This window comes from Cyrtonyx montezumae, unplaced genomic scaffold (genome assembly GCF_038088225.1).
Source record: "Cyrtonyx montezumae isolate F1298 unplaced genomic scaffold, pur_monq_1.0 scaffold_92, whole genome shotgun sequence".
Classification (NCBI taxonomy): Eukaryota; Metazoa; Chordata; class Aves; order Galliformes; family Odontophoridae; genus Cyrtonyx; species Cyrtonyx montezumae.
Genome location: NW_027072103.1, coordinates 39,540 through 169,189, shown reverse-complemented (window position 1 = coordinate 169,189; position 129,650 = coordinate 39,540). Strand labels below are relative to the sequence as shown.

The following is a 129,650-nucleotide window of genomic DNA, read 5'->3' as shown; positions in this document are numbered from 1 at the left end:
GGAGCCTCCTTCGTGCTGGCGTTTTGCTCCCAGGAAGAAGAGAACAAATGACCCATTAAGCTTCCACTGGCGACGCAGAGTTGCTTCAAATATTTTCTTGCCATAAATTTGATCTTTATGGTTTGGATGATAATGAAGGGAAAGAATTCAGGTTTCCATTTATCCCTCATGTTTGTCAGGGCAGGAAAACACATGAGAGATCACACCCGAGGTCCTATGGGGTTATGCTGACCCCAAATGTCCATTTTTAAAATCTGCTTCTGTCCCAGAGATATAGGGGCAGGGGTGAGGGGGATGAGTGAGCTGGATTAATTTTTTTATTATTATTTCCCCCTCCCCCCATACCAAATATATGCTCCTCTGCACCCATTTGTAATTGGGGAACTGAGGGGAGGGGGAGGAGGGTTGGATTTCTCCCATTTTATCTGCGCATCCAGAGTGCAAAGCCCTTAAAATCCCAATAAATCGATGCAAACGGACCAGCACCCCCATCAGCACGGAAATAAACCCCAAAGGACAACGCAGGAGAAGGGACAGTCGGGAATTGTGAATTTCTGCAGCGTAAAGAGAAACCCTAAGAACCCAACAACTGCAAATGAGAGGCAATTTCCCCCTTAAACGCTGCGTTTTGGGGTAATTTGTCTGCAGTAGCGCTTTCTGAGCTCCGGGGGGGGGGGAGCCCGGATTTGGGGTTTTAGCGGAGGGCGCACACAGCGGCGGAGGAGCTGCTCCGCGCTGCGTGCGGCGACATCTAGTGATGCTGCAGCGCACACCCGGAGCTCTGCTCGAGCACGCACGACCTTGCGCGAGTGCACGCCGCCGCAGACGTTCTGCACAAGCACGCGCGGCTCTGCACCGCCTCGCAGCGGGATCGGTCACCCCGCAGCGGCGTGGGGGGGCTCACGGGGGGCTCACGGCAGGGGTGCCCGCAGCCTGGTGCCCGCAGGCTCCATACTGGGACGATGCTCCCATACTGCTGGCGGTTCCATAGTGGGATGTGGGCGCACGTAGCGGTTTAGGGGGGGGTCCCCGTCCCCAATCCCGATTCCCGGGGCGCACGCGCACCCCCCACCCCCCCCCCAAGCGCTCTGTGCGGCGCACACGCATGCGCGGGGAGGACCGCGCCTGCTCCGCAGAGCGCACGCGCGTATGGACGCGTGACTTCGGGACACGCTCCGCCCCATCCCGCTCTCGAGACCCCCCGCGTAGTTGCGGCGCATGCGCAGCGCGGGACACGCCCCTCTCAGCCACACCCAAAAGGCGGGGCCGCGCGCGTGCGCACTGCGGGAGCGGCGCGCCCAGGCGGGGCGCTGCGCTTCGTCACCGTGGGGGCGGTGCCCTCCTCAGGCCACGCCCATTCCACCGAGGGTGGGGCGCTGACGCAAACCTCGTCCTCTGTGCTCATTGGGCGGAGCGTAGCGAGGGGGCGTGGTCTGAGGGCACCGCGTTTTCCTCCCTGTGCCGGAAGTGGAGGGGCGGGGCGAGAGCGAGGCTCCGCCTTCCGCCGCCCGGCGGCGTCGTCATAGCGACCGCGGCTGCGCGGGTTTTGCTGTGGTGCTGTGGAGGTGTTTGTTTCTTTTTTTGGGGGGGGGCTCCGTGGGGCTGAGCCTCTCTGGAGGTGTTCCTGGGTGGGTGGATGGGGTTTCCCTTTGGGAAGTGCTGGGGGGAGGAAAGGACCCCCGTGGTGGGGGCTGAGCACCGGAGGGTGGGGGGGTTTGGGGTGAGGGAGGGCCGTGGGGCTGTGTGTGTGTGTGTGGGGGGGGGGGGGGGGGGGGGGGTTCTCGTGCCCGTGGTCCGAGGTGGGGTTTCTCTGGCCCTGAACGGCCGCTCTCTCTGCTGCAGTCCGTGTGCCCCCTCTGCTGCAGCCGCTATGGGGTCCGTGCTCTCCCGCTCCGCCGGCAGCGCCGCCCCGAGGCGGAGGAGGAAGGCTGGGGATGGAGACGGCGATGGTGATTTACTCGACAGCCGGGATCGCAAGGAGGACATTGCCAGGTTTCCGTACGTTGAGTTCACGGGTCAGGACAGCATCACCTGCCCCACTTGCCAGGGCACGGGCTGCATCCCCACGGGTGAGCGCTCCTTTTGTCCTCAGCACGAAACCCGCGGGGCCGGAGCAGTGTGAAACGGTTCTGCAGTAGTGCAGAGTTGGTCACTGTTCCTTCTGCTTTCCAGAGCAGGTAAATGAGTTGGTGGCTTTGATACCCTACAGCGACCAACGGCTTCGTCCGCAGAGAACGTAAGTGTGCAGCAGGAGCATAATTAAACCTCTGCAAAGAGCAGACAGTGCTCTTCTGTCTCTGCCACAGCCGTGTGCTTTGTGCAGTCTGCAGCCTTTCTGTCATCTCGTGGCTTGTTTTCGCTGCAGTATGCCAACAAATACAACTTAAACTTTCACTTTAAAATATTTCCTGTTAAATCCCTCCGTAGGGGTGGGCATAGAAACAATCATCCCACTCACACTTTGTTCCTGTGCTCTTTACAGAAGCTTTTGGAAAGAGGCTGCCTCCCCGACCGCGCAGTCACCGGGTTCTGAGAATGCTTTGGGGGAAAGAAGGATTATTTGGTTACTCATTACCAAAAAGTGAACTGTGAAGGGTGGCTGTTTTGAGCAATTTCAGATATGGAAAGTGTTAGAGCAGCACTTCTGTGTCTCTTTCAGGGAACAGCAAATGGGTTTGGTTTTGCTGACTGGTTTGGGTTTCGGATACGAGATGTCTTGCAGTTGCAGATGCTGTGTTAGGGCAAAGGCTGTGACCCATTTCCTGCCTCTTCCAGGAAGCTCTATGTCCTGCTGTCCGTGCTGCTCTGCCTTCTGGTCTCAGGGCTGGTGGTTTTCTTCCTCTTTCCACACTCTGTCCTGGCGGATGATGGAGGCATTAAAGTGGTTCAGGTCTGGTTTGACAGGAAGAACTCCGTTGTCCTTCTTGCCATCACGGTAAAGGTTTTGTGCATCCCTGTTCTTGAGGGAATAAATCCTGAGCTGAGCTGCCAGGAAGGTCGATGCTATGTGTGTTTCCCTGCTCCCCTTTCAGGCCACTCTACGGATCAGGAACTCCAACTTCTACTCGGTGACAGTGGACAGTCTGACCAGTCAGGTGCAGTACATGAACACCGTGGTGGGAAGCCAGCAGATCACCAACATCTCCAGCATCCAGCCACTAAGTGACAAGCTGGTATTCATCTTTAATTGCCTTCCTAATGTGTATTGTAAGCATCACTAAATCAAGTGTGGAACTGGTGTGATATCCCAAGCTAACCTGAGGCAACATATGTGTGCCTTGAAGCTTTGCTTAGCAAATAGTGTCCTGGCTCTGCTCTTTGCACAGCTGCTGAAATGCAATGTAATGCAGGAAATACTCTGACAGAGGTGGTTTGAAGTGAATGATCAAACTGCAAGTGAATGCATCTTTGTCTTACAGGTGAATTTCACAGTGAAGGCAGAGATGGGAGGACCGTTCTCCTATGTGTAGTAAGGATTTACTGTTCTTGGTGCATAGTGGGCTTGAGCTGCTTTGATTATTGATTGCTCTGGAAATGACTTGCTTTCTGCTAACTTTCTGGAAAACAACCATTTGCTAGAAATGACTTGAAGGGCCACTTTGTCAGGATGTTGTGATGGGGTTTTGGACCCTGAGTTAGCACCAGAGCTAAATCAGCATCAGAGGATTCCAAGAAACGCAGTCATCTCTGTTAGGCTGTGCTGACCACTTTCTCTCTCTTTTGATTTCTTGCAGTTTCTTTTGCACATTTCCCAAGGTGAAGGTGCACAATATACTCATCTTCATGAGGTAGGTTTAGCTCTGCTCCTGACTCAAAATGGAATTGGTGCTGCAGCAATCTAGGGCACACAAAGAAAACTGCTTGGCAAGCAGCCCAGCCTGGTTCACTGTGTCAGCTTTAGTCCAGGCCGGATGGCACGAGCAGGTAGCATGTAAGACAGGGAGGAGGAGCAGGCACCAAGTGGCTCTGAATGGAGCCTCCTCCACACGACGGGTGCTGTGTTCTGGGGGTTGCACTCACCAGCTCTGCTCACCACTGCTCTCTGCACTGAGAAGTCTTGGGTACGTTTGCTGAAAGCCTGAGAGCATCCTCAGCTTCGGAGGGAGTGCTTATGAGACGACCACAAAGCCTGCTGATAGTTTGCATTTACCAGGGGGATCTCCCCCTGCTCCCACCCCCCCTGAGCTGCTCTCCCTTCTCTCAGGACATCAGTGAAGCTCTCCTACCTCGGCCGTGGGACGCAGAGTGCGGTGGAAGCGTACCACTACATCGACTGCAGCACCAACTCCACAGCTGACCCAGCTCCTCTGCCAGCCCCCTCCACGCACAGCGCGGCCCTGAGCACCCCCTGAGCCCACTGCTGCTGCGCTCTGGGGGTGGTGATGGTGCAGATGGATTTCCCTGGTGAAATATGAAATGCGTAGCTGTAGAGAAGACCAGAATCTTTCACGTGGAGGTGGAAGGACTGTGAGAGACTTTGGGAGAGACTTGAAGGCTCTGGGTCCCTTCTGTGCTCTGCTCAGCTGGGCTGCACTGCTGGCCTGTCCCTGCCGTCCGCTCGGTGTTGTTCATGTGCACCAGGTCCCTTCAGGGCAGGCAGCCCGCCTTCCTCTTGAGTTCTTTGACTGTTTGGTTTGGGGTTTTTTTGTGTAGGGGATCCAGGGACTTGAGCTCTGTGCTTTGGGGTCTGAGGATCTCAAAGGCTTAGATTTGAGTTTTGACGTTTAACACTGTGCCTGGTCCTTCCAGGGCAGACTAACTCGTTCTGTTTTGTTCAGTGGCAGTCACTGGCATCTTCCAGAGCAGAACTTGATAAAAAGGGATCGTTCTTTGCCAAAAGTGCACAGAGAGCATTCAGGCTTTCACCTGTGTGACTTGCACTAGTAGGAGGAAAGGGAATTGAAACCACCAAAACGCTTTCTCCTTTGCTGGCAGCTGAGGCTGCCTCCAGAGACCCCATGCCAAAACACTAGTGTTAATGAGGAGAGGTTCATTAAGTGGGGTGCTGTTGGGTGTGGGAAGGGTCCCTGTGGCTTTGACCCCGATCTGTGCGTGGCTCTGAACTGCTGCTCAGGGCATGTGGCATTCAGCAGCTGAGTCCCCTGATGTTTGAAGCCAGGGAAGGTGTAGCTCAGTGCAGCTTTGTACTTGTGCCCGCCGCATGTGAGCGCAGACTTGGACTGATTTTGTGAAGATAAGGGGAGTTTTGTGTTTCAAAGGCTCACCTCGCTGGAGCCAAGGGTTCCCAAAGGATGCTAAAGCAAATAAACCTGATGTGAAAGTTCATCCTGCTGCACTTCTCCTGCAGACTGCTTGCTGCGTTTGCAGCTTGGAGGTCTTCATTCTGCTTTTGCCCTTTCTAGTTTTTCTGGAGCCACGTCACTGCAGCCTCCCATGTTTCCTCCACGCACACCCTGTGCTGTTCTCCGTTCATCTGTGTGTGGAAATGAGTGTGGAAATGGAGTGGACAGAGGCTGCAGGGGAAGTGTGTCTGGTGGGTTTTTTTTGATGAAGGATGCTTTCTTTTGTGCAAGCATGAAATAAAAATGCCCTTTGTTTTTTAAGAGGTGGAGTGTCCTCCCAGCCGAGTTTCTAGAGCTGAGCTCCCCTTATTGCTGCAGGGCTGAGTGGGAGGTGGCAGAGCATCCTGCTGTCCCCCCCACCCTGTGCTGAGTGCTTTGGCTGCAGGTAACTGATGCTCTCCTGCTCCCTGGGGCCATGTCCTAAAAGCAGAACTGTGGGGAGAACTTGGGGGGCTGCCTGCGGGCCCCCCTCTCCCTGCTGCTCAGCCAAACAGGGAAACAGCTTTGGGACACGCAGAGCCCCGGTAATTGGGGGTGCCCTCCGGGTCATGTGGCAAAGCTCTTGGCCTTATAAAGGCGTTTATTTTGGAAAATCCTTCTTAATCCCCCAATCCTTCTTAATGAATTTCTTCTGCCAACGTTTCTTGCAGCTCGCAGCCCTGGAAAGCTGCCTCAGGTGCTGCAGCATTGCCGGCTGCCAGCACTTAAAACTGAGACCAGGGCCCCAAAGTAGCATTTCTTTAAAAGGGTTTTTAATCCTTTCAAGTCATAATTTCTCTTAATGAAGGGCTGCTATCAGCTGGGCAGAGGGCTGGCCCAGCAGCAGCAGCACTGCGTGAAACCCATGGGCTGCCAGCCCGTTACATCCCGCTCGTAAAGCATTGGGAGCTCTCACGGGGTTGCTGGGCTCATTTTCTTGGAGACAGTTAGAAACAATTAAACTGCCGGGGCTTTCCCTCTAATTAGCAAGCTGCTTAAGAGCAGCATTTACATATGCAGTGTTTTAATAAAGCTTAAAGGCAGAGCTGCTTCCTTACGAGGAGCCCACGTGCGTGCCCCGTGGCCGTGAGCTCTTCCACTTTCAGGACTGCAGAATCTGTGCTTAAATTCCTATGTGCATAAATTGGGCTGTGAGGAAGGAGCATCGCAGGAGTCAGTCCCTGTAGGTATTAATTAGTCCAGGTGTTTTTGGGCAGATGCTGAACCACTGAATGTCACACAACCCTCTGCGAGCCCCGGGCTGTGCCCATCTGTGCTGGGCTCGGGCTCAGCCTCCCCTTCCCCACTGGTGTCACTGGTTCCCTTCCACAGGTGCCCATATCCCACCCCAAATGCAGAGTGCCCCATTGCCATGGGGGGCACAGCACCGCTGCTCGCGAGGATTTGTCCCTTAAGGCATTCCTTTATGGGGGTTTTTGATGGATTTGTTCAGCTGTGGGGCTTTATTATTTTAACCCCTTTTTACATCTCCAACCTGAAAGTTTGAGCTCTGACCCCGAGCCCCTAAGAGGGAGGAGAAGGGAATGGGGCCGAGGAGCAATCGCCGCAGGAGAGACACGAACGCCGCGCCCGCTGCACTTCCCAACAAAAGGGTTTTTTCTTTTTTTTTTATATCAACTGATGTTAAAAAATACAGACTTGTTGTACAAGAATAGCACCATTCTTTGTCGTATGATACATTAGCACTCCTGCTGGTGATACACGGGGGGGTGGTAGAGGGGACGGGGGGGGATTCGCGATACCTGGGTTTGCCAGATCCCTTTGTGGGGAGGGAGGGGCCGTCGTACTGCCAGATCCATTCCCACCTCCACCCGACCTAAAGAAATGGGCCTTCCAGGAAGGCAATAAATAAATAAGCCCGTGGTTTTATTTCGCAGTCTGCCCGGGGACGGCGCGGGGGGGACGCGGTGGTCCCACGCGGGCGCGCGGGGGTCGTGCCGCCCATTCAGTGCAGAAGTTGTGATGGGGAAGGACGGGTCCTCGGGGTGGGATTGGTTTTCTCTTTTACGGTATTGGGCTGGATCCCTCTTTTTTCAAAAATAAAAACAAAACCAAAAACCCAACGAACAACAAACAAACAAACACACAAATAAAACAACTCTTTTTACAAGAAGCAGACCGGGCCGATATCCACGCCGAACTCCTGCTCGGCTCCGCCAATGTCCATAGGTGCAATATCTACAATGGGCAGGCGCGAGGTCTTCTGCGATCGGTACTCGATCACCGTCTTGCCCCATTTGCCAGTGTGTTTCTGGGGAGGAAGCGAGGTGGGGGATGCCGTCAGCTGCTCCCAGCCCACCCCACAGCCTCAACCCCACCTCCCCCCCACGCCTTTCCTCCGCAGGCACGCAGCGACCTACCGTGCAGCCGTCCTCCAGGACGCTGTAGGTGAACCTGCTGTTGCCCTCAGCTCTGATCTCCACGTCGTTGGACCCCTGGATGAGGATGGCTTTCTTCAGGTTGCCCGTCTCCTCGTCCATGTAGGCGATGCTGTTCTTGCAGTGGTAGGTGACGTTCTGGGAGCCCTCGGTGGACAGGAGGCGCAGGAAGGTCATCTGGATGCTGGCGGTGTTGGGAGACAGGTTCTCATCGCCGTAGCTGAACTGGAGGGGAAGGGAGGAGGAGTTAAAGCCTGTGGGCACCACAACCACCTTTGTCTCAGGTACTTTTTGAGAGGACATCTGCACTTCAGGTTCCCAGATGCTGAAAAAAATCATAGAAGGGTTTGGGGCGGAAGGGTCCTTAAAAATCAATGAATGGTTTGGGTTGGAAGAGTCCTTAAAAATCATAAAACCAACAGAATCACAGAATGGTGGAGTCGGAAGGGACCTTAAGGATCATGGCAGCATGGAACGGGTGGGCTGGAAGGGTCCTTTGATTTGTGGAGCTAAACTGACCCAACTCTACGCCCTCACAACAGCCCTGTACCACTTCATTAAAATCCATCAGCGTAACCCCAACATAACCCCAAGGAAGGACATCTCAGGTGCAGTCGATCCCCCCAAAAGACCCCTGGGGGACACTTACGTGGAAACCACCGTTGATGGTCTCTGCAAACCAGACGTGTTTCTTGTCTTTTGTCTTGCTGCTCCACCAGTTCTTCTTGGGGATGCTGCTGGGGGTCGGGTAGACGCAGGTCTCGCCCGTTTCCATGTTGCAGAAAACTTTGATGGCGTCCAAGGTGCAGCCCTGGTTCGGGTCAATCCAGTAATCTCCTGCAGTGGGGAGCAGTGGAATGCTTGTGGGGTTGGGGAGATCTAGGAGCCATTAAGGCTGGAAAAGACCTCAAAGATCACCAGGTCTAACCGTCCACCCATCACCACTGTGCCCACCAATAGAAGCATTAAGATTGGAAAAGACCCCTGGGATCACATCCACCTGCTGCCTCATCCCCACCGTGCCCACTGAGCCACGATCCCAAGTGCCACATCTCCGCGGTTCTCCAGCACCTCTGGGGACAGTGCGTCCCCCACCTCCCTGCGCAGCCCAGACCGGGGCGCAACCCTTCCTCCAGAGGAGAAATCCCTCCTGATGTCCAACCTGACTGCAAGGGTGCTGGGGATGCTCTTCCATGGGGAAGAGGCACACACGGAGCTCTTACCGCTCTTCCACTCGGGATGGCAGAGCTTGATGTCGCGGCAGGTCCTGGCAGGGTTCTTCTTGGAACCCTCGGGGCTGCGGATGCTCTCGATCTGGTTGTTGAGGGATTTGAGCGTGGCGTCCACCTCGACGTCGTGCTGCCGCAGCCCCCCGGCCGCCTCGTCCGCCCGCATGTAACGGATGGGGTCGGGACCCTTCTCTGTCTGACCCAGTCCGGCGAAAGCAGACATGTCGATGCCGGTGCCTGGGGGGCCGGGAGGACCGGGAGGACCGGGGTTTCCAGGAGGACCCTATGGGAGAGAGAAGTGATGGTGATGCGCTGCTCCGTGAGCTGGACCCCATTCCCTGCCTCCCCACAACAGCACTCACCGCAGGGCCGGGTTCACCGCTCCGTCCACGGGGACCGGGAGGACCGATGGGGCCGGGCATGCCGTTGGAGCCATCTTTGCCGGAGGGGCCGACAGGACCAGGGGGACCCTAAGAGAGAGCCCCAGATTGGGGGGGGGTCAGGGTACTGTGAGTCCTCAGAGCAGGGGACGTGACGGTGCTAAGGAGCAATCAGGAGCAAACAGAAGCTAGAGATGCCCAGGGTGGGCACTGCTGCTCCCTCCCCTTCCATCACCCCAAAAGCCACTGTAGGACTTACTCTGGGACCGGAGGGACCAGCGGGACCGGCAGCACCCTGGTCTCCAGAAGGGCCCTGAGGAGGAAACCGGGGTGGTCACAGCTCTGTGGCCAGCACATCGGCCCTGGCTGAGCCTCAGTGGCCGCAGAAACCCCAAAAGAGCCACGTCCTATGGGGGGGCTCAGTGCTCCCCAAACCAACTCACAGGAGGTCCGGGCAGACCCTGCAGACCGGTGAAGCCGCGGTGGCCCTTCAGCCCTCTCTCTCCAGCCTCTCCCGTCTCTCCTTTGTCACCACGAGGTCCTTGGGGACCCTGGAGGTGGGGACAGGGTTGTGTTGGGCTCAGGGAGGCAGACCCCTGCCCGGCACGCAGGACCCCGCAATTTGCACACAGGATGTGCCAAGGGGCTCAGCACCACTCACCGGCATTCCTCGAGCTCCAGCGGGACCAGAGGGACCCATGGGCCCCTGTGCACCCTGAGGGGAGAAAGAAGGACATCAGGAGGTGTCAGCAACCTGAACCGCCACCTCGAAGCTGCACCCCAGGTCCTGGCACCCAATCAGCAGCTGTTGGTGCCTCACAGCATCTTTAAACGCTCTCAGTGGGAGCACCGATGCAGGGAACAAACCTCCAGGGGAACCTCAGCAGATCTGCAGCCCTAATGACACCCCAAACCCTAAACCCTGGCGCCGGCACTCACCGTCTCGCCTCTGTCTCCTTGTTTCCCGGTGGGACCAACGGGGCCGGGAGCGCCGGGGGCTCCGGGAGCACCGGGGGCACCCACGGGGCCGGTCTCACCACGATCACCCTGCGTGCAGATGGAGAGAGGTCAGAGCTGTGCAAAACCCCACAGCTTTTGGCACGGGGATAGAGAGCGCCCACGGAGAGCACGCGGCAAGCTCACCTTCACACCGGCTGCACCATCCCTGCCCGGGGGTCCGTCAGCACCGGGGTTGCCCTAGGAGGAAAGAGGATGCTGTAACCCCGGGGTGGAGCAGATTTGGGCACGGTGTCCTCGCTGAGCTGTGCCATGGGGTCGGTGATGCTCGGTGTGGTGTTGTGGTTTCCCTTACCTCGCGCCCGGGTTCACCAGCGGGACCTGTCAGCCCGGGGGGGCCCACGGGGCCGGGGGGACCTCGGTCGCCTGCAGAGCCGGGTGCTCCTTGCTTTCCAGGTTCACCCTAAATGAGGGAAAAGAAGCGCGTGAGTGGGAGAGACCCCAGCGCAGCCCCTTCCCCTTTTCTTAAGGCTTCCAGACCCCTCTGCCACAAATAACCATCGGGGGTTTTCCTGCCCCGGCTTTATGCTGTGCACCAGCGGCTCCTGGTGGGGAAAAGGAGCTTTGCAAAACCCCAAAGCACCTGGAAACCGTGTCCCCATGGGCTGCACCAAGGGGCTGCGACCCCTGAGGAGGGCTCCAGAGCATCGCAGCCCCCACATTTCCGCACCCTATAGGATTCAGTGCACCCAAACGAGAGTGCCCCACTCACCGATGGCCCCGGCAGCCCGGGGAAGCCTCTCTCACCGCGCTGTCCTGGGAGACCCACGATGCCACGCTGCCCCGCCAAGCCTTGAGGACCGGGGGGGCCGTCGGGACCCTGCAGGGAGGCAGACGGGGGGATGAGACCCAGAACAACGGCACCGTGCACAGCCAGGGGGTGCACAGAGGGAGCTGCCCCCTGACATCCTCACCGCGGGGCCATCCTCGCCGGGTTCGCCCTTCTCGCCGGGGGGGGCCGGCAGGACCTTGGAGGCCGGGGTCACCAGCACGGCCGGGGGGTCCGACATCGCCACGGAGACCCTTGGGGCCGTCTTTGCCAGCAGAGCCAGGAGGTCCGGGGGGGCCTGGGTTACCCTAAAGGGAAGGAAAGCAGCGTTGGTGCAAACCAGAGCTGGCCAATCCCTCTTCATCGCCCACATCCCAGCGCTGCTTGGTGGGGGTCCCACGCTTGGAAATCTTTAGAAAAGTCCTTTTCTGTCACTGGAAAAGCTGAAAGCCAGCACCAGAGACCGAGGAGGAAAACCCCAAATGTCTTTGTAGGGACACAGTGCCCCCTCCAACACTCAGCACAGGGTAAGCAGCACCCAAACCCGAGGTGGGGCCATCCCAGAACCCCACAGACTCACATTAGGGCCGGGTGGTCCCACACGGCCAGCAGCTCCAGGGAATCCCGTGGCTCCCTGGGAAGAGAATCAGAGAATCAGAGAGGGAAGGGAGAAACATGGCTGGGACACAGCTCAGCCCCACAGCACTCCTTCCCCATCCTGCAGCCCACCCCCCTGGTACTCACAGGGGGACCCTGAGCCCCACGAGCTCCTTTGGGACCAGTGACACCAGTTGGACCCTGAGACGGAGAGAAAAACGGGTTAGAAATACGAACAGGAGCTGTGATGTGACTGCCTACACTGGGGCTGTGATGCCCCGACTTTGGGGGTTTGCCCCCATTTTGGGGCTGTACCTGAGGGCCAGGTGCTCCAGAGGGACCCTGGGGACCGGGAGCGCCAGCGTCACCCTTCTGTCCGGGCTCTCCCTGCTCTCCTTTGGCACCGGGTTGTCCGTCGGCACCCTGATGGGGACAGCAGCCACAGTGAGTGGGGTGAGGATGTGGGGTGAGGTTGTGGGTATGCAATGGGGGCTCTGGGGTGAAACACTCACCGGGGGGCCAGCAAATCCAGCAGGACCGGGGGCACCGGGCTCGCCACGCTCACCCTAATGGGGAGAGATGGGGGAGGTCGATAAGGGGATGAGGGTTTAGGGTGAAGCCTGGGGCACCCAGGGGATGCAGGCATTGTGCTTACGGGGGCACCACGGGCACCGGCAGCACCGGATGGACCAGGGGGGCCGGATTCACCCTGGAAAAGAAAGGTTGGAGAGTTGGAGGTACTGGGGGCATCCCATGGGGCGCGCTGTGGGGCGTCGCAGTGCCACTCTCACCTTCTCGCCATTGGGGCCAGCGGGGCCCGGGGGACCGATGGGACCCGTCAGACCCTACGGGAGAGAGACAGAGGACGTGGTCGCTGTGAGCACCCTTCTGCAGCCCACCCCATGGCCACGTCCCACTTACACGTGCGCCGTCCTTGCCCGGAGCTCCCTCGGGTCCCTTCTCACCGACATCTCCCTGTGGGATGGGATGAGCGTGAGTCCAGCTGAGACCCGATGCCACTCGGGACACTTATGGGATGCATCACCTTACCCGGTCACCCTTCGGGCCAGCGATGCCAGCTGCTCCTCTCTCACCAGGCATTCCCTGCAGCCCCGGGGGACCCTGGGCGCCGTTGGGGCCGGCCGGACCGGTTGCCCCCTAAAAGCAGAACAGCAGTGTGGTCATTGGGGCTGAGATGGTGTCACGGGTCCGTGGCGGTGCCACTGTGCCACCCACCCTTCGTCACCCACCTTGGGTCCGTCGGTGCCGGGCGTTCCGGGGAGGCCACGGGGACCCTGCAGCCCTTGGGCACCGGGAGAGCCGCGCTCACCGGGGAATCCACGTTCACCCTATAGTTGGGGGGGGGAAGTGTTAGAGAAGGACCCCGAGGCCGCAATGAGGGGCACGATGGCAATGTCCTAGGGACAGAGCATCCAACCCAGGTGGGACTGGGGTGAACTGAGAGCAGAAGGGACGCTGAGCCGCTGGAATTTCGGGGGTTCGATGCCTTTGGTGGGAGTGGTTGGATTCTGTTTCTCCCTGAACCCCCAAAACCATCTGTGGGACAGGAGGAGCCCTGAGCCCATGCTGGGGGGGGGGAGCAATACTCACTCTGGGACCAACGAGACCGGGAGCACCAGCTTCTCCAGGAACACCCTGCAGAAAGGAGGGAAGAGCCAGGAGTCAGCTCGGGGGGGGGTCAGGAGCGGGGGGGTCAGAGAGGGCTAAGCCCCCGCCTGCGGCCCAGGGATGAATGGCCTCACCTGGTCTCCGGGTTTGCCGCTCTCCCCGGGGGGACCTGGAGGTCCGGGCAGTCCCTGGTTGGGGACAAGGAGTGGTGTTAGGGGGGTGCCCACCTGCATCACCTCAACCCCCCCCCCCCGTGTGCCCCTGCTCACCTGGAAGCCAGAGGGACCGGGAGCTCCTTGTTCTCCTCTCTCACCCACAGGACCCTGAGGGAAGGGCATCAGTGATGGCTCTGAGACCACCCCAAGGGATTCACCCCTTAGCAGCCCCTCACCCACCCCAAAATTTGGGGCAAAATCAAAATCACACCAGGCTGGGGAGGCTGGGACACAAAATCCCCACACACCAACACTGGGGGTTTTGCCCACCCCATATCCCCAGCACCCCTGGGGTGGTCTTCTGCCCAGATTCGGGGGGCTACACCCCCCCCAGCCCCACATTTCAAACACCTGTCCCCAAACGGAGAAGCAGTGACACTCACCGCAGGTCCGGGGGGGCCAGCAGCTCCTGTCTCCCCATCCTTGCCAGGAAGACCCTGTGGACAAGAAATCCCCAGTCATCAGCTCTGTGCCTCAGTTCCCCCATGCACACACAGGGTACAGTGCATGGGAAACCCCAAAAGGTGATTTTATGGGGTCAGAGTGGCAGAAGGAGCTCACCCGCAGCCCTGGGGCGCCGGGCAGTCCTTTCTCTCCAGCTTTCCCAGGCTCACCCTACAGAGAGGACGGAGGAAGGGATCACACCCGGGCTGACCTTCACAGCTCCGTTTCAGGGCAGAAAACGGTCAGTACTCACATTAGCACCTTTGGGACCCGGGAAACCCATCACACCGGGCTGCCCACGGGCACCCTGCGGACCTGGGGGGCCGGGGCGGCCATCCTCGCCAGCAGAACCCTATAAAGGGAGGGGGGGACATCAGTGAGGGTCACAGCAGCCATCCCCGACCCCTCTTCCCCCACCCCATGGAGCATCACTTACGGTCGGACCAACTTTGCCTTGAGGTCCCGCATCTCCAGGGCGGCCGGTGAGACCCTGCAGGGGAAGGAAACAATGGGGGCTGCAGGGGGGGCCCCCGCTGGGAGGGGGTACACCGGGAGCCCCTGTCCCACACAGCTCCAGGGCTGAAATGGGGCCGGGAAGAGGGCACAGAGGGCTGCGTGCCCCTTGAGAGCATCTTTAGTAACCCCAAGGAGCTTCTCACCCAAAAGAGCATCTTTGGTAACCCCAAATGCAACTTAACTCATCCAAACGCATCCTAACTCACCCCACAGAGGACGTTAATTAGTACCAAAGAGCACCTCCACCCTAAATGCACTGTAACGAACCCTACCTGCACTACAACGCCCCACAGGTGCAGCCTGGCTAACGCAAAGTGAATCCCGATCAGCCACAGTGCTCCCGAACCAACCCACACGTTCCTTAACAAACCCAAAATGTTCCTCACCCAACCTTCACCAACCCTAAACACTGCACAGCCAACCCCACATGTCCATCACCCAACAGAAAACCCCCTGCACCGTCCCCAAAACCCCTCCTCACTGACCCCAGCAACCCCCACCACCACTCCACGTGTCTCTGCCCCACCGGAGCCCCCCAGCACCCCCACCCCCGTGGGGAGCAGGCTGTGTCCCCCCCCCCAGCTCTCACCCTCGCTCCAGGCAGTCCGGGCTCTCCAGGACGTCCGGGGTCACCGGTGGCACCTTTGGGACCGGCGAGACCAGCGGGGCCGCGTTCACCTGGAGCACCCTATGTGGGGTGGGAGGGGGGCACAGGTTGGGGGTGCAGGGAGTCGGCACTCCCTATAGGATTCCCCCATAGCCCCGAGGTCCCACCTTGGGTCCGGCCAGCCCGTCCTGCCCTGGGAATCCACGATTGCCGGGAGCGCCCTATGGAGGACGAAAAGGGGCAGATTCAGGGTTGGTTGTTGGGTTTGTTGGGTTTTCTTTTTCAGGTGGGGGTCAGCACTTTGCCAATGTGGGGCACGCACCCGTTCTCCGGGGGGGCCCACGGGGCCAGCGGCACCAGGTTCACCACGAGCTCCTCTCTTGCCTTCCTCGCCAGCCGGCCCGGGGGCACCTTGGGGTCCTGCGGGGCCCTGAGGAAGAGGAGGAAAGGGGGTGAGAACATCAAACCAGGATGGGTTGGGGGGGCGGGGTTCAGCTCACAGCTCCCCCCCCCCCCCCAAACCAAAACCCCCCATCTCCGGGGGTCTGCACGGTGCTGTATGTCACGATGGCGCCGGGGCTCAGCGGCCCCACAGCGGGAAACGGCCCCACGCATTGAGGTTGGTTAATGAAGCGATGGGGGAATGTCCCCGGCCCCCGGGGCTGAGGGGGGGGCACAGCGCAGCCCTAACACAGAGCCTATTGTTCCCCCCTCCACCCCCCGCTGCAGGAGGGGGGACGCTGCCCCTCGAGGGGCCTCGTTAGGGGAAGAGGTTCGTTAGAGACGCGGCCCCGTGGCGGGGTCTTCCCTGGATGGAGGGGGCTGGATGGGCCCCCCCAAAACTCACCGTCTCGCCCTTCGGTCCTTGCTCGCCCTTGAAGCCTGCGATGCCGGGTTCGCCCTGGGGGAAGAGAGGGCAGTGGGCAATGGGGTCTTGCGGACCCCATCGCTGTCCCCAGCCCAGTCCCCATCCTAATTCCTACTCCTATTCCTGGCTTCGTTCCCATCCACATCCCATCCCACCCCATCCCATCCCCATTTCTGTTTCTATCCCATCTCCATTTCTCCAGCACTTTCCCTGTCCCTACCCCTATCTTCACCCCCATCTGCCTCCCTGTCCCCACCCGTCCCCATCCCTGTCCCCACGCTTTTCCCACCCGTCTCCATTCCATCTGTCCCCACACTGCCTCCATCCCCCATCCCCTTTCCCACTCCTCATTCTCATTCCCATCTCTGTCTCCACTCCATCACCGTCCCCATTTTATCCCCATCTGTCTCCATCCCTTTTCCTGTCCCCATCCATCCCCACCCGTGTCCCCATCCCAATCTCAGCCCCTAACCATAGCCATCCTCTTCTTAAACTCCATCCTATTCTGTCCTCATCCCGTTTCCCATCCCCCATTACCCATATTCTCAACCCTATCCTTCCCATCACCAACCCTGTCCCCATCCTTTTCCTCATCCTCATTCTCTCCCTCTTTCCTGTCCCCGTACCTACCCACATCCCCACCCCACCCCATCCCCAGGTGCCCCTTTGGGGACCAGAAACGGTTCTCCTGGGGGTGACCCAGGGGCACTTAGGGAGGGGACAGGGAATGCCCCACAGAGGGGTCCTGCAGGGGGCGTGCCCTGTGGCGCGGTGGGAGGGGCCTGAGACAAAGTGGGCGGGGCTGCATCGCAGTGGGCGGAGCCATCTCGCAGTGGGCGGGGCCATGCCCGCGGTCCCCATGCGGGGTCTCAGGGGGTCTCTTACCGTCTGTCCCTTGGGTCCCAGTGGTCCGGTGGCACCTTGGGGTCCGGGGGGGCCACGTGGGCCGGGGAATCCTGGAGCGCCTGCAATGCCCGGGGCACCCTGCGGGCAGACAGCAGCCGTTGGGGGGGCACGGCGTGGCCCCAAGTCCCCACATCCCCCGCACCCACACACATCCCACAGCATCCCGCCCACAACCCCACAGCCCCCAGTATCTCCTGTCCCCCAGTACCCGCAGCATTTCCCCACATCCTCCAGCATGCCCCCAGTGTCCTCAGCATCCCATATCCCCCACATGCATCCCACACTCCCCAGCATCCACTCGTGGCCCCCCCAACATCCCAGTGCCCGCACATCTCACATGCATTACACCCTCCCACGCCCCCTACAGCACCTCCAGTGTCCCCAGCATCTCCACCATGTCCCCCATGCCCCCCAGCATCCTCCATCCATGACCCCCAACATCCACACATGTCCCCCCACCCCAGCTCCACCCCAGAAGCTCTGGGGCCCCTCCCCACTTCCCACCCTGGTCCATACTCACCGCCGAGCCCTTGGCACCGGGGATGCCATCAGTCCCTGGGTTACCCTAAAAGAGGAATAGGGAGAAATCACTCACCCTGTGCCTCAGTTTCCCCATCCCCAAGCACAGGACAACCCCTCCCCACCACTGCTCAGATTCCCCCCACACTCCCCAGCACATCCCCATCCCACGGCTCCCGAACCAAGGGGGGTGCCACGAGGATGGGACATCCCAGAGATGCCATGTGCAGTGGGGACACTTACGGGTGCACCAGCGGGGCCGGGAGAGCCGGGGGTGCCAGATTCACCGCGGGGTCCTTGGGCACCCTCGGGACCCCGTGCACCAGTGGGGCCAGCTTCACCCTGGGGGGAGAGAAGTGGGGTGAGACGGGGCACTGTGCCTCAGTTCCCCCGCCCCCCTCCCCCAGTCCTTCCCACATCCCTCTGCTCACCCCTTACCTTCGAACCGGGGGCTCCGGGGAAGCCGGGGGCTCCAGCAGGGCCGACGGGTCCCTGGGGGGACAGGAGAGTGTGGGGGGCTGCGCAGGCTGGGAGGGCTCTGGAAGAACCCCTTTGGGGTTCAGCAGAATGCTGGGGTGCAAGATCAAAGCAGCCCTATACTTACAGGGGGTCCAGCAGGGCCAGGGAGACCGTCATTGCCACGAGCACCCTGGGGGGAGATGGCAGTCATGGGGGGGGGGAGGGTCACAGCACCCTGACCCCCCCCCCCCACACAGCCCCGTGTCACTGTCACACTCACCGCAGCGCCGGAGGGGCCGGGACGTCCTCGCTCTCCGGGCAGCCCTCGGGGTCCCTGCCGGGGTGCAGGGAACGCAGTGTCGGGTCAGGCTCAGTGCAGAGGTTATGGGGTCTGTTCCCCCCATTCCGTGCCTCAGTTTCCCTAATCCCCACCCCCCGCACTCACCATGGGGCCGGGGGAGCCGTTCTCACCCGGTGAACCAGATTCACCCTATATGGGAAAAAGGGTGGAGAGAGGATGAGCCCCTGGGTGGGGGTACACATCCCCGTGCGGCGGAGGCGGTCACCCCCCGCTCACCTTGGCTCCGGGAGCCCCCGCCTCTCCCTTGGCACCATCCAAACCGGGGTAGCCCTGGTTGGGGGGGAAAGGAGAGAGGCAGAAATAATGTTATGGGGGGCACAGTGGGATATAAATTGATGGGGGGACAATGTGGGGTTGGGGGCACTCACTCGGTGGCCTTTCACGCCGGGGAGACCAGGAGTCCCAGGGAAGCCACGAGCGCCCTGCGGGCAGAAATAGGGTTAGGGGTGAAATGGAGGTGGGGGGGGTAAGGGGAGGGGGGAGAAAAAGGGGAGGGGGCTGCGTTCAGCCCAGAGCTGCCTCACCTGGGGGCCGGGGGGGCCACGTTCTCCAGATTTGCCAGGTTTGCCTGTCTCACCCTGAAGGGAAATAATGGGTTTTAAAGGAGAGGAAGCAGCATTCGAAATGGGGCAGGGGGCATCCGTGCACTGAGCTGCCCGTGCTCAGCACCGCTGTTACAGGGGGGGACTCACGTCATCACCGGGTTTCCCAGGCGGTCCCGGAGGTCCCCGGGGACCCATCGGACCCTACAAGGGACAGAGAGACCATGGTGAGGTGGGGGGGGGCAGGAGGCATGTCCCCAGGATGGGAGGGGGACACAAATGGGGGCAAAAGTTGGGGGGGGACACTCACAGCAGTGCCGGGTTCGCCAGGCTCACCAGGGGTGCCTTGAAATCCTTGGGGACCCTAAGAGGGGGGGAGAGGGCATTGAGGGGGGCATTGAGGGGGTGGTGGGATGCCCAAGCAGAGCCCCCACAGAGCCCAGGGGGCTGTGGGTACTTACAGGTGCGCCAGTGGGGCCGGGGGGGCCACGGGGTCCCATAGGGCCCTGTTGGGAGAGAGATGAAGGGCAGTGTCACCAAAGGGGGAGGGAGGAGGCGGCTGTCATCGCCATCACACCCCCAACCCCAGACTGCAAAAACACAGGGTACCCCTCCCCCAGTGGTGGTCGTGCTGTAGGGTCCCCCATGTCCCTCAATGGGATGAGCCCCCCAGCTGTGGGTTTGAGTTGAGTTTTTGGGGGCAGATGGGCTTGAATTCTGCAGGGACCCCTGGCATTGGGGTGGGGGGTTTCTGCTGGGGGACGCTCACCATGGGTCCCTGCATGACACCCATCTGTGCTCCTCCCGCCTTCTCGTCGAAGCCGCCCGCCATCTGCGCCGCGAAGTTCTGCAAACGGAAACGCGCTCAGCCTTAAAATCGCCGCTTTTCACCCCAAAATCCCCCCCTCCGTCCCTCCATACTCACTCCACCAAGTCCATGTGGGCCAGGAGGTCCGGGTGGGCCGGGGGGGCCGGGGTTCCCAGGGGTGCCGGGTTCTCCATCCCTTCCACGGGGGCCGGGAGGACCCTATTGGGGGGGGGGGGACACAGCGCTGTTGTACCCCAAAACGCTCTGTGCTGTTGTGGGGGAGGGGTGGGCTTTGTGCCCCCCCCAAGTTCTGGGGGTGCACTCACCTTTCTCCCCCTTCTCACCACGGTCCCCTCGCTGTCCCTGCTCTCCTGCCGGGCCCTAAGGAAGTGAGGAGGGGGTCAGATCTCCCCAGCGCCGCCCCCCACCCTAAATAATTCCCACCCCCCTCCCACAAATATTCCAGCAATGCGCCCGGAGAAACGCGCTCCCACCTGCGGTCCCGGAGGGCCTCGGGGTCCTACAACCTGCAGGGGGGGGGGGAACAACGGGAGAGTGAGAGGAAGGCACGTGGGAACCATCACAGTAATAACCACCCCCCCATCCCATTTTGGGACCCTCCCCCCCCGCTCCCCATCACTTACATCTTTAATATCTCCAGGTTCGCCCTTCTGTCCCTACAAAGCAGATATGGGGATGAGAGAGAGTGGGGGTGTGCCTCTTGTGCCCACCCCCCAGATTTCTGAGCCCCCCCAAGAGCGACCAACCCCCCTCCCTCCCCCCTCAGGAGGTGAAACACTCCCCCAGGAAGAAACAAACCCAATTCCCATACACACACCCATGGATTCTGCCTCTGACCACCACCCCCCCCCCCAAAAAAAAGTAATAATTTGGGTGAACCCCTCCAGAATTTGGGATTCTGCTGGATATGAGGTGGGGGGGGAAGAGCCTCACCTTGGGGCCAGGTTGTCCTGTTGGGAAGGGAAAGAAAGAATGAGAAATTAAGCGTGAGGAGGGGGGAGTGGACAAACTGGGGGGCACTGGGGGGCACTGGGGGGTTTGGGGCCTCCCCTGAAGCAAAGCACGCGGAAGCAGGGCCACGCGCTCAGGGTTGGGGGGGGGGCATGCTCAACCCTTCACCCTTCCATGGCTGGGAGCAGGAAAGGGTTAAAAAAAGGCAACTATGGGGTTTTGGTGTGGGAGGGGTCTGGGGTGATACGGGAAGAATTGGTTCAGCACCTCATCCCCAGCACTGGGGGTGGAAATGGGGTTTGGGGTCAATAATGGCACATTTGGGGCAGACATAACACTGTAGGGAGGAAAAACAAACCCAAATCCAACCCAGGGATGTGACCCCCCCAACTTGGTTGTGCAAAATGGGGGGGGTGCACTGAGCAAGAAAAAAGAGGGGAGAAAATGGTCACAACTGGGGGGAAAGAGGGCAAAAAGGAGGGGGGAAATGCAAAAGGGGGGCAAAAAAATGGGAAAAGGGGAAAAAAGCAAAAATAAGGGGGGGATAAAAGGGGCAAAAAAGGGCAAAAAATGAGTAAAAAGGGATCAAAAAGAGGTAAATTAAAGCAAAAAAGGAGCAGAAATGGGTAAAAAGGCAGTACCAAAAAAAGAAGCAAAAAGGGAAAAAATGGACAAGGTGAAAATGGGCAAAAAAATCAACAATAAAAGAAAATAATGCCAAAAATGGAGGGGGGGGGAAGGTCAAAAAGTGGGGAAAGGGGAGAAAAAAGGGGGAAAAAAGGAGAGAAAGAGGGGCATAAAAAGAACTGAAAATGGCCAAAGAAGGAGAAAAAGGGGCAAACAGAGGAAAAAAAAGGGGCAAAAAAGGAGGAACAGGAGGCACAAAAAGGGCTCCAAAACAGAAAAAAAAAGTGCAAAAATGGCAAAATGGGGAAGAAAAGACAAAAAGGCCCCAAAAGGGCAAAAAGGGACAAATGGGGGCAAAAAAAGGAGGAAACAGAGGAAGAAAGGAGGAAGCAAAGGGAAAAGAGAGGCAAAGAAAAGGAAGAAATGAGAATAAAGGGCCAAAAATGGGGCAAAAATGGCGAATAATGGGTAAGGAAGGGAAAAGGGGGCAATAAAAGCCCCAAGAGGAGTCCAAAATGGCAAAAAAAAGTGTCAAATCGAGGCAGAATTGGGCAAAAAAAGGGCAAATAGAGGAAAAAAAGGGCAAAGAAAGGGGAAAAATTGGTCCAAAAGGGGTAAAAATGGGACTCCAAAATGGCCAAAAAAAAAAGGGGGCAAATAGAGGCAAAAAGGGCCCCAGAAAGGCACAGAAGGGGACAAAAAACGTCAGAGTGCAGTATGGGGGCGAGAGGACATTCCTAAGGGGGGGTTCCCTCTGGGGGTGGGGGCCCTATGAGGGAGGGGGGTCCCAAGTTGCCTTTTCCCCGCCGTCCCCATGGATCGCCCCCCATCCATGGGGTGAGAAGCGCACGGTAATTTATTTATCGGTGCGAGGAGGTGGGGGGGGGGAATTAAAGTGTTTATGGGGGGGGAGGGGGGGGGGCGTCATAAATAAATTACGGGCGGCAGCGGGCGGCTCTGCGGGGCAGACGGGGCAGCACTCTCCGAAGGGGATTTCGGGGCTGGGGCAGTCCCGCAGCTCCTCGCAGATGATCTCGTCGCACAGCACGGTCCCCGTGTCACACACGCAGATCCGGCACGGCTCCGGCTTCCACACGTCCTTGTCGCTATAGCTCTGCCCGTCCTGCACGCAGCCCCCGGCGGCCTCGGCTGCGGGGGGGGGACGGGATGGGGAAGCGGGGGAGGGAGGAGTGCGGAGGGGGGGGGGGACGGCATCACCCCCGCACCGTGGCGGCATGGGGAACCCCCCAGCCCACCCCCCCTCCCCGATCCCACCCCCCTTCCCCGCCCGGCTCGCCTTCCCCGTGCGCAATGAATGGAGCGATTCATGGGACGGAGTGAAACGCGGAGATTTGGCAGCGGAGGGGGGGGGGGGGAGTGGATGTGATGCCCCCATCCCATCCGGAGGAGGAGGAGGAAGGCTCCCCAAGCAGCGAGGCGGTGCTCAGCGGGGGGGAGGAAGGTGGGGGGAGGGGGGAAGCGGGGGGACCTCCCCTCGGAGCGTCCCAACCCCGATGGCATTCGGTGTCACTGTGTCACACGGTGACCCTCGCGGACAATCGGCACTTTTTGATGGGGGGAGGAGGGGGGGATCTGTTCCCAGTGCTCCCAGGGAGCCCTGAGGGGACATGGGGTATCCAGGGTGTACCTTGGGGTCCCCAGGTGGCGCACCAGGGTCCCCAGTGGTGCCTCGGGTTCCCAATTGGTGTCCCCGAGAAGCACCCCAAGGTCTCCAAAAGGTGTCCCACGGTCCCCAAATTCAACCTCAGCATCACCAGGTGGTCCCCCGAGATCCCCAAGTGGTGCCTTGGGGTCCCCAAGAAGTGTCCCTAATTGGGGTCCCCCACAGGTGGCCCAAAGTCACCATGTTGTACCTCGGGGTCCCCCCACAAACTACACCCAGGGTCCCAAGAGGGACCCTCACGTGTTCAGGGGTACCCTACAGTCCCCGGGAGGTGTCCCCATGAGGTACCCCCGGGACGGCCAGCAGTTGTCCCCAAGGTCCCCTCCCAGGGACCCCTCCCCTCCCTGTGTCTCACAGATGTGTCCCAGTGTCCCCAGGAGGGGCTGTGGGGTCCCCAGAAGCCCCCCAGGGTGGCCAGAACGAGCCCAAGGACTGGACCCCACACCCCAGTGGGACCCCACGTCCCCAGTGGGACCCCATACCATGCCCCCAGCTGGACCTGTGTCCCCAGGCTGTCTCCCACTGCCCCACACCGCAGCTCTCTGTCCCCACACTGCACTCCGCTGTCCCATCTGTACCCTATGGTCCCAACGCTGCCTAAACCCCATTCCCAGCTGTCCCCCCCCCGCCCCCCGACCCCAGACAATCTCCTCCTGTCCTTACACCAGCCCTCAGTGTCCCATGCTGTTCCCACCCCCGTTCTCACACCTTCACCCCTCTGTCTCACATCACCCCACTCCGTCTCAAGCTGTGTCCCCCCCGTCCCCACGCTGTCCCCTCTTTGTCTTTGCACATTCCCTTTCTGTCCCACGCTGTCTCCCTGTGTCCCAGCTTGCCCCCCCCTCCCCTTCCCCACCACTCCCATGCTGTCCCCCCTCCTCCTTACTCTGTCCCTCTGTGTCCCCACCAAACCCTCACACTGTCCCTCTCCATCTTCAGCTGCCCCCCCACTACCACCGCACTTTCCCATTTACACCACACTGTCCCCTTCCACCCCGGGCTGCCCCCCCCATCCCACACTGCCTCCCTCCCCCCTGCTAATCTCGCACTTTCCCCATCAGTCCCACACTGTTCCCTGCTGTGTCCCCCCCTCACCTCCCTCACACTTTCCCCATTTATCCCTCACTGTCCCCATTCATCCCACAGTCCCCCCCCCGCTGCCCTCCACTATCCTTGCACTTTCCTGCCCCCCTTATCCCACACTGCACCCCCCCATCTCATGTTTTCTACTGTCCCACCTCACACTTTTCCCTATTTACTGTCGCCCCCACTATCTCCACACTTGCCCACCCACTGTCCCCCCCCATCCTCACACTGTCCCCACTGTACCCCCCCACCGCTGCTACCCCACTACCGCTGCACCTTCCCATCCGGCCCCCCCCCTCACGCTGTCCCCATCACTTTCCCCACGCTGTCCCCCAAATCCCACGCTCCCTCTCACACTGTCCCCCCACAACTTCCACCTCCACCCCACTTTCCCCCCACCCTCCGACCCCCACCCCACCGCAGCGATCCCGCAGCTCCGCGTCCCGACGGGGTGGAGCGTTGCGGGGGGGGGGGGGGTGTGGGGGGCGGCGGGTGGTACTCACGGAGGTCGCGGTCCTGCGCGGCGGCGGCGGCCGTGAGGAGGAGGAGGAGGAGGAGGAGAGCGGCGGAGCGGGGCGGGCGGCGGCCGTGCATGGCGGGCGGCGGAGCCCCTCTCACCGTCCGTCGGGCCGAGCAGTGCCGCACCGCCCCGACGCCGCGTATATGTCCCGGCGCGGCCCCCCGGGCTCTGTAACCCGAGCCGGGACGGCCCCCCCGACCCTCCTCCGGGACGGCACCGGCGGGCAGAGAGGGAGGGAGGGAGGGAGAGGAGGGGGGGGGGGGGGGTCAGGGTGAGTGCCCCCCCCCCCCCCACCAACAGACGCCCGCACACACGGACCCGGCCGTGCTCACGGTGATCCGACGGCGTTGGGGTGTGGGAGGGGGAGCACCCCTGTGCCATCGTGGGGTGTTGAGGTTCCCGAGTCTCAGCCCATTGGGGGGGGGAGAGGGGGTCCCAGGGGGCTCAGACCCCCTCCAGTACATCCCAAAGGTGCAGGGAAGTTGAGACCCCCGTCCTGGGGGTCCCACTGGGCTGAGATTCCCCCTGAGAGTCTCAGAGAGTTGAGATCCCCCATCTCATCCCATCCCGGGGATCCCAGGGGGCTGAGGTCCACCCCTCCATCCCATGCCACCCCGGGGGCCCCAAGGGGCTGCAATTCCACAGTCCCACACCGTCACATCCTGAGGGTCCCACAGGGATGAACCCCCCCCCCTCCATTTCATCACATCCTGGGGGCTCCCAGGGAGCTGAATTTCCCCATCCCATCCCACCTCGGGGGTCCTAAAGACCCCTATTCGGGAGTTCAAGCCCCTGACATTCCTGAGACAGGACCGCCCCCCCAGCTCAGCACAGCCCCCTCCTCTCAACTATTCCTCTGCCTGGAACGGGGCCCAGCAGGATCCCCCCCTCTTCGAGCAGAAAGAGGGGGAGGTGAAAATTAAGGGGGGGGGGGGGGGGGGACAGTGCCCAGCACGACTATTTCCAGCCCCCACAGCCTTATAAATGTGCCCCCCATCACAGGGAAGGGGTTCAGGATGATGATGGGGGCCCCCTCACCCCAAGGTGGTGTGTGGTGTTGGAAGGGGGGTGGGACATTTCCCAGATCATATCAAACTCCAAAAAGAGAAGGGGGGGGGGGGGACGCTGGACTCTTCAACACCCCCCCGCCACGTCTGCACCCCAGCCCTGCACTGGGGGGGGAGGTGTGCTGAGGATGAGCCTTCCCCGGACATCTGTGGTCCCCCTCCCAGGACACCCCCCCCAGCCATGGGGAGGGCTCTGGGGGCCGTCAGGTGATAGTGGGGACCGCCCCCCCCGCCTTTAAAAGAACGTGGGGACTCCTCGAACAGTCCCAGGTTGCAGGAAGAGGGTCCCCAATAAAGGGGCTCCCAAAAAGTGTGGGGGGGTCCCCAGATGTCCCCCTCCAGACATGAGTGACCCATGGAAATAAATGCATGGAGCTGGGTGGGGGGGCTGTTCATGTGGGGGGTTCCCTGGGGCCTGGGGGGTGTGTAGGGGGTGGAGAGGGGGCTCACCCCGTTGCTGCTGCCCCCGTTGTCCGGGGTGGGATGGGGTGTGGGACTGGGGGTGGTGGGGAGGGGTAGGGATGGATGCAGGGAAGGATGGGACGGGGAGGGATGGACGGAGGAAAGGGGTGGAGATGGGGAGGGGTGGAAATGGGAAGGGATGAACGTGGGAAGAGATGGAGATGGGAAGGATGGAGAAGTGGAGAGATGGAGCAGCAGAACAGGACCAGGGAGGGATGGATCAAAGGGAAGAAGGATCCAGGGAAGGACAGAAGCGGGGAGGACACCACGGTGCTGCTCTGCCCTGCGGGGCTGCAGCAGTCCTCATCCTTCAACCCCCCCACTTCTCTATTGCTCCCTGCACCCCCAAACCCCCAGGACCTCCCTGACCTCCTTAGCCCTCACGGTGCCTTATGCAGCATCCTGACATCCTCCCGGACCTCTGTGCTGCCCCCCAACCTCCCGCGAGGCCACAGCGGGCAGAGCCCATGTGTTCCCCACCTCCCTCCCTCAGCCAAAACCCACCCACCGTTGGGGGATGCAGCCAGGAAGGTGACCCCCCTGCCCCGAACCCCTCTTTGGGACGACTTCCCCCCCAAAAAAAACCACTCTGCAGGTAGCATATAACCATATAACCCCCACTGTATCTGCAAAGGGGATGTGACAGGGATGTGACAATGGTCCAGCGCAGACCCCTCCTGTGCCTCAGTTTCCCCAGGTGGGAATGGGCAGCGGGGGCTGCTCGGGGAGGGGAGGTCGGTGGGAGAGGGGGGCAGCACCACCGTGCAGCCCCCCCAGGCCTCTATGCAGCAGGTGGACCATCCCAGCCCTTGGCTGCATTATGGGCCGGGAGTGGGGCCAGGGGTTGGCTGCGGGCGGCACTTTCCAGTGGAAAAAAGGGCCGGGAGTCAACAGCGACGTGCCGGCTCCCCCCCCCCCCCCAGTCTTAGGCCCCTCCGCCCCCCACCCATGGGGGTGGGAGCACCGCTGTCGCCTGCAGCTCCCACTGCCACTGAGCCCCGTGGTGGGAAAAGGAGCTCGGGACAGCGCGGCGGCTGCAGGGAGTTCCGACCTGCTGCTCCCACCTGCAATGGGGCCGGTGTCACCCCCTCCTGCCGCGGTCCACCCCCCCGCGATGTTCCCGATGAGCACCACGGAGTCGTTTTTCCCACCCTCCCCCCACTTGCGCTGCCCCCCGCCCCGATCCTGCCGCCCATTTTGGGGCGATTCGCTGCGTTTTCCCCATTTCCACGGGACGGAGGGCTCTGGAAAGGCAATCAGGGCCGCGCAGGGACGCATCCAACAGCTCAGGAATTCGGGTGGAAGGAATGAGAGTGGCCTTAACTCTGCCCATCCCGGGGCTCCGCCGCTGCTGTCACTGTCACCACCTCCGCCACTGTCACCACCGCCACCACCATTGTTGTGCCACTGGCACCCACCACGGTTGGCACTGTCATTGGGGTCCCCATTGGCTTTGGGGTCCCATTGGGTTTGAGGTCTCCATTGTCACTGGGGTCCCCATTGGCTTTGGGGTCCCCATTCAGTGCCCTTTAAGGACTTCCCAGCATCCTCCTCCTAAGGGAATTTTGCTTTTATCTCCCGGACGAGGCTCTGGGGCTCCGAACAACCCGGGGATGCTCAGACAACGGGATCTGGGCTGTGTTTTGGTTCCCTTTTGGCCCCATTTTGGCCCTATTTTGGTCCCAATTCAGCTCCAGTCTGGCCTCATTTTGCTCCCATTTCAGCCTCATTTCTCCCCATTTCTCACCACACTCCTCACACCTCCCAAAATACACTCCCCCCCCCGTGGGGCCATCCATAAAAAGAGTCTCAAAAATAGTGGGACTTCCTCGAACACACGCTCGGTTGTTTGGTTTTATGGGCAAGGAGGGGGCGACCCCCCCCGGAGCCTTTTTTTTTTTTTTTTTTCCCTATAAAAAGAGCGTTTTTCAGCATAAGGCCAAAAAAAAAAAAAAAGAGTCCACTTTTCTCCCCGGCGCAGTGCGAGTCCAACCTGGCAGATCCCATAACCTCAGACCTTCCCCCAAATATTTCCCCTGGCTCCGCCATGGGAACGCGGAGCAGAAAGGAGCTCTGTCCCCGCCGTCCCCCGGGTGCCACTTTGGGCCAAAAAAAGGCCATTTCGGTCCTTCGCACGGTGCTGCTTTACCTTTCATTTTCTTCTTTCTCTTCCCAAAGGGATGATCCCAAAAGTTGGGTGATCCCAAAAGTCGTCGGGTGCTCCAGACCCTCCTTAACGCTGCAAGGGGCGCACGGCATCGGGTGACTTTGCCCTAAATGAGCCCATTTTCTGCAGTTTCACCCCACTGAGGGGGGGGTGGGGTCCAAACAGAGTGAATCCAGCACTGAACTCCATTTCTGGATCCATCCGTCCCTCCTGCTGGAGCCACCCCCCAAACCCCAATTGCTGTATGATCCCCCAAAATCCCAATATCTTCAGAATCATCGCTCAAACCCCAATTGCTGCATCATGCCCCAAAATCCCAATGGTCAGAATCACACCTCCAAAATCCTAATTGCGGTATTACACCCCCCCAAAATCCCAATTTCTGGCATCACAGGGACCCCACCAATCCCCCACTGGGGCCACATCCCCTCCGCACCCCCAACCCCATGGGGTCAGGTTCCAGCCCCACAACAAACCCGGTCCCATATACACACCAAAACCTCAGAAAAAACGACCACCATATTTCCCCCACTGTTTCTTCATATCATTTTTTCCCACTCCCCCACCCCGAAGCCCCTCTGCCCCAACCCCACGTGGTGGGAGGGGGCTCCGGGATGGCATTTTTGTGGGATGATGTCAAAGAGCAGCGGCCGCCGCTCTGCCCCCAATGCGGCCTCTTCCTCCTCTCCTCCTCTTCCTCCATCGGAGGTGGCGATGAAAAGGGGACTTTTTTGGGATCATGGCACAAAGGGCCCTTTTGAGGCGTGCAGACGCCGGCCCTGTCCCGCTGCCTCTGGGAGTGGGGGGAGGATTTTGGAGCAAAAAGAGGTGATTTTGGGGTCTTTGTGGGAAAAATCCCCCCCTGCAGTGACGCACTGGGATGGGGGTCCTGGTGGGGGCCAGAACTGGGGGGGGTGGAGTGCTCCTCCCCCCAGATGGGATTCCTTGCCCCAATCCATGCCAGGCTCTGGCCCCACCTTTCAGAAAGGGTTTTATTTTGGGGAGTGGGGGCAGCTCCCCTCAATCCCTCCCCCCAACAAACCCACGGGAGGGGGTGCACAACCCCACACACAGCAGAGAGCAGAGTACCCCCAGAGCTGAATGGCGTTGGGGTTTGTGCTCCGCTGTATCAGGGATGAAGTCTGAACCCTAAAGGATCAATCCCTTTGCCCTATGGAAAAATCTACTGACCCCCCCCCCAAAAAAAAAAAAGCAAACAGAAAGATGAAGGCAAGTGGGAAGACGGCAGCAGTGCCAGGGAGCGCTGTGGGGTCGGGCACCCCGCTAATGAGAGCAGCGATTATCCCAAATTAATGAGGGCTGAATGGAGGCTGGTGGCGTTGGTGGGGTCGGGGGGGGGGGGGTGGGGAGGTGCTGTGGGGGGGTGGCTGAGCCCTCCCCCTCCGCTCCATAGCTTCTGGCTCAGGAGTTTGGGGAGAAATCCCTCCTGTTTGGGGCAGGTGGTGCAAAAAGTGCTATTTTTGTTATTGGAGGGAGGGAATCAGCTTTTGTGCCACGGGAGGGGGGCTGTGGGTTCATGGGGGGGGGGGGGGGGCTTTTCTGGGTGTCCCCTACAGGTGATGTCACCTGGATGGGGACAACCCGCCCCCCACACGCACAGAGTCCCCCACCCCACGCGCCCATAGCACAGAGCTGAGGGGCAGAAGGAGATCTGGGGGCAATTCTTTACTTTTTAATTGATTTTTATTTTTTTCTCATCGAGGGAGTGATTCAGTCCCCCCCCCCTCCAGATCCACCTATTTAGGGTGGAACGCAGCCAGGGCTCAGCCCGAAGCACTGCCCCATGGCATCCTGAGCCGCACAAAGCCGCCCTCTGTGTCCAGAGGATGCTGGGGAAAAAAAAGGAAAAAAGAAAAAAATATATATAATTATAATAATTATTAAAAATAAATAAATCCTAAAAGCAGCGTTTTTCCCTTTTATTTTCCTTTTATTTGCAAGGGTCCCGGGGTTTGCATGGAGAAAGGGCTGAGGGCAGTGCTGTGTGGACGTGGGTGGGAGTTGGGTTGTGGGGGGGGGGATTTTTGGCCACTTTTTCGCAGCCCCAAACCCACGCAGTGGGGCTGCGGGGTCTAATGAGGGATTAGCAGGGGACCCCGTTGGGATGAGGTTGTGGGGGTGGGGGGGCACTTCGTTAGCAGAAATTACGATCAGGAGTGTCGTGGAGTGTGCAGCCCTCCAGCTGCTTTTTGGGGAGGTGCCATTAGGGTGCCCCCCACGTGTTGAGCATGACCCCGAATCACCTGATTTTGGGAGGAGGGTGTAAAACAAGGCAGAGGTGGCATTTGTGGGGGGACAGTGACATCTAGAGGTGCCATCTCTCCCCCCCCCCCCTCCCCCCACATCGGTTAATGCAGAGGGGAAACTGAGTCACAGCCCCCAAAGCTGGGGTGGGTCCCGGTACAACCTCATGGTGTCACGCGTGTCCGTCCCTCTGTCCCTCCCATCCATCTGCCACAATCCACACCCCTGAAAAGCTTTTTCTGCAGCCCCCTCCCCCCCAAAAAGAGGTTGGTGTTCAGGTGGGAGGGGGGACAGGGATGAAGCCCCTCAGATGTCCCCCAGCATCCCCAGATGTCACCGCTGGGTACGAGTGGGATGCAGGGATTGATCCCCCCACCTTCAGATCTTAAACACCACAAATGAACCCCAGCGGCTCATCCCCACATCTCAAGACCCCAAAAACTCCTATGGGGACTTATTTGGGGTGCCCCACCCCCCCCAGGCACAAGGGCCCCTGTGTCCACACATGCCATAAATCTGGGACTGGGCTAATGACCGAGCCGGAGCGCCGGGAAGAAGCCCGGAAAGGCCGATGTTCCCGACAAAGTTTACCCAACAATACGGATGCCAATCGCAACACGCAGCCGCGCTGCAGCCCACAAAGGGCATTTTTGTCCGGGACGGCTCCTTTTTAATTAATGCTGCATCCCCATCGGCCGAACCGACGGCGGAGGGGAAGGGAAATGCGACAGAGAAATCGGGGATGTGTGGGAGCGGGCACGGCCCCATGGCGGCACATCACTTGGGTTGGAACAGGTGAAGTGCTGGGTTGAGTTGGGCTCATGGTGCGTTCTGGTGTCCCCATGGTGTGTCCGGGTGTCCCCACTGTACGTGATGGCATCTTTGTCATGTGTTGACTTGGTGTCCCCATGACTCGTGGCGGTCTGGAGGACCCCAGGGAGCACCGGGCACAAAGGTGTGAGGTCCTTCCTCCTCCCCGACCACAGGCAGGGACATAGCTCCTCCAGACGTGGCCTTTGGACACCTGGACAGACCCAAATGTCCTCTGGGGCCGGGACCCCCGTGGCACCGCTCAGCTCAGGGGGCAGCAGACCCCAGAACTCCATGTCCCCGCAGGGCACAGCCTCCACATGAGCGATGCCGGGAGGAGAAAGCTCTTCCCACCAAACCCAGGTGAAGATTGGACACTGCGAATGGCGATGTCTGGACAGCGTGCCCCGGATCCTAAATCCTCAGCGATCCCCGATTGGAAGGGATCCTCAGGGACCACTGAGGCCGACCCCCGGGGCACCACGAGCAAAGCCCAGGGAGGAGCAGGTGAAGAAGGCTCCCTGGGCACGCTGGTGCAGGAGGGAAACGAGAAAACCCAAACGAAACGGATCCCTTTAATAACCCGTGCAGGTTTCCAGCCGGTGCATAGCAGAGGGGAAAAAGGGGATGGGAGGGCTTCGGACATCCATTTTGGGGTCACTGTGCAGAAAAGGATCCCACCAACCCACAGCGATGCACTCCTGCTCCCCACCTCCAGGCACAGCTCTGCGGGCAGCGATGAATGGGGCATTGAGGCCGCGGGGGGGGGGTGTTTGCAGAAGCCACGTGTGTGCGCCGAGGAATGTCAGAGGCGCCCATCAGCGGCTCCGGGGAAGGACTGCGCTCCCATCGAGGAATAAGGACGGAGGAAGGAGGAGAAAGTCAATATGACCTGAAAATCCCCCGCTGGGGACGGCGGGCGATGTGATTTATGCTGTCAATAAGGCAGGGAGGGGGCGGGGATCAATGCTGAATGCATTTTTGGTGTCCGCAGAGGGCGCGGAGCCGCGCGCAGCAGTGGGACGCGGCCGCACAGACCCCCTTTGATGGAGCGCTTTCTCCACGGCTCTTCTGGAAGGAAAACAAAGGGCAGCGTTGAGATGGGGACACGGACTGCTGTGCTGGGGGGGGGAACGGGCTGAGAGGCTCCGAAATGAGCGCAGCACTGCGAAGGACCTCCAGCCCCCCCTGCTCAGCGCTGCAGTCCCCTCCGCGCAGGGCGAGGCGGGAGCTGCCCAGCACTGAGCCCTCTGCGTGGGGAGCGCCGGCGGAGCGCGTTTATTTTCACTCAAAGGGAATTGTGCAGAGCAGCCTTCCCCCCCCCCCTCCCCGGGCTCACTCACACTGCCCCTCCCGCGCAGTGGGGGGAACCCCCACGGCCGCACACACACCGGAGATAAAACAGTGCACTGCTTCTTTTCCCTTTTTTTTTCTCCTCTCAGATCTTTACTTGCAGTAAAAGATAGAAAAAGGTAATAAATGGAACTCGGTATAAAACACACAGAGGGGAAAGGGAGGAGGGGTCCAAACCAGCATACAAAGAACACGAGTGGGCAGGCGCCAGGGGAAGAAGGGCCAAGTTTTGTACAAAACTACTGCTCACGGGTACAGAAAATGTATAAAACATCACTCCCCCCCACCCCTCCCCCCCCACATCTGGAGACAAAAATACAAAAGTGGACATTATCCCATTCTTTCCTTAGGCTGAAAAAGGTTATGTACAGAGAGAGATCAGAACCGGGGCGAGCAGGGGGGGCACGCAGTGCTGCCTCCTCCCCCGTCGCAATGGAGAATAAATTAAAGCAATGGAAAAGCATCAGCTCAGCCCCGGCCGAGTGCAGCAGCACCAGGGGAGAAACTGCAGCCTCGAGGGCCCCGCGGGCACCGCCGGGCTGTGCTGCTCAGCATCTGCTCCTCCACCAGTGGATGGGGACCAGCAGCACCCCGTCCTCGAGGCCGAAGGCCGTGGACCCCTCTGGAAGCTCCTCCTGCAGAGGCTGCGCTCACTCTGACCTCGTGTCAGCACCACCCCCCAACCCCCGGCTGAAACATGTGCAAAATATCACGGATTGAGGAGCGATTCATTCTGCCCGGCCGGGGCTGCTGCTCGAGGACAACGGCCAAAAGGATTCGGTGCTGCGTTGGCTCCACGCTGCAGTAAATCAAACTGTACCTGAATTCCCATACACAGTCGGTGCTCAGCAATGGGGAGGTGGGGCCCGTGGGGAGAAAAGTGGCTCTGCAAAAAAATGACGTCCAGAGCTCCCCCAGCTCCTGCAGAGCCCCCCTGGACACCCCCAGAGCCCCCCCAAGAAGCGCTGCTGTGACGACAGAGGGGAGAGGGTGGAAAAAAACGATGCAGCAAAAACACTCTGGGCTCAGAGCTGCTTCCATAGGAAAAAAGGAGCTGAACCCTTCCCTGCTTCAACTGATGGGACCCCCACGCTGCTCACCCCGCGCTGCATTTTAAGGGCAAACCCTCCCTACGTCCACCCCAAATATACTCCTGCCCACATCACTTTGAAGGAAGCAGAGCTGAGGGTGCTGAGCACACAGACCCACATAAGTGCTTTTTCCTCTCCCAAAATCCACTCCCCCCCCCCCCCACAAACACCCCCCACCACCCCGAGTCACAGCACCGGCTCAAAACCTGCCACAAAAACGGCTGAAAAAGCAGAAAAATAAAGTTCCTCCCATGGCCAAAGCTGCCCCCCCTCAGATCTCAGCACCTGAAATGCTTGTAAAAATAGGTCTTGAAATACAAAAAAAAAAAAAAGAAAAAAGGGAAAAAAAAAGGCAAGTGTGCTTCTGAACGTTTCTATTGCGCATTGGTCCGTGAATGGTGGATTCTTATCAAAAATAACATACAGAGTTCATTTGCTGTTTCTTTGAGTGAAGCCCTGGGCAGGTCCGAGGCCGGCGCTGAGCAGAGCACTTCTGGGCACTTCTGATGCACACGGGGGCGCAGCGTGGGGCATCAGAGCAGCTTACGGTGCAGGATCTCCCAGGCCATCCGCTTCCGGAAATAGGGCATGTGTTGCTTTGGGGGAGAAAAGAGAAAACACTTCAGTGTGTGCTCAGTGCCTGCGGCCTCTCCTGGCACAGCTTTGGTGGGGGAAGCCTCTGCTGGGGGTGGGGGGAACGCTTTCAGGGCACTGAAAACAAAGCGGTGAGGGAGAAGGTGGGATTTAGAAATAACACTGCTCTGATGACATGAGCTAAGTATCAAAGCACTCGTGGGCTGGATACTCCACGGGGCTGACATCAGGTAATCCCAAATGCCTTCGGGTTCAGGACACAATGCCCCGCTTTCATCACGGCGATGACTGGGACCCATTATGGGCTGACGAGCTATCACCAAACCACATCGGTGACGTGCCTGAGTGTTCTAGCAGAGGACATGAGGACGACTCTTGAGGAATTTGGCATGGTAGGAAGAACTGCCCCAGTGCCCCATGTCAGCTCTGCTCTGAGGAACAGCAATCTGATCCCCGCTGGGGGCCTGAAACCCACAGAGAAGGGAGCAAAAGGCATCTGGAAGCATCAGAATGTGTGCAAACAATGTCACAGACCCCGAGCACGCAGTACACACCAGGGTGGGGATTACCTGAGTGAAGTTGATGGGTTTGTCTTTGGTAATGCAGTCAGCATATTTGCAGGCAAACATCCCACAGTCGCTGCCATTCATCTGTTGTGGGATCTCCTGGAACAAGAGGACACAGAGCTGAGCATCACAGCCACGAGCCAGACCTCGTGTCAGCTGGGAGAACCAAGAGCTCAGTGACCCCTAACAAAGAGCAGGCGGGTGCACAGCGAAGGGGAGCTGAGAAGAGGGTGGGTGAGCCCTGTGCTGTGGGAATGGAGGGCCACTGGGGCTCCCCAACAGCCGCCCTGCAGGGCTGGTGGGAAGCTGCAGCAGAGCAGCCTGCTCTGCTGTGATTTGCTCACCCCCTACAGTTACCACGAGCACACATCTGCCAGGAAAAGCATCCGGCAGAGCTGGGCCAGGCCACGGACCAAAGCAGACCCCTCCTGCACACCCTGACTGCACAAACCTACCTGGCTCTTCTTACTCAGCAACGACCACCCGTTGGTGTCGAATTCTTTCCTCTTTTTGTCAAGGCTTTCCTGTTTTAAGTACTGCCTGTAGGAACGAGAGAATGAAAACAAAGCTTACTTAGAGGAACGGGGAGAACCAGCCAGTACACTAGATGTCAGTTTACCTAAAGTGTCCTCTGCCATGTTTGCAGAATTAATGCAAAATGGAAGTCCAATATTTTCTTCTCGGTATTGGCCATTTTAAAAAGGGCTCTGTAGACCCAGGCTTTGAGGCAGTCCAAAGGAGGACCAAGCAGAACCCAAAAACTCATCCAACACAAGTACCTGCCAAGCAGAGAGTCAAAACCACAAATAAAACAGGGAGCACAGATCTAATTCATTGCACAGTGACTCAGAGCAGAGCAAAGCTCAGCAGCCACCGGACTGCCTCAGCACTCTGCAAACGCAGCGTTGTACTCCAGGAGACGTCTGAGGCCGCTTCCAACACGCCCTGGGAACGCGGCCCCCGAGGACGGAGCTCAGCAGCACTGGAGATGGCAGCAGATGTGTCAGAGCCACATCCCAGCAGCTCTGCAACAATCACCCTGTGTGTGGAGCACAGACACTGCACCGCGAGCTGCTCTGCAGGCAGGTCGGACACGCTGGCAGATGTTCTTCCAGAGCTCTTCCTCCAGGTTTCCCTTCCAACACCGATCTGAGGTTTTCCTCACTACGGTGGGACGAACTGAGAGCGCTTTCAAGGAGAGACAGATCACGAGCCAAGAGGCAAAAGATGAGCCCAGCAGCCCCAGTGTTCTCAAATGGAGAAAGAGGGCATGCAGCCACAGGAAAAGTCACCCCCTACAGCTCTGAGACAGCCCCCGCACACACACTCAGGTGGCCACTCTGCTCCACATGGACATGAACTCCTTTTCCTTCACTGGGATGGAACAGAGACCTCAAGAAGGGCACTGAGATGAAGGTTGCCTTGAGGGCACCCAAGGAGACTGCGGTGTTGGGCCCAAGATGTCCCTCAGGGCCTACAGGAGTCACTCTGTGTTGGCTGCCATTGACCAAGGGCTTTCAGGTTTGTAGATGCCCTCATTTCATCTTGGTTAAGGACTGAGATGATCTACAAAAAAAAAACAGCTATTTCTCATTTGCCATCTTCTCAAAACAGTTTGAGGAGACTTCTCGCTGCTGCAGCTGTGATCAGAAAACTTGGAAAGGAGGAGAGATGCTGCTGGCTTGAACAGAGGGGTCAAGAGAGCACCTGGCATGAACGTGGCTTCGGTGACCAGCGAGGGGAAACGTGCCACCTTTTGGAAATGCGATCCCTAAAGACTCTGCTACGAAGCATCTCACCACGAGTGAACTCTGAAACAAGATGGGACAATGGGGGCATGCAGCCCACAGGCAAGCACGAGACGCAGGGGCAAGTTTGGCACACTGGTGCCAGTTGGGTGATATCTTCCACCACAACTCCAAAGAAAAAGGGAAAAGAAAATGCACGTGGCTCAAAGAAAACTTCAGGCAATAGAGAAAATGCTCCCACAGATGGGGCAGACCTGTGAGAGCCTGAAGTGCTCCGGGATGGGCTCCTTCCAAAGCTAATGCAGCTGCTGGGAAAGCCACATTCTCGAGGGGCAGAGCCCCCCCCCCCACTCAGCACCACCATCCCTCAGGCTGCAGTCCCCACGCACACCAGAGCCACCAAAGGAAGCACCAGAAAGGGCAGCTGAACCACACAGCACTGAGAGAACCCCATTCTCTCTATCACATCTGTAGAAAAGAGCCAGAAATAGGTTTTGCCGGGTGTAAAAATGCCTAACCCTAAGCCTCCCTTCCAGCAGTCCCCTGAGACTGCATCAGGCCCAGACAAGCGTTTTCTATCAGCCCTCATTAGCTGGACACACGCTCAGAGCCCAGCTTCCCAGCACAGGGGCTGCTGGCTGCCAGCAGCTGCTGTAATTGCTCTTGGGAAGCTCTGCTGGGCTGCTTTGACTGCTGCAGTTTGGACAAGACAACATCAGCGGGGGGTAAATCCCAGAACAGAAAAACTTTCACTGAACATTAAAAGTCCCCATATCTCACACCCAAAAACACCCTCATGGATGGAAAGGAAGCCCCTCACAGCAAGTTCAAAGCAAGGGTGAGCTGAGTGTCTGCAACCACAACACAAACACAGAGCAAAGATTAATTAACAGCCGCGCTTCAACCACGAAGAACAAAATCCCTGGCAATTACTGCCTGCCACCAGAACCCACTCGAACCCCCAGATAAAGCAAAGAGCAGCACAGCACAGCCCACACTGCTCTGCATCCCACGGGGATCCGGGCTGAGCCCCACGCCATGCTCAGTGCAGATCACCGCACACAGAGCGGGGGAGGATCCGAGCGCGAGACTCCGTCTGCCACAGAGGGAGGAAAGCTGTGAGATCTAAACACAGCCTGGGCTCGAGCAGCCAGGTGGTTCCTGCATCCCATCTGCTTTATCTGCAGCTATCACAGCTCTGCTGCCAACACACACACGGCAGCAGGGAATTCTGAGCCGTTTTCTTGAAGAGCAACACAACCACTCACAAAGCACAGCTCACAGATCCTTGTGACCACCACCTCTGCTCCCCAGAAGAGACCTCCAGCAACCTGGCACACACAGACCAGAGAGCAGCACGGATCCTGCCCAGCGACAGCTTGAACAACGTCCTAAGGATGTGACTGAAGGAAAATGCCTCAGCTTCAATGTGCGAGAGTGCTTCGGGAGGCAGGACTTCACCGTGCCAGGTGAGCACCTCGAGGAGAAGTCTGACAGCAGGTTCTTAAACATAATTAACTTGCCAAATCAGAAACCAATACGCCTGACATCCCCCCATCAAATACTGCAGGCTTTAATCTCCTTTTCCTAAACCTGAAAATGGACTTTTGCCCTCTGCAGCTCACATACAAAATCCCAAGCAGGTGTCTTGAGGAATTTTGAAATCAACAGCATACTGCAGATGTCTAGAAGCCTTGAAGTAAATGGGGAAGGTGAGCGCTTCAAGCACTGCTGCTAGCAGGAGATAAGATTTCCCAGGCCAGCTTTGTGCACTCTATCCCTTAAGCCGTCCTCCAGCACTGGTGCACCACAACCAAGGGACTCACCGAAACACGTTGGTTTACATCTGCTCCAACGCACAACCTTCCAGCAGAGCCAAGGCACTGCGTGTCCTGAGGAAAAGCCCCAACAAAATGGGAGCAGCTTTCTGGAAACCCTCTCCAGGACTCACATCCAAGCTGTGTGAAAGCCCAGACACCAAACCAAGCACAGCAGCGAGGCCCAGCTACCAGACTGGAAACATCTGTGGTCCTACACACACAGCCCGGACAGTGGGCACTGCGTCGCATCGCTTTCCCTCCTCCCTAAGATCTGGCTAATTGTATGACACTCACCATCTTTAGGAAGCTCTAAAGATTGAAAGCATGAAAGGGTCACTAACCATGAATAGGACCTCCGTCCCTTCTTCCCGGAGTGATCCTCCCACTGCATTCAACCAATAAAAGCCTCCTAAAAGGAAACAGAGGGAAAACAATTACGTCCAGGGCAACAGTGACCTGAAATCCTGGGTCTCTACCACTCCTCCTGCATGGAACCATACACCTTGTGCCCTCTGGCACTCAGCTACAATCAGTTAGAGACCTGCTTCCTCACCCCAGACCCCTAAATGAACTGCAGATGGGACTCCCTCGTCCCCCTCTCACCTCCCAGGTGCTTTGCTTCGCCAGATGTCCTTCCTTTGTTCCTCAGAATCAAAGAGATTTGGGCTGAAAGGAGCTAATTTCACCCAGATCATCCCTGCCCCAAGGCAGGCCAGCTCTGCTTGCATCACTCTCAGACAAACTTTGAAGACAGAAGCACAAGCAACAAAGCTAAGAGACACCACTCTGAGCCATTTCTAAGATCTTGTATGTTTCCTTTCTATTCCTTTTCTCTTTAAACCAACACAACGCTGTGGAAAACAGGAAGCAGCTATTTTTACAGTTATTTAAACGAGCCCAGTATGTGCAGGCTGCAGAACACCTGAACTGGAAAAGGCACTAAATGGACTGGAAATGATTAAATGGCATTTGTCTCCTGTCTGCCTTTATCATCATTAACATTCCTTGACTGAATGAGTGACACCTCTGCTGACACATTCAACCTCACGCCAGAAGACACCGCGACTCAGGATCAGATTCCCAATGGGCATCAGAGCAAAACTGAGATGAGAAACAGAACCGAAGGACGACCCGGGGTCAGCACTGCAAAAACAGAGGGGCCAGCAACTGCATTTCATTAAGACACTCTGGAATCTGATTTGCATCAGCCTGACGGCCCTGCGTGACAGAGTACCGTAGGGAAAGGGCATTTCTCCTCCCCTGGGAGGAGAGGCTCATTTTTATCGCGCTCCCAACAACTCATTCCAAAGATGGGAAAAACACAGCACCAATCTGATCAATTCTGGATTAGCCAGACAACCACCTCTTCTATGAGAGGTCAGCAAAGCCAGGAGCCAGCTTCACTCCCTCCTGCAGCACCGCTTGGGAGGGTGAAAGCAAGAGCTCTAGGGTCTGAATTCAAGAAGAGCAGCTTCCATCCAGCCCCACTTGGAGGCACAGGATGCCCTGCCAGAGCTCAGATCTGCACAAACCTTCATCCGTGTCCTGATGCAAGACTCTCCCACGCTCTAGGCACCACTGTGCTCTCCAGGAACTCCTCAAAACAAAGGGCCAAATTACTGAGCTGTTCTTTGCCACAGGAAGGAAAAGTCTCCACCTGTGGAGTGGCCAGGAGATGCCATTTCTTCCAGCAGCTGCAGGACCCCAATCCTCAGGGTCTGAGTTGTTTTCCGCCTAAAGATGATGCCCAGGAAGACTGGCAATGCTGGATGCCCTTAACAAAACAGGTCTGATACCTCTTTATAACCTGCACATGGAACAGCAGCTTCACTGAGGGGTTTTCTGAGAAGAGAAGACAGAATCCATGCAGGACTCTCCCGTAGACCAATTCTGTAGTGGGGACCACATCAGCAGTGTGCAGTGAAACAAAGCATGGAAACCAAAACGCTCCTGACTCCCCCTCTCAGGGCCCAGACGTGGACTGCTCCCACACAGGAGTTGAGGCTTCACAACCTGAGTACACCAAGGAGCTATCTGAATTTTAACAGCTACAACTCAGTGTTACTCACAACAGTATCCGGCAGGCTTCGCTGTTTATTCCACCCATGGAGTCATAGTAGGTGATGGTCTTTTTCCTGAAGTCAACAACCTACGCAGAGATTTGTTACAGGATTAGCAGTGCAGAAGACAAGGAGCTCACCCTGAAGCCAGGACACACGCTTTGTGAGCCAAAGTCTTTGCTAAAAGGGAGTTTATAACTTCCTTGGCATGCCTCAGCCCTCCCCAAAACCTCCCTGTGCTACCATGTTATTCAAGCACTCAAATCTCTCCATCAGGCTCTCCTCAGAGCAGCCCAGCCGAACACAAGAGCACTGTTATCTGTATTGTTCCAGCAGCAGACCAACAGATCTGCTTACAGAAGGCTCTGCTGTCCTCGGTGTCTGCGTGCTGAGTGAGTCCCCCTCCCTCTGCTTTGTGGCCCCACACTCTGTTTTCACACCTGCCCACCCTTGCTGGCAGTGAACAGCACTCTGAGGATCGAAGGGATGAAGCAGAAGGAACCTGAGAGGCCGTGTGTGCTCCATTACTGCCCAGGTGCCAAGAGAAGGGACGTAAGACATCAGGCAGGAGGCACAGAAAGCTGCACCATATCGTTTGTCTGCATCTTTCTGAAGCAATCCCACTAAAGGAAAACTTGTGGGAATGTGGAAATGAGATCCTTCTCCAGAGAGCAGGCTGTAACCTGACATGAACTTCACAGCCATTTGTTTTTGAAGACTATTCAAAGACAGACAGCAGAACTACAGCTCCCTTTTCACTCTCTTTGCATTTTGCTTTTAGCTGTGACCATGCATTTCTCCCTCCCAAACATAAACACCTCTCCCCACAGCCACGAAACGTTGTGATTCAGTCACAGGTGAGTTTATAGGACGGTCTGCTCCAGCCACACAACAAAAGCACTCACTGCTAGGCACCAGTGCACGCCCAGATGAATAGGCACCAAGAGGAGATCCACTGAGAAGATATCCACTTTTTTAGTCCATCTTTTCACAGCTTGGTACCCCGCTGTTTTTAATTTGGTGAAGAAGAAAGTATTGAATGCATGAACTGTCGGCAAACCCTTTTCTTTGCTCCGTTCCATCAGCAAATTCATATAGAAATTAATTATCTAGGGAAAAAAAGAAAAAAAAAGTAATTATTTTTGTCTCTACTCTCTCTGTAGCCCTGCCTCTGCCTCCAGGGGGATTCACAGTACCTCAAATGCTTTGAAACCTTTCAAAAAAAGATTAAAAAAATCCAGAAATATGTAAGTACACAGTCCCCCTAAGATTAAGCTTTGCATGTTCTGCCTCAATCGCATCCACTGCCCATTCTTCTCATCCCAGCATTATTCTTCCAAGTGCCCATCCTACAGAGATTCCTCCTCAGGTGAAACAATGCAGAGCATGAAGCACAGCACACGTGTCCCATTCTGACTTCCTTAGGCAAGGAGAGGGCAGACACCTGAGCACCTTAACCTGCTTGAAACTGCCGAAGAACAAAGTCTCAAAGGCACAGGGCAGACTGCTCACCTCGTCGTTGAGCCAGTTCAGATTATTGAGGGTCTGAATGTCTTTCCGAGTGATTGTTAACCGAAAAGCTTCACTGAGGACCTCATCCTGATTCCCACCTCGGAATACATTCTTTATTTCCTTTTCCATTTCCTAGAAGGAAAACACCAACAGCATTGCACTGCACCCATCACAAAGGCGACACTGAAACCCACATTTGTGCGCTGCTCCTCGAAGGACAGACCCGCTATGAAACACACATGACCAAAGGTCACAGCTATCCATATCCCTCAGCCTCAGGAAACAGTGCTTGAATTTAGAAGTAATGTGCACCAGACAAGGAGATTTACCTCTGTGATTTCAGGGAACTCCTCTTCGCCGTCAGCTGACTTGGCACCCTCCTTCTTTTCTGGGACCACCGTGACCGGGATTTCCTTCTCGAGAGGTACTCGAAGGTTCAAATCCACCTGCTCCTGCACCGAGTGTCCCTGCTCCTGCAACCGCTGAAGGAGAGACCTTTGGATTACACAGTGTCCAAAGGAGCCACCTCCACGAAGCCACCTGGAGCCAGCTGTCCCAGGAGACACAGAAAGGAGCAGCGTTTAGCCTGGCCACAACGCCACTGAGTGCCCTGACACAGCAAGAAGTAACAAAGACACTGGACGTGAGAGAGCGGATTTCTGCCATTTCCTCCCTCCAATCAGCTTCCTACTCTGTGGTTTGAAGTTCTGATTCAGACTCAGTTCAGTAACTGCTCTCTCACCTGGCTCTGCAGCTGTAAGGCCAGAGCCTTCTGCTCCTCAATCTGCCGCCACCTCTCCCGAGCTCGTGAGTCATAGACACTCGTCCTGAAAAAGCAGAGTTTGTACAAAACAGCATTTAGAAACCACACAGCACTCGTGGCAGGAAAACAAAGCAGAAGACATCTACTTACAATTCCTTGATCCATAGTTCTGCCTGGAAGAACGGGGGGCTAGGAAGAGGAGAAGGGCATGTGTAAGCACTCTCCTTTGCATGGAAAGTAATTGTCTGAAAAGCGATTTGTGAGTAATACCTGAGGACATCTTTATTCTGAGAGTGATAAGAGCTATAGACAGATCTGACAGCAATTTGCATCCAGCCCTCAAGGAAGAGGCTGATGCATCGTGCTCCAGTGCCAGTAGCTATGGCAAACTACTTTTTCTTTGCAAAGCACTCACAAAGTCACAGTCACTTTTTGTCTGCAATCTCACCTCTCAGTGAAACCAGAAAAGAGTGAACTTCCCCCTGCCCTTGCTTGCTCTAGATGCAATTTACAGCCTCTTACCTTGGAGCTGGGGTTCTGGAATCCTTTACTTTGAGCAAAATGACCGAGTCAGAGCCTAAAGAGGATAAAATTAAGGAATATTGGTACTCTCACAATTATGACTGAATTAACCAAACTGCTACAGAAGCCCAAGCATAGAGGGAGGGAATAAGTGGAATTTGACTGACTGTTTGCTGCTGGTTTTTACCTTCAGACTGAGCATTGGATGCTGGTAGACTTTCCTGCTGATGCTGGGCTGTGGAGTTACGGGACTCAAAGATACTGGAGGGGTAGCTGGGCGTGGAGTAGAGCGGTGGTTTGTGCGATGGCTGCTCCTGTGCTCCAAGAATGCTGGTTGCTGAACTGGCTGGCTCCACACTGTGAGCTTCAAACAGCTTCGAGTTCTTGATGGGAGTTTCTTTCACTATGGTTTTGCTGGAATTTGAGCACCTGGACCTGGGAACAATAGAAAATTTGTTCCCAGAGAACACATGCACAGAGAATGCATACTCTGTGCTGGAAAGGAGCACTTTACATAACTCACAGATGGAAGGGGAATAGTGAAGAGGGCTTGGACGTGGAAAACTTTTTTCCTGTGACCATCTGAAGCAACTGCCTGTAGATCTCTCGCTCTTCCTCTCGAACAGTCTGCAGAGGAACAACCAGAGTACAAGCACGAGCAGATGCATGTGGAAGTCAAAACGCTATTGTTCTGTCAGAGCGAGTCCAGCACAAGGCGGACCTGCCTCCAGCACTTGGTGATTCTCAGAAGCAGCCAGCTCAGGCAGAGCCACCCACCCTTTGTTTTTACCTCTTCCGCAGTGCTGATGAACCGCCGAGGAGTTTTCTTTGGGCTGAGCAGGCTGCGGCGGCACGGACCGCTCCAGGAAGGGCTCTGGGCAGGTTTGATAGGAAACCCCGACCCATGGCAATGGTGGTTGGACTTTCCTACAAAACTGTTGGACGTTCCACTGTGAGGAGAAACAAAACAGGCTCCTTTGGTTTCACGCTTGCTTGAGTCTGTAACCCCATTCTCCTCCAACCCTCAAAGCCTGGTTCTCAACTGATATCTGATTCAAATCAGTATTTTATCCGGATTTCAAAGCTATCTCAGCACTGAAGCCTGGATCTCAGTCAGCTTGATCCGAAACCAGATGCCAGAGATTGCGCGGCCAGGCAGATGCCAGCAGGTGGCACTGCGAGGCCGAGGAAGCACAGCCTGGAAACCCCGAGCGAGACCTTCCCGCCAGATCCAACAGCTCCCCCTCTTCTCATCCACATCCACAAAATGGCTGAACCTCGCCTTGAGGCAAAACCTCTGCCTTCTCTTCTACAAAAGCAGACGCTCTCCTCTCACCTCGCTCCTCCCCACTCCCACGGGTCAGGCTCATTGAACAGCCCATTCAGAATCCCTGGGTCGATTTGAAATTTATCCCACTGAAATTCATTTCATAAATTGCAAACAAACATTCTCCATTACAGGGATTTTCCAGAAGAGCGAGGCTTGCACTGATCTGGAAAGGCACTGCCCTACTGAGGAAGCACTGCTTCACAGGCAGCTGCACACAAAGCTCCTGCATCACATGTGCTAACCAGGACAGAACCACACCATGCTACTTCTGTCCCGGCTTCCTGGTGGTATAACCACTATTGGTACACCAACACTCTCAGAACCACCACTCTCTTTCATCACACCCACTGCTGGGAAGAGCCCCACAAATGTTAGCTGCAGATCAGAAGCAGCACAGCTCAGACACCTCCCGCTGAGCAGTCAGAAGGTTTCCTTGGTTGGTCAAAGCACAACCCATTATTTTTCCCCCCCAGGAACACACACTATCACACCTTCCTGCACCTTAATTATCCCCATCAGGGTGCTTACAAGATACCAGCACTTCTGCACATGCCCAGCACCAGACCGCTGCATTATTATCTTCCTTGAAAGACAGCTGATCTCCATCTTCCTGCTCTCAAAATCATTCTTCACCACTTTTACAAGGCACCTTTGTCGAAGGCAGGCTATAAACACCAAAAGGAACCCACAGACCGGGCCAGCCTCGACCTGCAATAAACAACTCCCCAGCCATTTCCACCCTGAACTTCCTCTGCAGTAACACCTGCAATTTCTCTGCCAGCTCTGTGGGGAAAACACCCACCCTGTGGGTGAAGGTGACTGCAGAGCAGCCCCGCACGCACCTGGGGTTTTTGCGAGCCTCGAGGTAAGAGCCACGGCTCAGCCTCGGCTTCGGCAGCGCACAGCTCGGGCTGGGCACCAGCCCCCTCCACTGCCCATTGCTGCTGCTGCACCCAAATCCTTGTGGCTCTCCTGCTGCCCGGTACGCCTCAGGACACGGGACTTCTGCAAGTGACAAATAAGGCAGTGGTTAATAAAGACGAATACCTTCCTTCCCGTGCTGCTGTGGGTAGGAAACAGGAAGAAAAAAAAACACAAAGACATTCCAGGGCAAAACAACAACAGAAAAAGGCATCTTACCTTGGCTGTAATTGAGAGCACATGAGGCATTTCCAGCTGGGCAAGCAAAACTGCTGGTCTTGTTGGGTAAAAACTGCAGGGAAAGATTGCAGGTTTTTATTAGAAAAGAGCACAATTCCAAATTCTAAACCCCATCCAATTACTGCTCCTCCACAGCGTAGTTATCATTGGTAACTACTGACAGAAAAGTGCCAGAAGGCACTGGTGTCTGCCTGACAACACAGCACTGTGACACAGTTTGTGTGACTGCTGCTTGAGATGCCCCCACTGCTTTTGAATACAACAAGACAGCTGCGTCAGAAGGGACATACAATAACAGCTCCTTCAGAACTTACCAGAAGTTCTGATATGTGGACTGAGGGCATCGTGCAGATGCACCCTGAGCACTGCAGTACATTTCTCACCTCCCTGGGAAGCTTATCCCAGCGTCTGACCACCCCCATGGTCCCACCTGGAACCGCCCCAGCACAGCTCTGTGCCACTCCCCGTGTCCCATTGTCACTCACCAGAAGAGATGTGCTCCTGCTCCTCCATTCCCCTCCTCAGGGAACAGCAGAGAGCAATGGCACCACCTCTCAGCCCCATCTCCTCCATTCCACACAACCCAAGCATCCTCACAGACCACAATTCTCACACAACTCAGCTCCCACTCTGTTACCTTCCTCTGGATTCTTCCAAAGACCTCAGCACTTATTTCACACCGCAGAGCCCAGATCTGAATGCAATATCCCACTGAACGCATCAGAGGATGCCCCCCCTGCACTCACCCCAGGGCAGCACGAGCTGCACAGAGCAACGCCAACCAACCTTGGTGTCAGGCGGGCAGAGCACGTCCCGCAGCCCGGCCCGGGGCGGCAGGGGGAAGGCCTTGAACCCCGAGCTGCGGCCGGCAGAGTCCCGGGCCTCCATCTTCATTGGGTCTGAGCGGTCATCTGAGGTCGGTGCAGCGTCTGAAGGCTGCAGAGCGCGGCAGCTTCTGTCCCGGGATCGGGATTTCCTTTGAAAGTCAAAGGAAACATTGGGGAAACCGAAGCGCCCCGCGCCAGAGCCCGGGCCCGGGGCTGCCGACAGCGGGGACTCGCGGGGGGAAACGGCCGCGGCCCCGAGTGGAGGGACGGCCCCACGGCGGGGAGAAGGGGGCGGGCGGGGCGCTGCGGGGCTCCGCGGTTCCGGCCCCGCGGGCAGGCCGGGTTAACCGGGGCCACGGGCTCACCGGGACGGGGGGGAGGGCGGGGGGGCGGGTACCGGGAGGCACGGACCGTGCGGCCGGAGGGAGCCGAGCCCCGCGCCGCGGGCCCAGGCCGCTCCTCCGGCCGTCCCCTGCCCGCTCTTACCGGAAGCGGCCCCAACGCGCGCGCGTTTCCCGGGCTCGGCGGCAACGGCTCCTGCCGGCAACGAGGCAGGCGGAAGGGGAAGTTAGCGCCGCCGGAAGTGACGCCATGATGTGGCGGAAGCCGCTCGGGCGCTCGCTGGCGGGTGGCAGAGGCGCCCCCTGGCGGCGCGGAGGGGGTGTGGGGGAGGCCTTGGGGAGTCGGTATTTGGGGAGGGGGCTGTATTTGGGGTGGGGGGCACGGAAAGGCCGTGGGAGCGCTCTACGGCGGGAGGGAGCCCGCGTGGGTGCACCGTGCGTGGAGGGGGCCTATGACGGGCACCCTATGGGGGCACACTGTGGGGCAGTGCCGGCCCATGGGGACCGCGCTGTGGGGCGCCTGGAGTGTGTGATCCTGCGCGGGGAACACGGTGGGGCGGTATCCGCCCGCGGGGATCGCGGTGTGGGGCAGCGTCACGCTATGGAGCAGGGATCACATGGCGGTGACGGGGGAGAGTCCGGCTTGGCGCTGATCCCATTAGAGCTGATCCCAACAGCCGTCCCGTTATAGCTGATCCCAACAGCCGATCCCGTTACAGCCGGACCCGTCCCGGCCGATCCCGTTACAGCCGGTCCGGTTACGGCCGATCCCATTACAGGTGATCCCCTTACAGCCCTGTGGCCATGGGGGCTCTCCCCGAGCTCTCTCTCCTAGCCTCGGCCGCGCTCGGCCTCGCCGCCCTCCTCGTCCTCCTCACCCTCCTGCCGCCAGGTCAGAGCCCGCGGGCGGCGGGGGCGGCCCGGGACACAGCCCGGGGTCACGGGGAACGGGCTGGGACCGGCGACGAGGGGCACACTGGGACCAGTAAGGGAATAGAGGCAGACCAGGAAGAAAGCGCCTAAGGAGGCTGTGCTGGAAAAAGGGGTGAGGCAGATATCTCAGCTGAAGTGCATCTATACCAATGCACGCAGCATGGGCAATAAACAAGAAGAGCTTGAAGCCATTGTGAGGCAGGCTAACTATGACCTTGTAGCTATTACAGAAACATGGTGGGACCTCTCCCATGACTGGAATACTGGGATTGATGGCTACAAGCTCTTCAGAAGGGATAGACAGGGAAGAAAGGGTGGTGGCATAGCTCTCTATGTCAAAGAGTGTTTTGATGTTGAAGAACTAGTGGTTGGAAATGACAAAGTAGAGTGTCTATGGATTAGGATCAGGGGGATAGTCCTTAGGAGTGACATCGTGGTGGGGGTCTGTTACAGACCACCTAGTCAGGATGAAGAAATAGATGAGATGTTCTATAAACAACTCGTAGATGTTGCACGATGGCCAGCACTCGTTCTCATGGGGGACTTCAACTTCCCTGATATATGCTGGAAATACAATACTGCGCAGAGGAAGCAGTCCTTGAGATTTCTAGAATGTGTGGATGATTGCTTCCTGACTCAGCTGGTGCAAGAGCCTACCAGGGGAGATGCCTTGCTTGACCTACTTTTCACTAACAGGGAAGGACTAGTAGGGGATGTGAAGGTTGGAGATTGTCTTGGCCAGAGTGACCATGAAATGGTGGAGTTTGCTATTCTGGGTGCCGTCAAGAGGGTGACTAGCAAAACTATTACCTTGGACTTCCAGAGGGCAGACTTTGACCTGTTCAGGACACTTGTTGCAAGGGTCCCTTGGGACTCGCTCCTGAAGGGTAAAGGGGTCCAGGAAGCCTGGATGCTCTTCAAGATGGAAATCTTAAAGGCACAGGAGCAGGCAGTCCCGGAGTCCTGTAAGTCAAGCCGGAGGAGCAAAAGACCAGTGTGGATGAACCGGGATCTTTTGTTGAGACTCCGAGAGAAAAGGAGAGTCTATGTCCTCTGGAAGATGGGTCAGGCTACTTGGGGTGACTACAGAGAACTGGCCAAGATCTGCAGGCAGAAAATTAGAAATGCTAAAGCCCAGCTTGAAATTAGGCTGGCTACTGCTGTAAAGGAGAACAGGAAACCCTTTTACAAATATATTAACAGCAGGAGAAAAACTAAGGAAAATTTCCCTCCTTTACTCAACGAGGCAGGCAATATAACCACAGATGATAAGGAAAAGGCTGAGGTTCTCATTGCCTTCTTCACATCTGTCTTTAATAAACAGGACAGTTATCCAAATGGTACTTGCCCTGACCTGGAAGTCTGGGACGGGGTGCATAATGCACCCCCTGTGATTCAAGCAGAGACAGTCAGAGATCTTCTCCTCCATCTGAACTCCCACAAGTCCATGGGGCCAGATGGGATCCACCCAAGGGTGCTGAGGGAGCTAGCAGAGGTGATTGCCGAGCCACTTTCTGCCATCTATCAGCATTCCTGGTTATCTGGAGAGGTCCCACAAGATTGGAGGCTTGCCGATGTGACTCCCATCTTCAAGAAAGGCCGTAAGGAAGACCCGGGGAACTACAGGCCTGTCAGCCTGACCTCGGTATCAGGGAAAGTTATGGAACAGATGTTATTGAGGGAGATCACACGACACGTGCATGGCAATAAAGGGATCAGACCCAGCCAGCACGGGTTCACCAGGGGCAGGTCGTGCTTGTCCAACCTCATCTCCTTCTATGACTGGGTGACCAGACAGGTAGATGAGGGAAAGGCTGTTGATGTAGTCTACCTGGACTTCAGCAAGGCCTTTGACACGGTCTCCCACAGTATTCTCCTAAGGAAACTGGCAGCCCGTGGTGTGGACAGGTTCACTCTTCTCTGGGTGGAGAACTGGCTGGAGGGCCGTGCCCAGAGGGTAGTGGTTAATGGAGTTAAGTCCAGCTGGCGTCCTGTTACGAGTGGTGTCCCCCAAGGGTCAGTTTTGGGGCCCATCTTGTTTAATATCTTTATTGATGACCTAGACGAGGGAATTGAGTGTACCCTCAGTAAGTTTGCAGATGACACAAAGCTGGGAGGATGTGTCAAACTGCCTGAGGGTAGGGAGGCCCTTCAGAGGGATTTGGATAGGCTGAACAGCTGGGCTGAGCAAAATGGGATGAGGTTCAATAAGACCAAGTGCCGGGTCCTGCACTTTGGCCACAATAACCCCATGCAATGCTATAGGCTTGGGGCAGAATGGCTTGAAGAATGTAGAGAGGAAAAGGACCTGGGGGTGTTGGTTGATGCTCGGCTCAACATGAGCCGGCAGTGTGCCCAGGTGGCTAAGAAGGCCAACAGCATCCTGGCCTGTATTAGAAATAGTGTAGCCAGCAGGAGCAGGGAGGTGATCATCCCCCTGTACTCAGCTCTGGTACGGCCGCACCTTGAGTACTGTGTTCAGTTTTGGGCCCCTCACTACAAGAAGGACATTGAGGCCCTGGAGCGTGTTCAGAGAAGGGCAACAAAACTGGTGAGGGGCCTGGAGCACAAGTCTTATGAGGAGCGGCTGAGGGAGCTGGGATTGTTTAGTCTGGGGAAGAGGAGGCTCAGAGGAGACCTTATTGCACTCTACCACTTCCTGAAGGGGGGTTGTGGTGAGGAGGGGGTAGGCCTCTTCTCCCTGATAAGTAATGACAGGACGAGAGGGAATGGCCACAAGTTGCGCCAGGGAAGATTTAGATTAGACCTCAGGAAGCATTTCTTTTCTGAAAGAGTGGTCAGGCACTGGAATGGCCTGCCTAGGGAGGTGGTTGAGGCACCATCCCTAGCGCTGTTCAAGAAGCGTTTAGATGAGGTGCTAAAGGACTTAATTTAGTAGTTGGGTAGAGATAGTGATAGGAGGATGGTTGGACTAGATGATCTTATAGGTCCTTTCCAACCTTATGAACTTATGAACTTATGAACTTATAAGCGCAGACTGGGACCAGTGTGGGAATAGAGACCGAGTCTGGGACCAGTAGGGAATGCTAACTGGGACCAACAGGGAGTAGGGACAGGAGCCAGTAAGAGAGCAAAGCCTGGAGCCAGTAAGGGAATAGAGACTGGAACTGGAACCATTAGGGAATGCAGACTGGGAACAGTAGGAAGGCAGAATGGGGACAGTGAGGGAATAGTCTGGGACCAGTAAGAAAGTAAGACACTGGGACCAGGAGGGAATAGGGACTGGAACAAAGGGAATAGAGACTGGGCTCAGTAAGGAGCACAGACTGGCAACAGTAAGGAAAATGGACTCGGAGCAGTAAGCAGTTTGGACTGGGATCAGCGAGGAGCCAGTCTGAGACCAGGAAAGGAATACAGACTGGGATCACAAGGCGTATAATGTGGGACCAGCAGGAATACAGACGAGCAGGGCCTCCACTATGCCTCACCTTCCCCCCCATCCCCACCACTTTTGCACCAGGACGCAGAAATCCTCCCCCCACTCCCTCATTTCCTATCAAAACAGCTCCAGAAGTGGCCCTGGAGTGGGGAGGGAGGACTGGGGACAACCCAGGGCCATGTCCCCCCCTCCTCTCCCTAACACCTTCCAGGAACAAGCTGGGGGCCACCCCCAGGGCTGTCCCTCCCTCCTGGAATCTGATTTAGGGGCTGACGCAGCGCTCGGTGTCACTCTGCGGCTGTGACACCGGGGCTGCGCTCGGTGCCACTCCGCTGCCGCATTGCCCCCCACCCCCCCATTGTTTTTTTGCCCCATTTCCCTCTTTTTCAGCCAAGAAGATGGCGCAGCCCCCGAAGCATTGCGGAACCAGGGAGCACATGGGTGCTGGCAAAGCCATCGCCGTCCTCACCTCGGGGGGGGACGCACAGGGTAAGGAGGGCCCCATCCCCCAAAAACCCACCCCATGGGGCTGTTCTGGGGGCAAAACAAGCAAAAATGGAGCTCGCATGTGCTTGGATCTTGCTGCTTGTTGCTAGCTGTGTTTCCTTGCAAGCCGTGTTCATCCCACGGGGTTTTTTGGGGTGTTGTGTGGGGGACAGGAGGGATTTTATTTCAGACGGTGCTTTGGAGTAATGTGCAGTGCTGATTTGTCCAGTAACCATTTGCAGTAATAATGCACAGTGATATAATCCAGCAGTGATTTGCAGTGAACAGGGACAGAGGGAGAGGGAAAGGAAGACAAAACTTGGGGCTTTCAGGCAGCACAGAGCAAAGTGCTGAGAAACGAGAAGGTTTTTCCCCAAATGAGGCAGCTTGAGCCCAGTCCTTGCTGCCTGCCCTGCTCCCTGCGGACGGGGACTGCACAGCTCAGGGGCTCTGTTTTGCTTCACCGCCACCGCGGCGTCCACCAGCTGTCCCCATCGCCACATCACGCGGCCTCGGCGCCCTAAATGTCAGCGGGGCAAAAATAACCCGCAGCTGCGGGGGCGGTGGGGGCTGGGGGGGACAACACGCACACCAGGAGTTGTGCAAGCTTGGAGCTGGGGACGAAGGGGGGGGGACACGATGGATTTTGGGGTTCCCTACGGCACGGGGACACCGGTGACGCTCTCCTCTTCCCGCAGGCATGAATGCGGCCGTCCGCGCCGTGGTGCGGGTGGGCATATACACCGGTGCCAAAGTCTACTTCGTGCATGAGGTTGGTGCCCCCCACCCCTGTCCCCCCCTCCCCAAAGCCCACAGGGACCCGGTGTCACCGCCGCCTTCTCCCCCCCACCAGGGCTACCAGGGGTTGGTGGATGGCGGGGACAACATCAAAGAGGCCACGTGGGAGAGCGTCTCCATGATGCTGCAGCTGGTGAGCGTGGGGGGAGGGTGTGACACCGGGGGGGGCACGGGGTGCTGCCACCCTGACCTTCTCCACTGTAACCCAACACTGTGGGGGCAAAGGGCCGAACCTGAAAATAACCCGAAACCGGAGCCGCGTGCTGGCGGGGAGCACGGCACCCATCCTGGGGTCCGGGTGCCCATTTTGTTTGTGGGGGGGGGCTTTGCCCGCAGGGTGGGACGGTCATCGGCAGCGCCCGCTGCCAGGACTTCCGGACACGCGAAGGGCGCCTGAAAGCCGCCCGCAATCTGGTGAAGCGCGGCATCACCAACCTCTGCGTCATCGGCGGCGACGGCAGCCTCACCGGGGCCGACACCTTCCGCGCCGAATGGAGCAGCCTCCTGGCCGAGCTGCTGAAAATGGGTACGGCCCCCCCAGAAAATTTCCCCTTGTTGAGCTTGTGGTGCGTTCTGCACCAAAATGTGGGTTTTTCCCACTGGAAATAGACGGGATTTGGGCTGTTTTGTCCCAGAAGGGTGGCTAGGGGGGGACGCGGTGGGAAAGGGGTGTCCCACCCCACTGACCCTTTTTTAGGGGGGATCACGGCGGAGGAGGCGAAGAAGTCGAGCTACCTGAACATCGTGGGCATGGTGGGCTCCATCGACAACGACTTCTGCGGCACCGACATGACCATCGGCACCGACTCAGCGCTGCACCGCATCATGGAGATCGTGGACGCCATCACCACCACGGCCCAGAGGTGACACAGGGACACCCCCTCCCCACCCCTCAGGGATTGGGCACCTGCGTCCCCGCTCTTTCCATAGGGTGTAACTGAACCCCGCGTCTCCTGCAGCCACCAGCGGACGTTTGTGCTGGAAGTGATGGGTCGTCACTGCGGGTACGTCCCCCAGCTGCATCCAGGGTCTGTCTCCTGATGAAACCAGAAGGGGAAAAGCCCCACATGGACTCTCTTTCTGCACCCCCAGCTACCTGGCTCTCATCACCTCCCTGGCCTGCGGCGCTGACTGGGTCTTCATCCCCGAGTCCCCCCCTGAGGACGGCTGGGAGGACCATTTGTGCCGGAGGCTCACAGAGGTGGGGGAGGCTGCGGCGTGGTGCCACGTGCCCATCCCCACCTTCACCCCTGTACCTGGCCCTGTTCTTGACCCCATCCTCATCTGCATCCCCATCCCTGTTTTTTATCCATCTTGGACGCCCATCCCTATTTCCTCCCGTCCCTGTTTTGTCCCAATCCCCATCTCCATCTCCTTTCCTCTTCCTGTTTTGTCCCCATCTCTGTCACCATCCCCATCCCCATATTGGTACCACCCTCTCCCCCAGACCCGTTTGGGCGGCTCGAGGCTGAACATCATCATTGTGGCTGAGGGTGCCATCGACAGGCACGGGAAGGCCATCACCTCCGATGAAGTCAAAGATGTGAGCGGGACGGGGGGACCCTCATTTCCGCCCCTCTTGTTCCCGGCAGAGTCTGGGCACCCCGTCCCCATCCCAACCCCGCTGTCTTGCAGCTGGTGGTGAAGCGTTTGGGCTACGACACCCGCGTCACCATCCTGGGCCATGTGCAGCGTGGTGGGACGCCCTCTGCCTTTGACCGCATCCTGGTAGGCAGCTCACTCCCTCCTGCCCCGGTCCCAGCTGAGCGGGGCCACGGTGACGTCCCCGTCCCCGTCCTTGTAGGGCAGCAGGATGGGAGTTGAAGCTGTCATGGCCTTGCTGGAAGGGACCCCTGATACCCCCGCCTGTGTCGTCAGCCTCTCAGGGAACCAGGCCGTGCGCCTGCCCCTCATGGAGTGTGTGCAGGTGGTGAGTGCAGGGTGGGGGGCACAGAGCAGCCCAGGAGCTGTGGGGCACACTCAGTGCGGTGCAAACACAATCAGCGCAGTGCAAACCCTGCCGGTGCAGTGCAAACTCATCCAGTGCAGTGCAGACTTGTCCCTCTCTGCTCCCTGCAGACCAAAGATGTGACAACGGCGATGAATGAGAGACGCTTCGATGATGCTGTGAAACTGCGGGGCCGGTGAGCAGCCCACGTCCCCCACTGGGGCCTCGGGGCTCCGACCATCCCCAGCGCTCCCTCACCCCCCCTTTGTTTCTCCCCCTCCCTCCCCACTTTATCAGGAGTTTCCAAAATAACTGGAACGTCTACAAGCTGCTGGCACACATCCGCCCGCCCTCCACCAAGGTAAGGAGTGTGGGATGGGGAGTGGAGGGGGCACATCAAGACCCCCCCAACGCCACCCCCCTCCCCTCAGAGCGGTTACACGTTGGCTGTGCTCAACGTGGGCGCCCCGGCTGCCGGCATGAACGCGGCCGTGCGCTCCACCGTGAGGATCGGGCTCATCCACGGGCACAGGATGCTGGCGGTGCACGACGGCTTCGAGGGGCTCGCCTTCGGGAAAGTGCGAGGGCAAAGGGGTGCACGGGGAGTGGGGGTGCACGGGGATGGAAGGGGCGTGGGAGTGAAGGAGATGCACAGGGAAAGCGGGTGCATGGGGAAAGGAGATGCATGGGGGTGGGAGCGTGCAGAGGAAGCACAGGAATGGGGGTGCACAGGGGAAGTCGCAGCCCTAAAAGGCCCCAGGACGGGGCTCCCCACCCAGCATGGGACTCTGCTCACCCCACAGCCTTGCATGCACTGGGGTACTGTGATAACGATGTGCTGTGTGCTGAGGGTGGTGCACATCAAAACCCTCCTCTTACACCCCCCCCCCCCAACTTTCTCATTGCTGCTGCTTCCCCCCCGCCCCCTCCCATCAGGTGGAAGATATCAGCTGGGAGAAGGTTGGCGGCTGGACGGGTCTGGGGGGATCCAAACTGGGGACAAAGAGGTAATGCTGCCCCGTGGAAATGGGGGTGCGGGGGCCCAGGCGAAGCCCACCCCCGGAGGCTTTACCCTCCCACGCTTCGGCCAGGACCTTGCCCAAGAAATACTTCGAGGAAATCAGCTCCACCATCAGCACCTTTGGCATCCACGGGCTGATCATCATTGGGGGCTTTGAAGTGAGTGGGGTGGTGTGGGGCTGGGGGGCACTTCCCTGTGCTCTGCCCCTTACCCCCCATCCCCCCAGGCCTTCATTGGCAGCCTGGAGCTGATGGAAGGGAGAGCCAAGTTTGAGGAGCTCTGCATCCCAATCTGCGTCATCCCTGCCACCGTCTCCAACAACGTCCCCGGCTCCGACTTCAGCATCGGCGCCGACACCGCGCTCAACACCATCACCACGGTGCGGCTCCTGCACCCTGCGTGGCACACAGCCCCCGATCCCTGGTTGTAGTTAAACACCCCCAGCCCAACCCCCCTCCTCCTGCCCCACAGACGTGTGACCGCATCAAGCAGTCGGCGGCGGGGACCAAGCGGCGCGTCTTCATCATCGAGACCATGGGCGGATACTGCGGGTACCTGGCCACCATGGCGGGGCTGGCGGGCGGTGCTGACGCTGCCTACATCTTCGAGGAGCACTTCAGCATCCATGACCTGCAGGTGGGGAGCAGCATCGCTATGGGGCCGGGGCTTGTCCCCCCCCCAGCCAACCATCACTGTAGGGATGGGGCGTTGCATTTACTCCCACAGCACTTCCAAAACCTGAGACCCAAACACCCGTTTTTCTCATCCCTAGATCAACGTGGAGCACTTAACTGAAAAGATGAAGACAACGGTGAAGCGTGGGCTGGTGCTCAGGTACAGATGGGGCCATGGGGGGAGAGGGGCTGGGGGCAGAGCAGCAGCTGAGCCCCATCTGCCTGAGCTGCCCCCCTGAGCCCCTGTTGTCTCACGCAGGAACGAGCACTGCAACGAGAACTACACCACCGACTTCATCTACAACCTCTACACAGAGGAGGGCAAGGGCGTCTTCGACTGCCGCAAGAACGTGCTGGGGCACATGCAGCAGGTACGGCCGCGCCGTGAGCCCCCAGCAGCGGGCAGGAGCCCCTCAGCCGTGGCACCACCTGCTGCCATCTCCCCCTGCAGGGCGGTGCCCCGACCCCCTTCGACAGGAATTTCGGCACTAAAATGGGCGCCAAGTCTGTGGCTTGGATCACTGGCAAGATCAAGGAGTGCTCGCGGCATGGTGAGTCCCGTGGGGGGGGCTGCCAGGCAGGTCCTGTCTGTTTGCAAAGCCCCCTCCCCTTCCTGCAGCCACATCACAGATCACCCAAAGCAAACCTCAGCCCCCACCCAAGCTGCACACACACACTATTGTTTCCCACACACACCTGCTCCTCTGTTTCAAAGCAAACAACCACTGTGCTCTGCGGGCTTGGCTCCCCTGCCCTCCCCTCGTGGGGCTGAGGTGCTGAGCCCACCCCGGGCGCTCTTTGCAGGTCGCATCTTCGCCAACACGGCCGACTCAGCGTGCCTGCTGGGCATGCGCAAGCGCAGCCTGGTCTTCCAGCCCCTCACCGAGCTCAAGGAGCAGACAGACTTCGAGTAGGTGCCCCCCTCCCCTCCCCTTCCCAGCACCACCCCAGGAACACGATGCTGGCTCACACCGTCCTCTCTCTCCAGGCACCGCATCCCCAAGGAGCAGTGGTGGCTGAAGCTGCGCCCCATCCTGAAGATCCTGGCCAAGTACAACATCGAGTTGGACACCTCGGAGAAGGCACTCATGGAGCACGTCAGGCAAAAGAGGATCTCGCAGGAGTCCAGCATGTGAGGGAGGACCTTCTGAATGATCCCCCAAAATCCCCCACAGCATCTTCACATTTGAAAGGGCAGTTTTCCCAAAGCTGAGGGTTTCCTCAGGGTAATTTTGGGCTGGTTCAGATCCAGCCAGGTGTTTTATGGGCTTTTTAAAGAGAAAAGCGGCTCGCGTTGTGGCAGGATGTTGCACTGACCTAAAAGCAAGGGTCGAGTCTCTAGGGCATCACTTTAGTTTGAAACTCAGAATTGTGACGCTTCAATAAACCAGTTCCACTCAGTGGTGGTGACAAACACAAACTGCGCTCGCACTCTGTGGTGCTCACCCACCAGCAGTGGCACACACAGCCACACAAATGCAGCCTTACTTCCTCCCCCAGAGTAATTATCCACATTTACCCTTCTCAACTCCCCTTTGGGAGCTCAGGGCAGCTCTCCCAGAGGATTCTCAGGTGATAAATGAGAACAGGGCACTCTGCTCCCACTGGGTGTGCAACACAAACCTTTCAGGATGTGGCTTGCCGTTTATTTCTGTGGGCAGAAGCTGTGGACAGATGAGAGACGGGGCAGGCAGTCCTCGCCCACAGCCATGTCCCTCTGCCACGTGAGGAGCTGCTGCCTGTGCCTCCAAACACACACATTACACACACACATAAATAAAAGCAGCCCTGGTGCGGTGAGCTGGCAGTGCAAAACCAAACCCAGAACTCTGATGGGTTTTTGGACGGCAGACAGAGGTGAGGCTCCCACTCAAGATCATCCTGCACTCGGGGTGAAGCCGTCCAGGACAGCAGGGAATGGTTTCCTTCTTTTGCAAGAGTTGTGGCCAAATTTCTGGTGAGGGGGCAGCAAGTGCAGGGCCCTGCTCACTGCTAAGGCATCTGTCAGGGCACTTCCTCACTCCCCAGACCTCATACCATTGGTGCCACGAAGGGTTACTCCTGCAAGCACTGCAATCCCTAAGACTTCCCCCCTTCTCCCTTTCCCTAAAGCACTGATTCTCCCTGAATACATCAAAAGAATTAAAGATATGGGCGATGAACAAAGCTCCTCTGGGTGGCAGCAGGAGGGTCCCACGTCTGCCCCCATGCTGCGTGCAGGCGCTCGCTCCACGGAACAGACCCACACTGCATGTGCTCACCCACTGGGCCTCTCCACGTCCTGCAACGCCCGGGGTCCTTCAGAAAGGGGAGAATTCTCCACTCTCACCCAGAAAGCCTTGCTTTCCCTGAGGTCTATCCCAGTGGAAAAAGAACAGGTTAATCCAGCAGGGGGGACGGAATTTTCCATTTGTTAAAGGGAGGATTGTTCATTCGACATTGCTGAAAACACAGAGAAGGAGCTCGCGAGGAGCAAGCGCTGCAGGCAAGGAGAGGACACGGTGCCACTGCTGGGTCCTGCTGTCCATCCAGCGCCCGCCGGTCACACACCAAGCAGTGGATTCACGCCCACCGCTGCCCCGTGCCTAGCTGAGGAGCAGCACGTACTCCTTCAGGCAGGTGGGCAGGGGCAGCTGCTCCACGGCCTCGGGCAGGAAGCGCAGGCCCAGGCTGCGGCGCACAGCGTAGCGTGACAGCGTCTGCAGCGTGCCGGGAGCTGAGCAGAGCAGCGTGAGCTTCTCGCAGAGCTGCTGGTCCCTGGTCACCTCCCAGGGCATGCTGCCGTTCTTGCGCAGCTCGAAGTGTCCGATGGCGCGGTGCAGGAGGTCGAAGCAGGAATCCTCGCGCTCCGTGCCCAGTCCCCGCACCAGCAGCGCTACCAGGCGCGAGATGGGGGTCTGCCCTTTTAAATTGACCACCCGCACCTCGGCCCCGAAGTCGAGCAGGATGCTGACGCTCTCCAGGTTGCCCTTCATGGCGGCCCAGCTGAGCGGCGTGTCGTCGTTGTAGTCGCGGGCGTTCACCAGGGCGCCGTTCTCCAGCAGGGAGCGCACGCACTCGGCCGTGTTCTTGAAGGCGGCCCAGTGCAGCGGCGTGTCCTTGTTGCCATCCAGGGCGTTGGGGTCAGCTCCGTACTCCAGCAGGATCTCCACGCAGGTCTCATCCTTCTCAGCCGCGTAGTGCAGGGCCGTGCGGTTGTAGCCATCCAAGGCGTTGACCTGCGGGAGGAGGGCACGGAGTGGGAAGATGCACTGTGACTGACACCACTGTGGCACGAAGCCCTCTCCATGCTGCGTAGAACGGTTGGATCAAGAGGGACCTCAAGGCCCTCCCAGCTCTACCCCTGACCTGAACGACTCCCGCTGCTCCATCAGACACCCAGACCCCACCCATGGCCCTGAGCAACGCACCCACAGCTCCCTGGGCAGCAGTGCCAGGGTCTCACCGCCCTCTCAGTGAAAAACTCGCTGACATCAAACCTGAATCTTCTCTCCTTTAATTTAAAGCCATTCCCCCTTTTCCAATTGCTGCTACCTGCCCTTGTAAGAAGCCACTTTCCCTCCTGTTTCTAAGGATGGTCTCCCCAAAGCCTTCTCCTCTCCAGGCTGAACACCATGGTTCCATCTTGCCAAGGAAGCAAAGCCTCCAGCACCACGACACCACGGCCTCAATCTGAAGGAGGGTTTACCTCTGCTCCCTTCTGCAGCAGCAGCTCCACGCAGTCGGCGTCAGCCACCATGCAGGCACAGTGCAGCGGCTTCAGAGTGCCATGCATGCAGTTCACATCCGCGCCCTGCACACAGTAAACACGCAGGGCTAGAGAGTATGGAGCTCAGCGCCCGCCCCTCCGCTGTGTGCGAGGAGCTGCCTCCCCGCAGCCCCCCCCTCCTCCGCCCCCTTTGTTAGCGGAGCCGGTTTGGGACCCGCACTGCTCACCCGTCCGATCAGATCCTCCACGTTGTCCCTCGGGAAGGAGCGGATGGCGGCGATGGTGCGGATGAGGCGCTCGGACAGCGAGTACTTGCTCTGCACGCTCTGCATGATGTACCACATCCTGCGGGCCGCCCGCCCGCTGCCGCCGCCCCGCCAGGCCCGGCCCGGCCCGGCCCGGCCCCCGAGCCCCGAGCGGGCGTGGGTCAACGAAAAACGGGATCTGGGGGAGGGAGGAGACCGTGCGGAGTACGCGCAGCAGGGGCACCGCGAGGTCCTGGAAGGGGAACGGGGCCCGGTCCCCCGGAACCGGCGCAGGCGTCACAAGGCCCCGCTGGAGCGGAAGTTACCGCCGCTACGCGGAAGTGAAACGAGAAAAACCGGTCACGCATGCGCAGAGGATTCCTGACCCCGCTCCGTTGCCATCTTCGCCAATCAGCACGCGGCGCCCCTCTCGGTTCTGCCCTCTCCTCAATCCAGCCCACAAGATCGGAGTTCCTCCAATCGCCAGGAGCTGCCCTGAGCAATCCCCGCCCCCCAGGCCGCCTCTCCGCCAATCAGCTCTCTCCGAGCTCGCCCGGCGGGTGCCGGGGGCCCCAATTGGGGGGCTCGGGGGTGCGGGGCGGCGCTGCGCAGCGGCGGTCCGTGGGGCGGGGGGTGGGGGACACCGGGGTGGCCCTATGAGGGTGACGTGAGGGTGTCCCGTGACTCTGGGTCACTATGTTGGGTGACACCGGGGTGTCCCTGTGTCCCTATAAGGGTGACACCGTGTCCCCATGGGGCTGGGGCTTGGGTGTCACTGAGGGGTGACAGCGGTGCCCCTTCGCTGGGTGACACCGGGACCAGTTCGCACCAGTGGCCCCCAGTCCCTCCCCTTCTCCAGGCCCTGAGGCCAGAGTGGGTCAGAGCACTGGGATGCAATGGGAATGCTGAGTGCACTGGGAAATACAGGGATGGAGTGGGATGCAATAAGAAGTACTGGGTACACTGGGATATACAGAGATGTAGTGGGACACGCTGGGTTTACTGGGTGCACTGGGATGCACTGGGATGCAATAGCACGCAGTAGGATGCAGTGAAAAGTGCTGGCTGCACTGGGATGTTCTGGGATGCAGTAGGATACACTGGGATGTACTGGGACGCACTGGGATGCAGTGGGATACACTGGGATGTACTGGGACGCACTGGGATGCAGTGGGATACACTGGGATGTACTGGGACGCACTGGGATGCAGTGGGATACACTGGGATGTACTGGGACACACTGGGATGCAGTGGGAAGTGCTGAGATGCCGTTATGTCACTCCCCCCCCTCTGAGCCCTCAGCCCCATCAGTGCAAACAGGGATGGGGGGGTGAGACGGTGAGGGGCAGAAAGGTCCTCCCGGCACCCCCTCCATCCCAGAGCACGCAGCCACACAAAAGACGGGGAGGGGGGGCGCCTCCAATTCCCCCACAACCCCCTCTGAACCCCCCCCACTACCACCATTCACGAACAGGGACCCCCGCGCCCCCCCTCTCCGCCCCCCCCCAGCACCACGCGGGGCCGCGCGCCTTGGTCCCCCGCAACCCCCGGCTGAGGGGGTCCTGTCCCCGTCCCCACTGCGGGTGGGTTGTGTTTTTTTTGTGGGGGGGTCGGGGAAAAAGAGCTGCGCCATCACTGGAGCCCCCACTGCCGCCCCCTGGCCCTGGTGAGCAGCTGGGAAAGGGGGGGCGGGGAAGGGGAGCAAAGCCACCGTGTGAGTGCGGGGGGGGAGTCCTGGTGCTGCGGATGGTGTTTCTCTCCCCCCCCCCCCCCGCGTGCTCATTCCATTTCTTTGCTTTGCTTTACCCACCCCCACCACCCGCCCCCCCCAACAGCGTTTCCCCGTCTGGGCGTGATGGATGCAGAGGGGGGGCCGTCCGGCCCGGAGCCCCCCCGGGACCCCGAGGGCACCACCACAGGTGAGACCCCACTCCCCTTCCCCACTGGACTGGTCTGGGAAGCTGAGGAGGGTCCCATACGTGAGGGTGGGGGGCACGTGACACAACCATGAGGCACTCTGGGATGGGGGGGGTCCTGGAGTGCTCCAGTACCACAGTACGGGGGTCTCCTGGTGCCAGGGGGGTGCGGGGTGCCCCCATCCCATAGTATGGCACCATCCTGGTCCCAATAGCATGAGGACATCCACGGGATGGGGATGTGGGGATGTTCCCATCACAGTGTAGGAATGTCCTAATTTTGGGCTACAGGGATGTCTCCAAAGCAGGGAGGGGATGGGGAGGGGGAGGGAGGGGTGGAGAAGGTATGGAAGAGGGATGGGAATGGGTGGAGGGATTGGGGATGGATTAGGGAGGATGGAGAAGAGGAAAGAAGGGTGGAGGGAATGGGAAAACAATGAGGAAGGGGCAGAGGGGATGGGGAAGGTGGGAATGGGACAAAGAGGGGCATGGAGGTGGGGAAGAGGGGGTGAGGGCAGTGGAAAAGGAATGGAGAAGGGGCAGAGGTCACAGAGGTGGTGGGGAAGGGGGAGAGGGGATGGAAATGGGGAGGAAACGGGATTGAGATGATGCAAAGGGAATGGAGAAGGAGAAAGGGACATGGAGAAGGCGATGGAAATGGTGTAGTAGGGATGGAGGAACTGAAAAGCTGACAGGGAAGGTGCAAAGGGAACAGGGAGAGTGCAGTGGGGATGGGGAAGGCAGGAAGGAGATGAAGAAGGTGTAAAGGGAACAAAGAAGGCACAGAAAAGATGGGGAAGGGGCGGAGGGGTTTCAGCCCCACATCTTGCAGTGCAGCCCCACTCTCCCCACAGCCCAGCCCGGCAGCGAGGCACTGGGTCGCCCTGCAAAGCGGTGCCGCAAAGCAGCGGCAGTGCGGTCCCAGGGCAGAGCTCTGGGGCACCCGCGGGCTCTGGGGCCGCTGGAGGAGCTGCTGGGGCTGCGGGGCGGCCGCCTGCGCCCCACTATCTGCGGGGAGTGCGGGAAGGGCTTCAGCCGCAGCTCCGACCTCGTGCGGCACCGCATCACACACACCGGGGAGAAACCCTACACCTGCGGCGCCTGCGGGAAGGGCTTCAGCCAGAACTCCAACCTGGTCACCCACCAACGCATCCACACCGGCGAGAAGCCCTACAGCTGCGGGGCCTGCGGGAAGCGCTTCAGCGAGAGCTCGGCGCTCATCCAGCACCAGCGGACCCACACCGGGGAAAAACCCTATTGCTGTGGGGAGTGCGGGAAGCGCTTCAGCGTCAGCTCCAACCTCATCCGCCACCGGCGCACCCACACCGACGAGAAGCCCTATATCTGCGTGGAGTGCGGGGAGGGCTTTCGCCACAAGTCCCAGCTGCGCCGGCACCAGAAGCTGCACTCGGCGTAACGGGGACACAGCTTCAGGGCTGGGGACCGTGGGGTGGGTGTGCGGTGCTGGAGCTGCCCCCAAACCCAGAAACCCCGAAAGCCGACGGGGGGAAAGCGGGACGGGGCGTTGGATGAGGGAACGTGATGGGGCAGTTGGGTCCGCAGCCCAAACCAATAAAAGGCGCTGGAGCCGCACCACACAGCCGGGGTTGTGCTGTAGGGCACAGGATGGAGCTGTGCTTTGCACAGGGTGGATCGGTAGGGATGGATTTTCCAGTTCTCCCAGTTGGAGAGTACGGTGCCGGCGGGAAGAACGCCCACTCCGGGTGGCACACGCCTGCACGTGCGGCTGGCATCGGGTGGGGGGACGGCATGGGGATTGGGGTAGGGTAGGATGGGGTGGGATGGGATGGGGATGGAATGTAGATAGATGGAGATAGGGTGAGGATGGGATGGGGATGGAGATGGTCATGGAATGGGGACACAGGGACACGGTGAGGGGGGGAGGGGGGGGATTAAGGCCACGCTGAGCACTCAGCGGGCGCTGCCCTTCGTTGCATCATTTCCAGCCACGAATTAATGGGACGGGGAAGTGCTCGGGGTCAGATCCGGAGCCGTTACACAAAGCTGGAACGCGGGGCTGGGGGTGGGGGAAGGGCTGTGCGCTTCTCCCCCCTCCCGTTCCCTTCCAAATCAGAATGGCAGCCCCCGAGGAGAAAAAAAGGAGAGAAAACAAAAAACCGACTCTCTCCCTACTGCAGTTCTGGGGGAAGAAATTATAAATAAATAAACATTAAAAAATTCCTGGGGAGAACGGGGGGGCAGCGGTATCCTTCACCCAATGACTGCGGGGAGATCTGGGACCTCAGCATTTGCGCCCCCCGCCTCTTGCCCCCCCACCCCCCCATCTCCCGGCCCCGCCGCATCCGCCCGTCGTTCCCCGGGGCCGGGGAGGGGGTCCGGGCTGCGGCTGAGACCTTCCTGTTCCCGGCCCCCCCAACACCCCCCCCCCCACCGCCGCCACCGCCGTTTCGCCGCCGCCTTCCCCCGAAGCCCCGAAACCACTGGAAAACGCCCCAGAAGCGCTCCCCCCCCCCCCCTTGCAACCACCCCTCCTCCTCCTCAGCCGTGCTGCGATCCCCAGCGGTGAGTGATGCGGGGGGGGGGGAGGGGGGAAAGGAGGGGAGTTGCGGTTTAGGGGCCCCTCCATCTTTTCTCGTTCGGTAGAATGGGGGTGACATGACGGGGGGGAGCAGCGGGGGGAGCGATTTGGGTTTCCTTTGTGCCTCGCGGCCGCCGCCCCCTCCTCCCCCCACATAAGAAAAGCGTCGGGGGGGTGGGAAACTGAGGCACAGAGCGGGGCGGGGGGCGGTGTTGGGGTACCCCCACCCCCGGGCAGACCCCCCCGGGGCCCCAGTCCCCGGCTTTGCGGGCACAGGGCCCGGTTTGGGGCTCCGGGTTTGTTGGGGAGGGTGCGGGGGGACACCTCGTGCTGTGCCTCAGTTTCTCCATTATGTGAGAGCCCTCTGCTCCCCCTCCCCCCCCCCCCCCCGGGCTCCTTCTGCCCCAAACTGGGGGTACTGGAGGACAGGGTGGTGCTGGGCACTGTTGGGGTACACTGGGAAATCATGGGGATCTATGGAGGTGCACTGGGCAAACTGGGATCTGCTCTGAGCAATTCTGTGGTGCACGGAGAAGCCCGAGGGTACACTGGGAATCCATGTGGGTTCACTGGGGAAACTGGTGGTAAACTGGGTGGGTTTTGGGTGCGCTAAGCGAACTGGGAGCTGCACTGGGTAAACTGGAGGATGCCAATACTGGTGGTTTTGGGGTACACTGGACAGACTGGGGACTAAACCGCTAACCTCTGTGGGAGCACTGGGCTCACTGGGGGATGCACTGGGTGCACTGGGAGCTGCACTGGGCGCACTGCATTCCCACCACAACCCCTCTCCCGTCCGTCCGTCCCCGCTCCCGCAGCTCCGGGCCCCGCTCCGTCGGGAGGGGGTGGACGGGGGGTGGCTTTGGGGGGTTCCGGGCCGCCCCCGCCCCTCTCTCCCCCGGCGCCGGCGCGGATCCGCCGCCGCCCCCTCGGGTCGGGCCGGGCCGGGGCGGGCGACGGAAGCGGCGGAAGCGGCGGTGGTGGCTCCGCGTCGGGACCCGGTGAGCGGGGGGGGGAGGGGGCAGCGAACGGGACAGGAAGGGGGGGGCGGGATGTTGGGCCGCGGTTCTGCACTCCCCCCCATCCCCCGGCGCTGCCGCTCCGTCAAAATGGCCCCGACCGCCGCCCGCAGTGCCCTCCCCCCCTCCCCTCTCTCTGCCGCATCGCTCAGACCGGGGCTGTCCCCCCCTCCCCGGGTCCATGTGTTTCCCCACCCCGGTTCGCACCCCCCCCCCTCCTTCTCCCGGGATCCGTTTTCCCCCCCCCGCTAAGATCCGGTTCCTCCTCCCAGTATCCGGTTCCCCACCGGTTTCAGCGCCCCCCCCACCCCCCCGGATCCAGTTCCCTATACCCCGTATGAGCCCCCCCACCCGCCCATAGGATCCAGTACCACCCCCTCGGACCTGCCCCTCCCACAGTTCTGTCCACTCCCACCCAGGATCCGTGTCCCCCCCCGCCCCCGTTGTGGTCGAGTACATCAATGGAATGGGGGGTTCAGGTACATCATTGCTCCCCGCCCTTGGTCCCCAGGCTGTCACCACCTGTGCCTCCTCATCCCCTGATCTGTGCCACTGTCCCCTTGGAGCCGCTGACGTCCCCCCCAGAGCGGAGGTGAGGAGTGGGACAGGAAGGGATAGGGGGGCACAAGGAGATCACAAAGGGACCGTAGTGTTGCACAAGGGGAGGGGAAGGTGGCAGCACGCGCAGATCTGCAGCACAAAGGGATGTGGGACATCACTGAGGGATCTATGGGGGGCACAAAAAGGGATTGGGGGGGCACAGGAAGGGGACTTCTGAGTGGGACAAAGGGATTGGGGGGGCAAAGGGGGGGATTAGGTGAAGCAATGGGATTTGAGGTGGCATGATGGGACCTGTGGTGGTACAAAGGGAGGGGTGGGGGGGTCTTGTACTGAGCTGACTTCTGGGTGTCCCCCCAGACCCCCCTGGCCGCCCCCATGGAGCAGGATGAGCCCTGCGTGGTGGATCTCCAGGACCCGGAGGAGGAGGGCATGGTGCGGAGGGTCTGCATCGGTGAGGAGGGGGTACGGCGGACACTGGGGTGGGAGGCAAACAGCCACGGGGGGTGGGGGGAAATCAAAGTTGGGGGCAAACAGCCATAAAAGAGAGTGTGAGAGAGTCCTGACAGGGGACTTACAGCCCCTGGGGGAGGTCAGTGAGCGCCAAGGAAGGACAAACGGCCTCGGGGGGGTCCCAGCCCCCTCCTCAGCCTCTCTCCCTCCACCCCACAGTCGACGACGGCATTGTGAGCGACTGCAAGGAGGAGGTGCTGCCACAGGAGATCATCCAGAGCGTCATCCCCCCCCTCCCCCTGACCCCCAAGGGAAGGAAGCGGGGGGCAGTGGGGGGCCGCGGCGCTGGGGGCTCGGCCGTGGGGGGCTACGGTGAGGAGGAGCAGGAGGGCGGCGGGGGGCGGCTGCGGGGGGGCCGCCAGCGCCCTTTTATCTGCAACGAGTGCGGGAAGAGCTTCAGCCACTGGTCCAAGCTGCTGCGGCACCAGCGGACTCACACCGGGGAGCGGCCGAGCACGTGCGGGGAGTGCGGCAAGAGCTTCAGCCAGAACTCGCACCTGGTGCAGCACCGGCGCACGCACACCGGGGAGAAGCCGTACCGCTGCGGGGACTGCGGGAAGAGCTTCAGCTGGAGCTCCAACCTCATCCAGCACCAGCGCATCCACACCGGGGAGAAGCCCTACACGTGCGGGCAGTGCGGGAAGAGCTTCACGCAGAGCAAAAACCTCATCAAGCACCAGCGCACCCACTCGGGGGCCCGGCCCCACCGCTGCGGGCAGTGCGGCCGCGGCTTCGCGCAGAGCACCAACCTGCTGAAGCACCAGCGGGTGCACGCCGCCTGCAGCCAGCCGCCCGCCTGCCCCGAGTGCGGGCTGAGCTGCTGCGACGGGGCCGAGCTGGAGCTGCACCGGGCGCAGGCGCACGGCCACGAGCCCTACATCTGCGTGGAGTGCGGGGACAGCTTCGCCAAAAGCGCCACGCTCAAACGCCACAAGCGCGTCCACAAACCCGTCTTCATGCACTGAGCTGAGGGGGACGCCCCGCCCGGGGACGGACTGGCTCAGGGTCTGAGCCCCGGCCCACGAGCCCTCGGTGAACGTGTACGGTTGGACCCTATAGATGTATATAGTGTGTGGGGGGGTGTAGGGTAGAAGCGGCGCCGTGCCACCTGCAAGGCGAGGGGCCGGGATGTGGGGCACGGCGGGACAGCTGTAGAATAAAGCACTTCTGAGTGGGGGAACATGGGTGAGTTGTGTTGGGAGGCGGGGGGGGGGACACAGCTGTGTGCTCATCCCGTGGCACAGGGTGGAGGGGCTGGGAGTGACGCCTCAGATCATGTCACTCCACTCTTTGGGAGCAGGACCCCGAGCCCCACAGTTTGAGAAGCAGCAAGTAGGGCAGTGGGCCTTACCCACGTCTCGTTTATTCTGTGTGCCGGCAGCAGCACGCTGCTTAACAGGGGGAAGGTTTGGCTCCAGCTTTGCATCGTGGTGCTGCACGGCTTCGGCGTGGAGTGACCGGACAGGGAGTGTGGGGACAACACTGGGGCAGAGTGCTCCGCATCCCTGCAGTGTTCTCGGGTCCACTCCCCAGTGCGATGTGGAGGAAGGCAGGTGCCAAGGCTGAAGGTTACGCCTTGGTAGTGGCCCCCTGTGGTGCCCCCAGAGCCGTCAGCTGCTGGATTTTCTGGCTCATCATCTCCATCACAGCTGTGGGAAGAGGCACCGGGGTGGTGAGGGGTCGCCGATGGCCGCAAGTGCGGAGCCACAGCAGTGCTGGCCCTTACCCTGCTTCATGGCGTGCTTCTCCTGCAGCGCGGGCTGGATCTTCTCCATCTGCTTGGTCAAGAAGTCGATCTTCCGCTTGAAGAACTCTCGGGCATCGTCCGCAGTCTGAGCGGATAAAGGGCAAAAGCGGCGCTGAAACCCCGCGGGCCCCCCCGGAGGCAGCCCTGTTTGTCACCCACCAGGGCCAACCCCCACCACCTGCGCACTGCAGTGCAGCCCCTGGGTGTGGAAAGACAGCGAGCAGCCCTGGGAGCTGCAATCCCCTCCCGGGGCTCAAAACTCACACCCTGAGTGCACCATGGGGAAGCAGCAGCGGGAGCAGCAGCAGCTTGCCCGCGCCCCGCGGCACAAACAGGCGGAGCGGCTCCAAAGGGAACACGCTGCATCTGCCAAGCTGCCCTGCGGCCCTCTGGGCACACACCCCTCACCTTTTCCACGTAGTAGCCGGTTCCAACATCGACCAGCACGCGCTCAACATCTGAGAGCTTCCCCGGGACGTACATCTGGTGCGGGTGGTCAGGGAAAGTGGGGAGCTGGGATGGTTAAGCAGCTCTGGGAGCAAAGCTCAGCAGAGCCGGGGCAGAAACGCCACGCCACACTGCTGGTGTGGGTTGGTGATGCATCAAAGGCACCGAGGGCTGGATCTGCTGACCCTAAAGGCCATGGAGATGTTAACAACGTGGGGCTATGGGGACCGCAAAGGATACAGAGCTGGTGAGTGGCACCAGCAGGTCCTTCCCTGCAGAAGAGCAAGCAGAGACGCGTGAGTGCTGGGGCATGGGGAGCCCCCAGGGCCAAAACACAACCCAAAGCATTTGGGAAGGGTATTACAGTCACATCTGCCTCCCAAGCCACAGGTAATTTTACGCAGCAAAGCCAGGAAGGCGGGGAACAGTGCCGTGTGGCCTCGCGGGGGTCCCACTTGCCTTCATTGCTTTTGTTGAGCACGTTGAGGCAGTCCTTGGCTTCCACGTACTTGGTCTGCACCACCTTGAGCTGAGTGATGGAGGACGAGAGGAACTCCACCTCCTAGGGAGAGAGCGTGGCCCAACCGTGGGGGAATGGGTAGAGGGGACCCCAGGACTGAGTGGACCCTGATCGGGGGGGAACTGCAGGGTCCCTTCAGCGGGCAGGAGGGGATGGGGATCGGCCCCACATCTTAAATTGCAAGAGCAGGGCAGAGCCCTGCAGCCCCCGAGGGACGGGCAGGGGGTGCGGGAGGCACAGCTTCGTGAAGGCAGCGCGGTGCGGGTGTCACAGCACCCCCTGCCGACATGAGCCCCCGTGACACCCCACTCCACGCGCTGCCCCCACCCCGGAACAGCCCACGGCCCAGCCCGGCCCCACACAAAGACCCCCATCTTCCTCCTAGGACCCACGGCCCAGCTTGTCCTACACCGCGCCCCTAAGTCCCACCCATCGCACCCTATCCTCCCCCCACACCCCACCTGCTCGAGTTGGCTCTTGAGCACCTCCAGCTGCGGCAACGGCAGCTCCGCCACATTCACGGCCTGCGCCATCTTGGGCCGCCGCGCCGCTCTAGCCCCGCGCCGCCGCTCCCGTTGCGCCGCCGCACAGCGCCCCCTGGCGGCCGGAGGGCGGCACCACCACCACCACGGCGCAGCCCCTAACCCTAACCCCCCCCAACCCTAACCCCCCCCTCCCCACAGTCTCCCCTCAAAAAAGCTTCAGGGACCCCCAAAGGCTGCAGAGTAGCCCCCTGCAAAAGAAGGGTCCAAGGGCCAGGAATCCCATTACTTCTCAGCTGCACCCCAAAACGAGGGGGCAAGACCCATAGCAGCCTCCAGGAGGTGGGAGCAAAGAATGGTAGCACAAGAGAGGAGAGGGGAGGTCGAGTCACCCCTACCCCAGGCAACCACAGAAAGGCCACGTTGAGTAAGAACAGCTTTATTATCTCTGAACATAAGAACACAGCAACTAAAATAAATTAGGAGACAAACACAGCCCTGTGACTGTATGTGCCATGGGGGGGATGGTGCCCACCCCCCCCCCTGCATCACTGCAGGGCCACTGGGAGGCCATAGGCCACAGGGGCAGCGCCGATGAGGTGCTGGAGGCGGGGGGCACGCCGGGCCTCAGACACATAGTGGAGGAGGGGGGCCCCAGGGCGAGCCCCCAGCCAGGCTCGCAGCAAAGCCTCAGCGTAGCGGTCAATGTCACGGTCGGTGACGTCCCATAGGTTGCCCAAAACGAGGGGGCTGCGGGGAGCACAAGGTGAGGGAGCGGGTCAATGCCTGGCCCCTCTCCAACCCCAAAAGGGGGAGAAACCAGGAAGAAAAAACTAACAGGTTGAGATCATGGGGAGGAGACCCGTCACAGCTTAACCACCACAGGCAAAAACAAGTGGAACTGGGGAAGACGGAGCCGTTGCTGATGGAGCACCCGCTACTCACCAGCCTGCCATGATGTACTTGAGCACAATGCCAGTTCCCTCCAGGTTGCCACGCACAGCCAGCGCAGCGCTGCTGCAGCCGAAGAGCAGAGTGACAGCACGGCACTGCAGCTGAGCGATGGCCTGCCCGTCCAGGAGGCGTGCGCCTGCACCGTGACCTGCATAGCTGGGAGGGAATGGAGTGGGGTGAGAGAGGTGGAAGGACACCCAGCCCACCCCTGCCCCACGCAGATGTCCGGAGCCCAACCCCAGCCCCTGGCATCCCCAGCACTCACATGTAGAGATCGTGCTCCAGCAGCGCTGCCTGCATCTGCTCCTGGCTGGGGACGGCTCCTGTCACCCCTCTCCAGCCCGGTTCACTGTGAGATGGGAGGTGAGAAAGGTGGGAGTGGAGGTGTCCCCCCCCATCCCCTGCACCCTGGTTCCACTCACCTCTCAAACCAGCTGCGGAAACGCTCCTCAGTGCCCGAAAGGTTGTTCTGAGGGTTGAGGATGTAGAAGGTCCTGCTGGGGTCAATGCCGCGGCACAGCACCGAGCTCGTCTGCTGCTCCAGGGTAGGACAGGAGGGACAAAAAGGAGAGGGAGAGAAGTCGGCTTCAGCCCACCCCTGGGGGTGCTGAGCCCCACACAGAACTGGGTCCCCCCACTCTCTCACCTTCTGTGCCAGGGCGTAGCTGAGGAGGAAGCGCAGGGATGGGAGCCGGGTGACGGGCAGGGCCCTGAGACACGCCATGCTCTCCCAGGGCAGCTTCTGCAGGTGCTGCAGGAGGAGGAGGATGAAGGTGAGAGCAACGCAGCAGGCAGTGGAGCCACACAAGCAGCAGCAGCACTGAGATCTTACTTTATCCAGCACCAGGATGACAGAACCGCTGGGCTCCTGGGTCCTGTTTTTCTGCTTCTCCAGGGCCTCCTGCAAGAGGAGCTGGGCTCTGCTGGGCTGAGCTGGGCACAGCCCCACAGCCAGGGCTCGCACATCAGCAGGGCCGAGGAGGGCAGCAGCATTCAGCACCACCTGCAGCAAGGGACAGGCATGAGCCGGGGTGGAAGCTCATCTCCCATCCCAACCCCAAACCCCAGGAGCTCCTCACCTTGAGCAAGGACGGGTCCTTGCCCCGGCAGCCACACCGCTGCAGCTGGGCACATAAACGGGAGGCTTCCTCAGCCAGCAGGGGATCCGGAGCTGATGGGAGCAGTGCTGCCTTCCAGCAGCCCAGCACCTGCGTTTCCAGCTTCTCAATGAGGTTCTGCAAGAGATCACAGGGAGTCACAGGCAGTCTGAGCCCCTCAGAGGCGTGGGCATAGGGACCACTTTGCATTTTGATGCTCAGAGGGGTGGAGCACCCTTCCTATGAAGAAATGCTGAGGGAGGTGGGCCTGTTCAGCCTGAAGAAGGCTCCAGGGATACCTCACTGCAACCTTTCAGTATTTATAGGGAGATTATAAACAGGAAGGATAACAGGTATCACAAGTAGATAGTTGTAGATTAAGGCAGAATGTCTTCCAACTAAAATAATGGGGATTAGATTGGATGTGAGGAAGAAATTCTGTATCCAGAGCAGTGAAGCCCCAGCACTGCAACCCAGGAAAGTGCGTTGGGTTGCCCCATCCCTGGTCGTGCACAGCGGGCAACCTGAGCTGGTGGCTGACATCAGCCCACTGCAGGGGCTGGGTGGGCCTTAAGATCTCCTCCAACCCAACCAAGCTATGATTTTATGACTGCCTGCCTTCATCCTGTGGTCCAGCTCGTAACGGCACAGCCACCAGTCCCGCTTGTCAGTGTAGTTGCTGGTTTCCTTCTGATCCTTCTGGATGGAGTCAAAGTCACTCAGCACTGAGCTCAGAGGGGTCTGGAAGATGACAGGAGCTGTGATCTCAGCCCTGGGCTCATCCCCACTGCTCCACACCCAGCCTTCCCCTCACCTTGGAGAGGGCAGTTGGGATCCGGACAGTGATGGGAGCGCTGCCTCTCTCCAACCGCGTCAGCAGCAGCGTGTCCCCCATGGAGGTGGGCTGGATGCTCACCAGAGTCAACACACACACGGTCACCCCTGAAAAAGTCACCCACAGACCTTCAGGTCAGCCCTGAGGGTTTCAGGCATCAGGCAGCACACCATGGGGTTCTGTTTTGATCAGTCCTCACCATCTGGGATCTGCTGCAGCTGCTCACTGAAGCTGGTGCACTCCTGGGACCCCACGGCTGTGGGGCTGAAGCTGAAGAGGTCCTGGATCTCAGTGAGGTGGTGGCGGTGCGAAGCAGCATCCTTGTCCTGCAGGGACAGCCCTTGGAGCTGCTCAGCCACATCTGCCACTGACTTCTTCTCCTTACTACAAAGGCATTCAGGGAGGAAGGTCATCCCCAAACCACCCCTGTTCACTGAGCCCCTCCCCAGCGATGCTCTGGGGATGACGGCAGGGAGCTGTGGGACCTACTGAAGCTTCCTGTGGACAATGCTGAGCAGCTGATGGCGCGTGGTGACTGAGACAGACTCAGACAGCAGGTAGGCAGTGGTGATGGGGTCCTGGTCACCCGTGGCCAGAGCCAGGAGCTGACAGAGCTGGCTGTACAGCGTGCCAGGTGGGCAGTGGCTGATGCAGCTGAAGGCAGATTTCAGGAGCCCGCAGGCTGTATCCAGTGAGGAGGTGTCTGGAAGGGACAGAGCAGCAAATCTGAATCAGGCAGAGAGCCCTGTGATGACCCTGGTGTTCCCTGTGCAGTTTTCAGAGGATCAGTTCAGTTGGAAAAGACCTCTGAAGCTGTTAAGTCTGACTGTTAACCCATCACTGACAAACCCACCACTGCACCGTGTCCCTCAGCATCCCCATCTTAAAAACCTGCAGGGATGGAGACTTATTTCCCCGGACAGCTTGTTCCCACCCTTCCCCTTTTCTCCCCCCTCTCTTCTTTTTTCTCCCAGATCACAGTTTTGCCCACACATCACCCACAGTTCCCCACTCCCAGAACCATCCCTGCAGCCCTGTGTTTGCTCACCAGCCTCAGCAGGCAGCATGTTGTGCAGGGCACTGAGGCACAGGGGCTCCATACTGCCCAGCCTCTGCTGTATCAGGTTGTCACTGGCGGCCTCCTGCCGCAGCACCTCAAGCTGCACATCCACACCCTCCTGCCTGGGTTGGATCCCACCTGCAGGATGAAGCAGAGCCGCTTGGTCCCCTTGCTGGTGCCAGCAGCGACAATGTGCAGCTTGGGGTGCACAAAGGCTCCCAGCAATCCCATTCCCTTTCCCCAAATCACCCTTGGCTCCATCCTCAGACGCTTGGAGTAGCTCCAAGCTGACGTTGAGTTGCTCCTCCACCTTTTCCTCCTCTTCGATGGATCTCAACAGCTCCCGTTCCTCATCCCCTTTCCAGCTTGGAGCCCTGTGTGCCACCCGCTCCTTCTTCTCTGTGCCTCCAACCCTGCGTCCCCGCCGGGGCCGAGCACTGCTCCCACGGCCTCTGCCCGTGGAGGAGGAGCTCAGCTGGGAGCCCCCCATGTCCACGCACTGGGGGAGCAGGGCTCTCTGTGAGCGGGACGCTGATGGCGGCGTCTTGCAGCTGGGAACGGGTGCTTTGCTAGGGACAGGGCTCAGCACTGATTTGGGACCCTCAGTGTCACTGTCATCGCTGAATGTCACCTACAGCAGAGGGACAGGGAGGTGGAAGGGCTACACCCGGCATCTGGGGCTGCCCGGCCTCCTTCTGCCCCACTTACCAGCAGGCGGGACCTGGTTTTCCCACGGACTTTGGGTGCCTTTAGGAGCTGTGACTTGCTGAGTGGCGGAGAGGCCTCGGTGAACACGGTGAAGGGAGCCCTGGGGCGAAGGAGCATTGCAGCCCCACGAGTGCACGCCTTGGCTGCAGGATAGGACTTCTGGTGTGGTGTGCAGGGCAATGCTGTCCGGATCACAATCGGGGGCACCTCACTGTCTGAGTCACCCAAAGCAAAGACATCGTTGGTGCCCACGTTCTTTGCTTTCTGGTTCTTCTTTCCTCTGGGTTTACGTGCAGGGGATGCCACAGAGCCCCGTGAACACGCTTTGCTGCGGGGACACGAGTTGGGATGTGGGGTGCAGGATGTTGTCACAGTCCGACTAACAGCAGCGGGCAGCTCTGCATCAAAATTGCTCATGAGAAATGTATCGGCATCTGCCACCGATGGGAGCTTTGCTCTCCGGGTCTTCTTGGCTTTGGGTTTAAGCACAGGTGATGCTGCGATTGCTGCTTTGTTTTTAAGCCTCTTCAGTTGAGCTTTGTCCATCATGGGTGCAGCTGCTGCCGCTTTGGGCTCAGTGGGAGTCGGTGGGGCTGGCTGCCAAGACCAAGCAGAGGCAAAGACGGTGTCCACAGAGCCCCCATGCTTGGTGGCCAAGCGGCAAAGAATGGCCGTGGCTTTGGCAAGCAGCACGCTGGCCTTGGAGACCCCCAGGCTGGGCAGGTGGGGGCTGCAGGATGCGAAGAAGGACAGACTGACTTCCAGCTGTTCCTCCAGCTTCTCCTCGGGCCAGGGACCAGCCAGGCTGTGAAGGGCCAGCGTGGCATAGCCAGCGGCCACCAAATCATCCAGCAGCTTCAGCGCAGGCGTGTTGTGACCGTTGCCCAGCTTGTCTTGCAGCAGGACAGCGAAGCGAGGGGCCACAGTCACGCAGCGCTGCAGGGTGGCCCGGATCAGCCCCAACCCTTCGGCTGCGCTGCCGGCCGCCAGCTCGCCCCGTGCACAAGAGAGCAGCCAGCGGAGGCAGATGGATGACAGGGTCAGGTCGGAGCACAGGCAGCAGGGGCAGGCAGCAGGGTGGGCGAGGAAGGCAAGCCTCCTCTTCCTCTTGGGTTTCAGTTGTGGAGAGGAGCTGAGGTCATCTGCTTTCTCCAAGCCGCTCACCATGGCCACAAACTCCAATGCAGGGCCCTTCAGAAAGCCCTCATCTTCCCCAGGGGGCTCAGAGCCCTCCTCCTGCTGCTTCTTGCCCTCTGGTTTGCCCTTCCTGGGCAAGATCTTCATGGGGCCTCGCTGCTTCTCATCAGCCTCAAACTCTGCAGGCAGAGGTGATGGTGGTTTGAGAAGCAGACCCCTATTTGCCCAAGCCCCAGAAGCAGCCATGAATGAGCTCCTAGCATGGCTGGGGAGCATTTTGTTCCCTGCGCCCCTCCCTTCTTCCAGCCCGGAGCAGGGACTCACCAGTGCCTGACTCCAGCAGGAACAGAGCCTGCTGCAGGTTCCAGTGGCTCAGCTCCAGCTCACTCTGCTGCAGCTCCAGCTGAGCCTTCAGCACCAGGAAGGAAACACACCTCGGGGGGAAAAAAAAAACAGCCCTCAGAGCCCCAAAAAGCCACAGCCCCATTCCTAGTGCTGTTCAGTTTGAACTTCTGAGCTGATCTCCTGTATAACATTCCCCAGGACAAACATCAGAGGAGCTGCTTGCTCCAGACCAACCCCTCACAGAAGGGCATCCCCCAGGCCCAGGAAGGGGGCTGTCCCCATCCACAGTCGCTCACCATCGGATCGCCTGCAGTTTCACAGCCAGCTTGATGGCCTCCAAGCAGAAGGCTTTGGCTTTGCACATCACCTCCACCCTGCTGAGGAGGACCACCAAGCGCTCCGAGCAGCCCAGCACATCAGCCAGCACTTGCCACTTCTGCAGCACATTATCTCCTGCCAGGAAGGACACGAGGGTGACAAAGCTGCTCCTCCCAAGTGAGAAAAAGGAGCCCATGTGTCCTTCCAGCTGTTTCTTAGCCCACACCACCTGTCCACTCACCGCAGTCCATGAACTGGACGTCCACTGTCGACTTGTGGGAGCCCAGCAGGTTGCTGCCCATCAGGAGGAGGATGATGCTACGTAACAACTTGTGGGCTTCGCTCAGAGCAATCTCAGGCGTCTTCCACCCTGCACGAGAGCTGCCATGGGCACTGGCGCCCATTTCCTGGCACAAAACCCAGTTATCCCTTCCCAGTCCCAAAAGGGTTGCAACAGGGTTTTGCCAACAGTCTGGTGCTTGGGGGGGGGGTTCCAGCACCTCGGGGGCTCACCCTGCACCAAGATGTGCTGCCTGAACTCTGGTGAGAGCTGTGCGGGAGGCAGGCTCAGGTAGGTGGCGGTCAGCTGCAGGACTTGTGCTTGCAGCATGTACCAGACCTTGGCAGTCTTTTGCAGAGCCGGGTTCTGGAGCACCTCCAGCAAGAGGGCAGTGCCATCCTGGATCTGCAGGAGGCAGCAGAAGAAGAAAGTCACTATCTGTGGTCGAGGGAGCCTCCGTGGATAAGGTAGGCCAGGTCGGCAGCATGAGGCATTGAGGACTGCCAGGCAGAGCTGCCAAGGTCTCCTCTTGCCTCCCGACACTGCGGCTGAGGCAAAGAAGGGCTCTCAGGGTGACTCACGCGGTGGCTGGCGCAGTACAGCTGGCTGCGGAGCACGAGGCAGGTCTGCTGCAGCAGCAGGAAGGAGTCACTGTCTCTGTCTGCTCTCTGCAAGCATGACTCTGTCTCTTCCAGGAAGAGCTGGAAGGCAAGAGGTCAGCGTGAGGGCTGTGGCTGCAGAACCAGCTGAGCTGCCCCCTGACCCCCCCTCCACAAGGGGCTTGCCTTGGCATAGTCAGAGCACTCCAGCTGGAGGAGCAGTTTGGTGACCTGGCAGAGAGCTCTGGCCATGCCCAAGTTGTCCCCAAGTGCGCTGCACAGGGCTCGCAGCAGCAGGTAGCTCTCCATGGCTTGCAGAGGCTGGAGGCAGGAAAAACCCACATTATGATCAGGGACTACACCAGGGAGACAATGCTGTTGTGCTGCTGAACAGGACCCTGCGCAGCCCCAGCAGTGTTACCTTGTCCATCAGCCTGAAGAGAGCTGCTGCAACATGAAGGGAGGCCATGGTCTGCTCCAGGCTGCGCACAGCTGGGATGCCCTGAGGTGTCAGCAGCTGCTTCCACAGGGCTAAGGCATCATCCAGGCTCTTGGACTGAGCTGTGGGCACAGCATAGGGCTGAGCAGCTTTGTCACAGCACCAAGCCACCACCAGCACCACCACTGTACACCACCACCTCTCCCCCTTCCTTGGGGGGTACCTCACTCCCGGCCCAAATCCAGGTGCCCCAGGGAAGCCTTCCTGACAGTACAAAGGGCCCAAACCCGCTGTGCTCTCACCCAACTCTGTCATCAGGTTGAAGGAGATGCCACTGTTCAGGAACACATCCTCCTGCAGCCTGCTTTCGTAGTTGAGGTCATTGGGCTCAAAGTCTTCCAGACTCTTCTGCCCCAGAGCTTTGACTCTCTGCTCCCTTGCTATGCCCTGCAGCAGGTTACAGGCAGCAATGAGGCACATTAAAGGGCACTACAAAACGTGGGGGCACTTGTGGGCAGCCATGGGTGCCCCCCCACACCTCCTCCAGCTTGGACTCCAGGGTGCAGATGTAGAGCCAGAGCAGAGCCTGTGCACGGTCATCGAGGAGCTGCTCCCGGTTCTCAGCGTTCCTGGGCACCGAGTCCAGCAGCCGCAGGGCTTCACGGACAGAGTCCAGTGCAGAGCTGCCAGGGAGGGGAGCTGAAACACGGCCTTGTGCCCCCAGAACGCATTGTAAAAAGAAAAGACACCCAACACCCAAACCACCTCGAGAGCAGCAAGCACCAGAGCAACGCTACTTCAATCCCTCGCTACTCCAACCCCCTAAATCCCACCGAGGTCCCTCTGAGGCTCCGTGGGGGTTTTGCAGGGACATGGGACGGAGCCACCCACAGCACCCACCAGTCTGTCTGCTGGGCGTAGTTGTGGTAGCACAGGACCTGGGCCAGCTCCACCAAGCCGGCAGCGCGCTCGTGCAGGCGGCCGCTCTCCTCGGAGCAGATCTCCAGCAGGTCGCACAGCACGTTGTAGCGCTCCTGCCCCGTGTCGGCACGGACGCTCTTGTACGCCTTCAGCTCGGCGAAGAGCACGGCCACCAAGGTCTCCGTGTCCAGGCGGTGAGCAGACAGCTCTTCCTTCAGGGTCCTGGGGGAACAGGGGCTGCATGGGGACTCAGTGCAGAGCTCCCCATTTTAAGCTCGACATTGAGAGATCATTTTAACCACGACATTGCAGCACAGTCTGGGCTGGAAGGGATCTCAAAGCCAGGCTCTGTCCCCTTCTTCCTTACGGCCCCAGTTTAACCCTGAGGTCACTCTGGGGTCTCCTCAGAGCCTCCTCCAGGCTGCACAGCCACAGCTCCCTGAGCCCTTAGCAGCATGGGAAGCACAGCACAGCCCCCCACGCGCAGGGCAGCGCTCTCCCTCACCTCAGCCGCAAGTCCTCTGCTCTCTGCTTCACTCCATCTGTTTTCACCCGGACCCAGAGACCGATGGGCTCCTCCAGCAGTTCCCTGATGCGGCCCCGCAGTGACACCAGCCACCGCACGCAGGATGCCAGCGCGCTCTCAAGCCGGCCCAGCTTGCGGTAGCTCTCCACCTGCAGCCTGAAGCATCTGTGCAGCTGCAGAGGGAGCACAGAGGAGCAGTTTCAGCACCCTGCCCACCCGCTGAGCCCCTTCCTCTCCTTTGTCCTATTGCATCATGCAGCTGCTCACCTTTTCGGGGGGTATCTCTGGGAATCTGAAGGCATCTATTGACTTCAGCCTCTTGCAGAGGAGCTCAGAGATGGAGCTGGCTTCCTTATGAAGGTTCTGGCTGTAGAAGATGTATGCCAGCTTAAATGCACATGATGCTGTTGAGGGGAAAAATGAATACTGAAGACACATTGGACAGGGACTGTCCCACTTGCCCCTCTCCCAGGAGCAGATCAGCCCCTCTGGCCACACATGCTGGGAGGCAGAGGGGCCCTCCCCTCTTGGTACACAAGCAGGGGAAGGTACTGAGCTGTGTGTGACTACGTTTGCCCCAAGTAATGCCAAGGAAGGAGGCCTGGTGCTGCAAAGACACTGACCAGTAATGTCAAGATACTTGGCTTGCTCGCCCTGGGGAAGTCCCTCCAGAGCCTCCAGCATTTGCATCACAGTGTCCCGGCAGCCCGACGTCAGCTGCTCCTGCCCCAGCCACTCAGCCACCTGCAAGGGACAGTCAGAGGGATGGGTGTGCACGGAGAGCCCCTCAGAGACCATGGAAACAGTCCCAGGGCAGCTCCAGCAGCTCCTGTGCACCCCATCAGACATTGTCCACAACACCACCAGTACCTGGGAGGAGCGGAAGGTGTCACAGGCAATGCTGGTGAAGAGCTGGAGGCTGTGGTACAGCAGCTGCTTCAGCATGAGCTTCTGCTTCACACCATCAGGAGGAACCTGAGAGAGAAAGGATGAAGTCAACCGCACAGCCACAACAGCAGTGGGACTGGTGGGGACAGGGACACTGCTGCTGGAGATACACCCAACAGGAGAGCCCTCGTTACCCTGCGGCCTTACCGTGCCCAGCAGCAGACCGAGGACGCGGCAGTGCCCCTGCATGAAGGTGCAGAGGTAGAGTGCATCCTCCCGAGACAGTGGCTGCTGCTGGCTGCTCCTGGCATGCTGACTGATGGATGCGATGATGAACTGGCAGCCCTCGGCCAGCACCCTGAGGAAGCGCCCCGAGGCCTCCGCTGCACCACCCAATGCTGCCACCGCCTGTGCCAGGGCCGGCCCCACCAAGCACATGTTCTCAGCCAGCGCCCGGCTCAGCTGCATGCCGGCCTCCAGCAGGGACAGGGCCTCGCTGAGCGATGCATCAGAGCCCGAGGAGCTGCCCAAGAAACTCTGTGCATCCCTCACCACTGCCTCTGCCTCCTCATAGCAGCCACCCTTGCAGAGCTGCCGGCACTGATCCAACGCCAGCTCCAAGAAGCAAAGGGCCCGGGGCAGGGAGGGCAGCCATGCTGTGTCCTCATGCAGGGAGGTCAGGAGGCGACCCCGCAGCTCCCGGCCAAAGCGAGCTGAGGATGGAGCGTGGGGGGCTTTGGAGAGGGTGGTGGCCACCACCTGCCGAGCGGTTTGCGAGGTGAAGAAGGGCGGCTCCAGGGGCAGCGCAGCCCCCTCCTCATCCTCCAGCAGCAGCAGGAAGCGCAGGGCCTGCACTCGGTCCCCCACTGTCCCCGCCGCACTCCACAGTGCACAGAAGCTGCTGTGGGCAATGGAACTGAAGTCAGCACACAGAGCGTGGCTGCGGCGGTGAGCACAGAGCTGAGTGTGGAGGAGCTCCGCCGCACGCCTGCAGGCATCACGGGGGCTGCGGGCGGCCGCGTTCTTCAGCAGATGGTAGAGGATCTTCTCCAGGTACAGAGGGGCCGGCGGAGCGGTGGCAGCGGTGACGAAGCCCCTGCAGGCCACCTCGGCCAGCGCCAGCAAGCTGGTGGCATGAGCGAGGCAGCAGCTCGGCTCCGCCAGGCGCTGCACACAGACACGCAGGATTCGGTCACACACTGAGCTCTGAACACTGCCCGGCACCGCTGCACTGCAGGAGAGGCTTTGCTGGGGGGGGGGGGGGAAGGAAGGGGAGAAAAAAGAGCATTGATGTCCAACTGGGGGTCACTCAGCAATGAGTTGAGACCCCCCCCTTCTCCCTCAGCTCACCGACAGCTCTGTGAGCAGCTCCTCCGTCCCCTCGGAGCTGGTGGTGCGGGACACAAAGTCCACTCCTTTGAGGCGCTTCATGGCAGCGCTGGGGGGTGCAGAGGTGGGCTGGAAGGAGAACATAGGTGCCCCATTGCTTGCAACCCCCAAGCTGAGCTTCCCTTTCCCTTACAGCTCAGCCCCCACGGCTCGAGGACAGCTCACAGTCCACTCCCCATCTCCCCTCAAGAGCCCTCAGGTATCAGATCCCTCCCACCCCCAAACCCATTCCTTACGGCGCACACACATATCCCTCCCACCACATCCCGATCCTCCCTGCAGGAACCCCCCCCGGGCTTGACGACCCCCTCCAGTCCCAAGGACTGCAGCCCCACTCCTACACCGTCCGGAGCCTGAAGCCCCGCACCCCAGATATTCCCATTGCTCCTTCCATGGCTCCCTTAAATTTCACCCGCCCAATACCGCAGTCTCCAACTCCTTCTCAGCCCCCAGAGCCTGCAGTGCCCCTCTACCCCTTCGCTCCCCACCTCCAGGCCCCGCAGGGACCCAGACCCCCGGGCTCACCCCGGCCCCACCGGCCCCGCCGCCGCCGGCCGCCTCCAACTGAGCGCCGGCCCCGGCGCGCGTCCCGTTCAAAATCTCTCCCGCAGCCAATCAGCGCAGCGCCCCGCGCGGGGCACGCCGGGAACTGTAGTCCTGCGCTGCGCTGCCTCCACGTGGGGGCAACTGCGCCCGGGAATGGGGGAAAGGGCGCGGGGTGCGGGGCTCAGTGCGAGCGGCGGGAGAGCGCGGCTTTACGGCCCGGGAAGATTAAACAGCGGAGAAGAGGACGGGAAAGGAAAACGCACCGGACCACGTGGGCTGCGCCCGGCGGCCGTGGGACCGCGCTGCGGTGTCCTTGGGGCTCCGCGCTGCCTGCGGTTATCAGCGGTACTCCCATCCCAAACCGCGGCACCGCGGCACAAACGGACCCGGGGGTGGAGGAGGGGCGGCGGTTATCGGAGCTGTCGTCCTCCGGAGCAGCTCCCACGATCCGAAGGATTAAAGAGCTGCTGCGGGGCCCCTCAGCGGGGGAAAGGTAAAGGCCGTTGTGTTCGGGGCGGCCGAAGCACCAAATGGGGCCGCGTGTGTTGGGCGGCCCTGCGGAGTCGCAGGATAACGATTCGGGGAACGTAACGACATGTGTAACAGATGTGAAACCATAACCCGTGAGTGATCAACCGGGGCAGAATTTTTGGAGAGCTGCCCCAGCGCTGCCAGGAGGATCTCCTCCTTAACGGCAATAATACTTCTGCCGCTCGGTTTCTTTCTTTCACGTCTTCCATCGGCCCAAGCGGACGGGCGTCACAGGGCTCCAACTCCGGGGCGCCCGGTGCCGCGGTGCCGCTCCCCCGCGGCGGGGCTTTGTCCGCTGCAAAACCGTGTCAAAGTGTCACAGTGGCACCGTGCTGACAGTGACAATGCAGGCAAAGGATACGTGGTTGAGAAGCACAATGAGCTGCGGCACCGCCTGCGCAGCTTCTTCCCTCGCCGCGGGTTTTTCACGCCGGACCGGCCGGCGGAGGGCAGAGACCTGGCGCAGACGGAGGTGCTGCCGGAGGAGCAGCTACAGCAGCGCTTCCGGCAATGGGTGGGCGCCTTCTGCTGGTACATGTGGAAGGAGGCGCCAGTGAGGTGTTGCCGGGCTGGCACCAGGTGACAGGCAGCGGTGAGCAGTGGGAGCGAGGACTGGTGATGCATAGGGGACATGTGGGGGGGAGGACGAGTAACTGTCACTTCTCGCAGGGCTGGCATGCATGGTGGACCGGCTCTGTGCCCTGCGTGGAGACTGCGCTCACGGTGGTGGCAGAAGCTGAGAACAGAGCAGTGGTGGAGGCTGCAGTGGCTGAGTACCAGCAGGGCATGGAGCAGGGCCTGGTGCTGCCCGCGGCCTCGCACGATGCACTGATGGCCGTGCACCAGGACTGGAAGCAACTTGCCATCACCTTCTTCCTGTCCCACGCCTTTGCCAACTCCAAGCAACGCTACCAGGAACTGCTGATGGTACGTCACTGTCAAAGTGTGGGGCTGGGGGTGATTTCCATGCACCTGAGTGCTGCTTTTTGGCACAGGACAAGCTGGAGGTGGCCAAGGAGGAGTTCTGCAGGCGCAATGAGGAAGCGTCAGAGCAGCGGTGCTACGCGGTGCTGCAGGAGCTGTGGGGGGACACTCAGCTCTGCGTGCAGTGTGGGCACTACACTAAGCCTGGGGGCATGTGGCTGCTCCAGGAGGACCTGAAGCTTGTGTTGGAGGAGTACAAGTGAAGGCCCAACAAGGGCGTCAAGGTGAGCAGGGTGTGGTGGCAGCGGGCGTGGTGGCAATGGCTGTGCCTCGGCAGTACCATCAGGAAGAGGCAGTGCTGGAGGAGTTCACGCAGCAGAGCAAAGTGCTGATGAATAACGTGGAGGTGGCTGAGAAGCGGTTCCATCGGTGGGAAGCAGCGCTGGCTGAGGCGACAGCCATCAAGGAGGCGATGGAGAAGCAGATGGAGGAGCACCGGCAGCAGCACGAGGCGGCGTTGGCTGAGATGAGAGCGGCCAAGGAGGCAGCAGAAGCGCGAGTTGGCCTTTTGGAGCAGCAGCAGAAGGTGACGTTGGCTGAGGTGGCGGTGGTCAAACAGGCAGTGGAGAAGCAGCTGGAAGAGCAGCAGCAGCAGCGGGCGGCCCTGGCCGAGGTGATTGCCACCCACGAAGCAGCGGAGGTGCAGCTGGAGGAGCGCTGGTGGCTGCGGTTGCAGCAGCTGCAGGAGGAGCAGCGTGCGTGGCTGGAGGAGCAGAACGAGGTGCTGGCTCACCGCCTGCAGGTGAGCACGGTGCCGGCGCTGTGCAGCAGTGCTGATGCATTCTGGTGGTGCACTGTGTGCTGTGGCTGTGCCATGGCGTTGGGTGGAGGTGCGGTGTGGCCGTACCGGTGCATTCCTCATCCCACAGGAGCACGAGGCGCAGCTGCAGGAGGGCCGTGGGCACGAGGCGGCAGCGCTGCAGCAGATGGAGCTGATGCAGGAGGACCAGCACGTGCCCTCCTGGCGCTGCACGCTCTTGAAATTTGTGGACAAAGTGCTTGTGCCCATCCTGATCAGATTGGAGAACAGCACCTGATGGGCTCCTGCAGCTGCGGAGCTGTTCCCTGCCTGCTGCCGCTGCAATAAACCCGGTGGTGCTGCACAGGCATTGTCATTTTGGGGTGGTGCAGGGCGTTCTGGGGAAGCACAGATGAAAGCAGCAGAGGGCTGGGGGGAAGGTGGGAGTCGATAGGATATGGTGATAATTGTAACAAAGGGACACAGCGACAATGGCAACACTATGACAATGGTCACAATTGTTATGTGATAACTGACACAGAAAGGCCCTGCTTCCCCCAGGATCATTGAGGTGTGAGGGGCCGGGGGTACCTCAGACCCCACCCCTCTGGACGGTCAGAGAGGGGCCACCCCCCATGGGGATAACACGGGGAAAATATGGGGGTGCAGTGGGGACATGGAAGAGCACAGAAACGCGTGGACACTGAGATTGTTCCTCGAGAATAATGAGGGGGGGAGCACAGGGACCTTTGGGGACACTGTGACACTGACATGAGGAGCCCAAAGCGCCATTGGGATCCCATGGGGACCCAAGGAGGCTGTGATACCATCCCCAAACTGCCCCAGAATGGCCTCAAAATGTCCTCTGTTGGTCAACCCTGACACCAGTGACGTCCTTGGCCACTAGGGCACGCTGCTGGCTCACAGTACCAACCCTGGGGGCGGGGACGCACCGACGTCCCAAACTTCGGGGTTATTTTATACCGAAAATAGCGCAGTAAAACCATGTTTGTTTTACTCATTTCAGTGTTTATTGAACTGCAGTGCGCAGCACGTGGGAGTGTCCTCGGTCCCCGGCGTCCCCACAGCCCTGGGGGGGGCAGGGGGGCCCTACAAGTCACGTCCAAGCCGCTCAATCTCGTCCAGGAAGAAGTCGAGGTCGGCCCTGGTGACGGCAGGGCTGGTAACGATCTGCCGGAAGAAGTTGGGCCTGGCACCGTGGGGCTGGTAGCCCACCATCATGGAGCCCTCCTTCATCATCCTCTCCTTGATGGCAGGGGCCACCTGGGGGGGAAAAGGCGCTGGGGATCTGTGCTGGGACAGACACTGAGGCAGAAAGGGTGGGGGGAACCACCGGATTCCACGCTCACCTTCCCCAAAAGTAGCTCAAAATCAGCGCAGCCCTGGCGGCCCCGCAGGCTGGGGGGCACAAACCAGAAGCAGAGGTTGAGAAATTCAGGCTGTGAAGAAAGGAGAGCGGGGAATGGTGCTTAGGGCTCCATTCTGGAGCTGCTGTGCTCCCCAAAGGGGCTCTCGGGGCGACGCTCCCTGCTGCCGCCCCCATGGGGCTCACCCCCACCCGTGGGGCACTGCAGCGCAACGCAGTGTACCTCCATCACCAGCTGGAAGCCGTCCCGTCTCTTCAGCTCTGCAGCCAAGTAGCTGGGGACAGAAAGGAGTGTGAGCACACCCGGTGGTGGCTCCGGTGGTGGCACCCAGTGGTGGCTCCCGCACTCACCGGGTGTAGGAGAAGGCCCTGTCCACACGCTGCTCCAGCCCTTCGGTCCCCACCGCCTTCCAGAGCAGCCACAGCTTGAGGCAGTCCACGCGGCGGCCGCACTGCACCGTTTTGTCCCCGGTGTCGTATGTCACGTCGTAGAATTTGTCGGGCTGGAAGAGGTACGTGGCACCAGACCCATGGCAGCGCTGCAGCAACCCCTGTGGGAGACAGGGATCAAAGTGTGGCTGTGGGGGTCCCCAGGGTCTCAGCAAGGTCTCAGAGGGATGCAAGGGGTTCCCAGGGCGTCCTGATGGGTGCAGGGAATGACAGGGGATCCCAGAGGATCTCAGGAGGTCCCAGAGTATCAAAGGACTTCATGTCGGTCTTGCTAGGGTTCCAGAAGGTTCCAAGGGAACTTGTGTAGGGTCTGAGGGACTAGAGAAGGTTCCAGGGGGTTCCCAGTGGGGTCCTGAGGAGTCCCAAGGGGTCAGAGGGGGTCCCAGTGGGATCCCAGGGACCATGGGACTCACAGATTCATCGCGGAGCAGGAAGGCCGAGCACTGCAGCCCCACTGTCAGCATCTTGTGGGGGTTCCAGGCCACCGAGTCAGCCCTACAGACACAACACGTTGGGGGGCTCTGAGAGATGTGGCTCCACGTCCCCACAAAGCACCCGTTTGGCGGTACCTCTCGATACCAGCGAGGAGGTGCCGATGTTTCTTGGACAGCAGTGCACTCCCTCCCCAAGCAGCCTGGAGAACAGAGCGGGGTGAGTGCAGGGAGGTGGGGCTGGGGGTGCACAGTGGGGTCTCCCTGGCACTCACATCCACGTGCAGCCAGAGGCCGTGGCGCTGGCACACGTCTGCCACTGGGCCCAGTGGGTCGAAGGCGCCCAGCACGGTGGTACCAGAGGTGGCACTGACAAAGAACGGCACAGCACCCTGGGGACAGGACAGCGTGTGGGGATGGGAGGCAGCAGTGGGGGACAGGGGGTCCCGTGTCAGCCATCCCTGCCCTGGCCTCACCTCACTTTTCACCCTTTCAATCTCCTTCTCCAGCTCCTCGGGTATCATCTTCCCCCTGGGGGATGCAGTGGGGCTGGGGTCAGCAGCGGGGCAGGGACCGGGGGTCCCAGCGCAATCCGTGTTAACCCGGTGTGATCCCAGCGCTCCCACCTCTCATCTGCATGCACCAGGACAACGTTGTCGGTGCCAATGCCCAGGAAGGCGGCTCCTTTCAGGATGGAGTAGTGGCTCTGTGAGGACAGCAGGTGGGGGCTCAGGGGCTGCTCCTGCCCCCACTCCCACCCATCCCCATTGCCGTGCCCACCTCCTCTGAGGTGAAGAGCACCAGGCGTGGCAGCACATGGCTGCCCTGCTGCCGGCTCTCAGGGAAGCGCTGGAAGCGGGCCACGTTCATGGCGTACATGTTGGAGATGGAGCCCCCTGCCCGGGCACAATGACAGCAGCGCTGGCACTGAGGACAGGCCCGGAGCTGGGGGTCCTGCAGCAGCCCCCTCCCCCCCTTATACCAGGGCAGAAGATGCCATCGCCGCTGTCCCAGCCCACCAGCTTGCGCAGTTTGGCCAGCACCACCTCCTCCATCAGCACAAACACCGGGGCGATCTCATAGGTGTACCTGGGGGCACAGCAGGGGGGAAGTGAAGCCACCCCTTGGGGTGAGACCCCCACCTGCAGCCCCAGGCACGTACTGGCTGGTGTTGAGCGTCTCGGTGAGCAGGCGTCCCGCCAGCGCATGGTGGTCCAGGCCCGAGAAGAGCTGGTTGAAGAAGCGGGGGTGGCCTAAGAAGAGGGGAAAGGGGGGGCAGGGTTGATGGGGGGGTCAGTTGGTGGAGGGGCTGAGAGACACTGTGCCAGTGGGACATCGGTGACAGTCCCCATAGGGCCTTGGGAATACAGCTGCCAGAGGAAAAAGATCAGCTAGGATGTGGACAGCCAGTGCTGTGCGGGTATCAAGGACACAAGTGGGGCTGCCGGGACAAGAATGGCACTGCTGGGACCCATCCGGGTGTCAGGGACACGAGTGGGTCCGTCGGGACCCGTAGGGGCAGCAGGGACTCGAGGAGAGCGGTCGGGAGCTGCGCGGGGACGGTGACACGAGTGGAGCAGTTGCGAACTATGACCCCCAGTCAGCGCTTCCGGATCTGCGGCCCCGGGTGGGGGTGGGATGCTCACAGGTCTTCACGCTGTAGCGGATGATGTCGCGGCAGCGCTGCAGCAGCCGATCCGCGTTCTCCCCGTGGCTCCGCAGCTCCAGGTCCAGCAGCTCCCGCAGCTCGTGGGGCTCCTTCCACTCGCACACCTGCAGGCAGCGCTCAGCACTCAGCCCGAGGCCCCCACCCGAGGGCCGCCCCCTTCCCCCGTGCTCCCACCTTCTGGGCCACGTCTGTGCCCTTCCTGACCGCCTCCTCCAGCAGCACCTGGAAGGCCGCACGCAGGAACTCCTCCCCGGCCGCCGCGTCCGCCCCGGGCTGCTCCAGATCGCCCCACACCGCCATCACGGCCCGGCCCCGCTCATCCTCCGCGCGGTGACGGCTCCGAGCGGTTGCCCTCTGCGCACGTGGGGACAAAGTCCGCGGCGCCGCCGGCACCGGGTGACACCGGGGCCGCGTCCCGGGGAGGGGCGGCCGGGGCACAACCACCGCCCTCAGCCCGGGTGGGGCCGCGGCCTCACCCACCGCGCCCCCAGAACAGAGGGAAAAGCGGCGCGGGGACGGGAGCAACCGTGGGGACAACGCCGGGGGTGCGGGGTCACAGCGGAGGGGGCAGCGCGGAAAGGGACCGAGAAGCGCCCGCTGAGCCGCAGCCGTGAGAGGGCTCCTCCCGCCGGCAGGGAAGGACTCTCCAGAAGACAGTAATGGGGGGAAAGGTTCCCGCGTTGCCCCCCCAGAGATAACGGCGGCGCAAGGCCCCCCGCGCCCCCCCGCCCCAGGTCCGGGTCGCCCAGCTCCCACCCGCCCTCGGTTGCCCGGGCAACTTCCGCCCAGCCTCAAGATGGCGGCTCCATGCTCTGCCTCGAGGAGCGGCGAAGCGCATGCGCGGTACCACCCCTAACCGGACTTCCCGCCGGAAGTGCTGGAGGAGGCGGAGGGTCGGCGCAGGCGCTTCCGGTTCCGGGTCAACGGCGGCGGCCGGAGGAGGGGGGCCGTGGCTGTCGGTGCAGTGCCGGGGCGGCGCGGAGCGGCACGGGGAGGGCCCGCGGCAGGTACAGGCCCCGCGGTGCCCCATTCGGCCCCGGAGGTGGGGGCGGCCCCGGAGATAACGGCTTCGGGGCGGGGCGGGGCGGGGGGGAACCGGAGGATTGGGGGGCGCCTCCGCTGGCCCCGCCCCCACCCACCGGGAGGCACCGGAACGGGGGCGGGGGGGAGGGGCATCGGGAGGGGGAAGGGCAGCGGCGGGCCCTCCTCATCCCCGCTCCCCGGCTGGGGCCTGCGCTGCGTGCCCCTCCCCCACCACCGGGATCGTCCTCCGTTCCCCAAGTAAGCGGGGTCATCCCCCTCCCCCACGTCATCCCCCACACTGTGTCCCCGTGGTTCACCTCTCCCCTTGTGTTACACTTCTCCATCCACTCACCCCATTCCCAAGATGTTTCCCCACGTCACCCCCTCCCAGAAATGTCTCCGTCACCTCCCCCCCACCCCCCAGTTTACCCCTGGGTCCTCCTTGAGCCGCCCCACTACAGAATGTCCCCTTCTGTCTCCTCCCACCCTGTGTTGTCTCCCTCTCGTGTCACCTCCCTTTACAGGAGCCCCAGAAGCGTCTCCACATGTCACCTCACGTGCCCCTGAGACCCCCCTGCAATGTTGTCTCTCTCCGCTGGTCACCCCCATATAATTCTCCATCCCCCTTCCCTTTGCTGCCTGTCACTCTGAGACCCCTCCCCACTGTCACTGCCATCCCCATGTGGCATTGTCCCTTTCCCAATCACCTCCACGCCCCACATCATCCTCCTGATACTCGCTGTGCGCCCACCACATACCACCCCAATACTCATCCACCCATAGCCCTTGTAATACCTGATATCACCCCCCAACCCCATGCCACCCCCCTTTGCCTTTCACCCCCCCACCGGGGCGTCCCTTTGCCCCTTCTTCCCCCACCCAGGATTAAGACATAGCGCTATTTCCCCCCCTCAGGCCAAGACCCACAGCAGCATCTCCCTCCCGGAGTTGGGGGGGGGGGAGGACCGGGGATGTCCCCACACTGAGGACAACGCTGTCCCCTCCTGCCCGCTGCCGCCGCCCCCCCACGCAGCCGGGGGGCGACCGAGGAGGACTGCAGCCACCGGGCGCCCCGATCTCACGTGATGTCGGCGAAGTGGAGGGTACTGGGCAAGGCCGGCCAAAAAAAAATGATTAACTGAAACCAAAGTTATATAAATCCCGGCTTTCTAACGGTAAAATCCTTCCCTGGGAGAGCGTTAAGGCCAAAGGATTGTTACAATCCCTTTATCGAGGACAGACAGACAGACCCGAGATGGCTCAGGTAATGAGCCCCACTGCTCCCACCCATACCCCAAGACCACCACAGCCCCCGGGGCCCCCAGCGTCCCCATATCCGCCCCCCCATCTCCACCGCCACCCACCCATTAGTGATTAGGTCCTCGGTTAATTAATCTCCACTGTGGGAGCTGGGTGGGCTCGTGGTGCGGCAGGGCGGCTCCTGCAGCTCTCCGGCCTCGTGTGTTGTTCTGCTTTCTTTTCTGTCCCCCCACCCCATTCCCTTGTCCCCCCCCAAATGTAGGCGAGCCTGCTGGCGTGCGAGGGGCTCTCCGGCGTCTGCCTGGTGCCCACAGTGGCCAGCAAGAAGATGATGCCGAAGCAGAGCTCGAAGCAGGCGGAGGGCAGGGAGCGGGGCAGCAGCCCCGACGTGCTGGTATGGTGTGGGGGGAGGGGTTGGGCGGTGTGACTCCCTGGGGGGGGCGGCTCACTGCGGGGTTTTTGGTTTTGCGTGCGAAGGCGCTGCGTCAGGATGGGGAGAAATCCCGCAGCCGAAAGGAGGAGGAGACGGCGGAGGCGTCGCAGCCCAAAAAGTCCATTAAAAAGGCAGGTTGGGGCTGGGGGCGGGGGGGCGCGCCCTGGGCAAGGGGTTGCGGGTCAGGGGGGCTGACGGGGCCACCCCCCACCCTGCAGGTGGTGGTGATCAAGCAGAACTGCTCCTTCCAGCTGAGGATCCACAAGAACTTCATCTGTGAACAGTGCTGTGGGGCGTTCCGCAGCAGCTACCACCTCAAGAGGCACATCCTCATCCACACCGGTAAGGGGCACCCCCAGCGGGGTGAGGGGCACCCCAGAATGGTCTGCAGTGCTCAGGGGGAGCACCCAAAAGTACCCCCAGTGTTGAAGGGCACCAGAAAATCATCTGCTGTGGTGAGGGGATACCTGAGAATCATCCAAATCGGGGTCAGAGGCACTGAAAGAGCCCACAGTCACCACCCAGAAACCACCCGCAGTGTGGTGCAGGCATCCTGAAATGCCTGCAGCGCTCAGGGGGACCCCACCGTCGCTGGGCTGAAACCACCCTCACTGCTCGAAAACCCACTCTCTCTGGGGGCAGTGGGTTCCCTGAACCCCCCCCTCGCTGGAAGGGGCTGGCCAGGAAACACCATCACGTCGTTACAGGCCACCCAGGACCCAGCTCTGTGCGGTGTTAATTACATCCCGTGGCTCATTAAGGGGTGGAGGAGCCCGAGTGGGAGCAGCGGAGCTCCCAGCAGGGGGAGATGTGGGGCAGGGGGATGTGGGACAGGAGATGACATGGGGCGTGGGGCAGGTGTGGGGAAGGAGGGCGTGGGACAACAGAGGACACAGGGCAGGGGGGCAGAGGGAATGGGGACATGGGGAGCAGGGGGACGTGGGACACGGGGATATGGGATTGGCGTGGGGCAGGGAGACATGGGGTGTTGGGGCAGGGGCCGCGGGGCTCTCCCAGTGACGGTGCCCCCGCGCTGCCCCCAGGGGAGAAGCCCTTCGAGTGCGATGTGTGCGACATGCGCTTCATCCAGAAGTACCACCTGGAGCGCCACAAGCGCGTGCACAGCGGTGAGAAGCCCTACCAGTGTGAGCGCTGCATGCAGGTACGTGCGGGGCTGTGGGGGATGTGGGGGGCACTGCGCCCGCCCCCCCCGTGCTCCTCACACCTCTGTCTCCCCTAGAGCTTCTCCCGCACAGACCGGCTGCTGCGACACAAGCGGATGTGCCAAGGCTGCCAGACCAAAGGCCCCGAGGCGCAGCTGCTGCTGTAGGGCCAAGTGCTGGGGGGCTTCCGTGTCCCCCCCGTGCCCCCCTCCCCCGGACTTCCCAACCAGGTCCCGACACTGTACATAGGCTGAGGATGAGCTGGAACCCTTCTCCCGTGCGGCAGCAGCAGTGGGGGTGGCTCTGCCCGCCCCCCACCTCAAGACCCCACCCCGCCCCATCCCGACGCCGCCATTGCCTCTTGGGGTCGGCTCCGAGCGGGGTGAGAACGGCTCCAGAGCGGCCTCCACCCGCAGGAAGGATGTGGGATGGGGTGGGGTGGAGCCCCTCCCTTCCCCCAAACCCCCCCACTTTGCAAGAAAAGAGAAGCAGAAGGCAGAGCCCCCCCCTACCCCCGGCTCTTGTGGCCGTGGCACTTTTCCTTCTTGTTGTGATTGTTCTTTTTGCCCTTTTCTGCGCCTTTTCACCTCCGTCACTTCCGCCTTCTGAGGGGAGGGGGGGAGCCCCACACCCACCCCAACCCCCCCAGTGTGGGGGCCCAAAGCCATCACAGTCGGACTGGGAGAGCGGGACGACCCTACAGCTGAGGACTTACGGGGTCCCCCCCTCTCTGAAGAGGTCCCCCCCTTTCCTGTCTGTCTCTCGCCTGTCCGTCCCCAAAAGCAAACGGAACTGCTGGGAATGGGAGGGGGGGAGGGGGGGCAGCGGAAGCTTCACCTCAACTTGAAACCCCACAGCGGGAGGAGCCTGGGGCTGTTCCCACGAGTGGGGGTGGGAAGGAGCCCAGTGGGCCCCCCTGGTGCCCCCTGTGATCCTCTTATAGCACTGCTGTGGGGCTGGGGGGGCTCTCTGGGGACACAGGACCTCCCTTGTGCGGCTGTAGTGATGGCTCCATGCTGGGTCAGTGTGCAGCAAGGTCACCCCAAACCCCATGGGGGTTGAGATGGGGTCACCCCAAACCCCATGAGGGCTTCATGGACTGCGGGGGTTCAAGGAAGGGGAGCGAAGCCCCCTACCCCCACTGAACACCCCCATGCTGCCTGGAAAGCCCCACGGCTTCATTTTTTCTGTTATTTTTTCTTTTTTGTTTGTTTGTTTTGTTTTTAATATACTTATTTTGCTATGGGGGAAGGGAAGGACTTGGGGTGGGGGTGGGAGTGGGGGCGAGGGGGCAGGGGGGAGGGGGCATCACTTTTAAGCTGTAGTTTTTATAAGATGTCATAAAGTCGTCTCTTTTTACCAGTAGCGTGGTGTCGGTCCTTGGTGGCGTTCGTTAGGGTATTTAAATAAACGTCGTTCTCCTTTTCTACCCTTGGCTCTGCTTCTCGGTTTGGGGGGGGTCCCCAGCACTGTCAACCCCCCCCCCTTTCCCCCCCCCACAGCACTGTGGCACCGTGGGGCCGTTCTGGAATCAATGTGGGGTCTCAGGGGCACTGTCCCCGTTGCTGCCCCCGAGGTAGTTGGGGTTGATGGTGGTGGTGGTCGCGCTCCTGAACAAAGGGTTGTCCTGAGGGGAGGGTGGGGGGCACACACACGTTTGGGGTCACGCCTCAGCCCAGACCCCTGCATCGCCCCCCCTCCCTGGGTTGGGGTCGCTCACCTGATCCCATGCGGCGCGGAGCCGCTCGCGCTCGAAGCGCCGGAACTCGCGGCGGTCGTGGAGCTCCACGGAGATGCGGCCCCACGCAGCCATGAGCAGCAGCCCCACGGCCACCGCTGCCGCCACCACCGCCACCAACAGTGGGGACTGCCGCAGTGGGGCTGCAAGATGTGGTCAGCACTGCCCGACCCTCCCCAAACCCCACCCTACAGGGTCCTCTGAGTGCCAGGAGCTGGCCCTATTGTGTCCCGAGGCTGCCAGGAGCCTCATCATGGGTGGTGCTAAGATCACCCCACCCCATTGGGGTCCCATGAGAGCCAGAGGTCCCATGGGCACTGGGACCCACCCCTTGGGGGTCGTTTATGTCCCAGGGTCTCTTGGGGTGCACAGACTCCCGGGCATAGAGTGCTTTGGGGTTGATGGTCCCATGTACGGGGTCGCTATGGTCTGGGGTCCTCGCACTCCCCCCCCCACTCACCCTCCTCAGCCCACACGGTGATGGTAACGTCCGCCCCCTCCTCGTCCTCATCCCCGTCCCCGCGCCCCACCAGGAACACGAGGACACGGCCGTCGGGCGTCTGCTCCCGGCACAGTGCGGGGTTGGGGGGCACGGGGGAGGGCAGCACCCGCAGGGCCGTCCTATTGCACGCGTGGCTGCAGTTCCCCCGCAGCGGCCCCCGCCCGAAGACACCGCAGTCCACGCAGTCCCTGTAACAGAGGGACCCCTGTCAGGGACGAGAGCTGCGGCCCCACCCCACGTCCCGCGTTCCCACCCCACGTCCATCTGCTGTGACCGCCCTCTGCCCGCACCCCACGGCCCCGGACACCTTCCCCATCCCACCCGCGTCCCCACTCCCCTCTCCACTCCCCAGTCCCCACGCCCTCGTGTAACCCCGTCCCACATCCTTGCTTCCCCTCGCCCCCGCGTGTCCCCCCAGTCCCACAGCGCCGTACCCCCCCGTCCCCACTCACCGCATCCTCACGCAGCGCCCGGCGCACCGTGGGCAGTGCTCGCACAGTGTCCCCACGTACCCGCGCTGACAGCGGCAGCGCCCGCACTCGCAGCGCCCGTTCCCGCTGCACTCAGTGCCGCCCCGCACGCAGCCGTCCCGCGCCAGGGGACATCCGCAGCCGCGGCCGCCGAAGCCGGGCTGGCAGCGGCAGCGCCCGCACACGCAGTCACCCCGCAGCGGTCCTGGGGAGCGGGTGGGAGAGAGATGGGACCCGAAGGGTGGGGACGGGACCCGGAGAACGGAGCCCAAAGGGCGGAGGAAGGGATCCACGGGGACGGACCCAAAAGATGAGGGACAGGGACGGGGGAAAGGGATGGGGAATGGGATCAGGAGATGGGGACCTCCTGGGGAGGGGACCTATGGAGATAGGGACAGGATCCAGAGGGGGTAGGGGCCCCATGGGGACGTGCAATGGGGACAGGACCCCAGAGGGACTCCCCACAAGGACGGGACGCCCCCCAAGGGATGGCAGCCCCCCCATGCCCCTCCCCACCTCCGCAGGGCAGCCCTTCGTGCCGCTCGCATGCCCCCTCCTCGCATTGGCAATATTGGCCGCTCCACCCGGGGGGGCACTGGCACTCCCCGCAGACGCAGTGCCCCCTCCCGCTGCAGGGGGGGGCCGTGCTGTTCTGGGGCCGGCAGTCCCCCTCCTCCTTTTCTGGCCCTTCGCACTCACAACGGCGGCCGCGGCGGCCCCCGGGGCACCTGGGAGTGTCAGAGTCACTCCGTGGTACTCCTGGCCCACCCCACTGCCTCCTCCTATAGCCCCCACCCCACCCCATTGCCCCACATCCTACCCCATAGCCCCCAGCTCATTCATTTTCCCTATCTCCCCCCAACTCCCTCACCCCACCCCATTTCCCCTATCCCACCCTTTACCCACCCATTTCCCCCATGGCATCCCATGGCCCTCCCACCCCCCCATTCATCCTCCACCCACTTCCCCCATATCATCTTATTTCCCCCTATTGCATCCCCACAGCCCACCCCGTACCCCCCCCTCAATCCCCTACCTGCAGACGCCACACTCCAGATCCCCTCCCCGGCACAGGGCGGCCCCCCCCTGCCGCTGGGAGCAGGGACAGGCGCAGGGGACACGCAGAAGCAGAGAGAGCTCCTCGGGGACTCCCACCACCCTCAGCCCCACACGCTGGGGGGGGCCCAGGCACATGTCTGCCCGCACCCGCACTGTGAAGGATACCTGGGGACATGGGGGGGGGAGGAGGAGCACATGTGGGGTGGGGGCACCCAAAGGATGGTTACATCCATGGCGTAGGGGCACCAATAGGGTGGGGACACATACGGAATGGGGACATGCACGGGGTGGGGACAACCCAACCATGGTACACAGACGCCCTCAGTCCCCCCTGCCCCCCGTCCCCACCTCCTGGTTGATGTCCACACCGGTGCAGCGGGCGCTGTGGGGCTGGGGGGCTCTGGGGGGGCCGCCGCAATGGGGTTGGATGCTGAGGCTGAGCCCGGGGGGCAGCGCTGAGTGCCGCAGTTCCACCGTGGAGGTCAGGCTCTGCGGACACCCACCGTGTCACTGTGTCACTCCCCCACGGCGACATGGACCCCGTGGCCCTTCTGTGTCCCACTCCCACCACGCTCAGTGCCCCCCATAGCCCCAGTGCCCCCCTCATTTTACAGTGCCCCCACGCCCCTGATGGCCCTCAGACCCCCACTCCCCTCCACAACCCCCATGTCCCCACTGTCTCGGTATCCCCCATGCCCCCAAAGTCCCTCAGTGCCCTGACCCCCGCCACGACCCCCCGCCTCCCCCGCCCCACCTCATAGGCCTCAGTGATGAGCTGCACCACGTTGCTGGAGTCCTCCCGCAGTTCCCCCACCACAGCCCCAGGGATCATGCGGCTCAGCTCCTGGGTAGGGGACAACGCAGTGTCACCTCCCCACCCCTCCCTAACGACCCCATCACCCCCCCACCCCCCTCACCCGGTACACGGGCACCACAGGCGCGGTGACGGCAAAGATGGGCAGAATGTCGGCGTCCGACAGCACCTGCGCCAGGTGTCCCACGGACGGGTAATCCTGTGGGGGGAGCAAGGCCCTGTCACGACCCATACAGCCACAGCCCCCCCCCCCCCCCCCCCCCGTGACCCCCTAACCCACATAGAGGTGGCTGTGGCTGTACTCCCCGTGCTCGTCCAGGTGGCAGCGGCCGTCGCAGGGCCGTGCGATGCCCCCCAGGCGCCCATCCCCCGCGGTGTGGAACGTATCATCGGACGCAAAGAGCAGCAGCCGCGTCACTGCGCGCCAACCGATGCGCTCCTGGGGGGGCAGGGAGGGAGGGCACGGTGTCCCCATGTGACCAATCGGCCCCAGCATCGGGTGATGCCACATCTTCTGCCCCCCTCCGTGGCCCACACATCCACCGCTATCTCACAATGTCCCCATCACCCCCCAAAGTCCCCCATGTCCCCCAGCGTCTTCCAATGCCTCTGGGTACCCTCAGTGCCCCCCGGTGTCCCCCCGCAACCCCCAGTGCCCCATCTCTTGCACACCTGCACTCTCCTGAATGCACCCCCACCTTCTTGCACTTGCACAGCCCTTGTGTGCAACCCTGCTCCCTTGCACACTCCCTGTCCATCGAACATCCCTTCCCTTCTTTGCACACCCCTCCTGTTGGCACACTCCCTGTCCTTGCACTCCGTCCCCCCGCACCTGGCACACCGCCACCTGCACGATGGCATCGAAGCCGCCCTCGGGTGCATCCATGTTCCCGGAGACGCGTTGGCTGCGCACGCGGCGCGTGAACTCAGCGCTGTCGTTGGTGAGCGGCAGAACGTGGCGGAACGCAGCGGGGGGGGCACACGGCTCCGCGGGGGGGCAGGGGCTGCGCTGTGGGGTCACCGCCGAGAAGGGCAGCAGAGGTTTGTCCACGAAGGAGCCGAAGCCTGGGGTCAGGGGTCGGGGTTAATGGTAGGTATTGGGGTCACGGGTGGGATGTTGTTGGGGTCAGTTCAGGGTACTGGGGCTGTGGGTGGATATGGGGTTGGTGCAGGGGTCAGCGGAGGGGTCTGGGGTGGATATTAGGGTCTGTGTGGGACACTGAGGCTGGGGGTGGACTTCAGGGTCGGGGGAGACACTGGGGTCAGCTCTGGGTGTTGGGGTGTATGTCGGGGTGGGGGGTGGGGGTCTGTGCAGCACCGATGCGCGCGGCGCTGGAGGTGTTGTGGAGGGCACGCAGCAGCTCGCTGCCCAGGCGCTGCAGCAGCCGCAGGTCGTCGCGCATGGAGTAGGACAGATCCAGGAGGAAGTAGAGGTCCACAGGCACCGCCCGCGCGCGCCGGAACCGCACAGTGAAGCTCAGCTCCTCACCTGGGGGGCACTGTCAGAGCCCCCGCCACACACACCTCCCTTTGCCATCCATCCCCCTCCCTTCTGCTCCTCTCCCCCATTCCTTCATTCCATCTCTCAGTGTTCCCTCTCCCACCTCCTCTCCCCATTTGTCCCTCCTTACTTCTCCCCATCCCTCCCTCCCCTTCCACTCCCCCATCTCCCCACGTACTCCCCATCTTCCCCCCACTCCCTCTGCATTTCCTCATCTCCTCTCCATCTCCTCACGCGTTCCTTCATCTTCCCATCCCTCCTCTTTTCCCCCCACCATCCCCATTTCCCCTCCATCTTCCAACTACCCCCCCATTTCTACCTCCCCTCCCTCCCTCCCCTCCCTCTCCCCCTGCCCCTCACCGGCCCTCAGCTCCATCTCCACGCTGTGGGGCCACAGCTGCCCCCCGCCGTCCCCCCACTCTGTGTCCCTCAGGACCCGCAGACGCCCACGGGGTTCCACAATGGCCCCAGGAGGGCACCCAGAGCGCTCCAGGTCCGCTCGTGGGGCACAGCGAGACACCTCCGCCTGTGCCCCCCCCGGGAAGTCCTGTGGGGACAGAGCAGGGCAGGGGCAGAGACCGTCACCACCATCCCCAACCCCGTATCCCAAACCCTGCATCTTCACCCCATACCCCACACCCACCACCCCACACCCATCCGTTCCTGCGTGGGGCTGCTGTGTCCCCAGGTGCAGCCCCCCCACCCCTCCGCTGCTGTTTGTCACTGCGGTTTTGCCGCTTCCTGGTGACACCCGCAGTGCTGGGACGGGGGGGGGGTCAACCCAGGGTGGGGGCTCCCACGGTACGGGGACAGTGGGGACTGTGGGACCCACGGTGATCCCTGGGGGCGGTGGGGACAGTGGGGTCCCCATGGCTCAGTGAGGCCCCCAGGGACACTGAGTGCCCCAAAGGACACGGTGACTCCCCCGGGCCCCCCCTGCACCCACCCCCACATCACTCTGTGACCCCATACCTCAGCAATCTCTCCCCACCCCCCAAATCAGAGGGAACCCCCCCCCCCCCAGGATGTAGAGACTTCACTGACCCTAATTGTATGGGACAGATATCACCCCTCTCAAAGTTGGGATCCCAGGGAAAATTCCAGGGGGGTTCAGGAAGGGAGACAGGGGACCTTGGGTGTTCGAGGAGAGGGTCTCAAAGGACTCACAGGGGGTGCGTGGCCACAGGGGGTGTTGGGGGATCTCCGGGGGATAACTCGGTATGGTCCCAGGGCAGTCCTGGGGGAGTCTGGGGTGGCAGGGGGTCGAGAGAAGGGTCCCATGGGGGCTGGGGGTGACCTCCCCTCCACTCACCGGATCCTCGCACCAGGCGCACCGCGGGTGGGAGTTGATGCACTCCTCGCAGGAGGGCTGCGGGCGGCACAGCCCTGCCGGGGCGGGTGGCGGTGGTGTCAGGATGTCCATGGGGGGGGTCCCATCGCCTCCCCTCTGTTTCCAGCTCTCACCTCCTGCCCCCCTCGGGGCCGCCCACAGCAGAGGCAGCAGCAGCATCAGAAGACCCCCTCGCCCCATGGCCCTGCACTGCGCGATGGAGGAGGCGGTTATGACCCCCCCAGGCGGGGCAGGGCGGGGCGGGGCAGGATGGGGAGGTACGGGATGGGGGGCACGGGGGGGGGATCGGAGGCATAGGGCAGTTTTGGGCATGGGATACGGGGAAATGGAAGCCATAGGGGACTGTGGGGGGGATACGAGGGGATCGGGAGGAGCTCTGAAGGGTACAGGTGGGAAAGAGGAAGATGGGGGGAAATATGACAGGGTATGGGGGATATAGTGGCCATGGGAGGGGTACAGACGGTATGGGGGGGATGGAGGCAAAGGGGCGGGGGGGGGGCTATGGGGGACATAAGGGGGCGTGGGAGGGGCAGGCAGGGACGAGGGGACGCGGAGCGGTTCGGGGGCTCCCGCGGGACGAACGGAGCAGCGTTGATCGGGAGCGCCCCCCCGCGGCCACTCTGCGCCACAGCATTGACCCCGGGGGAGCCCTCCTCTCCCCGCGCCCTCAGGGGGTGTGACCCCCGAGGGGACCCCACATGCCGGGGGGGGCTGAGCCACTCCCTCCCTCCTCCCCCCCCGTGACCCCATGGAGCGGCCCCGCGCACCTCCCTGACCCCGGGTTGACCTTGTTGTCCCCAGGAGCCCCCACCATCGAGGGGCATCCCCCATTATCCGCAATGTCCCGGGGTATCTCCATTACGCGGAGGGGGCGGTGTCTCCGAGCACCACGCGCCCCCATTTCATTTCCATCACTTTATTTTGCAAAAATAGAAAAGCCCCGACCCCCCCCAGAATGGGGAGGGCTGTAAACATGGCTGCGGGGCCCCCCCCGCGGGGGGGCAGCTCGGGCACGGGGTGGGGGAGGGCGGCAGGGAAGATGTAAACGCAGAGGAATAAATAACGGGGGGGGAAAGTGCTACCCCGTGGGGGGCACTCCTGTGTGTAGTGTAACAGACTGCCCCCCTGTGGCCCCAAAATGGGGGGAGGGGGGGGGAAGGTGAGGGAGAAGCTCCAGCGCTGGGTGGGAGGGGGGAGGTAAAAGAACCCCCCCCACACTCAGTGGGGCTGTGGGTAACAGACATCAGGGGGGACAATTTGGTCCCGGGGGCAATTGGGGTGCCCACCCCATTGTAAAGTTGCCCTGCGAAGGAAGAGAGGGGGCAGGGGACAGGCCCCCCCAGCATTGGGGTCTCCTATGGCTTAGGACCCCCCCCCCCACGAATTGGGGGGGGGTTGGGGGGCAGCATGTGCTCCCCCCTCTCTTTGGTCTCTATAGTGTTCTGTGCCCGTGGTGCGGGGAGGGTGGCAGGGGAGATGGGGAGTTGTCTGTCCGCCCCCCCCCAACCAGCATAGAAAAGCAGAACCCAGAAGGAGCTCCCCCCCCACCCTGGCCGTCCTCCCCATTTTATATCTATATAAAATCACCCAGCGATTAAAATGTGTCCCCTCCTCCTGCAGGGGGGGAGGGGGGGGGAGGGGGAGGGAGGGAACAGCCCTACCTGCACCTCACCCTCCCCAATACTCCCAATGGGGTGGGGCCAAGCAGGTTATGCCCACCTCCCTCCCCCATGTCTCCTCTCAAATAAATAATGGCGGGGGCACGGCTGGGGGGGCAGCGGGCAGACAGGTGGGGGGGGCAGTTTCTGCCTATTGGTGCCCTCCCCCCTCCCACAAGCACTTTGGCATGAAGCTGAGATGGGGGACAGCACACGGGGGAGGGGGGTCCCCCAGCTTAAGGCAACAGCGGCACCACGGGGACAGCCCCCCTACCCTGGGCTCTATCAGTCTGTAAAGCCCCCCCCAGAAGCAGAGCGCTGCAGGAGCAGGGGGTGGGGCAGAAGGAAGCAGAGGGGGGGCCCTCCCCCAGCCTAGGGTGACGCAGGGGCTGCAGGGGGATCCGGGGGGGGCTCCTCCTCGAACATCTCTGGGTTCTCCAGCATCTCTCGGATCAGTGGCGGCATAGGGCCTGGGATCTCCATCTTCAGCGTGATGGCACGCTCTGCGCCTGGGGGGGGCGAGGGGGGGCATGGGTCACTTCACATCACCCTAACCCCCCCCCACCAGGGCCCATCAGCCTCACGTCTCCCCCCGAATCCCCCCCCTCCCTCTCAAGCTACACCTCTCCCCCCAGAAAATAACCCTTCTCCCCCCACACCTTTTGTGCTGATCCCACGGAGGTCGGTGATCTTCATCAGCATTCGGGGGAACATATGCGGCTTTGAGGGCCGCCTCCGCCGCGCGTACACCCGCAGCGCCTCCAGCAGTGGCTCCTGCAGCCGCTCCACCTGATCCGGCTCCTCCAGGTCCTGCCGGTCTGGGGGGCGGGAGGGGGTCACACACAGCCCCACATCCCGGTAGCCCCACAGCATCCCTCCAACCCCATGGTGTCCCAGCAGTCCCACGGTGTCCTGGCAGCATGCACACCCTTTACCCTAAAGCATCTGCTTCTCACACCATCTGTCCCACAGTGGCTGCCCCGCAGGTCCTCTTCCTGCCCCACAGCACCACACCCCACATCCTCAGACCCCTTACCCCCACCTCCTGCCCTGTAACACCCCCCAACTCCCACCCCATAGCGCCACCTCCCCCCCACCCCGCTGCGCCCACCCCCGCAGATGAGGCAGATGGCGCTGAGCAGCCCGGTCTCGGTGTCGTCCATCTCCAGGGGCAGCAGTTGCCCGGCGAAGGCGAACACGAGGTCGGTGAGCGGCCCGAAGCCGGCGTTGTGCATCTGCGTGCGGTTCAGCGTCAGTCCGTCTGAGAACGTCATGGTGTCCTGCTCGGGGGTGTAGCGCGTGCAGATCCGCAGCATCTGCGGGGAGACGACCGGGGGGGCTCAGTGCCGAGCCCCGCGCACCCCACATCACCCCCCACATCTCTCCCAGGCGCACCAGGATGTCGAGGCAGGCGGCTTTGAGCAGCGTGATCTGGTCGGCGATGCTGAGCGCGGTGAAGCCTGGCAGGCGCTTGGCAAACTCTACGATCTTGATGATGCATTTCGTGGCCAACTCGCTGAACTTGTCCCACAGCCCCGGGTCCAACTGCACACGGTGCTGCGCACTCGAGCTCTGCGGGGAGAGTGGGGTGACCCATGGCCTCATGGACAGCCCCACAGCCCAATGGATGCCCCACAGTGCCCCCACACTCACCATGGTGTACTTGCCCAGCTGGCACAGCGAGGGGAAAGTCTCCTGGTGCGCTCTGCTGACCTTCTGGATCAGCTCCTCCAGCGCTGGGCTCAGCTCAGCGCCATCGGCCGCCTCCTCCTTCACCTCCTTCTTCTTCTTATTGCGGTCATTGCGCACGGCTGTTGGGGGGCATCGTGGGGACGCCATGGGGCAGCGGCTCCTGGAAGGACCCCTTGGGCATCCCCCCATAGGACTGCTCACCCCAGAGCTGTCGTCATCCCCCAGGCGCTGCTCCCCCCAGGGCACACTGGGATGATACAGGACCAGAATACTCACATACAGCACCCCATACTGCCCCAAGTGTGCACTGCCCCCAGGAGGTGTGGGGACACCTGGGCAGCCCCGATGTATCTGACAACACTGGGAACAGCCACAGAAGACACCCAGACAGCTGGGACAGCCCCAGGAAACAGTCGGCACCGCCCCCAGGGCAACAGCGGACCCCTGCCCCCCCCCATTGCTCACACCTTCCTTGGACATCCCCACATCGAAGCACTTCTGCAGGCGGCAGAACTGGCAGCGGTTGCGCGTCACCTTGTTGATCTGGCAGTTCTTGTCGCGGTGACACGTGTACACCATGTTCTTCTGGATGCTGCGGCGGAAGAACCCCTGCGAAGGGGGCAGAGAAATGGGGTGAGCGGGGGAGGAAAGGGGGGACATGGGGCCAGGATGCGATGCCCCCTGGGGCACCCACCTTGCAGCCCTCGCAGGAGCTGACCCCGTAGTGGTACCCCGAGGATTTGTCGCTGCAGACGAAGCACGGTTTGTAGACGCGCGGTGGCGGCGGTGGCGATGGAGAACTGGGAACCATCTCCTCCGAACTGCTGCTCTGTGCCGCTGAGCCTGCGGGGCACACAGTGATGTGGGGGGGCACAGAGTAATGCTCATGGGCCCCACCCCACAGGGTGGAGCCCCCACTCCTCCCCATGGCACAGAGTCCCCCACACCCCACATCATGGCACACCAGGTCTGGAGGAGTGGGGGACAGAAGATGGCGGAGGCGGTGTCAGGGGGTACAGTGCCGGTCCTGGGGTGCTCAGACTGCGGGGACAGAGCCAGGGGTCCCACTCCCCCCTCAGTGCCACCCCACGGCCATCTGCACAGCCCTGAGCACAAAGCGCTTTTTGAGGCTTTTGGGGTTTTTTTGTGTGTGTGTGTGAGTGTGTGTGTACACGTGTGTGTATGTGTTCACTGAGCATGCATTGGGTGTGCATGTGTGTGCAAGTATGCACACTGTGTGTGCGTGCACTGTGTGTGTGTGTGTGTGTGTTGGCTGAGCGTGTGCGTGAAGAGAAGGAAAGGCCGGAACTGCCGGAGTGAAGGAGCTCAGCCCAGCTTCAGTTGCTTTCCCCCCCTGCAATCACTGCCCCCTTTCCCCCCCCCACATTCCTGACATGTTCCCCCCTCCCCCCTGCAGTCCTTTATTTTGTCGGGGGGGGGGCATTCTTGAAAAAGCCAGGGGGGAACTCCCGCCTCCTCCATGGTCACCCGACAACAAACAGCCACCCCCCCCACCCCCCCATCATGAAACCCAACCGCAGCCGCAGGCACGCACCACACCCTGCGCACCCCCGCGCAGGCGCAGCGCCCACGGGATGGGGGGGGGGGGGGCACCTCCAGGGGGTGTCCCATTCCAGGGGAGGGGATTCTGAGTCAGAGCGGGAGGGGAGGTCCTGCTCTGGGGGATGGTTCTGGTGTGGTTTTTTTTGGGGGGGGAGGGAGTTGATCCCCTAGGGGGGTTTCCAAGGAGGGATTCTGCTTCCAAGGGGGTTTCACATGCCAGGGGGCTTTGCTCCAATGGGGGGGGGGTTGTACTAGGGGTGTCCCCTGAATCTGGGACGGAGTAGAAAGGGCGGCATGGAGCGCCGCAGCTCTTTGCGCCTCTGTTTCCCCACTCAGAGTAAGATTCCCCCCTTTATTCTGAGCAGTACCAACACTGCCTCTCCCCTCTCCCCCTGCCCTTGGGTGCAGGGGAGGTGGGGGCAGCCCCATGGCAGTTAACATCATAGGGAACTGCTGAAACCCCCCCACATCACCACCACAGTCCGTGGGGCTCTGCACCCCCTGCACTCCCCCTACACAACTGCCCCCCCCCTCGCCCTGAAGAAGGGGGTGAAGTTCAGCACCCCCCAACCCCATGAAAAGGGGACATTGGGGCCCGGGCAGGTGTGTGAGTCCCACATTGAAGTGCTCCGCACGCCCTACACTCACCCCATACACTCCCGCATGCTCTCACCCTGTTCACCCCCACACACCCCTCATTCGCACACCCCATGCTCACATCCCACGTTTCCACACCCTCCCACATCACACACACACACACACAACCGGTTTCCACACCCCCCACGTCACCATCACACGGGACTCGGTCACACACACACACACAGCCCGGACTGGTGTCACTGACACTCAGACACAGCCACTCACACTCAGTGTCACACTCACAGGGACGCAGCCGTCACAGCTCCCACCACTCTGTCACACACACCCTGAGGGTGACACACTCGCACCACCACCTCACAATCATCACACACACACCCGCTCTCACAACACTCACACGGTCACAGCCCCTCGCGGCTCTCACAACAGCACGCAGCTCACAGTGTCACCGCGCGGCTCTTACACCAACACTTTCACACACTCACACTCACAGCCTCGCGGCCCCATCAGCCGCACACACCCACACCCACTCGCACAACCTTTGCACACACGCGGTCACACCCCTCACAACTCTCACCCCCCCACAAAAGACACACACGGAATCACAGCCGCCGCTCCCGCACACACACTCACGCACCAGGACCCACACTCGCACCGTCTCACACTCAGCCGCTCTCGCACACGCGCTCTCACGCTCACTGCCGCTCTCCCCCCGCACTGACTCACCCCGCCCCGCCCCACTCTGAATCACGGCCCCGGGCGGCCCCGCGGGCCCGGGCGGCCCCGCACCAACACGAAGGGCCGGGCCGGGCCGGGCCGGGCCGGGCCGCCCCCGCAATGAACCCCCCAAGGGCCGAGCCCTCCCCTTCCACAGCCCACCCCTCCCGGTCCCCCCCCAGAGCCACCGCTTGGGTCTCGAACCCGCGACGTCCGGATCCCACCTCTGCGCGATCCGCCCCACCCGCCCGGGTCTCGCACCCGCGTACCCAAAACCCCCGACCCCGGGCGCGGCCCCGGCTCCGCTCAACCTTCCCCCCACCGTGGCCGCACCCCCTCAGCGCGGACCCCCTTCACCCCCTCCCGGGTCTCGAACCCGCGGCGCCGCCGGCGCCCTCCCGTCCCGCCCGCCCCTCCCGTCCCACGGTACGCACCGTGCGGGGCGGCGGTGGGCCAGGCGCAGGGCAGAGCCCCGCAGGGCAGAGCCCCGCAGCGCGGCCCGTAGCGCGGCCCGCAGCCCGCCTTCCGCAGCGCGCAGGCCCCGCGGTTGGTCACGTCGTGCAGCCGCCGCGGGACCGTCAGAGCCTCCACGCAGTCGTACATGGTCCCGCGCACCCACCGGAGCCACGCGGCGCGGGACGGCCCCGCGGCGGCTGCGGCCCCAACCGGGCACGGCCCCGCCACGGCGGAGCCGCGGAGAGACCGCCCCGGGGTAGGGGGCGGGGATTACGGGGACGTGGGGGGGGGGTGGGGACAGGGAGAGGGAGGGGGCGTGGGACGGGGCGGGGGGACGTGCACGCGAGGACGTGGACGTACGGAGGGATGGACTCGGGCCGGAGGACGCGAGAACGTGGGGATGGGGGGAGTGGAGGCCGTGGGGACGGGGTGCGGCTACGCAGCGTGGGACATGGAGACGGGGATGTGAGGGGACACGGACACGGGGGCACAGTGTGGAACAAGGGCTTGGGGACACAGAGGGACGCGGGGACTTCAACGTGGGGAGCCTGGGCATGGGGACATTGCCGCGGTATGACATGGGCACGGACATAGATGGACGTGGGGGACACAGACATGGTGTGACACGTCTGTAGGACACGGCCACGTGGAGTGTGACACCGGGACATGACATGAGGGGAGGACGGGGACAAGGACTGCAGGTGCTTTGTGACATGGGGACACACGGACATGGAAAAAGACACGAGTGCTGTGCGTGTCTATGTGTCCCCCCCGTGTCCTCTGTCCACCCACTGTCCCCATCTCCATGCTGTCATGTCCCCCGTGTACCCCCACGCATGGCACAGCACAGCTATGGCGCTGCATGATGTTGGATGATGTTGCATGACACTGCATGGCATTGCACGGCATTGTGCAGCGCTGCATGGCATTGCACACGAGCCAGCTGTGCATGCCTCCACCATGGCCGTCACACTCTTTTGCACAGCGTGGCACGCCTGTGCACACCCCCAGCCCCCGGGGCGTGGCGGGACAGGGGTGTTGTGCTGGGGCCCCACTGCTGCAGCACAGAACAAAGCCCCCATTGAGCACGGGCGTTTCCACCCCAATTTTTTTCCATGATCACATTCCCCCCCTCCCCCCAACCCCCCGCCTGGGGAAGGGGGGTCAGGGAGGAGTGCCACATGCGTGCCTCACACTCGCATGTATGTGGGAATCAATGCACACGCCTATAGAGGGCTGGCGCTCTCCTCACACACTTGCACACCTGTGCCCATGTTGGCACAGACACAGCTGTGCAGGGGTGTCCTGTGTCCCCTGTGCCCCCCACTCCTTTCAGAACACTGCCTCTATGCCTCTGCTTCTCTTGCCCCCCGTGTCCCACTTTGTGCCCCACATCCTCCATATCCCCAGTGTTCCTTCTGTCCCCTGTGCCCCATATCCCCACCGTCCCCATCTCCTGTGTCCCCACTACACCTGAAGTTCCCATATCCCTCTATATCCTTCCATCTCCCCCCACATACCCCCGGGTCCCTGTGCCCCTCGTCTCCATGACCCCACAGTCTGTTGTCCCCACGTGCTGCTCCCCCCCTCCCAGGGCCACCGCACAGGTGGGGGTCACCCGAGGACAATGTAGAGGGGGCGGAGACAGCAGCCTCCCTCCCTGGCTGCGTGCACGCGTGGGCACACCCACGTGAACCCCCCCCCCCCCCTTCCCCGGCTGAGTCCCCCCCACTGAGCCGGCTTTGGGCTATAAATACATAAATACCGGAGGGGGCACTGGGAAGGGGGCAGCACCATGGGGCTGGCGTGGCACGGACAGCGGCTGCACAATCCCCCCTGTCCTCTGTGCGTTCCCCCGGGGGTGCCCCCCTGCTGCTATCCCCCGTATTGCTCCCCCCAATGTTGTCCCCCCCCCTGCTGCCACCCTTCGGGTCCCCTTCCCTCTTGCGCACCCCCATTCTGTCACCCCCAGTATTGTGCCCCCCCCTATTGTCCCTCCCCCTGCTGCCACCCTCCAGGTCCCCTCCCCTGCTGTCACCCCACCTACTGCCCCCTTCCCTGCTGTCCCCCCCCACTCTGTCACCCCCCTTGCTGCCCCCCCTGTGGCTGCTGCCTCAGGTGCCCCTCTCCCTGCTGTCACCCCCCTTGCTGCCCTTCTCCCTGTGCCCCCCAAACCTGTCCCCCCCCATGCTGTTCCCCCTCGGGGCACTGCCCCCAGTGCCCCCCTTGCAGCCCCCCCGCTCCCCGCCGGCCCCGGCCCAGCATCAAGTGACGCCCCACCCCCGGAAGGTGAGTGAGGGAAAGTGAGGCGCGGGACGGGGACGGGGGGGCAATTGCACGAGGACTGCGGCATTTGCTCCGGGGTGGGGCATCTGCGTCAGCACTGGGGCAACTGCGCAAGGAGCGGAGCAGCTGCGCCGGGTGTTTGTCCCCAAAGGCAATTTGTGCGAGGACCGGGGTGGCTGCGTAGTTTCTGGGGGCAGCTGCACGAGGCGCTCGCCCCGGGCTGAGCAATGTGCACGAGGACCGGGGCAACTGCGCGGCCCCGCGACCCCGGGCACGGCCGGATCCGAGACCCTATCACGTGATGGCCGCCAAGATGGCGGCGCCCACGGCGGCGCCCGGCGGAAGCGGAAGTGGGTGCGTGGAGGCGGCGGCGCGCGGCCGCTTCCCCCCACGGAGGGGCAGGTGGGGCTCTGTGAGGTGCTGTGGGGATATCTCTGGGGTTGTGGGGAGGCCTTCGGGGCGCTGGGGGGGTTCTGCGCGGCTCTGCGGGATGCTGTGGGGACAGGGGAGGTCTCTGACGTGCTTCGGGTGTTCTGGGACTCTGTGGTGTTCTGTGGGGCCAGAGGGAGTCCTATGAGGCTGCGCGTGGTCCTGTGGGGCCTTAAATGGCACTAAGGGGACGAGGATTGTCTGTGGGGCCGGGAGGGACCACGTGGGGACCAGGGCTGTGGGAGCAGCCTCTCTGTGGGGCAGGGAGGGAGGGAGCGGTTCTGGGGATGTATAGTGCTGAGTGTGGGGAGTGAGCACCAGCGTTGTTTGGGGTCATTGTGTGGGGCGTGTAGTATGTGTGGAGTTGGGGACACATGGGACGAGCTGTAGAGATGACGGGGGCACTGCAGGGTATCTGTGGGCACTCTCAGCACATGGTGCTGCAGACCCCCAGGGCTGCCTTCCTTGGCCCTGCTCCTCTCTCCACTGACCACCTCATTTCTGCAGCCCCCGGGATGCCCGGCCCGGCACCATGCTGCTCGCCGCCTACGCCTCCCTCGTCGCACTGCTGGTGGCCACGCTGGGCCTGGAGCTGTTTTCCCGCCGCACCAGTGCTGTCACCACCGCCACCAACCCGGCCTTTGCCCGCTTCCAGCACCGCTTCCTGTGCGCCTACCTGCCTGCGCTGGCGGCCGATTGGCTGCAGGGCCCCTACCTGTACAAGTTGTACCACCACTACCGCTTTATGGAGGGACAGATCGCCATCCTCTATGTCTGCGGCTTCGCCTCGGCCGTGCTGCTTGGACCCCCAGCTGCCTCACTGGTGGACCGCCTGGGCCGGCGTATGTCCTGTGTGCTGTTCTCGCTGAGCTGCGCCGCGTGCTGCCTCACCAAGCTGTCCCGGGACTACTTGGTGCTGGCAGTTGGGCGTGTGCTGGGTGGGCTGGCTACCGCGCTGCTGTTCTCGGCCTTTGAGGCGTGGTACGTGCATGAGCACATGGAGCGGCACGACTTCCCCGCCGAGTGGCTGGCCGGCACCTTCGCACGGGCAGCTTTCTGGAACAATGTGCTGGCCGTGGGGGCCGGCGTGGTGGCCACTGCCCTGGCTGAGTGGCTGGGGCTCAGCCCGGTGGCCCCATTCGTGGCAGCCATCCCACTGCTGGTGCTGGCAGCTGTGCTGGCACTGAAGGACTGGGAGGAGAACCACGGTCCGCCACGCGCACTGGCCAAGACATGTGGGGATGGGCTGCGCTGCCTGCTGGCCGATGGGCGCGTGCTGCTGCTGGGCACCGTGCAGGCGCTCTTTGAGAGCGTTGTCTACATCTTCATCTTCCTCTGGACGCCGGTGCTGGACCCACATGGACCCCCGCTGGGCATTGTCTTCTCCAGCTTCATGGCAGCCAGCATGCTGGGCTCGGCGCTGCAGCGTGTGGCTGTGTCGGCGCGGTACCGCTTGCAGCCCGTGCACCTGCTGGCGCTGGCTGTGCTGTTGGCCTTCCTCGCACTCTTCATGCTCACCTTCTCCACAGGGCCTGGGCAGGAGAGCCCGGCCGAGTCCTTTGCCGCCTTCCTGCTGCTCGAGCTGGCCTGCGGGTTCTACTTCCCCTCCATGGGTTTCCTGCGGCGCAAAGTGATCCCTGAGAAGGAGCGCGCCGGCGTGCTGCACTGGTTCCGCGTGCCACTCAACCTGCTGGCCTGCCTGGGGCTGCTGCTGCTGCACGGCAGCGACCATCGCAGCGGCACACGCAGCATCTTTGCTCTCTGTGCTGCACTGATGCTGCTGGCGCTGCTTGCCGTCGGCCGCCTCTTTGCCATTGGCCGTCATGACCCAGAGCTGCGGCTGCCACCCCCCCAGGTTACCCCAGAGGGACCTGATCTGTGAGGAATGAGGTGGAGAGGCGGTCCTCCTCTGGGAGGCAGGAATGCAGCACAGGGGGATGAGCGACCCCTTTGCACCTTAGCAACCATCTCTTTGCTTTATAAAGAAAATAAAGTGTTTCTGTAGAGCTGCACAACCTTTTCTGGGGGGGGAATAAGGTGGGGTTTGCTGTTTGGTACCATGTTTCCATCCCATGCTCAACGCCCCCCTGGGACACTACAGTCCCTGGACCCCCAGTGAGTACCCACGTGGGAGGTAGGTGTTCCCTCCTTCCTGGGGCCACACATGGGTCCGAGCTAATTGTTGCAGTGGGGATGACCTCAGGGCAGTGCAAATGTTGCTCATCACTGCCCAAACTGATGGGGAGCACAAGTCTTCAGTGCTGCACCCCATTGCGTGGGGTCCCCACGCAAGCTCCAGAAACACTGCAGTGGATGGAACAAATACACTTTTACTGTGCTGTTGCTGTTTTTTAGCATAAAATGACCAGAAAAAGCAAGGTTGTCCCACTGGCACATTCCTGTTCCCACCCCACCTCAATCCCATCCTGCCCCTATTCCCTCCCAATCCTATTGGGAAAAAAGAGATCCATCCCATCCCAATCCTATTCCTACCCCGATCTCATCCCATTCCTGTTCCCGTTGCCACTCCAATCCCATTCTCATCCCAATCCCATGCCTACCAACACTGCCATCCCAACCCCAAACCCACCTCCACCCCCGCCGCCCTACAGCTGCTGCAGCAGGGCGAACACCTCGGGGTCGAGCTGTGCGGGACGCAGGCAGTCGCGCAGGCGGTGGGCCGTGGCCGCAGCTCCCTCCCGCCGCCGCCACTCACGCAGCATCTCGAAGCTGCAGAGCGCGGCGCGGTGCGGATTGTTCTCACGGATCTGTTCCAGGCGGCAGCGCTGCAGCCCCAGGCACAGCACACCAACCTCCTGCCACTCGTGGCCCAGCAGCTGGGCCACCCGCAGCAGGTCCCGCTCTGACAGCAGGCGCCCGGCACCTGTGGGCACCCACGGGGATGTCAGTGGGGGACGCGGACCTCGCCCCAACCCCCTCCTCCCACCGCCACGTCCCAAAGGGGCCTCACCACATCCTGATGGGTCCGTGGTGGTGTCCTGAGCGCGGCCACCGGCGTCCGGAGGGCCACCAACGACATCCCGAGGGCCAACCGCTTCCCGAGAGCCGACTCGGGCCACCTGAGGACCACCACCAGTGTCCGGAGGGCCGCCACCGGCAACATAAGTCAACTCAAGGGCCACCGAGGGCCACCACCTTCCCGAGCAGCACCGAGGGAGGGCATTCCACGCACAACTGACAGCGGCCCCACGGCACCCACCTCTCCGGGGTCGGCGGCGGCCCCGTCCGCTCCGGGCAGGTGGTACTGCAGGATGAGGTCGTGGCGGGGCAGGCGGCGCAGGACCGCGGCGGCCACGTGCAGCGCGCGGCCGGGGAAGTGCTGCAGCAGCATGGAGCAGAGCTCGGGGCGCGAGGCCGCCTGCAGCCGCGACAGAGGCAGCTGCTCTTCCAGGAGGTACTTGAACGTCTGGAACTGCTCCTCCGACAGCGCCCGCTGCAGCCCCAGCAGCACCTCACGCTCCGTGGCGGCCATAGAGCGTCGGTGGGGGGGTCGAGCTGGAGGGGGTGGGTCACGCGGTGCCCCCCGTCTGGGAGCGCTCACCCGGCCGCCACCCGCCGTCCCCGCCTCCCCTCACCACGCTTCCGCTCACCGCGACTTTCCCGCCGATATCAGCGAGTGGTTACCATGGCGCCGGGGGCGGGGCCCCTGGGGGGCGGGCGTGGCGACGTGGGCGGGGCTTGTGTCTGATCGTGGCGCTGCCTCGCGCAGAGGGGGCGGGGCCGCGCTGCGCCCGCTCTGTTGATGCAGGTGGGTCAGAGCCACGGGGTGGTTGGGATGGGAGGGATCTTAAAGCCCATCAAACTGTGCCGTGGTCCGACAGCCATCCTCGGATACCGCTGCCCTATTCTGGGGGTCCCCTGGGGGAGCACCACCCCGGGCGCCGCCGCTCGCTGGTCCACCCCGCTATCCCCCACTTCCGGTCACCACCAGGGGGGGTGCCCCGCCCTCAGTGCAGAGTGCAGTGCCCCGTCCCGCCGCCAGGCGGCGCCCTCCCCACCCTGCGCCGGAGCTGGGTCACTTGTTTCCTCCTCCGCCGCTCGCTCTCCCCGCCCGGCCCCGCCTCCCGATTTCGATTGGCTCATCCTGCCGTCCATCGGCAGGAGACGTCACGATTGGCGAAAATGGGGCGGGAAGAGGGGAGTGGCAGAGGAGGCGGAAGTGCGGTGCGAAGTCCCGGATGTGAGGGGGCGGCGGGGCCGGGGCGGCCGCGGCGGAGCCCATGGCGACGGTGGCGGCGGTGAGAAGGACCGGAATGGCCACGGGGTCCAGGATGCCGTGAGGGGGTGGGAGATGAGGCAGGGACGGGGACATGAGGTGGATTTGGGGCGGCCGTGGTGGTATACGGGACCTCACGGTCATCGCTGTGGGGATTTGCAGCGCCCGTGGAGGAGGTGGGGCGCCCATAGCGGAATATGGGGCTCCCGGGGCGTTAGGGTCCCAAGGAAGATGTGGGGCGCCCATAGAGAACGGGACAGCGCGGGACGGGTCGGAGCTCACGGCGCTGCTCCGCAGGTGGCTCGGCGCCATGGATGACCTCCGCCTGCACTACCGCTTCCTGAGCTGGCGGCGGCGGATCCGCGAGATCCGCGAGGTGCGCGCCGTGCGCTACCAGGAGCGTGCCAGGCACGTGCTGGTGGACGGGGACACGCTCAGGTGGGGGCGGTGCTGCTGGGGGGGGGGGGCGCGATGTGACACCAAGTGACCTGCCTGTGTGCCCCTAGCTACCACGGGGACTCGGGCGAGGTGGGCTGCTACGTGGCACCGCGGCCGCTAACGCGGGACAACAACTACTTCGAGGTAAGGGGGGACTGCAGCGCCGCCAGGGGTCCCCATTTTCATCAACTCATTGTCACTGGGAGTCCCCATCCCAGCGTGGGTTCCTGTGCCACGCAGCCACGGTGTCCCTGCAGGTGTCCATCGTGGACAGTGGGGTGCGCGGTGCCATCGCGGTGGGTCTGGTGCCACAGCACTACAGCCTGGAGCACCCCCCTGGGTGGCTGCCTGGCTCGGTGGCGTTCCACGCCGATGACGGCAAGTGAGTGAGCACCGTGGGGGGATGGGGGGGATGTGTATGTTCAGGGGGATGGGGGGCAGGGATTCTGTGCCATCGCACCCCTCCCTCCCACCCCCCAGGCTGTACAGCGGCCGTGCCAAAGGGCGGCAGTTCGGCACCAAGTGCAGCTCTGGTGATCGCATCGGCTGCGGCATTGAGCGCATCTCCTTTGAGGTGCAGACGGCACAGGTCTTCTTCACCAAGAACGGGAAAAGGGTGAGAGCCCCACCAACACCAGAGCCCCATCTCCACCCATCCCCCACCGCCACTGACCTCCAGCTCTGTGCCCCGCAGGTGGGCTGCTCGGCCATGCCGCTGTCCCCTGAGGGGCTGTTCCCGGCAGTGGGGCTGCATTCGCTGGGGGAGGAGGTGCGGCTGCACCTGCGTGCGGCACTGGAGGACGACAGCGTGATGATGGTGGACAGCCATGAGGAGGAGTGGGGCCGTCTGCATGATGTGCGCGCCTGTGGCACGGTGAGCGCCCCATGGTGGGGGGTGCACAGCCCCATAGGGTTGCAGGTCCAGCCCTGCAGCAGGACAAGCCTGGCCACAGAGCAGGGTGTGTTCCTGGCCCCCGTCTTAGTGGGGGGGCCTGTGGGGATGTCCCGTCCTCCCTTTAGGATCCCCGTGTTCCTCTCCCACTGAACTCATTGCTCTCTTTGCCCTCTGTGCCCACTCTTTTCCTCCACCATAGCTGCTGGAGTATGTGGGGAAGGGGAAGAGCATCGTGGACGTGGGGCTGGCACAGGCACGGCGCCCACTCAGCACCCGCAGCCATTACTTCGAGGTGGAGATTGTGGACCCAGGCGAGAAGTGCTACATCGCGCTGGGTCTGGCACGCAAGGTGGGGGGCTGGGGGGCAGGGGATCCCACTGTGTGCCCCCCCAGCACGAGGCCTGATGGTTCTTTGTCCTGTCATAGGATTACCCCAAAAACCGGCACCCTGGCTGGAGCAGGGGCTCGGTGGCGTACCATGCGGGTTAGTAGTCCCTGCTCCCCCCCACAGCCCTAGGGCTTTTGGGGTGGGGGATGGGGATGTGGAAGGGATGGATGCAAAGGACGAGGTTCTGTGACTGTCGCCTCCCCCCCCACCCCACAGATGATGGGAAGATCTTCCACGGCAGTGGGGTGGGGGACCCGTTTGGCCCCCGCTGCTACAAAGGGGACACGATGGGCTGCGGCATCATGTTCCCCCGTGACTACAGCCTGGACAGCGAAGGTGGGTGGGGGGCTCTGGGACCCCCCCCCGGCTGAGCTTGGGGTGACCCCCCCCCATTTCATGTCCTCTCCCCCCCAGGTGACAGCGATGAGCAGTGTGACACAGCTTTGCCCACACGGCGTGTGCGCAATGTCACATATGTGAGCCCCGAGGATGAGGAAGAAGAAGAAGAGGAGGAGGAGGAGGAGGAGGAGGAAGACGAGGGGGGGGGCACAGAGCAGGAGCGCGGTGGCACCAAAGTGGTGGTGAGTGGGGGCTGGCTTGCTTTAATTATTGTTTCTGAGGGGTGGTGACATCAGTCCCCTTCACACCAGAGCTGTCTGTCTGTGGGGCACAGGGGGGTTGGGGAAATCACTGCATCAATCTGTAGAGCCGTGAACCACCACCCCCATGACCCCTACAGCCACACACTTGCCTTAAAGCCTGTGGGTTGGGGGGTGGGCACACCCTCTTTTATTTTTTGGAAGGGGGGGCGGGGCAGGGTGGTACTGGCCCCCATCTGAGGGGCACAGCGCTCTGGGCACCCTTATTCCCCTCCCTCTTGCACAAACACCCCCCCCAGGTGTTCTTCACACGCAATGGGCAGATCATTGGTAAGAAGGAGGCGCGGGTGCCGCCGGGGGGGTACTTCCCCACTGTGGGAATGCTGAGCAGCGGTGAGAAGGTGAAGGTGGACCTGCACCCCCTCAGTGGGTAAGGGGGGGGGGGGGGCACACCCCTCGCACTTTAATTCCCCCCCCCCAATGGAACTCCCTCTCTGTGTTGGTGGGGTTTCCTGTTCTGTCCCTCCCCCACCACCCTGGGAAGAGGGGAGCAAGTTATTATGCCCCCCCCCATTGTTGTCCCCATTTTGCTGAATGTAATGCACCCCTCAAGGGTGGGGTGCTGGAGGGAGGCAGTGCCCCCCCCCGTTTGCCAATGCACAGCTCTGTGCCCCCCCCCCCAATAAAGTATGTATCAGAGCTGCTCTCGCTCCTTTGTGACAGAGTGCTCCTGCCCCAGTGCTCCTGCCCCCCCTAACCCCCCCAAGTAACATGCCCATATCTGGGTGCTGCCTTCCCCCCCATTATAACGCTGTCCACCCCAATACACTATGTTCTCCCCCCAATACATAATGTCCCCTCCCCCAACAGTTCCCCCATATTTGTGTGTCCCCCCCGCGTAGTAGTGCTATGCATCTTGGGGTGACCCCCCCCACCTCAGGGTGCTGTGCCATGCAGTGGTCGCTCGGGGGGGGGGCGGCGCAGCATCACTTTGGTGACAAAACTGACGATGGCGCGGGCAGGCTGCTCGGGGTCCAGCTCCGCAAAGAGGTGGCACGTGTTGCCCCCCGCCCCCCCAGCCTGCTTGGCCACGAAGCCGAAAATCCTGAGGGAGACGGGGGGGGCACAGTGCTCTGGCGGGGGGGCACAGAGCGAGGGGGGGGTCGGCTGTGCCCCCCCTGGTACTCACGTGGAAGTGGTGCCGTCTGCATTCACCCATCTGTATGCACAGAACTGTCAGGGACGGTACCCCCCCCCCCTCCCCAAATCTCCCATCTCCCTCAGATCATCACCTGCGGTCCTCGGGGTCAGTGCTGCAGAACGTGACGCTGCCCACGGGGTAATGGCGACGGAAGAAGAGCCTGGGACGGGAGGGAGGTAAAGGGGGGCAGCGGGTGCTCAGTGCAGGGCGGGGCCGTGGGGCCGTGGGGCCGTGGGGCGGGGCCGCGGGGCGCACTCCCACCTGCGCTGGCGGTCGGTGAGAGTGATGCCGCGCGCGGACACGTGGAAATGCGCGGTGCACTGCGGGGGGGGCGGCGCTCCGAGCACAGCGTCCGCCGCCATCGCCACCGCGCGCGGTCCCGTGAGCGCCTCCGTGCGCACCGAACCCAAATAGCGCACACTGCAACCTGCGGGACAGCGCTCCGCCACCGCCCCACAGCACACGTCCCAGTACTGCTCCCATCCCCGTAACCCCCCCTTTCCCATTGCCCCCACATTCCCAGTAACCCCCCCTGTTCCCAGTGCTCCCCCCCCCTTCCCAGCAGCCGCTCATCCCAATGCCCCCCACCCCCACCTGCTCCCTGACGCAGCAGTTCGGCGGCGGTGCTGATGTTGGGGACCCCGGTGCCCCCCACCTCCTGTAGTAGATCTGGGGGGTTGGGGGAGGGGGCACGGGGTGAGATCATGCGTGCCCCGCCCCCCCCCCCGAAAGGAGGGACACGCGGCGTGGGGTTACAGGGTGGGGGGGGCACACACCGGTGCAGGGGATGCGCAGCGCACACGGCAGTGACATGGGCTGGATGGAGTGCTGCAGCACCAGCGCGGGGAGACTGCCTGCGGGGGGGGCACTGCCACGACAACTGCCACGGACTCTCCCATAGTCCCCCCCCCCCCCTGGACCCCACTCCCATGGATCTCCCCACGGACCCTCCCACCAGAACCTCTCTCCACCACCCTCTCCGGGATCCTCCATCACGGACCCCTTCCCCCCGTGGACTTCCACACGAGTCTTCCATAGGACCCCCTCTCTGCCCCAAGACCCCCCCCCCTCACCGAAATGCGGCTCCTCCGCCCCTCCCCGGATTTTGACGCCGCGCGGTCCCGTCTCGATGAGGAAATGGCGCACGAGGCACTCGCGGGGGTCCCCTGGGGGCGAAATGGGGCAGTGAGGAGAAGTGGGGGGGAGAGGGTCCCAGTGACGGAGGAAAGGGTCTATGATTTCTGGGGGAGGGGGGGACTTCGCTGATTTCCGCCCTCCCGGGGTCTCTCAGTGCTTTGTTTCTTTCTGGGAGGGTCCCCGCCCGTACCTTTCCCGGCGGGGGGGCAGCCAGGGGGGGGCTGTGCCACGCGCAGCGCCAGCCCGTACCCCCCCCGGAAGGAGGTGCTGTCGCGGACGAGGAAGGCGCCGGGCTCGCGGTCCTTCAGCAGCGCCACGGCTAGGGGGCACAGCGTCACGGGAGGGGCCCTAATGAACGCCCCCCCCTAGTTAAACCCCACGGACCTTGCTCCCGTGACATTCCCGGTTTGTACCAGAACCTGGACGTGTCCTGGGCGAAAGCGGGGGGGTCGGCCGCGGCGGGAGGCGGGCGGGGGGGGGTCGTGCCCCCCCCTGGGGTGCTGCGCTCCTCTCGGGGAGGTCCCGACACGGGAGGGGCACAGTAAGAAGAGGGGGAGGGGAAGGAGGGAGAAGGGGAGGACTCCCCCTGGGGGTGGTCCTGAGTGGGGGAGTCCTGGGGGCTGCCGGGCTCTGTTAGGGGGATGGGGGAGCAGTGAGCCCCTGAGAGCCCCCCATAGTCCCCCACAAGAACCCACGCAACCCCCATTTTCCATAACCCCCATCACCCTGACTGCCTTCCCCAATGCCTCCTCCCCCCCAATACCCCCCACCCTCATAATGCCCTAAAGCCCTCTGCTCCCAACTCATCAAGTCCCCCATAAACCCCCCCTGGCCCCACCCTTCCCACACCCCCCATTTCCCTCTTGCCGACCCCACCGCAGGGCCCCCCCGACCGTCCCATGAGCGCCCTATAGCCCCCAGCCCACCAATAGCCTCCTCCGTATTCCCCTGCAACCCCCCCACAACCCCAACACCCCCTCCCCGTAGCCCCCCCCATTCCCTACCACTCCCCGCACCCAGCCCGTATCCACTCTCAGCCCCACCGCCCCTGCCCACATCCCCCCCCCACTCACCTCCCGCGCTCTCCCCGGGGCTCCCGGGGGTTCCACTTTTGGGGAGGGGCGGTCCCACAGGGAAGGGGCGTGGCTCGCAGAGGGGGCAGAGGGGCGTGACCAAAACAGACCCCGCCCCTTCAGACAGCGACCGCCGCGCGCGACGCCGCCCCCCGTCCTCGACCCCGCCCCCCGGGCACGGACAGGGAGGGGGAGGGGCCAGGCTGGGGCGGCGCTGGAGGGCGTGGCCTAAGTGGGCGTGGGCATGGGGTGCCATTGAGGTTTGGGTGCCATGGGGCATGGGGGCACTGTGGGGTGTCAGAGCACTGCTGTGGTGCGATGGGCTGCAAGGGGTCATCGGGGGGCTGTTGTAGGCACTATGAGGGACATGGGCACTGTGGGGCGCTGAGGCGCTGCTATGAGTTGACGGGGTGCTATGAAGTGGCACATGAGTCCTATGGGCACTTTGTGTGCTATGGGGTGCCAGAGTGTCATAAGGCACAGTAGGTCTATAGGGTGTTGGGGGACTATAGGATGCTGTGGGGCTATATGGTGTCAGGGGGCTGTGGGGTGATGGGGGGCTGTACGATGCTGTAGGGCTGTAGGTCATTGGGGTACTATAGGGTGTCAAGGTGCTATAGGGGTGGGAAGGGCTGTAGGGTGACGGGGGGCTATAGGATGCAGGGGGGGTACAGGATGTTGGGGGGCTGTGGGGTGTGGTGGGGGCACTATAGACTGTGGGGCTCCTATGGGGTGGTGTGGCACTACAAGGCACTGAGTCACTATAGGGTGTTGGGGTGCTATGGGGCATTAGGGAACAACAGGGTGCAGCAGTGCTATGGGGCACAGCATCACCATGAGGTGGTAGAGCACTATAGGACTCAAAGCAGCTGTGGGGCACAGGGTCCCTGTGGGGTGGCACAGTGCTATAGGGTGCTGCAGTGCTATGGTGCAAAGGGCAGCTATAGGGCATGGGGTCTCCGTGGAGCACTACATTGCCGTGGGGCACCAGAGTACTATAGGATGCTGCAGTGCTATGGGGCACAGGATCCTCGTGTGGGACAGGGCAGTTATGGGGTGCTGTGGTGCTATAGGATGCTGTGGTGCTATGGGACACGGGGCTGCTATGGAGTGCAGGGCCACTATGGGGCACTGCATCACTGTGGGGTGCCAAGGTGCTATGGGGCACAGGGTCTCCATGGGCCGCAGGGCTAATATAGGGCACAGGGGTTCTGTGTGGGGCACCAGGGGGGCTCTCCTCCTGCCCCCCCCCCAGCCCACAGCCTCCCAGCAGCTGCTCCAGCTCCCAGCGCTCTGCAGCCGTGGGGGGCGGGGGGTGCCCTGGAGAGCTCTGCAGTGGTGGGGGTGCAGCCGTGGAGGATTCCTCTTTCCATGGGGTGTCCCCGGGGGCCCCCTTGTCTTGCACGAGTGTGTGGGGGCTCTCCTCCTGCGGTCCCCCCTTCTGCGTCAGGTCTGTGGGAACACAGCACCATTGGGGGGGATGGGAGGGGTCCCAGGGGCATCCCACTGGAGTTTGGGGCCCCATGGGATGGGGTCCTATTTGGGGTTTGCAGACCCACAGGGGCTGGAGGTCCCATTCAATTTTGGGGTCCCATAGGGTCCCCTTGCTTCCCATTGGGAACTGTGGTCCCACCGCATCCCGTCGGGGTTTGGGATCCCTCTGCTGTCCCACTGAGGGGCAGTACCGGGGTGGCCCTTGGTGTGGGGTACTGTTGGGGGGCAGGGAGTCCTGTGGGTGCTGGCCCCTCACCGTCACTGCTGTCCTGGTGCCGCACATTGAAGCCATGGAAGGAATCGCGCCGCACCGTGGGGTCCCACGTGCACAGATCCACACACACAGTGCCACAGGGGGATGCCCAACCTGGGGGGAGATGTGGGGGTGGGGTTATAGGGGCTATGGGGGTTTATTATGGGCTGTGGGGGTGCCCCCCTCACCTTCCACTTTGTCAGGACTAGATGAGAACACAAACTCCACGGCAGCATCGGGGGGGAAGCGCTCATCTGAGGGGGGAAAGTGGGAACTGGGGGTGTGCAGCCCCACACCGCAGCAGAGCCCCCACCCATTGAGTCCCCGTGAACCCCCATGACTCAACGGAACACCCCCCTGACCCCCTCCCCCCATAACCTCTGACTCCCCCCAAGCCCCAACCACCAATGAATGACACCAAACCACTATGACCCCTCCCTGACCTCATGACACCTAATGACCCCTGACCCCCAGGGACCCCATTGATTCCCCAACCCCAGAACCCAAACGACCCCATAACTCCCCAACCATTGACACCCCTGACCCCATCACCCCCAAGGCCCCCCTGACCCCGCCGTGCCCCACCCTCGCACGCCAAGTCCAGCTCCTCCTTGCACAGCCGCAGCCGCTCCCCCTGCAGCGCACACGTGTGGAACTGCGCCCGGAACACAGCGCGGCGCGCGGAGCCCCAGCGCTGGTAGCACTGCACCTGCACGCGTGTGGCACGTGGCACGCGTCACGGCACGCATCGTGGCACGCGTCACGGCACGCATCGTGGCACGCGTCACGGCACGCGTCACGGCACGCATCGTGGCACACACTGTAGCATGTTATATCACATCATATCGCATCACACACGTAACACACATCACAGCGTATCGCAGCATTTTCACACCTGCCATATCCACGTCACACACGTCCATGTCACACGCACACAGTACGGGGGGTCCTGCACTGCCCCCATCCCATTCCCCTGTTGTATGCCCGTTTGGCACTCCCCCCTTGCACACTCACCAGGACATCGCCCTTCAGCAGCAGCGCGGGCTCCAGGCTGATGCAGACACTCTGTGGGCCGGGGGCACTGCGGGGTGGGGGGGGGAGGGGAGGGTTTGGGAACCCAAACTGGGGCAGGGGTTGGGGAGGTCAGGGGGCTCGGGTCCCCCCATGGGGTGGGGGCACTCACTATACGCCTGAGGTGTGCACCAGCTGCAGCGCCTGGTACAGCTTCAGGAATGGACGGAAGTCTGTGGGGCACAGCATGGGAAAGGGGGGTGTGGGGGCAGGGTTGAGGGCCACTTCCTGGGTGGAGTCACATTTGGGGATCACTTTAAAGGGGAAGGACCCCACTGTGGGGTCCCAATGGGGTGGGACACTCACCAGGCTGGAATCGGGGCAGGGGAGGCAGCAGCACATGGTGCAGGAATACAGGGCGGCTGTTCACCCGTGTGGCGCCCGACAGCAGCGCCCCAAAGTGCGCTATGTACCTGGGGGGCAGCGCCCCACATCAGCACCCCACAGTGCCATGCCCCAAACTGCATGCAGCCCAATACCACCCCACATCTCAGAAACAAGCATGTGCACCCAAACCTTACCCACCCAAACCCACACCCTGCACACCCCACACCCCTGCCCCCCAAATTCCACCTCCAACCCCCCTCCCCCCGCCCCTGTACCCCTCCCCACCTGCGCTGGGACGGCAGCATGTCACCCCCCACTCTCTCTTCACAGAACTGCTTCATGGTGGCGGTGCCCAAAGCCTGCTCCGCACTGTGGGATCAGCACAGCCCCACTGGGCCCCATAGATCCCCGCAGTCCCCGCCACTGTCCCCTGCAGCCCCATGCCCCAGAACTCTCCCGTATCAGCCCCCATTCCCCATAAGTCATAGCCTCCCATAGCCCCCAGACCCCCCACCAATGCCTCCCCCAACCCTCAGTCCCCCCCACCTCCCATAACCCCCCAGATCCCCATCACTTCCACATACCCCGTAACTCCCCACAACACCCAACGCTAACACCTCCCCCCATAATCTCGCCCTTCCCCACTCCATATCCCATATGTCATAGGCCCCCCCACCCTACACCTCATAGACCCAGCCAGCCCCCACCCTGCACCCCAATCCATAGACCCCACATCCCTCACCCCGTACCCCATAGTTCTCTGCACCCCACTATGACCCCCCTACCTGGCGCAGATGCGGCTGTAGTGCATATACGCTGCCACCACGACGCCCACTTTCCCCCTGTTGCCCTGAGGGAGTTGTGGGTCAGCGCTCCTCAGCCCCCATCTTACAATCCCCTGTGACACTCCACTCCCCCCAAGACTCCACAACCCCGAGGCCCTATATAGTCCTGCCCCTACAAACACCAAGGCCCTAAACCTCCCCCCCAACCCCAACCCCCCCACGATGCTGTGACCCCACCCCACGCACCCGGCAGTGCAGCACGGCCACACGGGGGGGCAGCGCACGCAGGCAGCGCTCCAACGCTTTGCAGATGGCGCACAGTGTGTCCAGGGGGGGGGCCAGCAGGTCTGGCCAGCCAAACTCCTGTACCTGCGGGTGGCCACGGAGTGACCCACAGCACGACCCATGTCCCTGACCCCACAGTCCGATCCCCCGAGGGCTCCACATCACGACCCATACTCCAACTCTGTGGCCCAAACCTCCCCAGGACCCCACACTCCAATCCCACACACCAACGCCACTGGAACCCCACATCTCAACCCCCACACTCCCCAAAACCCCACACTCCATGCCCCCCAGGACCCCAATGGTCCTGATTCCATAGCCCCAACCCCACACCATGGGACACCCTCGGACCCCCCCCCTGCAGTGCTGACCGTGGGGTGCAGGTGGATGAGGTCATGGCGCTTCTCTGAGAGGTTGAAGAGCTGCAGCAGAGAGGACACTGAGTCACAGCCCATGGTGGAGCCCCCCTCCCCCAACCGTCCCCAGGGGTCCCCGGCCCATCTTTATGGGGCTCTGTGTCCCCAGCGTCCTGTTCCCCTCTGCCCCGAGGACCCCATGTCCTGTTCCCATGTCCCCCTGCTTTGACCCTACATACCCCCATGTCCCGTCCCCAATCCATCCTCACAGTCCCTTTCCCCATGTCCCCCAGTGTCCTATGTCCCATCCCCAGTCTCCACATACCATTCCAAGGACCACCCCCCCGCCCCCCCCTCACTGTGTATCCGTCACGGTGCCGCGCACGCAGGAGGAGTGCGACATCACGGAGATCTCCGTGGAAGCGCCGCTCATCCGTCCCCACCGGGAACCGCACTGCGATCATCCGCTCCGTCACATAGCTCAGCTCCGCAGGGGGGGCACTGGGCACAGCCGGGGGGGGCAGCCTGGGGGCGTCACAAGGCAATAGATGGGGTCACTGGGGACTAGATGGGGACACGGAGTCATGGGGGACTGTACAGGGACACGGGGGACTACATGGGGACACGAGGGACTACATGGGGACACGGGGTCACGGAGAGATAAATGGGGCTATGGGGTCATGAGGGGTTACGAGGCTATAGGACATGGGTCCACATCCATGCTGGGGGGCAGGGGATGTGGGGACCGGTGATGGGGACAGTGCCCACAGAACCCCCCCCTCCCCACATCCATCGCACCTGGGCAGGGAACGATGCTGCCAGGGGACACTGGAGGGCAGACTTCTGTCCTGGGGGCACACAGAGCTCCAGTCCACACCCCACCCCAGTTCCAACCCCACCGCAATCCCACCTCAACCCTAACCCAATCCCATCCCAATCTCAATTCCACCCCAATCCCACCTCAACCCCCAACCCCAATCCCACCCGCCTCTCACCGGCTTCTCTCCATGCCTCGGTGGGGCAGTGTTTCTCCGCTGTGGGGCACACAGAGCTTAGGGGGCACTGTAGGGTGCGCCAACATTGCTGCAGGGTGGGGGTGGGGGTGCGGGTGGGGGTGGGCCCCAGCCCCATAACTTACCAGCTCGGGAGGGGGCGGGGGGTGGCACGGAGATGTGACCTACAGGGGCAGAACAGTTACTGTAGCTCCATAGAAAAAATCTGGCCCCATAGCGGGCCTCCAGCCCCACAGACGTTCCTTCCACAACCCACAACCCAAACCCCCAGGGGAACTGAGGCATGGAGCAGTGCTTCCCCCGCCCATGTCCGTCCGTCCATCCGCTGTTTGTCCAGCTGCAGCCCCTGGCGCACAGCCAAGCGCTCTGCGTGGGGGCACAGGGACATCACGGGGATGTGGGGACAGGGAGTTGTGGGGAAGCAGGGACGTGGGTCTTTCTCTGCCTACAGAATCCCAGTGGCTCTGGGGACCTGGAGGGGGCATCCCTGGACCACCAAACATCACCGAATGTCACCCCATGGCCCCCGTGCCCCCCCGGTCCTCACCTTGGCCTCACAGCGCTTATGGGATACGATCTTGCAGACTGTGGGGACAAGGACATAGGAACATGCGGACACACAACTTTGGGGCCACGGGCACACAAAGACATGGGTCATTGGGACACTGGGGACACATGGGGATACAGTGCTGCGTCACCTCGGCAGAGCAGCCCATGGGCGCCCACGCTGTCCTGACAGACGGCGCAGGACCGGGACCTCTTCCGGAACGACTTCTCCTGGAAAGTGTGGGGCGGCACCGGGGGGGGCTGTGGGGCGGTATAGGGAGACAGCGAGGGAACGGGGAGACATGTGGACACAGTGGGGATGTGGTGCTTGGGGATGACCCCCCCCCGCTGCCTCCGTGTTTGTGACCCACATCCCCCACACGCAGTGTCCCTCTGCAGGAAGCAGTTCAGGCACAGCCCAGGAAATGGCCCTAGGGGGAGCGGGCGTGGGAAACGGGTGGGGGGGACACAGAGCGGAGCGCACTCCCAGTGCACACTGTAGGGCAGCCTCACAAGGGAGAACACAGCAACGGGGTGAGCACACACCACACTTGTCTCCCCCAATGGGGGCACCCTGATCCCAAATGTGACCCTCTCTGCCCCATGTGTGTCCCCATCCCCGTGAAATTCCACTGCCCCTCAACTCTGTTCCCCCCCACTCCATCCTTGATCCCCAAACCCACAGATCTGCCTCCCCCTCTGCCCCCCTCCCCATGTCCCCACCACAAAGGGAGCTGCAACGCAAAGTGTGACCCACTCTTCCCCCCCACAGTCCAAATCTGCAGTGCCACTTCCCACCCCATTTCTGATCCCAAACCCCATAGAGCTGTCCCTCCACTCACAGCCTACCAGTGACTGTTTTAACCCCAGGAGTACACTATCACCTGACACGTGTCCTCAATCCCCGTGGACTTCCAACCCCCCATAATCCCCCACCCCTCCCCAGTCCTCCATCCTGGTCCTCATGTCATTGCCCCACAGTGCCCCCACCCCACACATGACAGACCCCATCGTCCCATCTGCACGATCCACCACGGAGTTCCTATTATACCATATATCCCCCCACACTGTGCCACCCATCCCTCCACTCCCACACGTGACCGCACCTCACCCCACGACCCCCCCACTAGAGACCCCTACAAATGTGACGCACTTCTAAGATTCCACGTGGGACCCTCCTATACGCCCTCAAACCCCCTCTCACGTAACACCCCCCACTCCCCCCATTCCCACACACACTCAACTCATGCGATGCCTCGCGGGACTCCCCCAACCCCCATCCACGCCCTCCCCACCCTCCCGCGTCCTCCCCCTCGTCTCCCTGTACCGGGTGGGGTTCTCTCCGCCCCAGGACCCGCAGGAGACCCCCCACGGCCCCGCGTGGGTTCATGGCGATGCGCACGGCACTCGGGAGGCGGTGTGTCTGGGGGGGCCCGCGCTCCACCCGCTGCTGCCGTTTCCCGTCCGAAGTGCCCCCCCCGCGAGGTGGAGGAAATGGGGAGGGAGGGGTCGGACCCACACCATGGCCCCACCCCCTTCACCGCCCCCCTGCCCCACTTCAGGGCTGTTTAACCCCTTCGGGGCCAGAGAGGAGAAGAGCGGAAGCCCCCTCCATGTGGTCATGGAGTGTTGTATGGAGTGCCCTATAGGGCTGCGGTCGGGGGGACATCCCCTCATGGGGATGCTCCCATAACCCACATTGCACCTCCACCCTGCAGCCCCCCCAATGCTACCACAGAGCTCAGAACTCCACAGTCCCATACCCACAATGGTTCAAGGACTTTGCTGCCTGAACATCTCATTTCTTCTCTGTTCCGTCCCCCGGTGGAACCACAGCCCCCAGCCTACACAATGTGGCTGCCGCTCCCCTTCCTCCTCGGGGGAGGTCCCTCCGATTGGAGCTTCATCCACACATCGATGACATTTCTGTCTCTGAGGCTGTGAAACAGTAAAAGTTCAGCACAGGTAGCGTGAGCGGGGGGGGAAGACGCATACACCCCCGTGGGGTCTGATGACACTGTAGATGTCCCCTCCTGGGTGAAAGTGAACGTTTCTTTGTCCTCTTCCTGCAACAGAACCATCAAGAATGTACCTTTCCCCTCTAACACAACTGTTGTCCATGGCCGTGTGGCTGCTCGCCAAAGAGTGGTGACGTTGGCCACATTCGTGACGGCAGCTGCTGGCGGGGCTCTGTGGCAGCATTCAGGCACCAAGAACCGATTGTTCATCGCCACCTTCTGTCTGGTTTCCGAAGTGGGCACACAGACAGGTTCTATGGGGTGTGCGTCCTGGACTTCATCGGTCCGTTCTCTCTGAGCTCTGTGACATGAGAATTCCTGCGTTGTGGTGCAGCAGAAATGGGGAACTGTGGTACAGAGCGACCTTTGATTCAAGGAGCGCACTGTAAAGCATCGCTATTTCTTTGGGGTCTGGGACTGACGCTTGAGCCAGAAGACTGCATGCCGCCATGCAGGTGAGCACCAGGTTCGCCTATCGAGGACGCCTGCAAAGGCAAAGCAGCACAAAGAAGGAGGTGCTACAGAAGGAAGGAAAGGGAATGCTCACCTGCCTCTGAGGACTGAGGCTCACAGGGAAAGAGCACTGAAAGAGGGAGCTCCAACAAAAGACCCTTCCTCAGTGGCAGTCAGCACTGGGAGCACAGGTGGAAGCAGTTCAGCTGTGGGAGAGGATACGTGGTTCCACAGCTCCCTACCCACATTTAAGGGCTGACTGCCACAGGAGTAGGATCTCTACCTGCAGTCTACCTGCCATGCACTGTGAGGTGAGCTCCAGTCCTCAAGAAAGGATACGCGATTCCTTCTTTATCACTGAATTGTGATCTCCGCATTTCTTGGGGGGTTGGACACTGCTTGAAGGCAGCTGTAAGCACCCTAAGGCTGCAGCAGGCTGACTGCATTCTGCAGTTCCGGGAATGCTCTTTTCCACGAAGGGATTCTGTGTCCTCATGATCCAGTTTGAACATTTCCTGTTAATTCTTGATTGTCTGCAGATTTCTAAGGGCCATAAACTCCACCTTTTATTGCACACCAAAAAAAGCAAAAATAAATGCTTTTCTTGTACTCCATATTTAGTAAACAAATGCATGAAAACACAAACAAAATGGAGACTGAGAGGACATCCCTATAGCCCTGTGCTTTCTGCTAACGAGCCGTCGCTTCGTAACCATTACACTGCCACAGTTGTAGGAGTTTGGTGCGTGAATGTTAAACAACAGTGTAACTGATACTGGCAAAACAAAACAAAAAAACCCCAAACAAACAAAAAGCATGACCACGCCAATTTTTTGACCATTTTCTACAGATATTCACGAGGACTTAACACAGGTTTCTTGGGTTTGAAAAAGATTTCCTTGAGTACATTCATGGTTCATTTTGTTTATTTATACGTTTCCGCCCATCTCCTAAATGTGATCTTCTCTGACATCAAAAGGAGAACGGAACGTCAGGGGCGGCGCTACGGATCCGCGTCAGTGCCGGAGAAGTTCTTTACGCGGTCTCTGCTGCCGCCGCGTGGACACTGCGCGGAACTGCCACGAGGTTGTTTGGTCACGGTGGCAACAGAACGCATGCGCGGAGAAGCAGCGAACGTACGTTCTGATCGCTCAGCGCTGTTGTAGTTCAGTGGTGGTGCTCTCAGTGCAGGTGTGTACAGGTGGGGTGGGGTTGTGGGGCCCATCCTGTGCTGAGATGGTTGTCAGCCACTACACTACCAAACTGGAAGACACCACGTAAGCTGGGTGACACTGTGAGTACTGAAGCTCCTGCTTCTTGAGTAAATGGGAAGCGTGGCTTTTTGATAACAGTACCTATAGAGCCCTAGAAGTGGGGCTGAATGCAGTGCAGTCAGCACACAGAACTGCAAAGCGACCCTGCTAACTGATGCAGGGCTGTTTGGGAACCCTATGAACCTATGCACAGCCAGTCTGCCAATCTTTATCATGCTTACTCCTCAGAACGATACTACGCATGCACAAAAAATTTTTATAACATAATCAAACTGCTGCTTCCTCTGAAGTACCGGCGAGCAGCTCGTTTGTGGCCCGCCAGACCAACAATGTTTGCCTCCTCCACGTTTAGTATTCCGCCTCTTTTTTCTTGCCTCTTATGTGCTGATGGCGATTCCGATGCGGGAAGCGGCCATTTTCGTTCGGTTTTCCCCTATGCACGCCGCGGGCACCCAATTGGCTGGTCTCCGCACGAGAGCACCAGGAGCCTGCCCGGGCCACGGGCACACGCAGTAGCCACCACAACTATCACCAGGAACAGCATCTCCCCCCCCAACCAACACCAGGAACAGCATCTCCCCCCCAACAACAACACCAGCAACATCACCTCCCCCCCAACAACTAACACCACCAACAGCATCTCCCCCCAACCAACACCGCCAACAGCATCTCCCCCTCATCCCCTTTCTCTCCCACCCCCACCTCCGTGTCTTCTCTCAGTATGACTCCCTGATCTCACCCCCAGTGATACCTCAACATCACCCCAGTGATAACAATGTCCCCCAAAAAACGTCATCTTCCAGCATCTCCCCAGTGTCACACCTTGACTTCAGCCCCCACTGATACCCCAACATGACCCCCCCATGTCACTGCTTTTTGTCACCCTCCAACAGTGTCACCCCAAATCTCACCCACGTCTCTCCTCAATGTGACCCATAGCAGTCCCACAGTGCCCCATCACGTTATGACCCCCGGGAGGCGGCAAAGCGCC

The 129,650-nt window shown here is 61.2% G+C and overlaps 17 protein-coding genes across 31 annotated transcripts; 7 read left to right on the top strand and 10 right to left on the bottom strand.

The window, feature by feature from the left end:
* Nucleotides 1–1,870: 1,870 nt before the first annotated feature.
* Nucleotides 1,871–4,352, top strand: TMEM106C (transmembrane protein 106C). Its single transcript, XM_065754676.1, has 7 exons — nt 1,871–2,069; nt 2,173–2,236; nt 2,776–2,935; nt 3,033–3,173; nt 3,420–3,469; nt 3,735–3,788; nt 4,205–4,352. Exons 1-7 carry the CDS (start codon nt 1,871–1,873, stop codon nt 4,350–4,352), a joined length of 816 nt encoding a protein of 271 aa, XP_065610748.1.
* A 2,998-nt stretch (nt 4,353–7,350) lies between these two features.
* Nucleotides 7,351–24,514, bottom strand: COL2A1 (collagen type II alpha 1 chain). The gene is given in 55 exon segments (XM_065754660.1): nt 7,351–7,554; nt 7,664–7,906; nt 8,331–8,518; nt 8,905–9,193; nt 9,273–9,380; nt 9,550–9,603; nt 9,734–9,841; nt 9,952–10,005; nt 10,230–10,337; nt 10,434–10,487; nt 10,603–10,710; nt 11,020–11,127; nt 11,222–11,263; nt 11,265–11,384; nt 11,657–11,710; nt 11,821–11,874; nt 11,989–12,096; nt 12,186–12,239; nt 12,329–12,382; nt 12,465–12,518; nt 12,595–12,648; nt 12,724–12,831; nt 12,924–13,022; nt 13,285–13,329; nt 13,437–13,490; nt 13,572–13,625; nt 13,901–13,954; nt 14,079–14,132; nt 14,215–14,313; nt 14,398–14,451; nt 15,067–15,165; nt 15,252–15,305; nt 15,407–15,514; nt 15,932–15,985; nt 16,838–16,936; nt 17,379–17,423; nt 17,621–17,719; nt 17,816–17,869; nt 17,982–18,026; nt 18,117–18,170; nt 18,282–18,326; nt 18,414–18,467; nt 18,566–18,619; nt 18,722–18,775; nt 18,890–18,943; nt 19,050–19,103; nt 19,201–19,245; nt 19,509–19,586; nt 19,665–19,762; nt 19,871–19,928; nt 20,042–20,074; nt 20,192–20,224; nt 20,502–20,518; nt 22,086–22,295; nt 24,420–24,514. Coding segments are annotated over 55 exon segments (4,473 nt in total). The 5' UTR covers nt 24,511–24,514; the 3' UTR covers nt 7,351–7,407.
* A 9,336-nt stretch (nt 24,515–33,850) lies between these two features.
* On the bottom strand, nt 33,851–46,691 carry SENP1 (SUMO specific peptidase 1). 2 transcript variants are annotated; one of them, XM_065754666.1, is made up of 16 exons: nt 46,514–46,687; nt 45,707–45,779; nt 45,409–45,571; nt 44,027–44,186; nt 43,760–43,863; nt 43,424–43,671; nt 43,237–43,291; nt 42,865–42,903; nt 42,694–42,778; nt 42,281–42,433; nt 41,952–42,083; nt 41,345–41,548; nt 40,449–40,528; nt 35,267–35,351; nt 34,815–34,910; nt 33,851–34,247 (listed from the first exon to the last, which is right to left on the bottom strand). In XM_065754666.1, the coding sequence occupies exons 1-16, from the start codon at nt 46,619–46,621 to the stop codon at nt 34,185–34,187; spliced, it is 1,848 nt and encodes a 615-aa protein (XP_065610738.1). In that variant the 5' UTR covers nt 46,622–46,687; the 3' UTR covers nt 33,851–34,184. The 2 variants fall into 2 exon arrangements, with proteins under 2 accessions (XP_065610738.1, XP_065610739.1); XM_065754667.1 differs by lacking the exons at nt 33,851–34,247; nt 34,815–34,910 and adding an exon at nt 38,721–38,788 and having other exon boundaries at nt 35,266–35,351; nt 46,514–46,691.
* A 4,836-nt stretch (nt 46,692–51,527) lies between these two features.
* PFKM (phosphofructokinase, muscle) lies at nt 51,528–57,575 on the top strand. Its single transcript, XM_065754665.1, has 22 exons — nt 51,528–51,717; nt 52,413–52,486; nt 52,568–52,645; nt 52,849–53,038; nt 53,210–53,375; nt 53,472–53,516; nt 53,605–53,713; nt 53,960–54,055; nt 54,148–54,240; nt 54,317–54,442; nt 54,592–54,656; nt 54,758–54,821; nt 54,892–55,038; nt 55,397–55,467; nt 55,552–55,639; nt 55,708–55,860; nt 55,953–56,117; nt 56,254–56,315; nt 56,415–56,526; nt 56,607–56,706; nt 56,960–57,065; nt 57,144–57,575. Exons 1-22 carry the CDS (start codon nt 51,627–51,629, stop codon nt 57,289–57,291), a joined length of 2,349 nt encoding a protein of 782 aa, XP_065610737.1. The 5' UTR covers nt 51,528–51,626; the 3' UTR covers nt 57,292–57,575.
* Nucleotides 57,576–58,402: 827 nt separating this feature from the next.
* Nucleotides 58,403–60,215, bottom strand: ASB8 (ankyrin repeat and SOCS box containing 8). 2 transcript variants are annotated; one of them, XM_065754674.1, is made up of 3 exons: nt 60,092–60,215; nt 59,844–59,948; nt 58,403–59,373 (listed from the first exon to the last, which is right to left on the bottom strand). In XM_065754674.1, the coding sequence occupies exons 1-3, from the start codon at nt 60,206–60,208 to the stop codon at nt 58,741–58,743; spliced, it is 855 nt and encodes a 284-aa protein (XP_065610746.1). In that variant the 5' UTR covers nt 60,209–60,215; the 3' UTR covers nt 58,403–58,740. The 2 variants fall into 2 exon arrangements, with proteins under 2 accessions (XP_065610746.1, XP_065610747.1); XM_065754675.1 differs by lacking the exons at nt 59,844–59,948; nt 60,092–60,215 and adding an exon at nt 59,690–59,830.
* A 1,439-nt stretch (nt 60,216–61,654) lies between these two features.
* Nucleotides 61,655–67,844, top strand: LOC136060278 (zinc finger protein 135-like). The gene is made up of 6 exons (XM_065754657.1): nt 61,655–61,775; nt 61,945–62,028; nt 62,880–63,438; nt 66,190–66,196; nt 66,523–66,616; nt 66,835–67,844. Exons 2-6 carry the CDS (start codon nt 61,965–61,967, stop codon nt 67,638–67,640), a joined length of 1,530 nt encoding a protein of 509 aa, XP_065610729.1. The 5' UTR covers nt 61,655–61,775; nt 61,945–61,964; the 3' UTR covers nt 67,641–67,844.
* Nucleotides 67,845–68,008: 164 nt separating this feature from the next.
* Nucleotides 68,009–69,953, bottom strand: PFDN5 (prefoldin subunit 5). The gene is made up of 6 exons (XM_065754684.1): nt 69,851–69,953; nt 69,329–69,431; nt 69,110–69,141; nt 68,831–68,905; nt 68,402–68,507; nt 68,009–68,324 (listed from the first exon to the last, which is right to left on the bottom strand). The coding sequence occupies exons 1-6, from the start codon at nt 69,920–69,922 to the stop codon at nt 68,245–68,247; spliced, it is 468 nt and encodes a 155-aa protein (XP_065610756.1). The 5' UTR covers nt 69,923–69,953; the 3' UTR covers nt 68,009–68,244.
* Nucleotides 69,954–70,387: 434 nt separating this feature from the next.
* On the bottom strand, nt 70,388–81,500 carry ESPL1 (extra spindle pole bodies like 1, separase). Its single transcript, XM_065754685.1, has 30 exons — nt 81,329–81,500; nt 80,186–81,226; nt 79,961–80,065; nt 79,714–79,834; nt 79,358–79,494; nt 79,070–79,263; nt 78,544–78,786; nt 78,182–78,326; nt 77,946–78,090; nt 77,626–77,765; nt 77,391–77,525; nt 77,187–77,306; nt 76,839–77,010; nt 76,567–76,695; nt 76,304–76,460; nt 75,987–76,096; nt 74,526–75,841; nt 74,067–74,448; nt 73,806–73,955; nt 73,247–73,460; nt 72,957–73,141; nt 72,737–72,864; nt 72,541–72,663; nt 71,905–72,060; nt 71,658–71,828; nt 71,472–71,576; nt 71,248–71,360; nt 71,091–71,174; nt 70,817–70,981; nt 70,388–70,621 (listed from the first exon to the last, which is right to left on the bottom strand). The coding sequence occupies exons 1-30, from the start codon at nt 81,449–81,451 to the stop codon at nt 70,420–70,422; spliced, it is 6,711 nt and encodes a 2,236-aa protein (XP_065610757.1). The 5' UTR covers nt 81,452–81,500; the 3' UTR covers nt 70,388–70,419.
* Nucleotides 81,501–81,759: 259 nt separating this feature from the next.
* Nucleotides 81,760–84,465, top strand: LOC136060277 (guanylate-binding protein 1-like). The gene is given in 8 exon segments (XM_065754656.1): nt 81,760–82,406; nt 82,784–82,998; nt 83,001–83,371; nt 83,440–83,652; nt 83,715–83,774; nt 83,838–83,927; nt 84,003–84,170; nt 84,298–84,465. Coding segments are annotated over 8 exon segments (1,932 nt in total).
* A 705-nt stretch (nt 84,466–85,170) lies between these two features.
* Nucleotides 85,171–88,557, bottom strand: CSAD (cysteine sulfinic acid decarboxylase). 2 transcript variants are annotated; one of them, XM_065754672.1, is made up of 14 exons: nt 88,279–88,557; nt 88,082–88,208; nt 87,598–87,688; nt 87,418–87,524; nt 87,216–87,331; nt 87,062–87,141; nt 86,912–86,966; nt 86,711–86,827; nt 86,574–86,638; nt 86,418–86,499; nt 85,906–86,105; nt 85,778–85,829; nt 85,538–85,627; nt 85,171–85,451 (listed from the first exon to the last, which is right to left on the bottom strand). In XM_065754672.1, exons 1-14 carry the CDS (start codon nt 88,402–88,404, stop codon nt 85,278–85,280), a joined length of 1,482 nt encoding a protein of 493 aa, XP_065610744.1. In that variant the 5' UTR covers nt 88,405–88,557; the 3' UTR covers nt 85,171–85,277. The 2 variants fall into 2 exon arrangements, with proteins under 2 accessions (XP_065610744.1, XP_065610743.1); XM_065754671.1 differs by lacking the exon at nt 85,171–85,451 and having other exon boundaries at nt 85,543–85,627; nt 85,741–85,829; nt 88,279–88,499.
* A 442-nt stretch (nt 88,558–88,999) lies between these two features.
* On the top strand, nt 89,000–93,258 carry ZNF740 (zinc finger protein 740). 7 transcript variants are annotated; one of them, XR_010623344.1, is made up of 7 exons: nt 89,000–89,111; nt 90,043–90,230; nt 90,650–90,781; nt 90,865–91,162; nt 91,864–91,982; nt 92,061–92,416; nt 92,479–92,492. XR_010623344.1 is itself a non-coding variant. In XM_065754682.1 (7 exons), exons 2-7 carry the CDS (start codon nt 90,213–90,215, stop codon nt 92,148–92,150), a joined length of 537 nt encoding a protein of 178 aa, XP_065610754.1. In that variant the 5' UTR covers nt 89,003–89,111; nt 90,043–90,212; the 3' UTR covers nt 92,151–93,258. The 7 variants fall into 7 exon arrangements, 6 of the variants coding, with proteins under 6 accessions (XP_065610749.1, XP_065610750.1, XP_065610754.1 ...); XM_065754682.1 differs by having other exon boundaries at nt 89,003–89,111; nt 90,865–90,951; nt 91,072–91,162; nt 92,061–93,258; XM_065754680.1 differs by having other exon boundaries at nt 89,005–89,111; nt 90,865–90,951; nt 91,039–91,162; nt 92,061–92,789.
* ITGB7 (integrin subunit beta 7) lies at nt 92,792–99,621 on the bottom strand. 3 transcript variants are annotated; one of them, XM_065754664.1, is made up of 15 exons: nt 99,532–99,621; nt 99,380–99,453; nt 98,428–98,614; nt 97,885–98,055; nt 97,399–97,631; nt 96,847–97,005; nt 96,670–96,765; nt 96,507–96,596; nt 96,101–96,241; nt 95,730–95,917; nt 95,210–95,421; nt 94,676–94,898; nt 94,182–94,411; nt 93,704–93,864; nt 92,792–93,610 (listed from the first exon to the last, which is right to left on the bottom strand). In XM_065754664.1, exons 1-15 carry the CDS (start codon nt 99,596–99,598, stop codon nt 93,515–93,517), a joined length of 2,328 nt encoding a protein of 775 aa, XP_065610736.1. In that variant the 5' UTR covers nt 99,599–99,621; the 3' UTR covers nt 92,792–93,514. The 3 variants fall into 3 exon arrangements, with proteins under 3 accessions (XP_065610736.1, XP_065610733.1, XP_065610735.1); XM_065754661.1 differs by having other exon boundaries at nt 99,380–99,621; XM_065754663.1 differs by having other exon boundaries at nt 92,792–93,593; nt 99,380–99,621.
* Nucleotides 99,622–101,067: 1,446 nt separating this feature from the next.
* RARG (retinoic acid receptor gamma) lies at nt 101,068–106,329 on the bottom strand. Its single transcript, XM_065754669.1, has 8 exons — nt 106,080–106,329; nt 103,463–103,611; nt 103,236–103,377; nt 102,730–102,887; nt 102,472–102,648; nt 102,188–102,392; nt 101,736–101,894; nt 101,068–101,585 (listed from the first exon to the last, which is right to left on the bottom strand). The coding sequence occupies exons 1-8, from the start codon at nt 106,246–106,248 to the stop codon at nt 101,449–101,451; spliced, it is 1,296 nt and encodes a 431-aa protein (XP_065610741.1). The 5' UTR covers nt 106,249–106,329; the 3' UTR covers nt 101,068–101,448.
* Nucleotides 106,330–108,753: 2,424 nt separating this feature from the next.
* On the top strand, nt 108,754–111,063 carry MFSD5 (major facilitator superfamily domain containing 5). Its single transcript, XM_065754655.1, has 2 exons — nt 108,754–108,789; nt 109,324–111,063. The coding sequence occupies exon 2, from the start codon at nt 109,349–109,351 to the stop codon at nt 110,696–110,698; it is 1,350 nt and encodes a 449-aa protein (XP_065610727.1). The 5' UTR covers nt 108,754–108,789; nt 109,324–109,348; the 3' UTR covers nt 110,699–111,063.
* A 226-nt stretch (nt 111,064–111,289) lies between these two features.
* On the bottom strand, nt 111,290–112,312 carry LOC136060273 (uncharacterized). Its single transcript, XM_065754649.1, has 3 exons — nt 112,037–112,312; nt 111,788–111,896; nt 111,290–111,700 (listed from the first exon to the last, which is right to left on the bottom strand). Exons 1-3 carry the CDS (start codon nt 112,307–112,309, stop codon nt 111,423–111,425), a joined length of 660 nt encoding a protein of 219 aa, XP_065610721.1. The 5' UTR covers nt 112,310–112,312; the 3' UTR covers nt 111,290–111,422.
* A 677-nt stretch (nt 112,313–112,989) lies between these two features.
* SPRYD3 (SPRY domain containing 3) lies at nt 112,990–116,072 on the top strand. 4 transcript variants are annotated; one of them, XM_065754651.1, is made up of 11 exons: nt 112,990–113,075; nt 113,351–113,491; nt 113,560–113,635; nt 113,749–113,873; nt 113,972–114,107; nt 114,186–114,365; nt 114,586–114,678; nt 114,813–114,870; nt 114,991–115,110; nt 115,189–115,355; nt 115,673–116,072. In XM_065754651.1, the coding sequence occupies exons 2-11, from the start codon at nt 113,364–113,366 to the stop codon at nt 115,805–115,807; spliced, it is 1,218 nt and encodes a 405-aa protein (XP_065610723.1). In that variant the 5' UTR covers nt 112,990–113,075; nt 113,351–113,363; the 3' UTR covers nt 115,808–116,072. The 4 variants fall into 4 exon arrangements, with proteins under 4 accessions (XP_065610723.1, XP_065610722.1, XP_065610725.1 ...); XM_065754650.1 differs by having other exon boundaries at nt 114,586–114,735; XM_065754653.1 differs by lacking the exon at nt 114,991–115,110.
* Nucleotides 116,073–116,240: 168 nt separating this feature from the next.
* Nucleotides 116,241–126,336, bottom strand: TNS2 (tensin 2). The gene is made up of 27 exons (XM_065754686.1): nt 126,242–126,336; nt 125,067–125,175; nt 124,916–124,953; nt 124,494–124,532; nt 124,351–124,389; nt 124,154–124,203; nt 123,715–123,880; nt 123,371–123,421; nt 122,961–123,083; nt 122,715–122,779; nt 122,215–122,298; nt 121,909–122,015; nt 121,715–121,775; nt 121,546–121,612; nt 121,117–121,240; nt 120,720–120,785; nt 120,535–120,645; nt 118,785–120,236; nt 118,096–118,341; nt 117,902–118,030; nt 117,648–117,740; nt 117,351–117,428; nt 117,169–117,243; nt 116,836–117,001; nt 116,666–116,734; nt 116,563–116,592; nt 116,241–116,478 (listed from the first exon to the last, which is right to left on the bottom strand). Exons 1-27 carry the CDS (start codon nt 126,302–126,304, stop codon nt 116,310–116,312), a joined length of 3,870 nt encoding a protein of 1,289 aa, XP_065610758.1. The 5' UTR covers nt 126,305–126,336; the 3' UTR covers nt 116,241–116,309.
* Between the last annotated feature and the right edge of the window lie 3,314 nt (nt 126,337–129,650).

Excerpts from the sequence above, each read along its gene's own strand:
- PFKM (XM_065754665.1), top strand. The coding sequence starts at position 51,627 with ATGGCGCAGCCCCCGAAGCATTGCGGAACCAGGGAGCACATGGGTGCT. Across the intron at positions 54,822-54,891 it reads TCCGCCCGCCCTCCACCAAG|AGCGGTTACACGTTGGCTGT; the intron begins GTAAGGAGTGTG and ends CCCTCCCCTCAG. Across the intron at positions 56,316-56,414 it reads AAGCGTGGGCTGGTGCTCAG|GAACGAGCACTGCAACGAGA; the intron begins GTACAGATGGGG and ends TGTCTCACGCAG.
- ZNF740 (XM_065754677.1), top strand. Across the intron at positions 90,782-90,864 it reads GCAGCAGCCCCGACGTGCTG|GCGCTGCGTCAGGATGGGGA; the intron begins GTATGGTGTGGG and ends TTGCGTGCGAAG. Across the intron at positions 91,163-91,863 it reads GCACATCCTCATCCACACCG|GGGAGAAGCCCTTCGAGTGC; the intron begins GTAAGGGGCACC and ends CGCTGCCCCCAG.
- LOC136060273 (XM_065754649.1), bottom strand. The coding sequence starts at position 112,309 with ATGGCCGCCACGGAGCGTGAGGTGCTGCTGGGGCTGCAGCGGGCGCTG. Across the intron at positions 111,897-112,036 it reads CCGCCGCCGACCCCGGAGAG|GTGGCCCGAGTCGGCTCTCG; the intron begins GTGGGTGCCGTG and ends GGTGGTCCTCAG. Across the intron at positions 111,701-111,787 it reads CACGGACCCATCAGGATGTG|GTGCCGGGCGCCTGCTGTCA; the intron begins GTGAGGCCCCTT and ends GGGTGCCCACAG.
- ITGB7 (XM_065754661.1), bottom strand. The coding sequence starts at position 99,598 with ATGGGGCGAGGGGGTCTTCTGATGCTGCTGCTGCCTCTGCTGTGGGCG. Across the intron at positions 96,597-96,669 it reads CTGTGGTGCCCGTGTACCGG|GAGCTGAGCCGCATGATCCC; the intron begins GTGAGGGGGGTG and ends TCCCCTACCCAG. Across the intron at positions 93,611-93,703 it reads TCCGCGCCGCATGGGATCAG|GACAACCCTTTGTTCAGGAG; the intron begins GTGAGCGACCCC and ends CCCTCCCCTCAG.
- ASB8 (XM_065754674.1), bottom strand. The coding sequence starts at position 60,208 with ATGTGGTACATCATGCAGAGCGTGCAGAGCAAGTACTCGCTGTCCGAG. Across the intron at positions 59,949-60,091 it reads TGGAGGATCTGATCGGACGG|GGCGCGGATGTGAACTGCAT; the intron begins GTGAGCAGTGCG and ends TACTGTGTGCAG. Across the intron at positions 59,374-59,843 it reads TGCTGCAGAAGGGAGCAGAG|GTCAACGCCTTGGATGGCTA; the intron begins GTAAACCCTCCT and ends CTCCTCCCGCAG.
- RARG (XM_065754669.1), bottom strand. The coding sequence starts at position 106,248 with ATGTACGACTGCGTGGAGGCTCTGACGGTCCCGCGGCGGCTGCACGAC. Across the intron at positions 101,895-102,187 it reads CATCTGCCTCATCTGCGGGG|ACCGGCAGGACCTGGAGGAG; the intron begins GTGGGCGCAGCG and ends CCCGCCCCCCAG. Across the intron at positions 101,586-101,735 it reads CCGTGGGATCAGCACAAAAG|GCGCAGAGCGTGCCATCACG; the intron begins GTGTGGGGGGAG and ends CGCCCCCCCCAG.
- LOC136060278 (XM_065754657.1), top strand. The coding sequence starts at position 61,965 with ATGGATGCAGAGGGGGGGCCGTCCGGCCCGGAGCCCCCCCGGGACCCC. Across the intron at positions 62,029-62,879 it reads CCCCGAGGGCACCACCACAG|CCCAGCCCGGCAGCGAGGCA; the intron begins GTGAGACCCCAC and ends CTCTCCCCACAG. Across the intron at positions 66,617-66,834 it reads GGTGCGGAGGGTCTGCATCG|TCGACGACGGCATTGTGAGC; the intron begins GTGAGGAGGGGG and ends TCCACCCCACAG.
- SENP1 (XM_065754666.1), bottom strand. The coding sequence starts at position 46,621 with ATGAAGATGGAGGCCCGGGACTCTGCCGGCCGCAGCTCGGGGTTCAAG. Across the intron at positions 43,292-43,423 it reads ATCCAATGCTCAGTCTGAAG|GCTCTGACTCGGTCATTTTG; the intron begins GTAAAAACCAGC and ends TATCCTCTTTAG. Across the intron at positions 41,549-41,951 it reads TGAACTGGCTCAACGACGAG|ATAATTAATTTCTATATGAA; the intron begins GTGAGCAGTCTG and ends TTTTTTCCCTAG.
- SPRYD3 (XM_065754650.1), top strand. The coding sequence starts at position 113,364 with ATGGATGACCTCCGCCTGCACTACCGCTTCCTGAGCTGGCGGCGGCGG. Across the intron at positions 114,108-114,185 it reads TCACCAAGAACGGGAAAAGG|GTGGGCTGCTCGGCCATGCC; the intron begins GTGAGAGCCCCA and ends TGTGCCCCGCAG. Across the intron at positions 114,366-114,585 it reads ATGTGCGCGCCTGTGGCACG|CTGCTGGAGTATGTGGGGAA; the intron begins GTGAGCGCCCCA and ends CCTCCACCATAG.
- PFDN5 (XM_065754684.1), bottom strand. The coding sequence starts at position 69,922 with ATGGCGCAGGCCGTGAATGTGGCGGAGCTGCCGTTGCCGCAGCTGGAG. Across the intron at positions 68,906-69,109 it reads TGGTGCCACTCACCAGCTCT|ATGTACGTCCCGGGGAAGCT; the intron begins GTATCCTTTGCG and ends CACCCGCACCAG. Across the intron at positions 68,508-68,830 it reads CCGGCTACTACGTGGAAAAG|ACTGCGGACGATGCCCGAGA; the intron begins GTGAGGGGTGTG and ends TTATCCGCTCAG.
- MFSD5 (XM_065754655.1), top strand. The coding sequence starts at position 109,349 with ATGCTGCTCGCCGCCTACGCCTCCCTCGTCGCACTGCTGGTGGCCACG.
- ESPL1 (XM_065754685.1), bottom strand. The coding sequence starts at position 81,451 with ATGTTCTCCTTCCAGCCCACCTCTGCACCCCCCAGCGCTGCCATGAAG. Across the intron at positions 81,227-81,328 it reads AGCTGCTCACAGAGCTGTCG|CAAAGCCTCTCCTGCAGTGC; the intron begins GTGAGCTGAGGG and ends CCCCCCCCCCAG. Across the intron at positions 78,787-79,069 it reads GCAGAGGACTTGCGGCTGAG|GACCCTGAAGGAAGAGCTGT; the intron begins GTGAGGGAGAGC and ends CTGTTCCCCCAG.
- CSAD (XM_065754672.1), bottom strand. The coding sequence starts at position 88,404 with ATGGCGGTGTGGGGCGATCTGGAGCAGCCCGGGGCGGACGCGGCGGCC. Across the intron at positions 86,967-87,061 it reads CTGGTGCATGCAGATGAGAG|GGGGAAGATGATACCCGAGG; the intron begins GTGGGAGCGCTG and ends TGCATCCCCCAG. Across the intron at positions 85,452-85,537 it reads TTGAGCTACTTTTGGGGAAG|GTGGCCCCTGCCATCAAGGA; the intron begins GTGAGCGTGGAA and ends TTTCCCCCCCAG.
- TMEM106C (XM_065754676.1), top strand. The coding sequence starts at position 1,871 with ATGGGGTCCGTGCTCTCCCGCTCCGCCGGCAGCGCCGCCCCGAGGCGG. Across the intron at positions 2,936-3,032 it reads TTGTCCTTCTTGCCATCACG|GCCACTCTACGGATCAGGAA; the intron begins GTAAAGGTTTTG and ends CTCCCCTTTCAG. Across the intron at positions 3,789-4,204 it reads AATATACTCATCTTCATGAG|GACATCAGTGAAGCTCTCCT; the intron begins GTAGGTTTAGCT and ends CCCTTCTCTCAG.
- TNS2 (XM_065754686.1), bottom strand. The coding sequence starts at position 126,304 with ATGAACCCACGCGGGGCCGTGGGGGGTCTCCTGCGGGTCCTGGGGCGG. Across the intron at positions 123,422-123,714 it reads GGCACCGTGACGGATACACA|CTCTTCAACCTCTCAGAGAA; the intron begins GTGAGGGGGGGG and ends TCTCTGCTGCAG. Across the intron at positions 117,741-117,901 it reads CTGCCCCCCCGCCGGGAAAG|GGGACCCCCGCGAGTGCCTC; the intron begins GTACGGGCGGGG and ends TTTCGCCCCCAG.